Source organism: Coregonus lavaretus (assembly GCF_964263955.1).
Source record: "Coregonus lavaretus genome assembly, chromosome: 8".
Lineage (NCBI taxonomy): Eukaryota > Metazoa > Chordata > Actinopteri > Salmoniformes > Salmonidae > Coregonus > Coregonus lavaretus.
The window spans coordinates 34848045-34992223 of NC_139995.1; the positions used below are offsets into that span (position 1 = coordinate 34848045).

The 144179-nt window shown below is 40.8% G+C and overlaps 5 protein-coding genes, 1 long non-coding RNA gene and 2 pseudogenes across 8 annotated transcripts; 7 read left to right on the forward strand and 1 right to left on the reverse strand.

Annotated features, from left to right (window-relative positions):
* The first annotated feature begins 8485 nt into the window (after positions 1-8485).
* LOC311133401 (homeobox protein Hox-C10-like) lies at positions 8486-12409 on the forward strand (annotated as a pseudogene). The gene is made up of 2 exons: positions 8486-9220; positions 12103-12409. The product of its transcript is annotated as a homeobox protein Hox-C10-like (transcript).
* Positions 12410-27754: 15345 nt separating this feature from the next.
* On the forward strand, positions 27755-29890 carry LOC311133381 (homeobox protein Hox-C9a-like; annotated as a pseudogene). Its single transcript has 2 exons — positions 27755-28336; positions 29646-29890. The product of its transcript is annotated as a homeobox protein Hox-C9a-like (transcript).
* A 5048-nt stretch (positions 29891-34938) lies between these two features.
* LOC311133571 (homeobox protein Hox-C8a-like) lies at positions 34939-36677 on the forward strand (the record flags this gene model as incomplete). Its single annotated transcript, XM_084167078.1, has 2 exons — positions 34939-35374; positions 36328-36677. 2 exons carry the CDS (start codon positions 34939-34941, stop codon positions 36675-36677), a joined length of 786 nt encoding a protein of 261 aa, XP_084023204.1.
* A 7659-nt stretch (positions 36678-44336) lies between these two features.
* Positions 44337-81700, forward strand: LOC311133097. The gene is made up of 3 exons (XR_014613566.1): positions 44337-44438; positions 45034-45163; positions 80735-81700. It is a non-coding gene; the product is annotated as an uncharacterized lncRNA (long non-coding RNA).
* LOC311133096 (homeobox protein Hox-C6-like) lies at positions 52019-53326 on the forward strand (the record flags this gene model as incomplete). The annotated part of the gene is made up of 2 exons (XM_084166529.1): positions 52019-52497; positions 53028-53326. The coding sequence occupies exons 1-2, from the start codon at positions 52098-52100 to the stop codon at positions 53324-53326; spliced, it is 699 nt and encodes a 232-aa protein (XP_084022655.1). The 5' UTR covers positions 52019-52097.
* On the forward strand, positions 56290-57981 carry LOC311133095 (homeobox protein Hox-C5-like; the record flags this gene model as incomplete). The annotated part of the gene is made up of 2 exons (XM_084166528.1): positions 56290-56797; positions 57767-57981. The coding sequence occupies 2 exons, from the start codon at positions 56290-56292 to the stop codon at positions 57979-57981; spliced, it is 723 nt and encodes a 240-aa protein (XP_084022654.1).
* LOC311133703 (homeobox protein Hox-C4a-like) lies at positions 68112-69596 on the forward strand (the record flags this gene model as incomplete). Its single annotated transcript, XM_084167238.1, has 2 exons — positions 68112-68640; positions 69205-69596. The coding sequence occupies exons 1-2, from the start codon at positions 68202-68204 to the stop codon at positions 69594-69596; spliced, it is 831 nt and encodes a 276-aa protein (XP_084023364.1). The 5' UTR covers positions 68112-68201.
* Positions 81701-114030: 32330 nt separating the features above from the next.
* LOC311133350 (single-strand selective monofunctional uracil DNA glycosylase-like) lies at positions 114031-115571 on the reverse strand. The gene is made up of 3 exons (XM_084166851.1): positions 115544-115571; positions 115025-115325; positions 114031-114667 (listed from the first exon to the last, which is right to left on the reverse strand). The coding sequence occupies exons 1-3, from the start codon at positions 115564-115566 to the stop codon at positions 114140-114142; spliced, it is 852 nt and encodes a 283-aa protein (XP_084022977.1). The 5' UTR covers positions 115567-115571; the 3' UTR covers positions 114031-114139.
* Positions 115572-144179: the final 28608 nt, after the last annotated feature.

Sequence of the window (144179 nt, forward strand, 5' to 3'; positions counted from 1 at the left end):
ATTTACGCATAGGCTATATCTAATGTGATTCATACAGATGCGCACCAATTTACAGATATTGAGGCTTTGGAACGTTTAGGTGTATTTTAATGTATTGCGAGAAAGAAAGAGATATTGTCTTTGAACTTTCGTGAAGTCAAGGCCATCACCTTTAACCCTACGCAATAAAGTTGGATCCGAGACTGGCTTTGCTCCCGGAAATACGGGTACAAACTGGTGAGCCAGCCAATGAGGTTTGCAAACGAAAGAGGGTCGGGGGAAAGGGGGATGGGGTTTGGAGGGGGATGTTTAGAGAACCCCGCATTGACCTCTTGAAAACTGACGCATATAGGCTAATGTAGTTATTTTTAATCCTGTTATTAATGTGGTAGAATTTTGAAAAACGATTTGCCATGTTTTGTTTGCTATTGTTTAATATCAGTTTCATTTTATGTATTTGTGAACCCAAAATAAGCAAAACAGTTAGTCTGTATTGGATACACTATATATGCGTGATCATATTATTATAATGAATTTGCTGTAGGCTAATTGAAATTGAAAAGAAGCCAATTTGACATCTGGAGTGCAGCAATTTGACATCCTCAAGCAATTGAATAGTGTAACATATATTTTGTTAAAACCAGATTGGAACTTTGAGGTCTAAGTGTATAAAACTGTCCAACACCCAAAATAACCTAAAGGTTTTGCATTTTTCATATTTTCTTATGGCCTCCTGTGGGCTACTTCAAAAGTCTCATACATGCAGGATGAAATAATAGTTCTATATAGGCCTACATACACTGAGTGTACAAAACATTAGGAATACCTGCTCTTTCCATGACATAGACTGACCAGGTGAATCCAGGTGAAAGCTATGATCCCTTATTGATGTCACTTGTTAAATCCACTAGAATCAGTGTAGATGAAGGGAAGGAGACAGGTTAAATAATGATTTTTAAGCCTTGAGACAATTGAGACATGGATTGTGTATGTGTGCCATTCAGAGGGTGAATGGGCAAGACAACAAATTTAAGTGCCTTTGAATGGGGTATGGTAGTAGGTGCCAGGCGCACCGGTTTGAGTGTGTCAAGAACTGGAACATTACTGGGTTTTTCACGCTCAACAGTTTCCCGTGTGTATCAAGAATGGTCCACCACCCAAAGGAAATCCAGCCGCGACCGGGAGACCCATGGTGCGGCGCATAATTGGCCCTGCGTCGTCCAGGGTAGGGGAAGGAATGGCCGGCAGGGATGTAGCTCAGTTGGTAGAGCATGGCGTTTGCAACGCCAGGGTTGTGGGTTCAATTCTCCCGGGAGGCCAGTATGAAAAATAAAATAATGTATGCACTCACTAACTGTAAGTCGCTCTGGATAAGAGCGTCTGCTAAATGACTCAAATGTAAACTTGACACAACTGTGGGAAGCATTGGAGTCAACATGGGCCAGCATCTCTGTGGCACGCTTTCGACACCTTGTAGAGGGTGTGCCACTCAATATTAGGAAGGTGTTCCTAATGTTTTGTACACTCAGTGTATTTCTAATACGCCTTTTCCTTTTTCTTTTCAACTAGTTCCAAATACAAAATGGATTGGCTGATGACCGAAAATGTATCATTTTGGCTTATAGCTCAAGTAACATGTAACCCCCCTAAACTAATTTCACATAATATGCCTACCAAGTGATAAAATACATATGGCTGAGGGAAGAGGAGTGGGTTTTGGATCAATGTTGGAGATCAAGACTCTCACACTACTGCTCTCACACCCCGCTGAGGGACCTTGGGCCTGGACTGCAGTTTTTTCACAACTCCGGGCCCCTCTCACGGCATCAGATTGCCTGCTCTTCTTGGCTCCCGCCTCTGCCTCATTTTCTCTTGTGTGCATGTGCCTATGAGACCAGTGGTCTCTGGAGTAAGACGCGGATATCACGTTCTGTCTGGTGGTGTCCAACGTCACTCAAAGGTGTGTCAGATCTCTGTTTACAATATTGACCTAATCAATACATCCTCTCAAAATTGACCTCTTGAAATTGTGATCAGGCAGGAGTCGTGGCTGTGGTACAATCAAATAAATCCAGACCCCCCACAAATCCAGGGCCCCACCAAAATCCTGCGCTTTATTTGATGTTATGTCAATTTTGTTATGACCACGAGGCGACGCTTCCGCACCAGATAGACAATTGTTGAACAAGGCCCTAATGGTACTATAGCCCTCTATGGAGAAGAGGACCGCAGGGAGGAGAAAGATGAATAGCTACTTCGAATATAGCCTACATTGCTTGTAAGCTATGTGTTTGAATCGTTGAACAGGCACAACTGCGATACGAGCTTGCTCTTTTGAAGGCTTTCTTTGTTAGTATGGGTCTTTAAAATATATATTTAGCCTGTAAGCTAGCTAGACTTATGGTATGCAGGCATGAAATCGGACGAGAGGATGGAGTGATGAACATCTTTAAGAAATCAAGGTCAGGTTTCCAAAAAGTAATTGTTTGTGCTTAAAGTTCTTTATGGTGTATGGTGTGCATAATGGTGGGTGGGTGGGTGTGTGACAGAGAGATAGACTGTGTGTATGCCTATGTGTGTGAGTGCGCATTATTTCAGAGAACGACATTTTGCTTAACCCAGCAAGGCGATGACAAGCCTATAAATAACCAGCCCTGTGCAGTTTGGTAAATAGTTTAAGATTTTTTACGATATTCAAATGTAATATAATGCTGACTTATCTTTTGGGCCTATATCACACCTGGCATATTTATAATTTGATTTAACGCAGAGAACCTGCGTCGAGCGTTTAATGTACCATTTGTGTGTACCGGTATAGTAGAGCGGGCTTCAAGTGCAAAAATAGTGTTATGGAGACATGAGGATTAGCTGTGTGAGTAATAATGTTACACCATCAAGGCTTTAGGTTTTGGGAATAATTTTGACTCTTCTCAAGTCATGTTATGCTTCGAGAAAAGTAACGTGAAGCATGAAATAGCAATAAGTAGCCTAAAACACATATATAATAAGCCCATATAGTAGGCTAATCATATTAAGCTAAAAGTAATTACGAATATAGGAATGTGAATGTGAAGAATAAGAACATGGATAGAAAGAACAATTGTCAGTTTAATGTTGGCAACGGGCATTTAACCACTTAAAACATTTCCATTGATGCAACTTTGTATCATTAAGATTGCAATTTTCAGAAAATGTGCACGCTATATTTCAATTCAGACTGATATTTTATGTCCTCGTGTTTATATTCTAACTCGTAAAATCTCTATGCAGGCCCAGACCCCGGGCCCGTTCAGCCTACGCGCGCAGGTAGGCTATCTGTGTGCATGGGTGTCCATATGTTAAGGTCGTTCACCCTGGTGGATTGGTACAATATTTTAGGAATGTCACAGGATTTGAGCATGTGTGTTTGTGTAATTAGATTCTGTATTTTAAGGATTTGGGGTGTAGTAAGTCGGCAGCAAGGTGACCTAAAATCAAATCAATAAACGAACGCCTACATCTGGCTCATACCTTCTTATTTAAGCAATGTTTTGTTAGATGTGTTGAATTCCATAGCAATTCCAATAAAATCTAAAGATTTAGAAAGATTTTTAGGCTACCTTATTAATCGAAAACCCTTTATAGAAAATCCTGAAAAAAATGTGCCTACTGAACACATCTGAATGATCCGACTGACTGATTGATCCGCGGTTTTTCTACGGATCTTATATATGAAATATACACTTATATTATATTATAGGCCTATTAATATGATATACAGATTATGAAACCATGGTAATCCAAGGCGTTTTATAAAAAAATTAAGATAGTTGCACATTCTGTCCTCCAAATAACGTAATGGGTATAAAACACTAACTTTTCAGCACACAAGGCTTTTTGGAATTATAACGCTGATTTTGCTGAAAGCTGACGTGCCTACAAGAGCCAACAACCAATCACAGTGTCTTGGTTCAGTTCTGTCTAAACACACCCTTATACAAATATTCGTTTTGTTCCCAATTATATAGGCCTACTGAAAATATCTTGTTGATATTCACAGATATGTGGAAGACGGGTAGACCAGGTGCTACGGACAACACTCAGTCACATAATTCCTCTTGCTCCTCACCATCAGCCACACTCTGTGCTCCTCACCATCAGCCACACTCTGTAAAAACGTCATTGCTATCAAGTAGGCCTATGCTCCAGAAATGGGCTGCATGCAATTTTTTGTGTTCTTTAGAAGCAACCTCTGAATGCAAGCCAGTTCCTGGCATATATTGAACTCACATAGCCTCTAAGCCTACTCACCACACTGAATGAAGCGCGATCTCTTAACAATCCTTTTTTAAGCTTGTAAATAAAGCCTCTGTGCTCTATAGGCAGGCAAGCTATAGGCCTAGCTGTTTTGTTTATTTCATACAAACATAAGGAGGTGATATTATCAATTGTAACATGGACATCCACATCCCTCTTTTGCATTGCTTTGAAATCAACCTCACTCTCAAAGGGCTGAATTCTTATTTCAGAAACGGCCATCTACATGATGTAGCTCAATTGGTAGAGCATGGCGCTTGTAACGCCAGGGTAGTGGGTTCGATACCAGGTACCACCCCTACGTAAAATTGTATGCACACATGACTGTAAGTCGCTTTGGATAAAAGCGTCTGCTAAATGGCATATAATATTACATAAATCATGTAAGCTATTGATATAAATGGGAGATTTAAGATGCGCGCACATATAGCCTAGCCCTATAGGATTCGACCAGCATAGCCTACACTCACTTTCTCTCCCTCCTGATCCGTGTTTTAATCGTTAGGCTACATCATAACATGATGTTAAAGGAAGTATGCCCTTTGTAAAAGGATATGTCTTTAAAAATAAAAGTAGTAACGGCGACAGAGAAAGCAGGTAAAGCTGATCTCTTGCTGTGAAAAGGCCGGGTCATTGTCAGTAACCTCTCTGTCGGCGCCATTGAAGACAAAACTAGGCTACAGCTCCACAGTAACCAACTAACAAAACAGAGTCGCAGCAAAACAAAACAGTTTTTCATAATTCTTAGATGGTAGGCTATAGTTTACTCATTTGTGGATTACATTTAATTTTAATTGAAAGGCTCTCTGGCAGATTAGGACAGCGACACATTAACTGAGAAACTATATCAAATATAGGCTACATTTACATTTTATTCATTTAGCAGAAGTTCTTATCCAGAGCGACTTACAATTAGTTTTTTTTTTTTTCTTCATACTGGCCCCCTGTGGGAATCGAACCCACAACCCTGGCGTTGCAAACGCCATGCTCTACCAACTGAGCTACATCCCTGCCGGCCATTCACTCCCCTACCCTGGACGACGCTGGGCCAATTGTGCGCCGCCCCATGGGTCTCCCGGTCGCGGCCGGCTACGACAGAGCCTGGATGCATATCTATGCATATCTGTTTATCCAGTAAAGGAGAATGTAATGTTATGTTGTATTTGCTAAATCACCATGGGTTATGTAGGCTAGGTCAACAGGAAAATAACTTAATTAAGTAAAATATGAAGGATTTGGATGCACCTCTAGAATAGTTCACCATATATAATGCATGCCACTAGCAGACTATATTTTGTTTGTGTAAGTGATCTCTGCGGGAATTGAACCCACAACCATAGCGTTTCTAGCAGTGTGCTCTATAGGCTGCTTACTGAGTCACACAACACAACTAACACTTATATGATTTAATCCAATGATTAAGAATCAGCGAAGAAACTCAGCACTCAATTATCACTATATTAATTTGTTTGGATTTATTCCCAAGTATTTTCTGTAGGTTTTCTCATGCTATGGGCAAACAGAGGATTCTCTATGAAATTGCCTCTCATACAATTATAGCCAATATCTAGGACTAGAAGCCTCAAGCAAATGATGGCAGTAAGGTTTAGAAGAATTGGAAATAGACTAACCATGATAAAATGGGTTTATTTAAGCAATAAGGCCCGATGGGGTGTGGTATATGGCCAATATACCATGGTGAATGGCTGTTCTTAAGCACGATGCAACGTGGAGTGCCTGGACACAGCCCTTAGCTGTGCTATATTGGCCATATATCACATACCCCAAGGTGCCTTCTTGCTATTATAAACTGATTACCAACTTAATTAGAGCTGTACCTGTGGTATATGGTCTGATATACCACGTCTGTCAGCTAATTAGCATTCAGGGCTCGAACCACCCAGTTTATAATGAACATGTATTATGAAAATTACGTTGGTAACCAGTTTATAATAGCAATAAGGCACCTTGGGTGTTTGTGGTATATTGCCAATATACCATGGCTAATGGCTGTATCCAGGCACTGTGCTTAAGAATAGCCCTTAGCAGTGGTATATTGGCCATATATCACACCCCCGCGGGCCTTATTGCTTAATTATACCATGGCATTGTTGAATAATCGTTTCTGATTGGCTTGAAGGGCATTCTAGAGTGTGCATTATTTCCCTATAATGCACGGTTTATCAGCATGGTAGAATTTAATGGTTATAGTTCATTCTTACATGTTCTATTGAGATGCTTTTGAAAGCAAAAGTCGAATTGAAAACATTACTGGCATTCAATTTTCATAATAGCAAGCTAGGGCTGATGATTTGGTTAGCTAAACTAGCATGTCTGTTTGTTTAGTAAACTTTCTAGCTACTTCAGTGGATGTTGACCACATTTCTACCAGCAAACAGTGCTTGACTTGGGCAGGCGCTCACTGGAGCTGAGTACCGGCACCTCAAAGTTTCTACTGCTTGAGCTCCTGTTTCTTATATAGAATCTTAGCTCAAAAGTATTGTGGAGCTCCCACCCCTAAATATCAACAGTACCGGCACCCAAAATGAGTACCTGAACCTATTTCAGTCCAAGTCAAGCACTGCTTGCAAATGAACACATTTCTAGAGGCAAATGTGTTAACTTATAGCCATGGTATGAATAATCAACTCGGGGCTCTATGTGTTCTCTGGAAAATAGTGCAACTCCGTGGAACGTGAGTTCAACTCCGCTAGTGCATCGTGGAACACATCTTCCACGTTGTTCCTTATTTTAAATAATAAATAATAATATGTCATTTAGCAGACGCTTTTATCCAAAGCGACTTACAGTCATGCGTGCATACATTTTTTTTTTTTTGTGTATGGGTGGTCCCGGGGATCGAACCCACTACCTTGGCGTTACAAGCGCCGTGCTCTACCAGCTGAGCTCCAGAGAACACATAGAGCCCCGAGTTGATTAACCCTTACATAATTAAATAATATAATTGTGCAAATGTTTGCACCACTATTGTAGCCACTATTGTAGCCTATAGCCTAAATGTGGTTCAACTATATTGATCTATGATTAATGCAAGAAAATGGGCAGTAAAATTAGATTTTTTAAACATAAACAATTCAATGGCTTAAATAATTTTAATGAAAAAAAGGCAAACAAACGGGGTAGTAGCCTTTTGCTTACTTTTTAATTGCTTTTTAAAAAATGTAAAGGTTTGCACAAAAAAAGGACAGGCTTTTGATAACAGGTTAATGCATAGTAATGCAAATGTAAGAAATTGTGCCTCTAAAACAAATTCTCTAAAACACATAAAATGTTTTTTCTAATTCCTTTTGGCTTTCGATAATAGTGTTTATAAACCTTACATCCCTACTACACTTTCTCTTTGTCCTCATTCCACTCTTTTTTTATCACTCTGCCACAGCCTATAAACAAAGCTACTGCGTTCATCAATTGTATTGTTCTTTCTCTTTTATAATACCCTACCATTACATGCCATTTATAAAACTCTATAAAAGGGACTTTATGTACTGCCATGTCCAGTTTTAATGAACTATAAGAAATATAAACAAGCAATAACTTTTCGTTATTACCTTTAGAAAGCAGAGTTATAATAAGATCAAATCATAAAACTATTTGGCGGTTGATATTTCAAGAATCATTGTCAAAACGTTTGTTTTTGCTCTTGTTGCCTCTAAATGAAATAAATAGCATAAAATAACAATAATATTTTTTTTGGAGTGCAGACCCTCTACACAAGAATCAAAGACAACGCTTATCATGATGCAATATAGGCCTACATGTTGTGCAATTTACATAACATATCTTCTTTAGGTTTATCCTCTTCTTTTTTGCCAGCTCCATTGCTCACTTTTGTTTTCTAGAACACATAATGCAATAGAACACTATTTGAATTAGTCTCTAGTTCTGTATGTTCAAGAACTTGTATCTATACCCTATCTGTATCTGTCCTGCTAGATGGCGCCCTTACTCTGTCATAGAGCTGGAAACTCGACAACTTGACACCAGTGTTGTCATGGCAGTCTGGTGCATCAGGGGCCACTTTCAAACACCTATTGGTTTGAAAGTCACGTGGCATACCTCGTACATCCATAATTATGTTGCTGAAGTTTTTTGATGCTCCACGCCCCCAACTCGAATATGTCAGCTTCCTACCCGACTATAATCCTCTAGGAGGGCTCTGAAGAGTGGTATCAAAATAATAAAGAGAACAATGGAACGTCAAAATAAAATCCCAGCTTCTAAATTTCATGTGGAACAGTTTGGTAGAAGAATCCTCTGTGTGCAGAGATAAGGGTTATTTGCAGTTCCGGAATGTAAGCTCAAAGAGGTGCGACCGAGTATGACTGTTCGACCGTGAGAAATTATGGAATCGTGTCTTCGCCTCTTTCCAAAGGACTACCTTCGCCATCTCCGACAAACACGGCTCTCAGCGCCTACCATTACCAACATTACCTGTCGCAGCTAAATCTTTTTGGGCCTGAAGCTAAAAATTCATCCCAGGTAACACAGCATGTTATCCGACCACTGCTTTCATGTTCTTTCCCATCAGAAAGTGTGAAGGAGGACTCAATGTGCTTCCTATATAGCGGGGATCCAAACTGACGCACGGAGACTGTTGTTGGACCTTGTTCCTACACGAGGATGGCTGAGAGACGCCATCACAGTTAAATGCACGAACATTCTCGTACGGAATCCTCTACAGCCAGTCAACCTTACATGAGAAAGGAGAATGCGCATGGCTTCGGCCCAGATAGTATCTTCTCTGTTGTCGAAACTGGGACAGAGAATCCAGAACCATTTAAGTACACCTGCGAAACCAATCAGGAGCCGTATCTGGCAGACAGTAAACTCGAGGAGAATCACAGCCCAACGAAACAACTGTCTGAGAAAGAGAATGTCCTTAAAACGGACGGAAGCACAGACAACTCAGACAGTGAGGTTAAAGGTAACGCACACATGGATTATAACACATAAACAAGCATTATCCGACCACGAACACACACACCCACATACACACACAAACATGGCTCATGGCTTATAACACAAACAAACATATCATCACACTTACTTCGACCAGGTTGGACAAGCCAATACTTCATCTGAGATGGAAATACATTTAGGCTACTAATGCTAATTCAAAAGATCATGCAATGGTGACAAGCCTCGGCATAGGCCTATGTAATTGTATCTGTTACCAGTGGTAGGCCTATAGTTTCAAAGTACAATTTTAACCTCTTGCAAACTTGACTCGATTGGTGGGCTGTTTTTTGTTAAGCAGACCTTTCCCCTAAATTGAGTAGCCTAAGCCATACACTTCCCTCCCTACTCTATCTATATAATTATAGGATCTGCGTTCCTTATCTCTTTCCTAAAAAAATCAAAATAACATTCACACAATACCGGTTAACGCACAGGCCTGCCTGTAGGCTACTTTTCGTTGTTTATTTCACTGGACTACAAGGGTGATCTGGAAGGCGAGACTGCGTATGCTCTTGACATTGCCCATTTAAGCAACTTTTTGTTCCCAAAGCTGCCAGGCCATTACCAATTTGCTGCGAAGGACATAATCCGTTTACCATTGAACTGCAACTTTGGAAAAACGTTTGTGATAGTCTAGGTTTTTGATTTTGAGAAATGAAACTGCACACTGCACAGTCTCAAATACTTTGCAGTTGAGATGGAGCTCATTCATTCATATTTTGAGAATGTTTAAGGAATGAGATTTGTTATGTCTAATTGGTGGTCATGACAATAATAATAATAAGATAGGATAGACCTACTATAGTCGCTATATCTCGCTTGGATTTGTTATAATATAGTAATAGGCTACTAGTAAAGGGGGGGGGGGGGGGGGGGGGGGGGGCTATCCAAATGAATGCGCTCTAATTATATAGTTACAGCAATGAAGAAAATAAAGCATGATTCAGGCTGGTTTATATCTCATTGGATTTAAACAGAAGATGCTGCTTTCCCAGACACAGATTCCTACACTAAAAAGCATGTTCAATGGAGACTCACTGTTTAATCTGTGCTCGGGAAACCGTCCCGAGAAGACATAGCCTACAGACAAACTGTGCAGACCAACAAAAAAAAAAACTTTAGGCTTTTGCTTACGAAAGTTTCCTGGAAGGTGATTGTATGATTGCTTTTGTTTTGAAGCTTGTTGGCTTTGGAAACTACATTTTTTAGCTAAATTGTCGGTAAATAATTTTTCAAAGTATAAAACAACAAATATAAAGCACATATAACCTCAAGTTATGACGTTTCATTTTGTAAGTTCAGGAAATAATAATCGTGTCACGTTATAAACATAATTGTAGGACCAACTGGTGAACTTTAGGCTGATGGTGATTCGTTTATTATTGTTACTATTAGGCCTATTATTATTATTATGTATTATTCTTAGGCCTTGTATTGAGCATATGTGGCCACAGCATGTGCATCCGAAATTCACGCCATTGCTTACACAATGAAATTCCATTTTTATTTATTAACTTGTTTAAATCAGGCAGATATGGGGCTTCTATTTCCATGTAATTAAAAACAACGTATGATTTAGGGCGAAATATTAAAAGTTGCTTCAGTCCCTCATTTCTCTCTTCCTTAAATCTGACAGATTCGTTAGAATAGTGCCTACTAATAACTTGCTATTCAAATATTACACTTTTATCCCACATTCTAAAAGAGTAATTCATTAGTCATTCACTAAAAAATTATAAAAACACTGCGCCGTTTATTTCCGGATTGTTTTCCCCATGTGAACAGTGTGATTAGTTTAATTATTCGTGCCCGCTGCGCCATGTAGGCCTAATCAAGACAGAAGTCTTTAACATTTAGATTTTAACCTCCTCCGGACTCCTTTATGGATAGACTCAACTATACACCCCGGACATCGTCCGTGGTATCCATCCCTCTGTATTGTGGCATTAACTAATATCTACATTTAATTTATCTCTAATGCTATTTATGAGGGGATTGAAAGAACATAATGTAATTCTTATCGCCAAAAATACCCAAGTTACCCCTATTAATTAACAATTTATTTTCATTAGCCTATTTGCCGGATGAGATCAACTCACATTTTTCGTAGGCCCTGTGTTTCTATATAGTTAATTGTTTCAATTGGCCTTGATTGAGCGTAGGCTACTCCAGATACGCAAATAATGCAGCATTAGTTAGGCTATATTCTCAAAGAAGCGGTAATTTATCATCTCACTAAAGGCTATGATTAGGCTATACCTCCGTGCATTAAGGCATCAAAGACAACGACATGTTATGACATTTTATATAACCTTGAAAGAAAACAATTGGAGTTGAAATGATATATTTTTATATATATCGATTAGCAGCTCCATTGAGCTATAGGCCTACGGTGAAGTTGTAAATACAATTGCCAATATATATAAAATGACATGCCATTCTTGGTAACCTGATTTAGTTAGTGTATTATCAGTGGTTTCGCGAGGCCGCAAGGTCTGAGCATTTTGCCATGAGGCTGAGAGAAATGTTGCTTTTTTAAAGCTAATTTCCTGCAATTCTCCACATATTGCCATAGGGCAGAGAGAAACATTTACAGTTTTATAGCTAATCTCATGCTATTTTACACATTTGGCAATGAGACTGGGAGAATGTAGCATTTTTAAAGCTAATTTCCTGCAATGTGGGGGGGGGGGGTCGGGGGGGGTGCTACCTCCAGGGGGCACCCAACCTTAATAGCTGCAGAGGTGTGTGGTATATGCCAGTGATTATTATGTTCTATCACAAATTAGGCTACGTTTAGGCTATAAACTGATAATCATGTTAATTCAACTAATTCCTTTTTTACAGGGGACACCAGATTGGAGAATGCCATTGGAAACTGGATCATAGCTAAAAGTGGACGGAAAAATCGTTGTCCTTACACCAAACATCAGACACTGAAACTGGAAAAAGAGTTCGTGTTCAACATGTATCTGACGCGAGAGCGCCGCCTGGAGATAAGCAAGAGTATTGACTTATCTAATAGGTCAAAATATGGTTCCAAAACCGACGCATGAAACTCATGGAATTCCACAGGGAGAGTCGAGTGAGAGCGCTAACCTCTGTTTATGCTTACACCTCATTTGAAGGGAAATTTAACAAAAACTACACTTAGTCTACACATAAACTAGCAGACTAAACTCCACTTCCTTGTTAAAGAAGTTTGCTACACATAGGCATACAATAATAATAATAATAATAATATGCCATTTAGCAGACGCTTTTATCCAAAGCGACTTACAGTCGTGCGTGCATACATTTTTTTTGTGTATGGCCTAGGCCTGCACACACGCTACGCTCATGCAGGAGAAAGCATCTAGAGCAGGTTATAAATTGTAGGCCTTTCAAACACGCTTAATCTTTTTTAGAATCCATGCATGGTTTTGTCAAATTTTACAGCTATGAACCTCTTCAGATGCAAAAAAAAATTTGAACGCTGGATTTTAATTGTTTAGAAAAATGTCTCAAAGTGGCATTAGTGCATTTGAATTGTTTTACATACACTTTTAATGAAATGTGTTGTCTTTACTTGGTCTCTTCCTTTCTTTCATTTATGTTGTTGTTGTCTTGTGTTTTGTTGTTTTTTGTTCATGTGAACTTGATGTGCTGTGCATTACAGCATCATAAAGTCAATGCACTTTCAAACGATTATCGCAAGCATTATGTGTCTGAACGTTTTGTAAAGATATAAAATAAGCCTATACAAAATAGATAAAATGGGTATGGAGCATCATTTTCCCTTGCTGTCCTTCTCCTTCGTGTCCTTTGTGGCTTGCTTTGAGAAAGAGAGGGGAGAGGGAAAGGGAAAGGGCGCAATAGTGGGAGTTTTAATGTAAGTGGAAAGACCGACCATATAGCTGTGATTTAAATAGCCAGGTGACCACAAGAAGTCAAGGTCATAAAATAGTAACGTCATGATGGTTGGAGTACAGCGCTAGAGGTGGTTTTTATGATCTGCAAGTATAATGTGCACCGCAGCAGTAAAGATGAGTTTAAAGGTGAGGAGGAGGAGGTCTATACCCACATAGCCGGGCTACAATGGAGCTGGTTTGCACGGGCGCACGCCACTTCATTCACCAGATGAGGGGAAATGCGACCTTCTCCAACGGATGATGGAGCAAAAAGAGACCGGGTGATTACTTTAAGGGAATGGATATGATGGAACAGTGTCAGCAACTAGACACGACTGCAGGAGCATGGCAACGGATCCCCGCATGCAGCCTGCGTTGAAGGTAGGACTAGCCGCTGGCATTTCCTTTCTTTGCTTTGGACTAGATCACGTCTGGCTCTGTTCATTTGGCACATTTGCAACTGGCAGCACATTAATTTCCATAACACCGAGGGTATCTCGTGTTGTTGTGTTGCTGCATTTTAACCTTGTGCAGACATTCAAGATCCGACCAGTGATGGTTGTGGAGGTTTTCTATGTTGATGAGCTGCTCGAGATTTGCAAGTGGATTTTGGATTATGATGTGTGCTGTGATAGTTTTGTTGAATTTACCTCTGCCTTGGATGGACAACGATGTTTTGTCATAGAATGAACAGACAACTGTGAACCTGCATGTGTTCATGGAGTATGCTATCCACTTAACAAAAAATAGAATATTACAAATAATCTTACAAAATATGATCGCTCCTTGCTGGATATGCGCTCAAGTCATGGACATCATAGTATTAGGCCAATCTTGCTATTTTCAAATATGACTGATATGCAAAACGACATCAAGCATATCAAAGTACTGGTCTACATATGCAGCATTTTTGTTATTCGTTTTTTCTTCTGTAGATTATTTCCCCATCGGTCCATAGAAAAACATTTGACTGTGCAATACGTTTGATATTGTTTCTAATTCTCAATGGATTGACCTTTCACGTTCAGCTGATGCGTGGTTTAGGTAGTTTCATGTTGTTGGGATTGACTTCCTGGCTCGGCAACAAGAAACTGCCTTGATTACGTCAGTTTAACTTCATCAAGGGCGTCCATTTCCGTCAGATTACACACTCGGTTGAGGAGTCGCCGCAAATGGCATTGTAAATGAACCGAGACATCAATATCCACGACGAGACCTTTTTTCTTAGCTCTTTGGCTTTATGTGGTGGACACTAAAAGGTCTATTGGCTGCAGTGGGAGAATTTGGGTTGTAAACATCATGGGGTAAAAAAATCCTTTTGAGCTTTGTGTTGTTGCGCAGACTTTTGAGGTCTAGCCTTGTAGATGGGATTATTGACCGGAGGTGTTTTAGGGATGGCACTCAGCATTCCAAGAGCGTCTCCAGGTGCCATGGGACATCTGCCAAGTAGTAAAAATCCCATTCTCATCTCTGGACTCATTATGCTTTTGTTGTAACAGACATATTTTATTATATCACTTGTATGATCATTGAATAATAATCAAATAACATAAAAATGACCCTTTGAGATTCTAAGGGTTTGTTTTAGGCCTACATTATTACCTGAATTCGTCATTATGGTGGTTATTAGCTGAATTCGTCACTTGCTTTCTCCTTTGCACTTAATCTCGGCGCAAATATAGCCTGCACAAAATGTTTGATATTAAACATGGTGTTGCAACATAAACCATTTTGAAACATTAAATTAAGTCGTCATCACAAACAGTATTTTGTTTATCGAATGGTCAAGGAACATAAATGTGCAGCACGCTGAAATGTGCAGCACGCCATGGTTCCACTGGAACCGATTTAGTAGCCTAGATCTGGGCCTTTTTGTTTTCTTAAATTTGGCGTTATGAATTTACCTCAACGTTTTTGCTACATATAGCTACTGATCTCCGTTTGATATGACAGTAAATTGAGGAGAAGCTAGAAAAGAGGCAGAATTCAAATTATTTCGTAAAATGAGAAATGTATAATTTATGCAAAAGGAGTGTAGATAGCCTGTAGATAGGCCAGTTGTAATTATAAGTAGCCTAGCCTATGTTACATTTTAACAAATATATGTGTGTTTGTTTATTATCGCCTATTATAGGCCTATTGTATTAGGACTTATTTAGGATATTACTAGTGTAATGGGTCAAAAAACTATTACATCCGGTTTGAGGCAGGTAACACTAGCCTATCTTCAATATTCTCCATCTGCATGATATGAGCTACTCGCTCTTTTGTCTTAATCACCACTAACATCACATAGACAAAATGTAATTAAAATCATCCATGAACGACATACATAGATATTGACACAAAAATGTTAGCTACAAGAGCAAATGTTAGCCCCATGAGTGCACATGCATTGATTTATTGTATTTTCCCTGATATTTTTATTTAGTATTTTCTGTATCAAGTATTTTGTGTATGTCATGGCTCACTTGTAAAAGAGGCATGTGTCAATTTGACTCCATGTATAAAATAAGTATATATATATATATTACATTTTGTCTATATAATGTTATATATATATATATATATATATATATATATAACTTTTACGCACGGACCACAACCACACATAGCCCTACGCAGACGCTGTCATTGACAGCGTGATCTGTCTTGGTGTCTATCTACAGGTATGCAATGCCAATGCTAGGACTCAATTTGACTCATTGGAATATTATTAGGCCTTTACTTAATCCTGTATGGTGACCATCTCCGGTGTCAAATCTATTTTAGCAAATATATAGGCTACACATTGGAACCCTCGTAAGAGAAGGTATAGGCCTAGGCAATGCTTTAACGCCGAATTGCTGTCATAATATTAATGTCTTTACGACCAGAGCTTTAATCAAACGTTTCCAGTCAGTAAGGCCTTTAAGTGGTGTCTTTAAATGTGTTTACGAGTTCACAATGTTACTCCAGTCCACTCCACGAAATTAACGTCTGTAATAAACAGCATTCTTCCAATCCCGCGGCAGAGGTATAAATGTATGTTATGCACGCTCTATCGCTAGCAACATTAAACTGGTATTTAATTACAGAATGCATTCCGTTGACCTAAAAAAACAACAGGATTTATACTGAATAGCCTATCTTTCAGGGTTCATACCGAATATTAGGATTAGTCACCTGAGCCTTGATATCCAAGAAATAACGTAATATTTTCATTTATTTGTTTGACTTTATAAGAATTTATGAAAGCTTAAACCGATGTGGCTGTGTTGAATTAGGATAGGCATATACAATTGAATTAATGGAGAAATAGTTTTTTCTTATTTTTACGTCCTTTCTCACACACACACACACACATGTACATTGCCTTCAATATTAATTTTACCTGCTTGCACACACTGAGCTGTCAGTCTTTTAGCTCATTTCTATTCTTGTTCTTAATGTTATTATTAATGACATATATATATATATATATATATATATATATATATATATATATATATTATTGGAAATAACAACAGTATTGATGATGTTATAAACATTAACAGCATTCTTTCAATCCTCTTACACCGATAAAGGTTTTGTGGGCTGAAACTTCAATAAAAAACTAAACTAAACAAAAAACATCAACTTTTAATGAACTAATTAATGATAGTCCCGCCTATTTTAGCAAATAGGCTACCTTTCTAATACCTACCAATGACTAATTGTGCATGTTTTTTTTATGTTTTCAATAACGTGGTTAGTGTATTCAAATGGCTAATGTTGTTTTTTTTATACATTATGGCCATTATTCAGTGATCAGTCAGTGTAACCTATAATTTACAGTTTAGCTTAAATAAAAGTAGGTCTATATCCCTCACATTAGTCTACTGCTAGCAGTGATGATGTCACCTTAAACTAGGCCTACTAGGCAAATTATGAGCTTAGATTGCCTGATTTGCATTGATCAACATTCGTATCTATGTGCACATTCATATGGTTCTTGTTGTAGGCTAATTCTTCTTAGCACGTTGTTGAGTGTTTTAACACTCCCAAGTTACTGAATAATATAGCCAATATAGCTGTAGCGGTGAATAGAAGTCAAGGCCCCATGTTTACATGCCTTGCACTAGACTGTGGAGTAGTGATGTCACCGAAGTGGCTGTGTGTCATTTCCATTTTCTTAGCAACCGCATGGTGCTCAAATGCACTTGAAGTGGGTGATTAATTAAAGTAAAGCCTCTTATGTATTTTAAGTATATTGTTGTTATGTGAGGCATAAAAACGTTGTAAAAAAATAAAAAATAAAATAATAATATCTTAATGGAATCAATCAGTTGCAGCTGGTCTACATTGTGTGTGCGTGTGTGTGTGTGTGTGTGTGTGTGTGTGTGTGTGTGTGTGTGTGTGTGTGTGTGTGTGTGTGTGTGTGTGTGTGTGTGTGTGTGCGTGTGCGTGTGCGTGTGCGTGAGTGCGTGAGTGCGTGAGTACGTGTGTCTGTGCGTGTGTCTGTGCGTGTCTGTGTTTGTTGGTTCGATTGGATCTTCCCAATATTATGTCAGGGTTGTTTATGTCAATTTCTTTTCAGATCCAAATATTTTATTTATTAAATGAACTGAAATGTAAAATATCCATCCATGAAACGTATATTTTAGAGGATCTATGATCTCTTATAATGTGAGTTGATTTAAATGGAGTCAACACCTATTCTGGCTAATTTCAAGAAATTACAATGGACACAAATGCTCAATTTTGATTGTTTATTTGTTCAGTTTAAAGGTAAAAAAAAAAAAAAAAAAAAAGAAGGCTGACATGGATAATGTTACAAAAAACATTTGAAGGCTTACATTGATGTAGATCCGTCCATAACTAGAATATGGATGATATTATATGAGTGCAGTACTAGTCCTTCACGTCACAACTCAATAAACCCCTAACTAGAACACGGTACCCAAATCTCTCCAAATATGCCCCAGAGCTGAAAGTGTAAATGTGGGATAGGCCTACACACAAACATCTGTAATTATATATCCTAAGTCGCATTCTCAAATATTCCACACATGTTGATTGGCCAACTTAGAGAACATAAAATGATAAAGGATGAATCATTTTTTGGTAAGCTACTGTATACTTACCACTGAGATTGGTAATCACGCTGATTCCTAAGAAAGATTGTTCGATTTGTCTGTACTTCAATTAGAGATGGAAATTATGAATTTCTACGGAAGTGCTTTGCTATAGTTGGCACTAAAATAACCATTTTAAAAAACGATATAGATAAGGATTGCCACTACAATAGCAACAACTCTTCAAAGAGAATGGAAAGATAAGCATGCAAAAAACATATAATATAGCCTTGTATAGTTTGGCCTTGAAGCTGTAATGTGTAACGTCAATGGGTAACCAAATTAGTAGACACAAAAACATACAGGTCGCAGTCTTGGAGATATTGTTCATTATTTTGTTGCATTTTGCTGATGCAGAGGAACGTATGGATAATTTGCATTATATATTTGCTTACCACCTATTTATAATTTGACAAGTATATGTTTATAGAATATCTGAAATATCCCTACCACCAAGATCATGAGACAATGAATATCATGATAATATAGCCAAAGCTTAGGCCTATAGGAAATGCAAATAGCCTATTATTATTTTACGCATAACATATAGAGTTTGCGCACACGAATAGTAGCCCAAACCAAAACCAATGCTCATATTAAATGTTTGGCTTTGAAATACATTCTAACAGTTAACCCAGATATTTTGATGTTGTAATAGGACATTCTGAAAACGTATAGTCCTATACGCCTAAAATAATCAAAGGCAGCAATTCAATTATCGATAATAACATAAAATTGAATATAGGCCTATCAAAAGTTGCATTTTGATTGACTAGTGACGGTTGCATTGAGAATACTATTGAGGTGATCTTATTCATAAATATATATGTAAGTAGTAATTTTTCGTCTGTGTTAGAGGTTGGGTGTGTAGGGCTACTAGATGTCCGCTGGCAGTATCATTGTTTCTCAGACGCCAGCAATAAATAGCAAGAAAACCAATTATCTAGGCTATACAACAGACACACCCTATCGCTTCTCGTTATAAACATTTCCATACTTATCAATTTTTGCAGATAAAGTCATGGGCACCCCAGTCTGTGATCTATATATTCGAGCCCATGTACAATTTGGATAAGAATCTATATCAAATTCTAATGTGTAGGCAGGCCTACATTTGATTGTGATTGATAGGTTCACCAATTGAACATAGTCTATAGCCTAGACCTACTTTCTCCAACATGTTGTGTTTTATATACCAGTTAACATAGCTTTTTGATGATCAGCATGGCACAAGGCTATATCATTTCCAGCAAATGATATTTTAACCTGGATCTTAGGCTGATCATTTAACAAAGGAGACTGATTCAGTTTTGGATTAGAGAAGACGCCAACGAACAGTCTATTTGTTTTCTCAACAACAGTCACAGAGTCATGTAGCTAGTCTGTAGTTGTTAAGCTTATTGAATCGATTAATTAAGATGGCCTAATCCAGTCAGCCATCTTTTCCATAAGGTTTCAAAAGACAGCATCTTAAAATGCAGGTGTTATTGCATTTGTAGTATAGTGCATTTATGAGTAGAAGGTGATTTGAGCCTTGGCACCCTATTCTCCGTGGAAAGAGAAAAACGCAGGTTGAGGTGTTGTGGCAAAGGGCCAAGCCCAGACTGAATGACAGAGGCTGCATCGAGACAGGCAGCTCAATTCTGATATTTTCTCACCATTTGGTATTTTGATCAATCAGATCAGCTCTGAAAAAGATCTGACGTTAAAAGATCTGATGTGATTGGTCAAAAGACCAATTAGTGGAAAAAATATGAGAATTGGGCTGCCTGTCTAAATGCAGCCCAACTGAATGACAATGACTGGTTATCCAACGCCCAGACACAGCACTGCACTGCGGAGTGCCCTAGTACTCCATGCATGCCTCTTCATCTTTGGAGAAGTTATATATCCAATTTCCTAAGCCAATATAGGCTATAATTTCCCCAATGGATCATTATGAATAGTAGCCAATGTTACTAACTTTCCAGATTTAGGCTACCCATACCAAAAGTTTATTAAAGAGATAATGTGGCTATTGTAGGTTTGTTGTTTTGGTAAGGTTATTCAATTGACTCTTATTGCGCTTGTTTTTTCATATGAGACGATTTTAGGAGTTTCCCTGATGACCACAACTCAAAGTTTGAGGTTGGGAGGTGGATAGAGCATGCACACAGACTTGTGGGGGGTTGTTCTTCTAAGCTAACATGTGGAATTGTTTTAAGGTGGTCATACCATGGATCATTTAGCTATTTTATTTAGAATTTTAGGACACCTGCAGGTATCCCCCCAAAATACAAAAACATTATTTGATAAAATATGGAATTTGGGCTTTACTACTATAATATAATAATAATAAAAAATATGCAATTTAGCAGACGCTTTTATCCAAAGCGACGTACAGTCATGTGCGCATACATTTTACGATCCCTGGCGTTACAAGCGCCATGCTCTACCAATTGAGCTACAGAGGACCACTATAGCATACGTAAAAATGTATGCACACATGACTGTAAGTCGCTTTGGATAAAAGCGTCTGCTAAATGGCATATTATTATTATTATTATTATTATTATTATTATTATTATTATTATTATTATTATTATTATTATAGCCCATAGAAACGCATTGAATAACACATTCATAAATGGAAAAACAGAATATCATAAGGAATAAGGTTTTGAAGTGTCTGTCCTATATTTAGGAGATATAAGAAAGCTCAGGAAATATTTTAGTTTTTTGGACACATATTTAACCCTTGTTGGCACAAAACTACGTCCATACATCCATTCATTTTTTAAACCGGTACATGGTTACCTTCAGATGAGTCCCGTGACAGTTGTGGGGGTCGTGGAGCAAAACAGAGAACGCCATCGTGTTCGTGTTCATAGTGAGGTCACATTAGTTTGTAACCCAAATGTTTCAGACGCTACAGACAGAAGTTGGCATGTCGTTAGTACCGACTTCAGACAAACACCCTCGTGTTCCTGAGAGTCTCATCATATTAGTTTGTATGCTGGTTCAGACGCTACAGACCGATTTTCAGGATGTCTCCTGGTCTGACAAACAGCGCTGTAGCTCTGACACTTTCCACTGCAGATGCTGAAGGCCGACATAGGCGGAACCAAAAAAACAGATACTGTATCTCTAGCTTAAACTATTATGTTAATTGTTTGAGGCACGGGTGCATCAATAGACTCTTAAGGATTTGTGCACACCAGATAGACTGCAATATTACCACTTAAACCCAAACTAAACTGGGTTTACTCCACATGGCAGTTTGTCATATTATTACTAGGGACTGACTAGCCTACATCAGGGATCTCCAACAGGTTGATCATTAGCTAGCAGTAGCTCGCAGCCCACCTGTGAGTTGCTCATCAAACAATTCTGAAAGTATATGCAATTTTTATGTGTTCCACCGCAAACTGTCATAAACAAATATCGCAAGTATCAGACACTGCAAGCTCCCAGCTACAGTGGGGAAAAAAAGTATTTAGTCAGCCACCAATTGTGCAAGTTCTCCCACTTAAAAAGATGAGAGAGGCCTGTAATTTTCATCATAGGTACACGTCAACTATGACAGACAAAATGAGATTTTTTTTTCCAGACAATCACATTGTAGGATTTTTAATGAATTTATTTGCAAATTATGGTGGAAAATAAGTATTTGGTCAATAACAAAAGTTTCTCAATACTTTGTTATATACCCTTTGTTGGCAATGACACAGGTCAAACGTTTTCTGTAAGTCTTCACAAGGTTTTCACACACTGTTGCTGGTATTTTGGCCCATTCCTCCATGCAGATCTCCTCTAGAGCAGTGTTTTGGGGCTGTCGCTGGACAACACGGACTTTCAACTCCCTCCAAAGATTTCTATGGGGTTGAGATCTGGAGACTGGCTAGGCCACTCCAGGACCTTGAAATGCTTCTTACGAAGCCACTCCTTCGTTGCCCGGGCGGTGTGTTTGGGATCATTGTCATGCTGAAAGACCCAGCCACGTTTCATCTTCAATGCCCTTGCTGATGGGAGGAGGTTTTCACTCAAAATCTTACAATACATGGCCCCATTCATTCTTTCCTTTACACGGATCAGTCGTCCTGGTGCCTTTTCAGAAAAACAGCCCCAAAGGATGATGTTTCCACCCCCATGCTTCACAGTAGGTATGGTGTTCTTTGGATGCAACTCAGCATTCTTTGTCCTCCAAACACGACGAGTTGAGTTTTTACCAAAAAGTTATATTTTGGTTTCATCTGACCATATGACATTCTCCCAATCCTCTTCTGGATCATCCAAATGCACTCTAGCAAACTTCAGACGGGCCTGGACATGTACTGGCTTAAGCAGGGGGACACATCTGGCACTGCAGGATTTGAGTCCCTGGCGGCTTAGTGTGTTACTGATGGTAGGCTTTGTTACTTTGGTCCCAGCTCTCTGCAGGTCATTCACTAGGTCCCCCCGTGTGGTTCTGGGATTTTTGCTCACCGTTCTTGTGATCATTTTGACCCCACGGGGTGAGATCTTGCATGGAGCCCCAGATCGAGGGAGATTATCAGTGGTCTTGTATGTCTTCCATTTCCTAATAATTGCTCCCACAGTTGATTTATTCAAACCAAACTGCTTACCTATTGCAGATTCAGTCTTCCCAGCCTGTTGCAGGTCTACAATTTTGTTTCTGGTGTCCTTTGACAGCTCTTTGGTCTTGGCCATAGTGGAGTTTGGAGTGTGACTGTTTGAGGTTGTGGACAGGTGTCTTTTATACTGATAACAAGTTCAAACAGGTGCCAATAATACAGGTAACGAGTGGAGGACAGAGGAGCCTCTTAAATAAGAAGTTACAGGTCTGTGAGAGCCAGAAATCTTGCTTGTTTGTAGGTGACCAAATACTTATTTTCCACCATAATTTGCAAATAAATTCATTAAAAATCCTACAATGTGATTTGTCTGTCATAGTTGACGTACCTATGATGAAAATTACAGGCCTCGCTCATCTTTTTAAGTGGGAGAACTTGCACAATTGGTGGCTGACTAAATAATTTTCCCCCCCACTGTACTACCTAATCAACACAACATTACATTATCCCTGGTTAGCCACTATTGGCTTAAAAAGCCAAACCTGACACACAATATCTGGCAATTAATTTCCAGCAATATTGCCCCTGTCTGTCTGTGTGGTGCACACGTTTGTCTAGTTTGTCTATCACTCCATGTGTAGCGAGTTGATGTGATAACTGTCTTATGGGTTGACAGAAATACTTTCCCCAAAACCTTCTCAATTAATAGTTAACCTATTAGGATTGGACCCTTTTTTCCATTTTCACCTAAAATGACATACCCAAATCTAACTGCCTGTAGTTCAGGACCTGAAACAAGGATATGTATATTATTGATACCATTTGAAAGGAAACACTTTGAAGTTTGTGGAAATGTGAAATTAATGTAGGAGAATATAAGACATTAGATCTGGTAAAAGATAATACAAACAAAAAAACAAGCGTTTTATTTTTATTATTTTGTTCCATCATCTCTGAAATGCAAGCGAAAGGCCACAATATAATATTGCAGTTTAGGCGCAATTTAGATTTTGGCCACTAGATGGCCGCAGTGTGTGTGCAAAGTTTCAGATTGATCCAGTGAAGCATTGCAATACTGGACAATTTTGTATAAAGTTTGCCCAAATGTGCCGAATTGGTGAATTGATACATTTTGAAGTACATAACTATAGAGAACATACAAAAATGATATAGTAATACAAAATGTAAGTTTACACACTCCCAGGAATGTCATACATGATGGATCATTAGCTTATACACTAACCTTCACACATCTAGATGGCCGGGCGGGGTGGGTGTGGAGCCAGAGACAGCAGGCGTTCAAACTGTAGAACCCAGTTCCTACATTTGAATATAAAAATTGATTTTATCAAACAAAACTATGCTATATTTTATCTCTGGGACCCTTAGGATGACAAATCAGGGGAAGATTACTGAATGTAAGTACATTGTTTACCTTCAGAGGTGAATGTATCAAACCAGTTGCCGTGATACATTTTTTGTTGTTGTGCACTCTCCTCAAACAATAGCATGGTATTTTTTCACTGTAATAGCTACTGTAAATTGGACAGTGCAGTTAGATTAACAAGAATTTAAGCTTTCTGCCCATATGGAAAGTTTGCTGTTACTTACAACAGTCATGCAAATTACATTAGCACACGTTAGCTCGACCGTCCCGTATATGGGACACCGATCCCGTAGAGGTTAAATGTTAACTGCAAAGTTGGTTTACCTGGCAGAACTATATCATGAGTAAGTATATAATTTGTATCTATTATTTGTTATTTGCAAACTTTGCTATGAAATTAGCAGCAGCAGCATGCTAGACTGGAACATTAGTATGTTCCAGTATGAAGAAAAAAAATGTATGCACTCACTACCTGTAAGTCGCTCTGGATAAGAGCGTCTGCTAAATTCTAAAATCTAAAATCATTAGACTGCACATTCCTGACTCACTAGACGCACAATTAAAGGGGAATTAAAATGTGTTTGTTTTCTTCCAGACCTAAAAAAAACGGTCTGCTGATGTGATTTAAGCATTGACATGGACTCAGAACATCCAATCTCGTTGTTTTCTATGAACAATTGTAATTTTGAGAGTGAAAAACTAAAATAATCTAAAACCAGGAAAACTAAAACTGAGAAAACATAATTTGGGAAAATATCAAATATCAAACACAACGCCCTAGCAAAAGCAAAACCTACTTGAAGGTAACAGCGCTCACTGTTGCCCCTAGCGGGCGGTTTTTACGTAATCTCCCGACGTCCTCAGACATGGATGGACGTCTAGTACTGACTTGTATCATGGGTGACCTGCCTGGTTATAGAGAGCTTTATCCTTTAAAAAATATATATTCATCCACAACTATCCAACCAACATTTAATTGTAGGATATGTCTATAGGCCTACTTCTACTCTTGACTGTTGCTCAGACCAGTGATGACAACTCCATTCTAAAACTTAGGTTTAGCATGTTCTTTTTTTCCTGCATAACATTTTTGTTGAATGTTGTTGTTTTTATATAACTCATGCTATAGTTGTAATTTGCATCTTGTTCTTCGTGTAATATGTTCGTTTTATGTTTATGTGATATGAATAACTCTGTTGAGTTTTTATTAACCACACGTACAGTGGGGGAAAAAAGTATTTAGTCAGCCACCAATTGTGCAAGTTCTCCCACTTAAAAAGATGAGAGAGGCCTGTAATTTTCATCATAGGTACACGTCAACTATGACAGACAAATTGAGAATTTTTTTTCCAGAAAATCACATTGTAGGATTTTTAATGAATTTATTTGCAAATTATGGTGGAAAATAAGTATTTGGTCACCTACAAACAAGCAAGATTTCTGGCTCTCACAGACCTGTAACTTCTTCTTTAAGAGGCTCCTCTGTCCTCCACTCGTTACCTGTATTAATGGCACCTGTTTGAACTTGTTATCAGTATAAAAGACACCTGTCCACAACCTCAAACAGTCACACTCCAAACTCCACTATGGCCAAGACCAAAGAGCTGTCAAAGGACACCAGAAACAAAATTGTAGACCTGCACCAGGCTGGGAAGACTGAATCTGCAACAGGTAAGCAGCTTGGTTTGAAGAAATCAACCGTGGGAGCAATTATTAGGAAATGGAAGACATACAAGACCACTGATAATCTCCACCGATCTGGGGCTCCACGCAAGATCTCACCCCGTGGGGTCAAAATGATCACAAGAACGGTGAGCAAAAATCCAGAACCACACGGGGGGACCTAGTGAATGACCTGCAGAGAGCTGGGACCAAAGTAACAAAGCCTACCATCAGTAACACACTACGCCGCCAGGGACTCAAATCCTGCAGTGCCAGACGTGTCCTCCTGCTTAAGCCAGTACACGTCCAGGCCCGTCTGAAGTTTGCTAGAGTGCATTTGGATGATCCAGAAGAGGATTGGGAGAATGTCATATGGTCAGATGAAACCAAAATATAACTTTTTGGTAAAAACTCAACTCGTCGTGTTTGGAGGACAAAGAATGCTGAGTTGCATCCAAAGAACACCATACCTACTGTGAAGCATGGGGGTGGAAACATCATGCTTTGGGGCTGTTTTTCTGCAAAGGGACCAGGACGACTGATCCGTGTAAAGGAAAGAATGAATGGGGCCATGTATCGTGAGATTTTGAGTGAAAACCTCCTTCCATCAGCAAGGGCATTGAAGATGAAACGTGGCTGGGTCTTTCAGCATGACAATGATCCCAAACACACCGCCCGGGCAACGAAGGAGTGGCTTCGTAAGAAGCATTTCAAGGTCCTGGAGTGGCCTAGCCAGTCTCCAGATCTCAACCCCATAGAAATCTTTGGAGGGAGTTGAAAGTCCGTGTTGCCCCGCGACAGCCCCAAAACATCACTGCTCTAGAGGAGATCTGCATGGAGGAATGGGCCAAAATACCAGCAACAGTGTGTGAAAACCTTGTGAAGACTTATAGAAAACGTTTGTCCTGTGTCATTGCCAACAAAGGGTATATAACTAAGTATTGCGAAACTTTTGTTATTGACCAAATACTTATTTTCCACCATAATTTGCAAATTAATTAATTAAAAATCCTACAATGTGATTTTCTGGATTTTTTTTCTCATTTTGTCTGTAATAGTTGACGTGTACATATGATAAAAATTACAGGCCTCTCTCATCTTTTTAAGTGGAAGAACTTGCACAATTGTTGGCTGACTAAATACTTTTTTTTCCCCACTGTACATGAACAAGCAAATGGTTCTCCTAAAAATATATTGAGGGACATAAAACATGAGCGGCCTCTACGAATTTAGCTGCAAGTGTTCAGAATCTCTACACAGTCACAAAGTTCTAGACTCCATTAACTGAGAATGCACCGTGTGTTATGTGTTTCTACAATATAAAAGCCTCATGTGAATCACACATTTGGGGTATATTATTATATTCTTGGATCTTTCATCTCTTGTTGAGATTGTGCATGTTACAACAATGTTATATCCATCGAAGTCAATACAATGCATTAAGATTGGAAAAAACTCTAAAGGAAAAAGGCATTCTTAATATCCAAAACTGTTTTACCTCAAGAATATCCCTCAAGTTTCAAAGTGATTTTTCAAATTGTGGTCGACAAAGACAAATTACATCGATAAATAGTGCCTCGTGCACTGTGATCAAAGTACATCATGCTCCAATAAGAGGGGATACGCAGTTCTCCATGTCTTTAGGACAACAAGGAAAAACGAAAACATTATAGGGGGTGAATCCTTCTTAATGATTGCTCATATAATATCATTCCTGTACATAAATAGCATTCAAATGTCTGATACACACACCTTTGTCCTAGGAGTGCTTGCACATTAATCGACTGTAAGGTTTTGGGGTAAACATAATCACGTGTTCATCGGTGGCCAATGAGAGTCAAAGAAACCCGGGAGAAATAATTACCTGGCTTGATTGTTCTAGGGGTAAGATAAAAGTACACATACACTCCATATAATAATCTGATGCATGTAAAAGAGACGAGAGCATCGCTATGTCGACCACGGGTCCCATACGCAATTATTGCGTGGATTCTTTGATAAACCATGAGAGCGAGGATTTTCTTGCGTCGCGGTTCTCAGCCACAGAGCTTCTCCCCACCCGCTCGTGTCAGACGACACTAGTACCGGAGTGCTCTGAAATACCCTCCTGCAGTTTTGCGCCGAAACCTCCTGTCTTTACCTCCTCCTGGGGCCCAGTTCACTCCCAATCCTCAGTAGTCTACCACCCATACACCCACCAACCTCACGTTGGAACGGACTCGAGGTATGTTCGCTCATGGCTGGAGCCCATATCTGGAACAGTATCCTTTCCAGCCTATCCGGCTAACTGCAGACACTACGGACTCAAACCCGATGATTTTCCTCAGCCCAGTGCCGGACACTGCATCACCTCCAACAGTCGCGGATACCCGGACTATCTCTACAACACCTGCGTGGACATCCGAGACAAGGCACAGCAGATCGCCCCTTCTCCAGAGTCGGAGATTTTGGCTTCCGGAAAGCACAAAGACGACAAGACAGAATTCGACCCAAGTAAGTGGAAGCCATGCCAGTCTACAAACGGGTATTGGAGTCGTTTGTGTGTGCGTGAGGTGGGGGTGTTCGTCTTCCATGGGGGTTTTGCTCGTGGTTGTTGTCCCACTATAAAACGAAATGATCGTTTATTTTCCCTTCCGTTTGAACGAGAGGGGAACTGGAGGGGCTGTTAGACAGTGTTAGACAGGACAAACGCCAATCCCCTTAAGGTTGTAAAATATGAATTAGCTATAAAACAGCTATGCAATGGGGAAACTGGAAACAAGCTTTTCATTGGCGAGATCAGAATCTCTAGTAAACTCCACTCCACTGTCTTCTTACATGGCCTAAACGTGTGCCTAAAAGCATTTTTTGTGTGCCTAAAAGCATATTTTATTTTACTTATAGATACATTTGATGTTGTATCATTGATACACAAGAGGTGTGGCCTTATATAGGCCTTGTGTTATAGTGGATTATTATTATTTTATTATTTGTTATTATAGCCTTCGATTGAAATGCACATCCAGAAGCCTAAAATCAACCAACAAGCTAATAGGATGATCCATGTTTACAGAAAAGCTTGCAGAAACCACGAAGAGCCACTATGGTTTTTATCTGCAGTATTATAATGGCTCATTTCATTTCATGTAAACCTATACTGGTTTATTGCACCGTGTTATTTAGTCAATAATGGCTGATTTTTCACGTGATTATTGAACGTTCTGGTACAACCGAAGCCGAGCAAGTCACAAAACATAACTTTGCTTAAATGCAGCCTATTAAGCGAGGACCAAAACCATTGATATTGAAGTTTCTTCATATCAGTACTTATAAAAACATAACAACACCGAGCAAACTCCCTACAATAAACACAGAACAGAATATTTTTGGCCACAACAAGAATGGGTGAAATGCATCTAGCTGCCTCGGTTGCAGACCTGCGGAGACTTGAAGTTAAAGGCTTTTAAAATATTTTATGGGGCAATAAAGCGAACGGGCGCACTCACAATTTTACAACTCGGTCCTTTTCTAGTACTGTTGACGCTCTAAAAAGATGGATCAGGTCTATAAGAGAGATGCTTATTTATAATTATTAAGGAACACATTGATGACACAGTTGACAATGCACATGGATTATATTGAACCATAGGCTTATTTTTATTTTTTTAATTAATAAGAGAGTAGGCCTGCTCTCCGTTTGGTCTGTTGTGTGTTGAAGTGTTTATGATAATGATTTTAAAGTAGCCTTAATGGGTTATACACTGGAAAAGGTCAGCAAAAGTGCTCAATTGATTTACTTTTTTTCTGATTTATCATTTTACAGGCAACCCGGTGGCGAATTGGATACACGCTCGTTCAACGAGGAAGAAACGGTGTCCCTATACAAAATATCAGACTCTCGAACTCGAAAAAGAGTTTTTGTTCAATATGTACCTTACCAGGGACGGTCGATATGAGGTCGCTCGGGTTCTTAATTTGACCGAGAGACAGGTCAAAATCTGGTTCCAGAATCGGCGGATGAAGATGAAGAAAATGAATAAAGAGAAGACAGAAAGCAATGAGCAGTAACGTGCTGTATGGACAAATTGACTTGTACACATTCAGAAAAATGTCACTCATGGTCTCTCCTCTCCAGTGGTCTCTCCTCTTGAGAGCTACTGTTTTCCTTTTTGATCTGATATAATTGAGCTCTAGGCCTATTCTTGACAAAGTAGCACAGTGCAGATTGGGCCCACGTTTCGCTGTGACAGTATGCAACTTGTTTGGGCTATTTATCCTTTATTACTGGTTCATAGTCAAGACACGAATAGGACATTAGTAAAGAAAGGTATACGGTCAAGTTGGATAACTGTGCTTGAATGGTGTTTCATCTGTTCATGTGTATAACAAAACCTGTGTATTTTTGTAGATGTTGCATCTTTGGCCTATTCAAGTGTAAATTAATGTTTTGTACACGAAGTACATGGAACGTGTGTCTTGTGTTTTCGTCTAGGCCTATGTGGATATAGATTTTGTTGTACGGTTTTTATATTATTTTCTCTCTACGCTACAACTTTATGTTATACTGTAATCTCCTTTCCTGTCTTTGTTGGGTCATTCATATTAAAACGTTAAAATCTGGCCTTAATCAGAAATATTAACACTTGCAACAATGACATTCTGAGATGGCTTGACAAGACAGTAGGGTACAAAATATATAATTCGCAGTTAGTTGTTGGGATATAAGTGATTCAACAATTCCAATAGGCTACACACTAGATTTAGATACGGACCACTCCTTATTGAAAGCAGCTGTGTCTTTTAACTCATTATTCTTCCATTTCTATTTCCTTTTATAATGCACGTTTCCTGACCACTTCCAGACGCTGTGTTTTCTGAAATGTAAATGGCTCTGGAGGAAAATTAAGGTGACATTTGAGACCTTGTGTAAACGCATTGCATCACGTTGTTTGCTTTATACGTGTTATCCAATCATAATCATTTCAGATTATTGCAACCATTTCAAGGAAAAGCTTTAGCGTGGTATTCTGGCTCTGAAACGTTTTCAGTCCATAATCTGTCTAGGCCTGGCCATATTTCTAATTGGTGGTCATTTAAGAAAACATGCCACACAGTATAACTTGATTATTGAGATTCAGGTATAATAGAGGAGTGCATTGAGAGTGCATTTCGTGCAACCATGTGGCATAGACCTATCTCAATATAGGCCTATCCCTGCGTACTTTCAAACAATGTAGGCTAGTTACCATGTGAGGTGTTTTATAGTTTTTACTTAGCCTTCTTGTAGCCTATAGACTCCACTATTTTATCATACAAATGTAGTCTATATGAGCGTTAACACTGGGCACACACTCGTTGAATCAAAGTTATTTCCAGGTCATTTCAATTACATTACGTTGAACCAACGTGGAATAGACTTTGAATTGAAGTCTTTGCCCAGTGGGTTGTTTCCATAGCATAAATCGCGAATATAGGGCCTAGGCTACACATTGATGACGTTACGAATTCATTTGCAATAGACTAATGCACATTTCGGTCACTGATTTGAGGCTTTTGTGAGCCGAGCAGTGCGCTATATTATTTTGGTCTGCTGAGTTGGTGCTCAATGTTGTATTTTAGATGGGTCATGCTGGCCATGTGTCGTGGTTATGTGAGACATATTAACCCACAACAAACGGCGATACATGTGTTCCCCTGTGTCAGTGCTATTTTTGGACACCCTCTGCACACTACACTAATTTGCTGCATAGTCTTCTGCATCTTTTAGCCTATCAGTTAATTTGAGGTGTGTGAAGTATCTTTTCAGGCGTTTATTTTTCTTTCTTGGTCGCTGGACTAAATTGGCTTTCCCCTTAAGTGTCACAAACAATACTGACAGGATGCAGAGATTTTAGAGCCCAATATAGTTTAACATTTCCGTTGCGGAGCACAGAGAAATGTGGGGTTTTACGACCCTGATTCGGGCAGCACTGTTCATCTCGAATGCAATCTAAGAAAGCAAACCTAGCAGAACTGGCTAGACGTCTAGGCTTAATTACTTTATTGTTCTTATTTGAAAGTATGGTGTGCTGCAAACGTGACTCTATCCCCCTTTATTTTTCCACTCTGGATTATGTGGCAGAGGGGGAAAGAGGAACACATGAAAGGCCCCAAATTGAACTTCCTTTATTCCAAATCTATACTGAACATAAATGTAAACGCAACATGGAACAATTTCAAAGATTTTGCTGAGTTACAGTTCATGTAAGGAAATCAGTCAATTTAAATAAATAAATTAGTTCCTAATCTATGGATTTCACATGATCATGGGTGGGCCTGGGAGGGCATAGGTCCACCCACTTGGGAGCCAGGCCCAGCCAATCAGAATGAATTTTTCCCCACAAAAGGGCTTTATTACAGACATAAATTCTCCTCAGAATGGTAGAGAAATTAACATTCAATTATCTGTCAACAGCTCTGGTGGACATTCCTGCAGTCAGCATGCTAATTGTGCGCTCCCTAAAAACTTGTGGTATCTATGGCATTGTGTTGTGTGACAAAACTGCACATTTTAGAGTGGCCTTTTATTGTTCCCAGCACAAGGTGCACCTGTGTAATGATCATGCTATTTAATCAGCTTCTTGATATGCCACACCTGTCAGGTGGATTATCTTGACAAAGGATAAAATGCTCACTAACAGGGATGTAAACAGATTTGTGCACAAAATTGGAGAGAAATAAACTTTGTGTGTGTATGGAAAATGTCTGGGATCTTTTATTTCAGCTCATGAAACATGAGACCAGCACTTGTAGCGTTTATATTCAGTGTAGCACAGCGCAACAATATTCTCTTGGAACACTGGCACTGTCCCTTGTCAAATGGTAATGTCCCCTGTAGCTCAGTTGGTAGAGCATCGTGCTTGCAATGCCAGGGTTGTGGGTTTGTTTCCCACGGGGGGCCAGTATGAAAATGTATGCACTCACTAACTGTAAGTCGCTCTGGATAAGAGCATCTGCTAAATGGCTAAAAATGTAAATGTTATTTCCCTTATTCTGAAATAGCCTCGATTCAGTCCAACCCATGTGTCTTTATGACTTTGTCTTAGGCTATATATGACTTCCGTATACATGTCCGTCATACCATCATTTCAAGTTTTTTACTATTGGGGCCATATGGCAAAAATTATGAGGACCCCTACGATTTATAGAAATGTGGTTAGAGTTGTAACATATAGGTATCCTCATTGCTCATTATTAAATTGTTATTATTTCTACTTTCACTATTAGGCTATATATAGTATTTTTATACTATATCCCTTACAGGGATTGGCATTTTAGCAAGCTAGCAGCACTAGCAGTAGGCCCAGTACTGGCAGAAACATTCTATTCATATGATTGAAATCTATATCTGATCCAATCTTCCACTATCACGATATACCATACAAATGTGTAGGCCTAGCCTATATCTTACGAAATAATAGCCTCTCATGGTTATGTGAAAGTACTGTAGGTCTAGAACTAGTCCAATTAGTGCAGTACAAAACACAACAAGGCCACTGGATGTCGCTGTTGACTAAGTATTTAACATTTTCGAGCCCATGCAGCCTTTTTACCTTTTGTATGGGAACCTTCCGGGGACTGGAGGGAGAAAGTGTTCTTAACGGCTGTTCTAGGGTTACTAGTCACAAATGTAGAGATGAACAACTAATGCCTAGAGATGAACAACCAACAAGGTCCGTTTTCTTCAAGACCTATTATTGATAGTCTACGTATAACTTTTACGGAGAATAATTATCTTTCTTCTCTAGCCTACACTATAGGCAGTAGTATATCTGTAATATGCCAATATTGTATAATTTTTTTAAAGCTTGATATTCCAATTTATTTAGCCTATGTCTCTCTACACTCATTTATCTGTCAGTGGGTCTCTATCTCTGTCTTGGTGTTGTGTTGTTATGAAGAACAATTATTTTAGTTATAACTGATAAATTCTCTTTTATCGTTAGGTTAATCTATAGCCTATGTTTAGTGTTAAGTAGCATAAGATAGGCTACATCTACTATGGGCTCAAACGAACATAAGAACATGTAGGCCTAACTTAATGTCAATATGTATAGTCTTTGTAATTGTTAAACATATTTTCGTATTTGTATTATGTTTGCTCCAATTAAAGACCAAAAATTCAACCAAACACGTTTATTTCACTTTTATTTTCATTAATAATCATGTAAATCATGTACAATAATACATCAATGGCATCAACAACTTTTAAGCATTATAAAATAATTTTGGTTATATAAAAATCATATCAAAACAAATATCTAGGCTGTGTTATTATCAAATACAATGTTGCTACATGTAAACCATTTCGATTTAAATATTTAATTGAAATAGGCTAGGCTACAACACATTTCACTGCCACTGGGTGTGCGCGTACATGTGTGCGTGAATGGAAATCATTGACGTAATGCATCAACCTTGCGTTCACGGAGTCAGAGGTCGAGGTTTTTGTCACTTTCTTAAGGGAAATAAACGGTAGGCCTATTAACTAGAGAGGAACGTCTAGAGAGGAACATCTAGAGCACTACTCTTTCAAATAGACAATGTATATAACACTAAACAAAAGGATAGTTGACACATAGTCTAGGCTACATAAAATATTCAAAATGTTATTGTATTGTTAAGCAAAATGCATAGTCCCTTCTCGCTTGCCTGTTTCACGGTTTAGACGTCCGAGCACTCCGTGAGAATAGGAGGGTGTTGAAGGTTGGTGGGGAGAGAGGAGGGGGTCGATGTCGTGAACAGGGGGGGCGCAAAAACGCTTGTGACTGTGTGTCTGAGGGGCTAGCCGCTTTAGCTATATAGCACACATCAACCATGCACGACATAAGAAGCTGATTTGAAGCTGCAAAAGGAAAAATTCAATAAAAAACAAAGAACTTCCTTTGGTAGCAGGGCAGTGTTTTAACAGTGGAGAGGTGGATAAGGAAACAGGCTTTATTATTTTATTCCTTAAACCTGTCTATATGATTTCGTGGTTTCGTTCGTTGTATGTGTGGGGTTTGGAACAGAAGTAAGGCAATAATTGGAATTGTCGTAAAAAAGTTATTCAGCTGTAACATTGTCAACAGAAAAACATGAGCTCCTATTTCGTGAACCCTCTCTTTTCCAAATACAAAGGCGGTGAAACGTTGGAACCAACTTACTATGACTGCAGGTTCCCTCAAAGCGTCACCCCGAGTCACGCGCTGGTGTACCGTGCGGGAGCGGCGGCGACGGGATTTCAGCACCCGCCCCATCACGTCCAAGACCTCTTTCACCATGGGACGGCGGGGATCTCCACACCAGGCTACCAGCAGAATCCATGCGCCTTGGCTTGCCATGGAGATGGCACTACATTTTATGGATACGAAGCCCTTCCGAGACAAACGCTTTATGGTACCCAACAAGAGGCAAGCGTGGCCCTATACCCAGACTGTAAATCGTCAAATGGCACTAACCTCGGAGAAGGACAAGGCCACCTAAATCAAAACCAGTCTCCTAGTCTCATGTTTCCATGGATGAGACCGCACGGTTAGTAGGCTACGTTTTAATATGTCCATTAGTGCAATTATATAGGCTCTAACATTATAAGCGTAGGCTACAGTTAGGTTTCTTGTGTGGTTATTTTGTTGTACTTTTCATGCCATGTAGCCTACATTCGGTAAAGTATGATAACGTTTTCGGATCATCACTTATCACTCAGTAGAACTTCATCGCTTAACCGTGGCACAATGACACACTCTCATCAGATCTGAGCTACTTTGATTACAGGCATATAAATACCAGTAGATCTGCGTCAGTGCTGTGCCATTCATGGCGGCTCAATTGATCGCTAGAAGATGAGACAATAAGCAGAAATTAATAACAACAGTAAACACGAATTAAGTGAAAGTTCAGCATAAGCACTTGGCATGGCGTTTATCTTCCCATACATTTACATTTTACATTTTAGTCATTTAGCAGATAAAAATAAATGGTCATTTAGCAGACGCTCTTATCCAGAGCGACTTACAGGAGCAATTAGGGTTAAGTGCCTTGCTCAAGGGCACATCGACAGGTTTTTCACCTAGTCGGCTCGGGGATTAGAACCAGCGACCATTCGGTTACTGGCACAACGCTCTTAACCACTAAGCTACCTGATGCTCTTATCCAGAGCGACTTACAGTTAGTGAGTGCATACATTTTTTTTTCTTCATACATCCAGACAGCTATCCAAGAGTAGAGGGTATGTATAGTATTGGATTTTCCAGTAGAGTGGAATGGCTCAATGTGGATGTCACCAACCTCTGATATAGCATACACAGCCAGGGCTCAAATAAGAATAGCTCTGCGAACTACCTCCGACACACACACACACACACACACACACACACACACAACAATCAATATCAAACAATCAGTCTTCTATTTCAAATATAATAATGAACCAGACACAGTTTTGCAACAATTCCTGCTTAATTGTAAGTGCTATTTCCATTCTATAGCCCCAGGAAGACGGAGTGGCCGACAGACCTACAGTCGATACCAAACACTGGAGTTGGAGAAGGAATTTCTATTCAACCCTTACCTCACCCGTAAGCGTCGGATCGAGGTGTCTCATGCTTTAGGGCTGACGGAGCGGCAGGTGAAGATTTGGTTCCAAAACCGACGGATGAAGTGGAAAAAGGAGAACAACAAGGACAAATTTCCGTGCCAAAGAGTAGAGACGGAGAAAGAGGGTGATGGTGATGGTGAGGGAGAGGGCGAGGGAGAGGGCGAAGATGAAGGCAATGATGATGGTGAAGGAGAAGAGGGAGACAAAGGGGAAACGGGAGAGGAAGAGGAGACGAAATAGTGATTTTTATTGCTCTTTCTTTTTATGGTTATATGGCTTAAAAGTTGAAAGATGGTCCCGGGAGAAGGAGATCACATTTTATCACCACCGTGTTATTGCGTCAACAAGATGAGAGAAAAATATCTGTTCTGGATTCCAGCAAAAAGCTCTCTCTATGAGGATAATAACTACTAATAATGTTTAGCTTATACAGTCTCCAAACGCTGCAAAGGCTCTCATAACATAAAGACCTAAAGCACTTGCAAATCATATTGTTAATATGCGCATATGTCCATATCACAGAATGCACAAGAGGATAGGATGGCTGAAAATGTTTAAATGTTTAATCAATGTTGTCATTCGAGGAAAAGGGTTCACTATTAATACAAATTCTTTGTACTTTTTTTTTTCCTCAAGTTTTTTTTATGTGGATTTTGTGTGTATTGGGATGATGGGAGTTTTATTTTATTTTATGCATAACTGCCAATTCCAAAGGTGGGGAAAGGGGTGGCAGTTGGCCAAGTGGTTAAGATCCTTCCGCCAGTAACCGAAGGTCTCTGGTACGAATCCCCGCGCTGATTAGGTGCAAAATCTGTCAATGTGCCCTTGAGCAAGGCACTTAACCCTACTTGCTCCTGTAAGAGGTTCTGCTGAATTTGCGATATGGACTCCTGGTTAGAAGGGCACTTTCATAAGGGATGTTTCATGTTGTTGTATCTCAAATATAGGCCTGGTAATGTAGCCTATATTTTGTGAGCGCTGTCTGAGCTTTTGATCGCAGATGATCCCCGGGCCTATTCAATCCGATTAAAAAACAAAACAAATCGGAAATTCGCCATATGTAGAATATTTCTTGATTCTTGACCTAATTCTGAAAAATGTAAGATTCTAGAAGGCAGCAATAACTTATTTTTGTGTGATTATTAGCCTATATTGGTTTTAATAGACCGGGAACTCTTTACTACCTAAGTAGATCTACATGCACTTGGAGGTGATGTTAAAATCTACCAAGAAAACGGTTTTGTCATTAGCAATGTTGATCTATACATTCTCACTGAAGGGACAAGGCAGTGCAATGATAGGCCTATAACACATTATATTGCATTTGATTGCGCGATACTTATGGTTTTACTTGTGGCGGTATAGTAGGCCTATATTGATCTTCGAAATAAGTGTCTCTGCGCCATTCTACCTAGCCAGCTAAAGGACGGTGTCACTAAAATTAGTGTCCCAACAACTTAAACTGCCTTAAGTAATGCACATTTATTTAACCGATATGTTATAATTGAACAAAGAACTGTACTTCAGCTTTTAAATAGCATTAGCCTACATTATTGTGCTGATGCAATAGACTCGTTTTTAATGCACTGAATATGACCTCTATGTATGTCTTCGTATATCTTGTTGTATGAATCAGCTTGATTTCTTATGTTTTAAGTTCAAGGAGGGGATGTTGGTTGCGAGTGCACACATCCTTGATTGGCATGGACATGTTAAAATAAATGGCAAAAAATCTGAATTTCTCTTCCTCATTCTTGATACCATTTCGCAATTTCTCTGTATTGCAATAGACCAAAACACACACACACACACAGAGAAATGAGACAATCCAAACATCTAATTATGTCTGTTTTGTGATTTTATGATGTTTACTTAATAACATCAATGAATTCTAAGAACATTTAATCACAATATCTTACACCCAAACAAAATTACATTATAGAAAATATTTTTTTCATGACTTGTTTTTATTCAGACCAATGGATGAAGGAATGGATACGCCTGTAATGCTAGTGGTTCAGATAACATTTTCGTTTTGAGACACAAAAGCCAGCAACTTAGTTTCTTTTTGATATAGGGAAATACCATTTATATAAGGAGTTATTTTACCAATAAGCAGAGTCGTTTTATGATGTAGAAGCGTCCCCTTACCTAAACTCTTGCGCAGGCCTACACTTCGAGTGCACCTAAATGCGTAAATATGCGATAACCATTTGAGTACTTCATACTACCAAGCTACCTTATAGGTGCCCAAAATACAGTATAAACGATTGTACATGTTAGTGTGTACAATCGATGTAGTTAAATTATTGTTTGAGACCCGCTTATACCAGAAGTTAGTGACATCCATGGAGAGCTGTCTGGATATATGGGAAGATAAACGGCATGCCATGCGTGTGTTTTGTTGATACATTTTCAACATAGCCTATTATGGACGTCAAAGGTCTGTATAGTCTACCTCTTCAACACATATTGTATATGCACCACTATACATTATAGAGGTATAGAATCACTAAATAGCTTTGTTATATTTCAGATAACCTCAATTATCTCAATTATAAGAGCAACAGTCGAGTAGAATATTAGGCTATTTGGCCTACAAGACTTCTGGTTAGGATAAATTGTATTGTTGCCAAGTCAGTTGCTATACATTATATTAGTACTGTTTGACGTACTTTTTCAAGTTGTTGTTTGCCCAGTAACAAAAATGCAATCCCAAATGTATTGTCTTGATGGAAAGAGAACCAGGTGTGTAGGTTTCTATGTGCATCTTTAATCTCTTGTAGTCAAATACGTTATTATGAAACGAGTAGAGTGTGCTACAGTGCCTTCAGAAAGTATTCACACCCTTGAATTTTTCCACATTTTGTTATGTTACAGCCTAAATTTAAAATTGATTAAATATATTAATTTTTTTACTGGCCTACACACAATACCCCATAATGTCAAAGTGGAATTATGTTTTTCGAAATTTTTACAAAAGAATGAAAAACAAAAAGCTGAAATGTCTTGAGTCAATAAGTATTCATGGGACGCCTAAATAAATTCAGGAGTTTAAAAAACTCTTAACAAGTCACATAATAAGTTGCATGGACTCACTCGGTTTGCCATAATAGTGTTTAACATTCTTTTTGAATGACTACCTCATCTCTAAACCCCACACATACAATTACCTGTAAGGTCCGGTCCCTCAGTTGAGTAGTGAATTTCAAACACCAGGGAGGTTTTCCAATGATTCGCAAAGAAGGGCATTTATTGGTAGATGGGTAAAAATAAAATAAATACAGACAATGTCCCTTTGAGCATGGTGAAGTTATTACACTTGGTGTATTAATACACCCAGTAACTACAAAGATGCAGATGTCCTTCCGAACTCAGTTGCCAGAGGAAGGAAACCGCTCAGGGATTTCACATAGTTACAGAGTTTAAGGGCTGTGACAGGAGAAAACTGAGGATGGATCAACAACATTGTAGTTACTCCACAATACTAACCTAACTGACAGAGTGAAAAGAAGGAAGACTGTACAGAATAAAAATATTCAAAAACATCCCTCCTATTTGCAACAAGGCACTAAAGTAATACTGCAAAAAAATATGGCAAAGCAATTTATTTTTTGTCCTGAAAAGAAAATATTATGTTTGGGGCAAATCCAATACAACACATTACTGAGTATCACTCTCCATATTTTCAAGCATAGTGGTGGCTGCATCATGTTATGGGTATGCTTGTAATTATTAAGGACTGGGGAGTTTTTCAGGATAAAAAATAAACAGAATGGAGCTAAGCACAAGCAAAATTGTAGAGAAAAACCTGGTTCAGTCTGCTTTCCACCAGACACTGGGAAATTAATTCACCTTTCAGCAGGACAATAAACTAAAACACAAGGCCAAATCTACACTGGAGTTGATGACCAAGAAGACAGCGAATATTCCTGACTCACAGTTTTGACTTAATTCTACTGGAAAATATATGGCAATGCCTGAAAATGGTTGTCTAGCAATGATCAACAACCAATTTGACAGCGATTGAAGTATGTTGAAAAGAGTAATGAGCAAATGTTGCACAATCCAGGTGTGGAAAGCTGGTAGACACTTACCCAGAAAGACTTCTACAAAGTATTGACTCAGGGGTGTGAATAGTTATATAAATGAGATATTTCTGTATTTCATTCTCAGTACATTTTTGCCAAAAACATGTTTTCACTTTGTCATTATGGGGTATTGTGTGTAGATGGGTGAGAAAAAAATCGATTTAATCAATTTTGAATTCAGGCTATAATACAACAAAATGTGGAATAAGTCAAGAGGTATTAATACTTTCTGAAGGCACTGTACAAGATGTTTGCGATGTGTTAATCTAGGTTATTTAAATTCAATCAAATCATACTCAGAGTAGGCGATGTAAGAAATCATATGCACATAGGCCTACTTCATTTGAGAAATATAGGCCTACTGCAGTCTGCAGGCTACAGGAAAGAAGAAACATTCATATTTAAATGTTAAGTCCTTTGAGGTCTATCGGTCTTGTCTAACATTTTCCCGAAACCTTTAAGGGATTTTGTTATTTTATGGAGCCTAACCCTTAAAATAAGGTGACAAAATATATTCGTAACCAGCGCAGTGTGGCAATTGGAATATGGTGCAAATCCTATGTATATTTTACACCACATAGGCCTAGCCTCAATATATTTTTTAAACCATCTCTTGGATTAAAATAAAAAAGGACACATATAGCCTGCATTAGGTCTACGTAACAAGACTACAAACAACTCAAGAAGAGCATGTACAATGAGAAGTCTGTGTTAAAGATATCGTACTTATGTTTTATCCTTAATTATCCTTAACATTTACAATTACAGAATAAAACTCACCTTGTCAATCAATGCCGCCACAGTCAGATGTTCAGATGGCTTCTAACCTACACTGGGCCCCTTACTTATAGTAAAACTCTCTTGATTTGAGGGTCTCAGGCTAGATTTAGCCAATTCTATATGCTGTTTACTGCCGAAATTCCGGAAGTTTTCTGTAGAGTGACAATTGTCTGTGAGCATTGTCTACCAGTCTCCCTTTGTACTTTATATTACCATGAGGGGAGACCACTTCCGTAATAAGGTCGTAACCACCTGTAAACTTTATGGACGGCAAATAAACTCGCCAGTGTCTCTGTGTTCTGACCCACTATAGCCCTCAAGCTCAACTTTGGACCCCGAAGCCTGTTCCACTGCATTTTTTTTTTATTGTTCTCCTCTAATCACGGAACGATTTAGACATGGGACACCAGGTGGGTGAAATTAATTATCAGGTAGAATAGAAAACCAGCATGCTCCGGACCTCGTAGGGTAAGAGTTGAATACCCCTGCACTAGTATACTGGTGCTTTCAGTGTAGGCCTCCACAAACAATACGATTGTCTGGTTTTCTCTTCTTTGACCAGCTGTTTAAAGAGGAAACCCTAATACACAGCCATATGGACAATTAATTATCATATTTGTTATTTAAAAACTTTAATTATTAGATAGCCTAACTTCGATTAATTTTACCGACTTACTTAAAGTGGACTGTGTATAGGCTACATATTCAATTGCTAGAAATGTTAGAATTGAACAATAAATCGAGGCTCAACTCTCTAGGTATAGGCTATTCATTATTATGTTAAGTGTAAACAATGATGTTCTCCAATAATGTTTTTCCAGTAACAAAAATGCAATCCTCAATGATATTTTAGTGGAACGAGGAATATGCGTCATGTGAAGGCGGCATGCAACTTTATTCCGTTGTGAAGGCGGCATGCATCTTTATTCCGTTGTGAAGGCGGCATGCATCTTTATTCCGTTGTGAAGGCGGCATGCATCTTTATTCCGTTGTAGGCAAGTGATCTCCCTCATTATAATGATAATAACAAGTTTCTCTTGCTTGCAGTCAAATGACCTAGTGGCCTCGTGGGTGGAATGTTATTATCATTTCATAATTAATAAACCGAAAATCCGGTGTTTCTATGTCAAACAGTTTTTATATTTTCTGTCTTCTGTAATGTATATAAAGTGTAATATTGGGATGCATACAAAAAATGTATACATTTCAACTCTATATCTGACATGGTACAGGTGTCTTGTTTTTTCTAAGTCCATAACCATATGTGTGAGGTGTACACTTTTGTTTCACTCTGTGTGACCCTGATTTAGCCCACTGCAGTAAAAGGTTAACAATATGCAGAGTGAAACTGTTAATTTGTACAGAGAAGTTTATTTTTCAATCCATGGTGCAAAATGTTTCTCCCTCATTTAAAGGCACAGTGCAGTCAAAAACATGATTTTCCTGTGTTTTATCAATATTTCCAGATTGGAATAATACTGTAAAATGGTGGAAATGATCATAATGGATTTTTTGTGTGAAAGCTCAGACACAACGGTAGGATTGTTAAACATTTGCCTGCCAACAGTATTTAGCACCTCTGAACAGAGTGTCAGCAGTCAATCTATTTTGTTTTCACACAGCAAAGACCTTGGAAGTTGTCAGCCACTCTGCCTTGTTAAAATAGTCCAAACCAGAAGGTGGCAGTAGCGTTGTTTGGCAATGCATATCTGTGCGTATTGCTTATGGTCTAGATTCCAAGCTATCTGCTTTACTGTTGCTATTTTGTAGAAAGCCTTTGTTGATACTAGCCAGATGGCCACAACTAGATAACTACCTAGCAAGAAGAAGAATAAACAATTTAATTCACTCTCCATAATCCCATACTGCCAGTGCCAGCCCATAGACAAATGTTTAGCTAGCTAGCTAACGTTAGCATATTCGCTAGCTAGCTAATGACACTGCACTAACTTGGCAGCTAACACAGGCAGCTGTTTCATTGAAACTAGCTAATCCATTGTGATTTAATTATGATGTCAATACTAGCTATAGTGGTATGCTAGCTTGGAGGAAGTATTTAGTGTTGTGTGCATTGTGTCTGTGCACTTAGCTAGCTACCATCCCATCGCCTACATTGCATATGAAGTGTGACTGGCTCATCCATGGATGTACGGAGAAAATGCCCTCTTTTGTCCTTTTTTGGGGGTTGTGCTCTCCGATTGGCTCAAAGTGAAGTTGGTGGCCACTGACGAGCATTGCGTTGGTTCGTCGCTAACGTGTCGTCACGCAGCAGGTACTGCTTTTGTTCTAGCAAGAGAAGGAACTGCCTCCAACTGTGATAAGTACCTATCGGCAGTCGATTGGCAATGAGATTCTCTGTGTGTTTCATGTTCTAGAGCTGTTTGAAATTTCAACCTGTTTTGATGGGATGGAGTTTTGGTCTTCCATTGTGACATCACAATGCTGTAAATTACTTAATAGACCAATAAGAAAGATAGTTCCAAACCTCTCGGCCAGTAACAGCAAATTTAACATTTTCAGAAATCAGAAATGATTTGATATTGAGATAAAAACAGCTGCATTTGACCTTTAAGAACATATCATAGCCTATTACAATGTGCCCACATAGCCAACAACATGTAGATAATTAAGGCAGGAATGAATACCAGGGCGGTCACAAACTATGCTGTCATCAGAATGATTTTAAAATGCTATATAGACCAGCTGACAATGTACCCAATAGGATTATAATCAAATCAATTTGGCTATTTCGATTGGCAGAGTTAGACAATCGAATCCTGTTGTCAAATCAATTGATAACATGAATGTGTCTCTGTCTTAGAAATATATGTTTTCATGTAAACATAGGTCTACAATATTTTTTATAGATACATTTTATAGCTGATCTCCATCATGTATAGAATGAGCTGCTGCTGCTGACCTGGGATGAGGGTACAGCATGCGCGCGCACATGTTTGGTGCTGTTATGTTTACGCGCATGAGTGCGCATGTGGAGGGGTGGTTGGTGCATCTGCTGGATACATCCGCCATGTAAATGCTGTGTTACGCCCTGGATAAAATGTAGGCTATGTGACTGATGTTTTCAGATGCAGAAGCAAAGAAAAACAGAACTGTATTTAACGATGGAAATGTAAGTTGGCATATAGGACTTTCATCGACACATACTGAATGAGATGTGAGTTTCTGGAGTTGCTGAGTTTATTCCATAGATAGTGAAGTGTCTTTATGCAGAAGGAAAGATATAGAGAATGGGTCGGCCAGGCAGGAAGGAGGCGCAACGCATTCCTGGTTGTTTGGTGGGAAATTTACAGCTAAGTAAAAAAAACTTTACGACTGAATCGGAACTTGGATTGGCTGTAACTTGACATGTGACGCTCCCTCCGTGAACATGAACTTCATACTGTTGTCTCCTCCTGATTACTATCTTTCTCAATCCGTACACGACCTGCCCGTTTAAGCAACAGCATTTTCCGCGTTCTATACAGAAATGTGTTTCTTTTGCAGCACACGTACATGTTTGCTATTCCATTTGACTGCTACCTCTTCTCCCCTCCCTCTCTCGCTTTATGGCTCTCGGTCCATATCCAGTGCTCCCTCTCTCTCTCTCTCTTCACCTTGCTCGCTCATCGCCGTTAAGTCAGAAGTGGAGCCTGAGTAGATTACTCGGTTCCAGCTTGTGGATTGTGATACTTCAGAACCTGAATACCTATCATTTCGTTCTACAGCGTTAAACAGAATACCAGCGACATATTGGATATTAACAAGTTGGGTACCTCGGACTCCTTGGTTTCCCTCCAGCGCTGGTAGCTGTTGGACCAGTGAATGTACGTCACTGTAGGGGCAAGGAGAACGTGGGTAAGTTTGGCTTTCTGCGTTCCTTATTGGTTTAAAATTAATCTAATGGTCTGTGGCCTTTGGATGTATTTAAAATGTAACATCTATTTTGCTTAACGGGGAACAAATGCACAAGTTTACCAAATCATGCATCTAATGTATCTTAATGTATATAATTGTATTGACACTGTGAGGTCTATGGTCTATGGACATAATGTTTTTGACCTGATATAGGTATAACTATTGTAACGTCAGTCTGCCTGTTTGTGTAAACATCAAATGCACAAAATAAAGGTATAGTGTATATATTCTTGTTTAGTAATAAGCTACACACTCTGCCATTGTAATAAAATAATTGATCGTCTAAAGCAGGGGTGTCAAACTCATTCCATGGAGGGCCTAGTGTCTGCAGGTTTTTGGTTTTTCCTTTCAATTAAGCCCTAGACAACCAGGTGTGGGGAGTTCCTTACTAATTAGTGACCTTAATTCATCAATCAAGGACAAGGGAGGAGTGAAAACCCGCAGCCACTCGGCCCTCCGTGGAATGAGTTTGACACATGTGGTCTAAAGGCTTCATCTTGTTATATAATATTGGTTAGTGCAGGTAAATTGACTTTTTTGTGCCTGAGCCTGTGTCTGTAAATTTTAGTGATAGGCCAAGCTATATATTCTGCAATTAATCTACAAGTGGGATTGGGGAACTATTCCTGATATTAGTAGTAGCTCGCTGTAACCCACGTGAGCAATCATTTAGATTCTGATAGAAATAGGCAAGAGGGCCTGTGTGCATCACCAAGACTAGCTTGTGGCAACGCTTCTTTTACCAGACCATAGAAAGGAACTGGTACCTGTGGGGTATAGAGCCTGCTGGTTGGTGCATTGATGCCTGGCATATGGTTTACTGTAATGGTTCCTATCAAATTTGAGCTACTTGTTTTATTTAACTCTTGAATTATACGTGCATTAAATCTCCAGTGTGATACATTATGATACCCTGGTGGGATTCAGGAATTGGGTTTTCTCAGTTAGTCTGCAGTCAAGCATTCAATGTAAAAAAAAAAAAAAAGTGAACATCTATTTCATTACTAACCATACCTTACTACCAGGCCTAGCTTATTGTTTTGGCTTTAATGTTTAGGACTGATGTCTCTGTGTGACAATACATTGAGATGGGCCAAGCTGTAGCCTTTCTTATAAACCTTACAATGATATTATATAGGTAGGTAAAGCTGCTCCACATGCGTAAATCAAAAACCCATTGTTCAGTTGGTTATGTATCTTATCCATATTGCAACATGAGCAGGCAAAACAAAGTTAGTGTTGATGGTTGGTTGTGCTGGTGTCATTAGCAGACGCTAATTATCATAACATTGTGCAAGTATTCGTTTTGTTTATTGAACTGGTACACTAATGTATAATTCGTACAATCTACATAGCAGGCTATACACTAATGTGTATTGTGTATAATGTGCATATATACATACATTTACATTTTAGTCATTTAGCAGACGCTCTTATCCAGAGCGACTTACAGTTAGCGAGTGCATACATTTCATACTGGCCCCCCGTGGGAAACGAACCCACAACCCTGGCGTTGCAAGCGCCATGCTCTACCAACTGAGCATACAAACTTAATCATCATTGATCACCAACGCAAAACACTTTATTTAGTTTCACGTTGGATAGCCTCAGTCAATAACGCATCACAGCAATACAAAATCAAACGTGTGTTTGTCATGCACAGCAAATAGCGTAATTATTGGCAATACCCTGCCAATTCAGACTCAAACTTTTATTACCTCTTTTCCCTCACCTCATATGTATAACAGTCTACACTGCCATCTAGTGTTAGATCGCAGCACCTCACAATCCTGTCAATGCCAATATTACTGTGTGATCGATACTGCGAGTACATGCATACATACAGTAGGTCTATGTCAGTAGGGTGTGTTCAATCACCTTGGTTTTATCTAATTAGATGTTAGACACAATATATTACAAAATAACAACATTATGTTGTTTGGATAGCCCACAGTAAGCTGCACGCGGTGTTGTTCTCAATGCTCTCTATATATATTGTGTGTCATAGTAGGGCCTATTGTAAAGATTCACTGTTAGGAACCTATTTGACACGTGGCAAAAACCGTGAGACTACACTGCAGCAACCAACAACCCAATGGCTTTACCGTACTAAAGTGCCATTCCTCGCCAAAATTGAGGCTTGCAGACTTATTTCTATTGAAGATGTATTATTATTATTATTATTATAGCTTCTGTTGTTGCTTCTTTCCCAGTTCTCTACAGTGAGAGCCAGGTGTCGCTTGGCTTTGTTTGGGATTTACATTTTATGGATGCATAGTCAACAAGTGAGAACTCTTTGTAGGCTTGTAAGTGAAAATCTATCATCACAAGACGCTTGGCATGCATGCCTGGCCTATAGTGAATTGAATCATAGACAACACATGTGTAGACCTATAGCCTACATGTGAATAGCCTACTAGACTATAACATTTCATAAACATTCTAGCTACTCAAGCTCAATATGAAAAATGAAAATCAAATAGTCCCGTGTAGCTCAGTTGGTAGAGCATGGCGTTTGCAACGCCAGGGTTGTGGGTTCGATTCCCACGGGGGGCCAGTATGAAAAAAATGTATACACTCACTAACTGTATGTCGCTCTGGATAAGAGCGTCTGCTAAATATAACATTAAGACTAAATATTTATTCGAGTCAGCAAATTCCATGCCACGATAAAATTATGGGTGTCTAGACAGAAGTTGTGCATAATATTTGGTTGACACCCAAAACGCTGCACAAAAAAATACACGGGCCTACTAGAAAATCCATTGATTTTCTCTAGGCGCACCCTGTCTATACTGTGGTTGTTTTCATATCAGTTTAATGTTCATTTATTGTGCTGTAAAAGCAGGGAGGGGGTTGCAGGAGGAAGTGAACTGGTAATACGCTTGTCTTGTCACCTTCACTGGCACCTAATCAGGACATTTGTAAAAACTGCTGAGAGTTTTAGAGAAGGGCAACTCCGCGCCTCATAGGGTGAAGTCACTTTTTAAAGCTTTATATTTATTTACAGGTGTAGGCCTTCGATATGTTGCTTTATTTGGTGATACAAATCTTTGAAACTACAAAAAACAGTGGTTCAAAGTATTTAGAGATTATTGAGCATATCGCAAGTGTAGGACTGAATCTCTTTGGTAGGCGATTGGCCCTAAAATTCTGAAGGCTTATGTTGCACATTCTGCTATTGTGCTTTATTAAACTGTTACAAATATTCAGAATAAGTATGTTCTAAAGTAATAATAATAATAATAATAATAATAATAATACTAATAATATGAAAGTGCATTGAAACAAAAGCCTTATTGTTATTATATGAGAGAAACTGTTGTAGCCAAGTTATGTGATCATTTTGGACAGCTGCTTTTGTTAATTAATTTTAAATAGCCTACGTTTAGGGTTGTTTTGCCCATGTAAGATAATATTGTAATTTAGTGATGGTTTTATATAATATTTCTTCGTTAGACCAGTAATATTGAATACAACCTATAACCCTGATACCATAACTGTTCTTATTAGTGTAGTACAGTTATTTACTAACCTATTCTCTTGGTGCTACTGGCGCATAAGACAGAGTTAGAGTTGCAATCATTTGTTTTATAAAGCATAATTTTGCTACTCTTGTATGCTTCTAAGGCTGTGTTAGACTTGCTGTGTCTGCAAATTATAACCTATCATAGAACACAATTTTAACATTATCATAACGACAATTGGAGGCTTATTTTAGTCCGATTAGTTTTTTGTCTGGTTCCAATGGTAGCCTATAGGCAAATACCTCCAGACCTCAAGACCTCCAAAGATTATAAGTGACCAGTTGTTTTTGCGTGCAAATGCCAGACTATCGTCCACAAAGGGTGCAATAAAACACTTCCCCATACACTTCCACTTCCATAGTACAATAAAACCACTCTCTACCTCTCCCCCAACCCAATTCACGTTTCCTTCACAGATAGCGCATCAACAACATATGTTTTACGCGAGGAATAGAGCAGCACTATTCAAGAGATATGGGTTACTCAACGTGTATAGCCTAATATTGTGTGAATGGGGGGGGGGTAATTAATACTTGTATTAATTATCTAAAGAGTTGCATGACACACAAGGATTACAGAGATAAAAATGTTCCTTATAAATCCTCTATTCAATTTCCAGAAAGGCTCACCGATAACATCCCACTGCATTCCAACTGCTGCGTTTGTCATATGGCCCACATTAAAGCAATACCCTTTTAAAAGCGTTCGGATTTAGAGATCAAAGGCTGTTTGGGGAACACCACGTTTGTATCCGACTTCTGCCAGACCAGTGAGCTCATTAGTTCGATTACACTGAGTGCGGAACTTTTATTTGGAAGGCAGAGTAGGATTGATTAGGCTATGTGGATATCAATCGAAATCATCAAACCTGTCATAAAAGTCCGTTTTATCTTTCCCATGTTATTCCAAAAAGAAAATATAGCCTAATAGTTTACCAATGGCTTGTCATACAAATAACGTTAGATAGGCCTACGTTGTTTGTGTGGAAGTCTAATATTCTAAGTTTGATATCGAGGCCAAACACAAAACGCCACAGACACATTTGAAACACATATGAAATATGTTTAGGGGATATTTGAATATCAAGATGTTGGCTATATTCTTCTTTCATTCTATATGTTGTATTGCATTGTCCTATAATAGACCTATACCGACAATGATTCATATTTTCCGTCTCCACACTGGCTTAGCTATTTAATTAACTAATTATCAACCTATTACAGTAACAACCCTCAAATGCTGCACTGCAATACTGTAGCTTAGCCCAGCAATAAACGTTGCTCTCTTGCTGTTGCATTTTATGCTGTAAGGTTTAGGCCTATAGCCTTATTTGTAGTAACACACGTTTTTTAAAGGCACCGCTTGACTATCCAGTAAATGTCGTTAATTAAAGTGTATTCTCTTTCCATGCTCTAACACTAAAGCCTTCCATTCACTAGTGCATTTAATTTATTTGTATGGGCAAGGATTTCCCACACGCGGATACACCCAGTGCAAGCAGGAGAGGAGTATAGGCTAGAGTCCGTCATTTGTCTGGTTTTATGACTACTGTGGCTTACACAGGCGTTAAGACATTCTTTCGCTGTAAAACTGCCATAAACCCCCCTCTATTTGCCCAAAGAATTCTCACTGAACAAAGGGGAAACGCGGCTAAAAGCCTCTTGTCCCAATATAAGACTTTCCTTACCTCTTCGAATACGTTTCTCGAATTTCATGCACCAGCTCTAATCTAATTATTGTAAAACGTTGCCTATAGCGGGCAACCTCACATGCTATCAAATGTAGCCTAGACCTGTTAGCTTTTTGATGGGGAATCGCTAAAAGACATGCCCGTCTATCCACAACAATACATTCATAACTTATTTTTATGGTTAGCATTAGCAATAAGAGGAGGCCTATCTTGCCATAAGCAACAGTGAACCCTTTGCATTTTCGTGTCATTCCAACGCTAATGACAAATGAGGTGTGTGTGTGTGTGTGTGTGTGTGTGTGTGTGTGTGTGTGTGTGTGTGTGTGTGTGTGTGTGTGTGTGTGTGTGTGTGTGTGTGTGTGTGTGTGTGTGTGTGTGTGTGTATGTGTGTGTCGCACACTCGTGTTCAGTTTTCCTGCCAGCCTGTAGCCTTCAAAACAAGCCTGTGTTAGGACTTGTTTTATGTCAAACTGAATGAACTCAATACTTACTATTTGGATTGTATATCTAAAGATTGGATAATTGTGTTATGGGCCTTCATATTATCCATCACCATTCAGTCCATTCATATTAGGCTAAAGCATACAGCAACTTAGGCCTATATCTATTTGTTGCTATTATAAATAATATCATTAAAAGTCACCCAAACACGTTTTCTTGACTCTGTAACAACCCTAACACTATTTTTTCAAAATAAATCATGTTTTTTAATCACTTTATAAGATATGTATCTCACACCGAAGAAAAATATATTCATCGATTTAAGAGGGCAATATTGTCAAGCTTTTCGAACTTAATAATTCGATCACACTGTATTGCGGTTACAAACCCTAATCTTTTTTTCTCAACTGCGAGGGGTATAGAAACATAACTCTCGGTCTTCTTTAAGGTCCAATCTTTAAAAAATTACAAGAGACTGGACTCAAGTCAAATAATTTAAATAGAGCGTGCTTGTCTAGCGTTGGCATCTATCTCAATAATTAAATTCCACATTTAGGCTAATTCATTATTGTTTATGTTTATTGCTATAGGCCTATCTGATTTAGTTCATCCACACACTGCATATTTTTTATACCTTTGTGAGCAGGAGTGTTATTATTTTTGCTATGGTATAGTACTGTACAACAAAGAATATGCGTTGCAGGAGGAGATTGGCAAGAGGTGACTAGTGTGTGTGTGTGTGTGCGTGTGCGTGCGTGCGTGCGCGTAAATGCTCACTATGTATATAGTCCTTATGCTTGTATGTGCACGCGCCTATGTGCATGTGTTAGCTTGAGATGGCGCGTGTGTGGCGTGTGTGTGCGAGCGCATATGCGAGAGTAGTTTCGACGGAGAATGTTAAAAAATGAAGTTACTTTTTTTTCTCCCTCAGTCCCTCTACTCCCTGCTTTTTATTGGAGGAAATTTGGTCAGCTGACGTTGTCATCTTGTCCATCCTAGAGTGAGGCTTTAGCAACAACATTCGGCTGTGCCTTGTGTCTTTATTGGCGTCCAGAAATAAATTATAAAGAAATCATACAGCGTGCCTGTATTAAAAGAGACTGACAGAGAAAAAAAGAGAGTGACTTAGTGAGTGTGAGAGAGAATAAAGAGAGAGCTGAGATTGAAAGGGAGGGAGGGAAAGAGAAAGAGAGGGAGCAAGGGAGAGAGGGAAGGTATGAATTCTTATTTCGCAAACCCGTCGCTCTCATGCCATTTAGCTGGTGGTCAAGAGGTTTTACCAAACGTGGCCCTAAACTCAACTACCTATGACCCAGTTCGACACTTCCCCTCCTACGGAACCGCCGTGCCTCAAAACCGGATATATTCCTCGCCTTTCTATTCGCCCCAAGACAACGTTGTATTCGGCTTGACCAGGGGACCGTACGAGTATGGATCCAATGTGTTTTACCAAGACAAAGACGTGCTGCCCAGCTGTAGGCAGAGCAGTTTGGGACAAGGTGCACAAAGCTCGCTCGCCCAGGATTACCCGTCTGATCAGGGCAGGAACGGCTCACAGGAACAGAAGGAGAGCATTCAGATCTACCCGTGGATGCAGCGGATGAACTCTCATAGTGGTGAGTAGGCCTATTACAAACTCCTAGAGATGAATTCAACGAGCTGGTCCGTTTTACGACTGGGGAAGCTACTTTTTATCACCCCATAAACCATTACTACAGCAGCACCCTGTCGCCGGCAATAAAGGCCTTTTTATCGTCATCCCTATTTCCCTCAAAACAAAATAGTTTATATATTTTAAGCTAATACTTTTGTGACCCATATTAAAGAGTTCACGGTATTTTAAGACGAATAGCCTACCATCTCTTCAAATATCACTCAGTGGACTGGGTTCCCCTGATAGCGAAAGTGTGTGTGTGTGTTGCGTCAGTATGCACCACCATTGTTGTTGATTATTTCGATTATTGCGAAACATAGGCTAGCATGGAAGAACTGACAAGATTAGGCTATATCCTAGACATCGATTCTTTCTGTGGGTTTTTTGTGATTATGTGTGTGCGTGTGTTTGGGTAGTGACATTGCATATCCTACGTAAAAAAATATTGATTTTGCCTGATTATGCTAATTCAAAACTGTGTTTTCCACTCAGGAGTTGGATACGGTTCTGACAGACGAAGAGGCCGCCAAATTTACTCCCGGTACCAAACTCTAGAACTCGAAAAGGAATTCCATTTCAACCGCTACTTGACAAGACGCAGACGTATCGAAATCGCCAATGCACTCTGTCTCTCCGAACGTCAGATAAAAATCTGGTTCCAGAATCGCCGGATGAAATGGAAAAAGGAAAGCAATCTAACTTCCACTCTCACTGAAAGTGGTTTGGCAGGGGCGAGTCAAGACACGGGAAAAGAGGACACAGAAGAGGCGACAGAAGAGAAGAAAGAATGAGTGACTTCATAACTTAGCCTACTATACGCATCAATCCGCCGTGATGTGAGAATAACTTAACTACCTATCAAGTACCTATCAACATTTTTTTTGCCACAATAAATACACTAGTGTATTCAAAGATATGGCTGCGTTAAATGCAATGTGGATGCAACATTTCTTCAGACATCAATGTTTGCCTTTTTCATTTTATTCTGTATTGAACTTTTCACGGTGACCACAGAATTTGTTTCCTTACTTGACATTCCCTCATATAGCCTACCCAAACTGTGTGTAACGCGAATACGTTCATTATTGTATTTTCATAAATGTTGTTTGACAACAATTAAAAACACATGGTTCTCAGATGTCTGTACACCTATGACGAATATGTTGGCAATATGTTTTTCCAAAAGTAATTGTTACAACAATATGTGAATGAAACTACAAGCGTTACATCCGCTTGAGTAACTTATTAATGTTTTTTGGTTTTGCTGTTCTGTTGTACGAAAAAACTATGCTGAATAATAACGACCCACACTACCTAAATTGTTGATATGTTTGTATATATTTACGTATATCTGTATTACATGCCTTAGCCCTGTGAGAGCATTCGTGTGCATCCCGCAACTTTTTTGTCGTAAGTAGGCCTACTTTATTTATGTTTAGATATGTAGCAGTAGCCTACATTGAGGATGTGGTCAAATCATAACTGACCGATGTAATAATAATAATAAGCCATTTAGCAGACGCTTTTATCCAAAGCGACTTACAGTCATGTGCGCATACATTTTTACGTATGGGTGGTCCCGGGGATCGAACCCACTACCCTGGCGTTATAAGCGCCATGCTCTACCATTTGAGCTACAGAGGACCACAATTGATGTGGCTTAAATTGTGGCTTAAATTGTAGTGTTAGATGAAAATCTCAAATTAAACAATAACAGTGATGTATGAAATTTACTTCGTCATATTTAATAAAACTGTGTAGGCCGTCATTGTAAATAAGAATTTGTTCTTAACTGACTTGCCTAGTTAAATAAAGGTAAAATAAATAAATAAAAATAATAAAACTCTTAATAAAAAAGTTGTCCATGTCTTTGCGCCCACCATACCAAGTTAGTCTCGTTCTCAAACAGCAGCATTATAGCTCTCTATGCAGGTTAAATGTGTACACATGTCATTGTTCAAGTTTTTTATTCGTCATATAATAGACCCAAAGCCAGCTACCCTTTAATTGTTCTTTCACGTTATTTTTTTTAATTCAAAGCTTAACCACTTAAAATAAATAAATGTTCGATATTTGTCTGTGGCTCTCTGTGGTAGGCCTATAGGCCTTCAATGATATGTTAAAGCATTATCAATTGACCCTAATTCTTTCAAAGCCATGCAGTGAAATCTTTGAATAGGCTAGTCATTTCAAATAGCTACAGAAATATTGGAAAATGTGTTTAGGGAGAGAAGAGGAAACGCAAATCACACACAATTCGATAGAAATTCACTGTCTGAAAGACCTGTCTAATTTCTAAGTCTGAATAGACTTCCATTTCAGTTTACACTGTATGGTTTAAGGTTTTGATACATGTTATTAGGTAGGCCTATTTGTAACGTAATACCAAACATAATACTAAAAGGCATTCTTCTCAGTCACACACAAGCCAATTAAAACCATTGCCAGGCGATGTTGCAGTTGTTTACGGAGGACATTCTGATTGCCTTTATCTTTTCAGATAAACTAGTGATGCAACTTTAATAAAGAGAACTTACTCTTATGAGAATTATTATCAACGTTGGCATTATCATTCTAAGAGTCGTTGTAGGCTATACAATTACTCAATCTTATGCACGCCTATTTCGATTTCTGCCATACCTGCCATATCGAGAAACGTGTTCCTAGTGGTCAGTAAAGCCATTTAGAAAACAATTCCAGATACAATTCAATATAAAACATATAGCCAGAGTGAAAAAATGCCAACTTACAGTATAGTGACCCAAAAAAGGAAGTGCTATTACGGTGACTGCATAACAGAAGGCCAAAGTGATATGCCATAGCAATTGATTGTTTAGCCGTCTATTATTATTATTATTATTATTATTATTATTATTATTATTATTATTATTATTATTATTAGCAGTTTACTGTGAAAAACAATGAAAGAAAGGCTACAGACAATTGCGAGTAAAGCTGTGGTCAGACATTATGTAGCCACCATTGTTGCTGCCTATTCTATTATAAAGGAGGTTGAAAATGGACCTTTTATTGTTTGGCGACCGACTGCCTGCTCTATGCTAGACTTTTAAGGCTGATTTTAAACCTATAGAGCAATTTACCATTGTTCGTTATGGTGGTAATCAATTAGCTTGTCTGCAAGATTAGGCCATCAATGCAGTTCTATCCTACGAAAGAACAATATTCTATGTGCGCGCATGCCTCGATGCGCATAACTGTGTTGTTATTGCCAGGTAGATCAAGACCTAGCTTGGCACAGAGGAGGAGGAGAGGGCGCCCTATGCCCTTGTGTGTTTAATGCTCTTATCCGTCCCTGGCAGCAGGTGACGCTCTCGGCCTTCCGTCCAGCCCTGCACCGCCAGTACCCCACTAGGGGTACCCACTAGGGTACTGGCGCCTGATATCCGATGCCCGGATATCAGGCGTTTCTCCTATTTCCATTAATAACCTCCAAGTGTGATCTAGCCAAATGTATGACTGGCCGATACGAGCACGTGATTCTTTTTAGACGTCCCATATTTGGGCAATGGATTAAAAAAAATATCCCCCACCTATAAATCGTGGTCATTTTTAGGATAAAACCCCATGAACTTCAAAAGAGCTACAAATCAAACGCTAACGCAATAACAATACCACACCATTATAACTGCTATCTGTACATATTTTACAATTATCGTGTTACATCAAAACTTTAATGCAATAATTTAGTCCGTATAAATGCTTCCATTTCGTTTCCTTAGCGTTTTCTCTTGAAATGAGCTCTTACGTAGCCAACTCGTTGTTTAAGCAAACTCACGATGAGTCAGCCTTCGCTTTGCACAACCATGGCTACGGATCTAAACCCGAACTCAACGTGTCCGGCTACAGTGGTTATGGAGGGCATGATCACCGCGGGTCATTTGCGTCCCCACCGTCCTCGAGCTCCATTGGCATGGGAGAGATGAACGCTGTGCTGCGTGGCAATCCTGGTGACCTTACACCACGGCCAGAGTCTTCTACAGAAGACGCTACCCAGAGACGCATCATGAACGAGCAGACAAGCGGCCAGGGATCTCTAAATCTCGGACTGTATCGTCGAAAACCCGTGATGGACTCAGATTTGTGCGAAATGCCCATCCGCAAGACACAAACAGGAGAGATCAAAGTCGGAACTTTGCAACCCGTGCAGCCAGTAAGACAAGCAAACCATTCGACTCAGCCACAAACCAGCGAACAGCAACCACAAATATATCCCTGGATGACTAAACTACACATGGGTCACGGTAAAGTTTGATGTTTCTTTTCGCTTGATTTTGTACAGAAGGGAGAGTGTCCCTCTCACCCTCTCTCCTCCATGTGTTCTATCTTTTTTACCCTCTCTCCTCCATTCTCAGTTTTTCTTCCTTGAGTTTTATAGGCCGTATTCGTAAATAATAAAACTCGCAGTCATAAATTGTATGACAAAGGCATCAATTGCTCGTAAAACTGTCCTGTTAAAACGAAAAGGCGATCTGCGTCCAGATTTATGACAGGGTAATTGGATAAAGGAGACACAAGTCTCTGCAAAACCTCAACAAACAATGTGTGCGTTCTATATTTAGAACCAAAACAACATAGTATGATAAGCATGATCCTTATTTTTAGGATATTTGAAATGAAGGGTGAGATTGTGGATTTCACTGTACACGCTTTAACTGAACGTTTCTAATGTAAGAAAATGTGTATTTAGGCTACTGGCCTTGGCAACTTATTGTGTGTTATACAACAGGGCATGTAGGCTACTTTAGAGGGACAAAGGATATTTCTGTAACTGTAACAATCCTTGCCCTTGTTTTAGTTGTTGTTAAAATAATAAATAATAATTATAATAACAATACTATTATTAGTCATAGGCCTAATAGTAATAAAATCACAGTGGTTTCATTGAGTAAACCCAAATGGCCACATTTTGGGTTTTTTGTTAACTAATATAGCTCCATATTGATGATCATTTATCCAGCCATCCAGATATCCTTACATTCATTAGGCCATACAGTAACTTTAAAACTTTAATGTAATCTTTTGACATGGGGATATAGTCACAGAAGAGTGACTTACAGGCTGTGTTTTGCTATTCATTCTTATCCATTGGCAGACTACAAGTCATTGCATGTCCATTGACAAGTTAAGATATATTTTAAGTGATAATGTTTATTCTGTTTTTATATGAAAAGTCCAGTGCGATCACACATTTTCTCTCAATTACACCACAGAGGCTGACGGCAAAAGGTCAAGGACGAGTTACACACGCTACCAAACTCTGGAGTTGGAGAAAGAGTTCCATTTCAACCGGTATCTGACGCGTCGTAGGCGCATCGAGATCGCCCATACGCTATGTCTGAATGAGAGGCAAATCAAAATCTGGTTCCAGAACCGCCGAATGAAGTGGAAGAAGGACTCAAAGCTTAAAATTAAAGAGTCCATCTAAAACAGGGGGCCATTTTCAAACGTTATCAACGTTTCTGTTTGAGATGACATTCAAAGACTCATCACCACCCATGTTTCCAAACAGTGACTTTTCAGTGTGATAATAATGAACATTCTTCAATTATGGATCTGATTATGTAATATATCTGTCATTTTGTTTGAATATTGTACTGTTTTATTTTATATCTTGTAATATGAACTTGTGCAGCAAAGTCTTATAGAACTTGTGAGAATGTAAACGCTTGAAATAGATTAAGTATAGAAAATGCTACTTTAATAATTTTAACGTTTCATCCCTTCCCTTCTTTTTCCTTAAATTATTTTAAAGTTGAAAGTTATTGATATTATCGTATTACTACTGTACTATCACCATTGTTTTCTTCGTGTGAGTTTCCTATTAATTTATTTAAAAAACAACCATGAAAGGTAAATTCCTTGTAGGTTAGCCTACTCTTCAAACTCCTTGTGTATTTCTGTTTCTTTTTTTAACAGGCCCGTTTAAACAACCAGGGATATTAAGATGTAACAGACACATTTTAGTAAATTGCGGGGGCTATATCATTCTCAGTGATGATATTGTATTTGAAATATTCCACATAAAATTGTTGATTTTGGCAACAGTGTCGTGAGAACAGTGAGATACTCGTACAATCTAAATAGTTTCGATAAAACATTAAACCTTATTATACATTTCGTAGTTAACATCTATATTGTGAATGGTTTCCTCATATGAAGGGTCTATTGTATTACATAACTTGCCAGTAGGCAGGAGAAACATATTTGGGGGATTTTGGGTTGATTGTTGACTAAGATCGGACTCAATGTGCCAAGTATGATAATGGGATTCGTTTTTTTAACCTCAGCATTACATTTGTGACAAATCATTATTAACAATTTAGAATATTGTGTAAAACACGAAAAATGCATGTAATAGCGGATTTCTGCTGAGAATTGGGCAATACATATCCTAAATTTCCTGCAAATGTCCCATTATTTGGGAACATAGAAAAATAAAAAGACAACCTGTAGCCTATAACTTATGTAATGTGTAAATGATGTTCAATTCAATAATTATTCATTATCAATATATACATTTGCCCAATGTTTTAAAATGAAGAACACAGAACAGGTAGCCTCTCCAACTAAGGTGAGATTTTGAGTTCACATATATGTTGTCATGAGGCAGGAAGGAGGCTCCTGTCCACAATGAGTAGCTAACAATTAAACAATTTCCTTCTCACCCTCGTTTCCAGCGGCTGCCACAAAACAGTGTCATAACAACCTTTTCTCATATTCTGCATGGTTATAATTGCTCACAAATAAAACTTTGAAGGCCTTGTAGGTAAAATGATTTCACATATTACAGTTCACATTTTCTTGACAAAGTCCTGTTTCACTTTGTGGAAATAATAATCTATTAAGTGGTAGAATGGAGGATGATCCTCTGGAACGAAATGCACTTATTATTTAATGGCCTATTCATTCATCTAGAACAGTTAGCATCATGGTATAGCCTAGATTTAAAATTGCTCACATTGATTAGATAGCTGAAGTTTTGTCTTTGAAGTGGACTGAACTCTTCAGAAGAAAGGCTTTCGTGAATGTTTGTGTTTTAAAGAATTAAATAAAGATGGCTGAATTTGGAGAAAACGTGCTTCATACCACTATGTATTTTTATGATGGTATAGGTCTACTGGAATGTTGTGCAGCCAATTCAGTAGTTGTTTGATTACTCCAAGAAGAAGTGGCTGTTTTTTTACTCTTTGGCCTTTAGCAGTTCTCAACGTGGTCTCAGGTTTTGATGCCGGTTCTCTGTCAGCCTCCACTTCCTCAGTAATTATTTACAGTACAGTACAGACGGATGCCTGTAAAACTTTATGGCCCTGACGCATCATAAAACTTTACAGCTCTCCCTAACACCTCTCAAACAACGACAATTGTTTAACCAAACAGATGCACTTTCAGGAAGACTCTTGAGTCTGAATACATAAGAAAACGCTATTTCCATTGAATGTGGCCAATCTGTTCATTTAGCTAAAATAATAAATTAATCACCCAAGATTGATGAAATGAATACTTTTAATCAAAAGCCCAAGCTGCAGTTGAATTTTTTAAATACTTTTAAAATACATTCTACTCCTAGGCTATTTCCAGAAACATTCAACACAATATCTAGACCTAACAAACTTATGTGATAATGTTAAAGTTTTCTTTAGTCGTTTTGAATGATCCATCAGAGGCAACGTTGTACCAGAAACGATCATTTATCCTTAATAATCAGTTCACATGACTTCCGGTACTCAAAACAGGTCCAAACAGTTCTTCCTCATGTCACATTTAAGGAGCCACTTTTGATGGAAACGTCCACTAAATATAACTTGTAAAGTTGAAAATTATGCATCGATCATTTTCAAAACATCTGTTCAAAGATAATTCTAGTTTGGTTAAATTTTTTGGGTCATGTCGTTCTGGAATAGTACCTATACACGTCTTGCCTCCATGATGTCCTTGGATGTGTCCTACACCGGCAGCAGTATGACACCAAGTAAACCCCCTTAAGAAGAACCCCTGGAGCCGTCATCACACAGTATCAACCTTACTGTCTCAACCTTATCAACACAGGCAGGTAACAGTGCTGGACAACCCCACCCCACCCCTCTTCATGCGCTTTCACTTTTGAAGTAGTCTTTCCATTATACTAGAGGTTCAACTCTTGTCTAGCTACGCAGTCCTCTGCTACTTCTTGGTACAGTATTTCCCAAACACTATTTATACGTAAAAAACCCTGCTTCCAGGTGAGAGCGAGAGAATGAAAAAAACATTACTCACCCCTATGATATTGTGGTTATAGTTCCCCAGGACGTCCTGCGTCTGACATCCCTCTCGGATATGTCAGTTGCAGGCTTAACGTGTGGAGAAGGGTTGCTTTGGTATCGGATACTTTTTTGTTTCCGTCTGTCTGTCTTTTTTCTTACTTTTAAACTTTTGGAGGTTGTGTATGCTGAAGGCCCTAGGGCGCTGACCCTGAGTGGCTCGCGGAGAACACGTGATGTCATTAAAGTACATTTTATGGTTTGGGAGAGCTGACAAACCAGCCCTCAATATATTTACATCATATATAATCTTAACTGTCGTGAATCGCAGCTGTTGGATCCTCTTCTCTGAGTGGACGGAGAGGTATGAGGCGTTTAGTGAGGATTATCTAGCCCTCAATGCTCTGCGCTCGCATCGTTCGACTCCGGCAAATGGTTCCCAGAAGGTGCAGTAAGTTAATAATCTTGTTTCTCTAGCTTTTTAATGAAATAGACACATGCCCCTTGTAACACCCACCTAACATTAAATGAATGCTGTAATGTAATGTTAGCCTAAGAAATGCCTTGGTGATCTGGCGCTAATGGTTCTCAATTAGGCTCTTTATATGTTGGCATTTTCTCTAAACTCAGATTACTTTTAAAAGTAGACTAGTTGCGTGTGATATGGATGTGATGCTATGGGGGTTAACAGTTCAGTATAGGCTATGTGCGTTTCCTTCAGTTAGTGTAGCGTGTAGCATATCGGAAGCCTCCTGTGTTCTCCTGACGTGTGTGTATATGTGTGTGGTTGTCATTACATAAGTAGACTTCAACACTGCAACATAGTTTTTTGTTGTTGTTGATCCGGCAGTTAATCAGCTTTGATTCAGCAATCAGCATTTATAGTGCATTTAGGTAACTTGAACATAGAACAAAATGGGCTGTTTTAATGAACGAATAAAAGTTCCTTTAAAATTACACATGAAAGCAGGGCAATTGTAGGCTATCAATTGTAGGTTAATTGTAGGGGGAATGCAAGGACTCCAAAATGTGGGCTAGTTATAATTTATTTGCACATTCTGGTATAAGACAATAGCTCATACAATGTTGACTGTAGACTGCTCTGCAATTATATTAGGCCTATATCATTTTACTGAATAATCCAACCCCAAATGTGTTTAAAATGTGTATGATAATATTTCAAATGTGAATGTGAATTTTGTAGCTGACAATTTATGGAAATGTTTAATACTTTAATTAAATTAAATTAAGTACTGACTGCAGTAGCAGAGGAGGCCTACGGCCATCCCCATCCACAACGCCCTAGCAAGCCGCGAGCCTACTTGATAGTAATAGCTCTCACCATTGCCCCTAGTGGCCGGTATTAAAGGCATCTCCTCCTGAACGAACGTCGAATACAGCATTGGATCTCGTGTGACCTGGCTGAGCAGGCAACTCAGAGATAGCAATTATTCCCTCACAAATTGTTTTAGCGAGGATAACAGCAGGTTGGACCATTAAACCCTGTGATGCCTGACAGTATCGCGTGAGCCCCATTCATTCATTAGAGACTCCCGTACTGAACACAGGAACAGATTGTGGAACTCTAATTTTCCGCCCCTCTGAATTTAACTTAAAAAGTCCCAGCTGGGTTGGCTTCGTGGTTTCCTTGTGTTTTACGTTAGATGGCGGCTTGCTTTTAGTTCAATAGACCGTTTTTACAAATGGTGATTTGTTTCATTATTTGTTTGATGTTTGTTGTGAATAGTACCATGAGTAGCCTAGCTTAGGCTTCACAAGTAGCCTAAGAAATGTAGATACATGTTCGTAAGAGCACATTTCTGAATTAATTGAATATCAACAAAAATGTCGATATTGCTGGAATTAAATTGTTACATGACAGATACAGTCAGAGCCAGAGCCCTACAGAGGTGTATGGCTCAGGATATAACCTAGTTTTATTGGGTCACGATTGGGTCACGTGACGTCATGTCCGATTGACAGCTCTAACCGGACTGCTGCAACTCATGGCCTCATTAACATAACATTGGACTGGCACCTGTGATATTCATTGTTAGAATGGGTCTAAAAAAAGGCCACCGCTACAGGCTACCGCTATACATTTGGAATAATCTTGACTCTAAAAGGCGATGTTAAGTGTTTTATGACATTTCGTTGAGGTGTAACCTATATGGACATATTGGGCATGTTAGCTATAGTGTTGTAAAATTTAAACAAAAAAACTGCTGGCTTGATGTTTACTTGACCTCTCTCAAATGTACCTGATTAATTAGGGTTATCAATTGACTGGAAGGTGATAACCTGGTAACATATGCCTAAAACATATGCTGATTGAATAGTAGGATATGTAATGATAATAATAATACAACATCAGGCCTGAGACAATGTATCTGTGCTGCATGAGGTCAATAGTAGATGGATCACGTTTGATGAGATCTTGTAGGCCTAACTATTCCATTGGTATTTGTGGGAGCTACAGTAAATTGATATCTGATCTTGATAGCAACCATTTAACTGGAAGGAAATAGGCCTAAGAGTAGAAAGAATGCCTGCCCTGTATGCTGGCCTTTATTGAGTAATAATTATCACGCTACTTGGAGAGAAAGATCCTGGAATTTCAGGCAAGCGGAACTCTGATGATTAAAAAAAGGCAGAGAGTATCTGTTTAGTTTGAAAATCTGATGATTCAAAATGTGCAACACATATAGCTAGGCTATTCTTTAGTTATCATTCCATTAGGGAACCAAATTACATTTTACGACAAAATCCTGATATCCACATTTTCAGAATCTTAATGCGGAAACAATTAAGAGGCAGTATATCAATGTGGTATGTACTTCTAATGCCTGGCTACAGAACCCACTTCTGAAACTATTACATTGCTGATCCCACACCAAACTTTTGATTACTGTGATTATGATATAGCCTAACTTTTATGCTACCTCTAACAATACTGCAATACTACTGTATGTCCATATCAATTCCACCAGTTACTCAAATCAGTGTTGTACCACCTCAATGACTTCTACTCTGAAACATCTGTATTAATAACATTATGTTTTTACTGCATTTGTACCACAACAACCCCTTAAACTACCCCTTAAAATGAATGATGTGCATCAAATTACAGCTCCCATCAGGGTCACATTTCTCCTGATCTGTCCCTTAATAAATAAATAAATCCTACGATGCTGTATATTTATTTCGCCCACCTCTGAATTATTATCGCACCTACTCAATTATCCAAGTCTTAACAACATCTGAAACAGCCTACACTCTCAGAAAAAACGGTTATTTGGGGTTCTATAGAACTTTTAGGGGTTTCATATCTGAAGCAAGCGATAGAACCCTTTTTGCTTCTATATGGAACCTTCTTTTTTTTAAGAGTATAGGCCTCTGTTATTAAAGCAGTACTATCAATGATCAAGTACTATCTCACTCAGCTATTGCACCCCAATACAATCACTGTCCCCTTCAACTTTTACTTGTACTTTTACTTTGTCAACTTTTATTTTTACAACACTTGTTAACTGAACTTCGTATTAGTTTATATAGTAGCCTCACTTTTTTATTTAACATTGGATTGGATTGTGTTAGCTTTACATTCTGTGGGTTTCAATACTGCATGTTCTAATAATTATTAAAACCGTATTCCCACTATTATAATGAGCGTATTGCTTTAACAAACAATCACAATATAAGCTAATCATCTCTGAAGATTAGTCATCAATATCGATCTCGAGTACACGTCAGTCCTTGCTAGGCCAGACACACTAATGACCTTGGGGTTAACTCTCATGCAAGCACAGGGTATAATTGATTTGAGTGCAAGAGGGCACAGCTGAGGTCACCTTAATGTAGGCAACATGATACATCTCAAGTGGTGTGTATGTGAAGGAACTTTTAAACCAATCAAAATGCAATGTATAGACACAGGCTATTTTGTGTTTTTCCTAACATCTAGCTTCAGCAACAAAAATGTTGATTGTATATTTATCTTATCACATTTGATTGCCAAACTCGGGTCATGCATTGTAGAGATAACTTTTGGTGAGAACTATTGCAGGGAGCTGGAACATCCTGACTAGAAGGATATGAAAGTACCTTAATCTTCCAACTTGATCAAACTGCATCGAGGAGAGAAAATACATATATTGTGATATATAACTGAAAATATAGCCTATTCGAATATTTTCCAAACCCTTGCCCTGGGATTTATAATCCATAATACACCAATTATCTGCGAATGTCACCTTACTGTTTTTTTCAGTGAGGGCTATGGCAACAGGTGAAGGACTTCTCAGTCAGCTTGTCTGTTTGATTGGATAAATTGGCATGTCGTTGATCTATTACTGCATTCAATTGAAAGTGAGTTTCAAGTGGGTATCAACACCAAGTCACAACGTTTCAGAGAAATGGCTAAATGTATAGTCCCTGCACCGCATAAAACCCATAAACAGAGTAGTGCTGATATTTTCCAAAAGCATGCGTTGAGTTGAAGTAGCCTCCATATGGCAACAGAGCCCATATAGATTAAAGGAACGTCATTTTGCCATAATAAAAATCTAACACGACGTAAGATTAATTTCCTCAAGGGGTTAATTTTTCCATCTCTTCTGATACTCAGTTATTGAACGAGGTAACATATCTAAATGGCATTTGTGTGGAGATTAATTTCATAGGTGATTCTTCATAAAAAAAACTCCTTGGCAGTGAACTATTGGAACGAGTCAATTGCAAGAGGTGAAACACCAGTCAAGCCGTCTAACTAATATTCAAATGTACCTTCAGCGTGAGAGGGTGAGAGAGAAAGAGGACTGTGGGGGATGGGAAATTAAACGATAGTATTTTCCCCCCATAAGCCTATAGGAAGTAACTTCATAGCTGGTCACGGGCCTCTCTTAGCCTATTCGTATCAAGCAGACTAAGGTTCTCAAATATGAAACAAACACATATAGACGACGGTATATTACTTCCTTTTGAAAATTGTGATTACTGTTATTCTTTATATTAGTATCGTCATTGCTCTTGAGGTTTATATTTATTCATTGTAGCTTATATTCAAGCTATTTTTTCTGGGGAGTTCACTTTTGATGTCTTGCATAGGCATAGGCATAGTTTAATGAGTATGTTCAGTGCGCCACACTCGGGTTACCCAACGGTCAGTATGGTAATGAAGAACACAATATACCTCAGGGATAATAGAAAGTTATTTTTCATTTCTTCTGTCACGTGGCCGCATTGTGTCCTCCGTTTTTCCAAACTGAATATTTATGATTAGGAAGGGGTACCCGCAAGGTTATATTCAGGGACATTTTGAATAACATTTGATTACAAATGTGACTTTTGCGCATGCATATTCAGTTGTTTGTTGTGTCTTTTGGCTACTTCTTGAAGTTCCTTTGTGTAGCCTATACGTTCCAGGGGTATGCCAAACATAGGACATTCAGCTAAAGGCATACATGTTGTGCAATGAAAGATTTGAGTCTTGCCTCTGCTTGGTAATTTACGGGTCTAATAGACACTAACCGCGTCTCACAGTGTGTTGCGGAAATTTCTCAAATGTTTGGGTTTTCTGTGTGCTTCTTGTTTAGATGACACTATTCACTTCCAAAACTACGATGACAGAAATGTTAAATTCTATATAATTATTACCACTTTACCATTATGTGCACCCATTAATAGCCATTAATATATTTCAAGATATAGGCCACTATGTGTTGTGTTGTGGGTATTGACGCTTCATAACCTATACGCTAGGCTGTGAGAAAGTTTCTACGAGCCGAATACGTGATATATCCAAAATATGTCTGCATGACATTGGCCTACTTATTATTCTGAGTGGGATTTATTAACAGTTATTTCCAGTTTTCACAATCACAGCTTGCAGCATTGGAATGCAGCTCAAGCCGCCTAAATGCACCCTGTAGAACCGAATTCGTGTTTACAATTGACAACCGCAAATTCGCCTCTACGGGCGGGAATATATGGGCGATTTCAATACCTCTGTGTCAGGTAGAATGTAGCAGCCCACCAAGAACATCTGATAATGCTTCAATGGATGAAAGCAAAAGTCTAACCTTTGGAAGATGGAGAAGGAGAGGGAAAGTGGAGCCGCAAAGAGAGAGACTGTGAGAGACGGTGCGAGATAGAGAGCGGGAGAGAGAAGAATGATCTAGGAAACCGTAAAGCACGCGTGCGAGCGGGGATCGTTTGAAACGATTGATTTACTGCATTTACAGCCCAATAAAACTCAAACAACAAGGGGGGAGGGGGGTTCTAATAAATAAGCCATTCTAACTTTTATGTGTCGTTTTCATTTTTATCCAATAAAAACTGACACGGCAATGATGCCTGTTATTTAGGAAGTAGACAGTTAACCTGGAGGTTCAGCTCTCAGTCTCTCTGATATAGATCGTGAGGGGGACTCCGTCTGTAATTCGCCAGGCCATTATCACTCATAGGGTAATTATACAACCATAACTGCTAGTCCATTGCAACTACAGCTGCAATCTACTCCTATTATTACCACCAATACCACGACCTAATGCTATATTCTAGTCTTAGGTTTACACAAGATGAAAAATTGCAATGACAATATTGTTGTTGTTACAACAAGCCTACAATAGGCTAGTAATGGCCTAATAGCCTATTACGCATATTAGTATCATTATTGGCCTATTCATATCGTGAAAATTAGCATTATCATATTAGTGGCATAGTACTGGTAGTAGCATCATCCTCATTGGTTCAGAATGGTTGAATTGACCCTGTAAGTAATAATCTCCAAACGATTGGCTTGTCAATTATCAATACGGCCCAATTAATTAGACGTGTGTTATCGTAAGAATGTTGTCCTGTTTTCCCCAAATCCTCCTTTTCTCCAGATATCTGTTATTTTATATCAGTGTTAGCCGTTGACTGTGAGTATGAATGCGTTATGCTGTCATGGTTTAAGAATGGAGTGGTTTATCTGTGCTTAACCGCATAGTCCACATCAATTTACGCCATTGTTACTTTGATCTGTTTGTTTTGGTGTACATTTTTCCGAGTCATGTCACGACACCTTTGCTCAGCCTCAGTCCCTGCCTGATATGTATGTCTATCTGCCTGCCTGTTTCCTCACATAGCCTCCCATGGATCTTCGCCTCTTTCTGCCCTATTTCATACTGATTTTGGTCGAAGAGCCGAGGCCTTGCCTCGAGAAAATACTCTTACACCCACACAAAGGGTACAACAATATTCGGATAAATATTTGGTTCCTTATCCGGGAACTACCTCGCCAGCTGCCATTGGACTGCTGTGTCACGTGGTTAAAGTAACTTTACAGGGTCGCTTGCTAGTAGGAGGGCTTTATGGACCAGAAAAACGACAAAGGTAGAAAAATTATTTTTCACTCCAGAAATTAATGATCATGAGCTCGTATTTGATGGACTCTAGCTACATCGATCCGAAATTTCCTCCTTGTGAGGAATATTCACAAAATAGCTACATCCCAGAACACAGCCCTGAATACTACAGCCGCACGAGAGACACCAGCTACCAGCATCACCACCAGGAGTTGTATCCTCCGCGAGTGACCTACCAGGAGCGCCCGTATAACTGTGTAAGCATCCCTGAGCCCGAGCCCCAGACCGGCCATGGGCTCACACACTCGGGGAATCTACTTGCGGGGAAGGCACAGACAGCTCCACTTGAACCCTTGCCACTGTTACCCACATCCCCTACCACCCCACCGACTGCGCCGCCTGCCTGCATCCAAGCCGCCCCGGAGAAACCCACCAGCTCTGCCTCGGCTAAGCAGCCTGTAGTGTACCCATGGATGAAGAAAATCCACATCAGTATCGGTAGGCAATCTGTGTTGTTATTCTCTTTACTCGCTCTCCCTTCCTTTCGCGCTCTCTCTTCCCCTCTTTCACCCTTATTTTACCTATATCGCCTGGCCTATAACCGGCTCTTGCTAAGTATGTTGAGAGAGCAGCCCCTTTGAAATGGCACATATGAAGTGGATTTACGAGTCAGCATTGTCAATTACATCCGCCATAAATTTTATAGCGGAGGCACTAGTCTGGACAGTTGTATTGCCATGTAGGCTTTTTCTGTTATGTATGTGTCAGAGGGAGGAGAGAGTGAGAGAGGAAAAGAGGGCTAAGGATTTTAAAAAATATATAATGTAGAATAAATAATTCAGCTGAACCCTCGCAGTGGAGAAAGTGCTACCCATTATAGAGACCACGAGTCGAGTCCCTGACTGTGAAATATTTTATTGGGGATTAGATAATAGTGATTCCATTCTCCATTAACATTGCTATTTCTTTTCATATTTCAATTCACGCCAATCTTGCTTTCTATTTCCTCTTCTTTTCCTTTCCCTTTCTCCTCTCTTCTATTTACCTCTACAAACCTCTCAGCGAATCCCAATTACAATGGAGCAGACGCAAAGCGGTCCAGGACAGCTTACACTCGCCAGCAGGTCTTAGAATTGGAGAAGGAGTTCCACTATAACCGCTACCTAACTCGGCGAAGACGCATCGAGATTGCCCACACCTTGGTTCTCTCCGAGCGCCAGATCAAAATTTGGTTTCAGAACCGAAGGATGAAGTGGAAAAAAGACCATAGGCTACCCAACACGAAAGTGAGATCTTCCTCCTCATCCAACATTAGTGCGACCTCCGGGTCCACCACAGCGTCAACAACAGCCAGCACTCTCCCGCGTGCTGTGGGCTCCAACACCGTGCCAGCTTCCCAGGAACTCTCTCGAGTGTCCGTAGTCGAACGAGACCAGGATATTACAAGGCTATAGACACAAAATAATATCTGACAAAGAGGATGAAAAAACAACGGATTATTTATACAAATATATATATATAATTGTTCCTATAGTGTTCTTGTGCGTAAACGGGTTTTTCCTCTCAGTCCACAGCAATTCAACTATGCATGTTATATAGCATGGATTACTGCAGATACTGTACCAACGGATTATTACGGTTATCAGGGTTTATTTATTTATGATATAATTTATTTTTAATTTTTTAGTAAGTTGTTCTGACGAAAAATAGTAGACATTATCAAAGTATTTGCCTGTGGCAGAATACGTAGCTGTCAATAGACTTATACATACACAATCGTTTTATTTATTCTCTGAAAAATAATGTTAGGGTAATTTATTTATTTAGGCTATTCATCTCAGAGGTGACAGTAACAATAGCCAGTATACGTACCATTAAACATATTTTATTTTGCAATACATGTGAATCAGTGAAATGTTGTGAATTATTTTTCAGCACAACCTCTTATCAAGCAAAGTCAATAAGGGTAGTGTGTTTTGTGATTACATTTTTGTGATTTAGATTTATTTGAATTGATCGTTGTAAAATGCAACAAAATAAGTTGAGTGTATTTGTGATAATCGTAGTGGTCAATAAAACCGTGTCGAGTAGTTTAGAATACGTTTGAGTCATCTTTATTTACGTATTAAGCACAAAAACGTTATATTCTATATACATGTGACCTACACCATGTTTTGAAAGTTAATTCATGTAAGAGATGGGGAACCCTTGAGCGTCCCCATTGCAAACGAAGAAGTGCTCGAACCTTAAAGTTGTAGGCCTATATGTCATCGGAATAACTGATTGATAACTTCCCTTAGAGCAGTTCCATTCTTCTATGAGTGAGAAGGGCGGAGTGTTTTCCGAGTCATCTCACATGAATAGCCCTTTCAGAGTTCACCAAAAGGTTTAAAATGTTTTTCCCAAATTCAAATAAACATTATGCATTATAACTTAAACTAATGTCATAAAATGTGTTTGCAATCAAAGTTTGATAAGTACGAGCACAGGTGACGTGTTTCAAGCAGGCTATCAACAATGTTATGGACCTGCGTGCGAATCTCCATAAGCCTATATGGACTATAAAACATAACTAGACCTATGAAAGCCAAAATAAATTGGCTATAACTGAAAACATATTTGGATATTCTATTATGTTATTCCAAGAAACATTTGTAATTGTAGAAAACAATTACAAATATTGTAATTGTAGAAAACACTGAATTCGTCAACTTATTCCATAAAAACTATTTATGCACAATCAGTCCTACCCAAAATCAAACCAGCTAGTATGTCTCTTCAATCTAAAGTGATTTTAAAATGTATAGGTTAGACTGCTATTAGCAGCGTTATAAAACTCACTGCAGCTTCGTAGCCTACAGATTCGCTTTCAATCCACAATTTGCAAGAGTTGTATTCCAAGCCATTTTCACATGCAAATAACACTTGATATCTTCTATAGGCTATCTGTAGTGCTCAAGGGGATGACATTCCAAGCAAAAATACTTTTCAAAACTGTTTACAAAGTGTTATATGACAACAAAATCATAAACGCAGGAGTAATATGTCCTTAGTGTTTTGCTGTAATATGTGTATACGTTAATAAGCAGCTAGATCTGCAGATTGTGGTGTTAATTGCCTGAGGCCCAAATACTGCTAGTGAGCATCACAGTATAGACTGAAGGTGTAAGCCTTGATATTCTAAGTCTTAAAGGAAAATACCACTCAACATCTTTTGGTATTTGTTTCATTAGACCACAGTTGATACATTCCAAAATGTTTTGCATGTCAGTAATCAAGTTTTCAAGATATAGAACTTTCAAAATACAGAAAGGGATACAGTATGATGCGTTTTGCAGTTTTTGAGTGGAATATTCCTCTTATATATATGTCCACATTTTAGAATGGACCACTCAACTCTTTCATATAGAACAAAGCAACATGGGCCTTTCTGGGTTTCACTTGGCCATGACTTTCGGGGAGGGTGGAACCACACACTGTTCCGGCTGCCATTATACTCCCGGACACCGGTGAGAAATGAGGGTGTATGCATACCAAAATCGCTGCCTCCACGTGATCTCTTTTGTATAGCCTACCACTCTGTCGCCCTATAGCGCGGCTGAAAAGGGCAATCATATATTTAAAAAACCAGGCGGACGATATAAAAGACTGGGGTTCACGCGGGGGACACGTTTTCTGTGCGATTAGCTTAATTTCAGTCCGGGATGCTCGACCTTTTCAAGGGCCTGACATGTCCGGTCAAGCTCCCACGACTTGTAACGTGTGTGTATGTCTTCATGGGGTTGCCTTGATTGTGGATGTTTGTTCTACGTTAATTGACCTGTGGAGAGTGTGTGTGATGTGGCTTGTTAATTGTCCTGATACTGTAGCCTATCTGTGACCTCTAACTACAAATATGTAGCCTAATATCTCATTATGCCATAATACCGTAAATGCGTGAGTAATGTCTGAAATTAATAGCCTATAACAATGCTTATCTTACGATTATTAACATGTAATACACCTGAGGCCATGCAACACTAAATACTTCGTAAAGGCCTGTATAAAAACATTCAAGGTTTATAATATAATAATATAATATATGCCATTTAGCAGACGCTTTTATCCAAAGCGACTTACAGGCATGCGTGCATACATTTTTGTGTGTGTGTATGGGTGGTCCCGGGGATCGAACCCACTACCCTGGCGTTACAAGCGCCGTGCTCTACCAGCTGAGCTACAGAGGACAGCATTTATGGGAAGAAATGTGTCCTGTGTGGCAGAGCATGGCGCTTACAACGTCAGCATCATTGGTTCGATTCCCAATGTGCCATCCATATGGATAAAAGTGTCTGCTAAATGACTACAGTGTATTTTTAGGCCTGAGTGTACAAAACATTAGGAACACCTTCCTAATATTAACTTGCACCCCCTTTTGCCCTCAGAACAGCCTCAGTTCGTTGGGGCATGGACTCTACAAGGTGTCGAAAGCGTTCCACAGGGATTCTGGCCCATGTTGACTCCAATTCTTCCCACAGTTGTGTCAAGTTGGCTGGATGTCCATGGGCGGTGGACCATTATTGATACACACGGGAAACTGTTGAGCGTGAAAAACCCAGCAGCGCTGCAGTTCTTGACACACTCAACCCGGTGCGCCTGGCACCTACTACCATAACCCGTTCAAAGGCACTTGAATCTTTGGTCTTGCCCATTCACCCTCTGAATGGCACACATACACAATCCATGTGTCAATTGTCTCAAGGCTTAAAAATTATTCTTTAACCTGTCCCCTCCCCTTCATCTACACTGATTGAAGTGGATTTAACAAGTGACATCAATAAGGGATCATAGCTTTCACCTGGAGTCACCTGGTCAGTCTATGTCATGGAAAGAGTAGGTGTTCCTAATGTTTGTACACAGTGCATATTTAACATCAAATAATTTGTGAGAAAAGTTGGTTAAATGATACAACCTAGTAGCCTAGCTTTAAATTGTGTTTTTAGAAATCAATATTTATCTCAATGTCTTCCTCTCAGAATAGCCGATAGCCTACCAAATATATATCCGAGAATTTTAGCCTACCAAATATATCCACTATTTTCATGTGGAAAACGTATCGCATATATTTGCTCCATTGATGGTGCATTTCCCACTCTCTGTTTGTATATGCCCATCTTATAAAGTGGCTTTAAAAACATGAAGACGTGTTCAGCATTGAGGTTATCTGGTCCCGAGGCGATGATCAATGGGCCTATAGGCAGCACACGTGTTCATCCATCTAGTAGCCTAAACTTGTACAGTATCACCTCCTACATACTTCCCAAGTGTCTTTGACCCGACAGAGAGAGATGTCTGTGTCTGTCAGGCTTGAATTGATAGGCTACATCATCGGGCTTCTGCACTTACTGTGTTTACGTGGACATTTCTGAGCGATCAATGTCAGTGATGAATACACGTCCATTCCATTTTCATATTGGCAAAAATAATCGATATCTATGACCAACATCATTGCATTTGCTAATGAAAAGTTGGAGTAAGAAAAGTGTTCAGGGACAATTGATAGGTTGTAAAATGAATTTCGATGTAACCAGCAACTCCAACAACGAAAACACACAATTGTCGTGATAAGAGCCTAGAACATGCCTATTTTCTCAAACGCAACTATTTGATGTAACAAATAGTTCACCATAAGGATGTCTGCATTAGCCTATACTTTTCAATTTCAGTGAATCCTTAAGAGTTTCAGAATGTCTTGAAACGGAATAGGCCTGGTATCCATAGACTGCACCAAATGGTTTACAAAAAGTATGCACATTCTCTTTTTCTTTCTTTTGATTATCTCTCTCTTAAAATGACAATTTTGGTTTAAAAAGTCATAAATTCGTTTAATTGACTTCCCTCATCATAAGCGTTATTAAATGATAGCCCAATACCTCTTACATTGGATCTTTTGATTTAGGCCTATTGATTATGCCTACTAAATGGACTGAAATATCAAGGGTTTCATTAATGAGCGTATTTACCCATTTGAACAGCTGTGGTGAAATAACTAAGCATGTGTAGGGTACTCTTTTTTTGGTTTTTGCATCGTTGGTAAATATTTAAACACCCAATGACATGTTTACTTGTGAGTTCGTGTCTGGCAACGAAAGGGGTCATGACCCTACTTGAGACAGGAAAGGACACTTTAGAGGAGCGGGAAGAGGTGCAGCAGAGACCCATTCAGCGCTGTGGTATGGGTTATGGACCACTGGCTGTATTGGCACCAAACTAGGCTATTATGCAGGTGCAATGGGCATGGCACATGGACAGACATTTGCTCTCTGGTCAACGAATCCTTCATTCAGATATGATGCAAGGAGTGATGAAGGACTGGATCGAACTTTGTATTTTTGTAAAAGGATTTAGCCTCTGCCTATAAACAATATGTTTTTTTACTTTTAAGTTTAAATTGATTTAGTAGTAGGTAGTATTTAGACTTTTCGTGTAATTTGGTAGCCTACAGCCGTGAGTAGCCCTTAGCCGTGAGTAGGCTAAGGGCTCGAAATAACATCCTTATTTCTTAAGCCTATATTTCTCAAAATGGGTCTATATGACGTGATATTGTCATTTCATAAACAATATATCCGTCTTCAATTCAGACAGCCTCATGTTGGCAAGCACCCTTGATAGTTTTTTGTCTATAGGCCTAAGGCCGTTTTAATAGGCTGAGAAAAGTGCTTTCAAACTTGCAATTATGCTATAGGCCAATTGGTTTAACCATAAAATTACTCAAAACATTCTGCTTTGTGTAATTCAGTGGGCTTACATACAGCTTTCTGTGTCGCTGCATGCCTGGAGGAGTCCCCAGCCTCTGGGCTGTTTTGGAACTGTGCAGTGTCTTTCCAGCATTCCTCCTTCTCACTCTGATTTATAGCACGTTTTAAAGTTTTGCCCTTATGTGTCAAAAAAATGCGGAACTCTTCCACAAGACATTTAATGGTTTTGGAATAGCCCAGGCTATTTGAGAGGACACATAGGCTACAGCTGCGGGGATGGCTTCCTAACTTACGCAGCCTTTTGTGATAATTGAATCAAATGACAAAGTTATTAGAAAAATATTTTCTATATATAGCTTACCATTTGGATTTCGATTTTACATTGGTAGCCTAGCTGATTCCATCTCTATTGGGAGATCGCCGATGGTTTCAGTGTGCAGGAGCCCAGAGTTGAAGCAGAGGTCGTCTGGCTATTGAACAAAAAGCGCGGCACTCTCAATGGTGATGTGTTATAAATCTAGCTGCGCCCTTATTCAAACTCCGAAGCACAGCAGATGTTCCCTTCTCCCCGGATGCGTGCGTGTGTGTGTGTGTATTTGTATTTGTGTGTGTATGTGTGTGTGTGCGTGCGTGTGTGTGGTCGTTTAGGACCTCTCCCTGTAGCCTATCACACGTGATGTGATGAAAAATTATACTTTAGCCTACATGAAACGAAACTATTTGCATATTGTCATGTATTATCCGATGTACTTCATAACATTGTAAAGAATCAGTTTTGCGAAAGGTGGCTAGTATTTTCATATATGTCTACAAGCACACGCCTGTCCCCTCACAAATCACATACACACCCTTAAGGGAGTTTTGCAAGTAAAGTAATCTGGTGGTTGTGTCAACACGTTCTCTCAGAAAATATGTGGTCTAAGAGAATGACAGATTTATATTACTTGCTCCTTTCAAGTTTACAACATTGTGTAAATTATTCGCCAATAGGCCGTTTTAAGTCATGTGATGGATGGCAAATAGGATACTATTGCAAAATAGACTACCTACTATCTTTCCATGTCAGTTGTCCTTAAGATTATATGCCTGTAGTCTAATTAGACACTATGGTGGAATTTTATTTAGATTCATTTGTTAATTGTTTTATTTTGAGGACTTAAGGAAATGCAGTTGCACAGTACCTGCTGGTCGTTGGTATTCCCTCAATGGATCCTCTCTGTCCACATGTGACTAACTTACACTTTACACTACAACATTGCTTGTGGGTAGGTTTATGGGTGTACTATTATATTTTTAAAAAATGAGTGTTTACGTGAGGGTGGAGGTTATGTTTTTTCCTGAACATTAATTCCAATTTAATACAGTTTATTAGGAGGATCCAAAATTCTGCTTGATAAATAAAGTCCTATTTGACTCTAACTTCAGGCCCATTGGTGGAGAATAATGCCCAGTCCCATCTAGTCCAATGGACAAAACATTTTACTACTTGAGGAGGAGGAGACTATCAAATAGGAAATCTCTATGCAAATGAGCAATACAGTGAGGTCAGTCAGGTTATTCTTCCTATCCAGTCACAGATGCAGTGTGAAACATGTCAAAGGAATAATGGCACTCAGAAGATACTTCCACTGCAGATGTATGGGTGTCAACAGTAATCAACAGTAGGCCTATGCTCTGATACATAAAGCTTTCCCCACACAAACAGTCATGACTGCTTCATCACCAGTGATTATTCTGTCATGTCAAGAGATTGAATGTAGATGGTGTGTGCTCAGGGCTCCAGCAGTTATTATGACCTCATCCTGAGATGGGACAGTAGGGCTAACAGGTTATGCTAATGTCTATCAACTAAGTTTATCTTGTTAACACACACACACAATAATAGCTTATATTTGGCTATAGTCTTATAGTCCTCTAATTGACTTGCAACAAATGGTAATTATATTCCTTCATATCACACATAAATATAACAATTTAGGTCATATTTAGGTCATACACTGGTATAGGACAATGTAGGACCTTTCAGCTATCACAATAAACTCTAAACCTATAGCCAGGAAATGAGATAATAGTCATGTAATAACTGTTAATGAGGCCATTTATAATGCTTATCTAGGTTAAGTGTGGATAATACCTCGTCAAATTCAAACAGTCCCACACTTCCACCTGTTTAAAACTTATAAGTCCTGATGTGTTGTTGTGAATATAATGGTGGATGAATGATGAAGTAGAAAAATGATGAAGATTTCAAATTGCCTAAACGCCCAATTTAAATTAGAGAACTAATTAGCCGACATACATTTTTTAATTATAATTTAGAACCTGTGTTGTCTTGAAACAAGGATTTGCCATCCTGCGAAATTGTCTAGCACGTTATTATTGGTCCAACACAACAATTGGTCTCTTCAACAGTCGGCCAACTCAATCTTTTTTTCTTTTACTCGGCGTTGTTTACAGCAATAGAAAGCGATGGAGTCATAAATCTTACCCTGACTGCACCGAGACAGCGCCATTTGTATGCATGGTTCTAACCACAGCCCGTACCTTGCCTATTCACGTCTCCCCAGCTCGCCTCTTGACTTCTCTCACCCTCAGCTCAGTCTGTCCCCTGTATAGACTATCACACCATTTGACCCCAAGGAGAGTGCCTGTGTTTGCCTGGGGCTTAATCAAAACGTATTTTTGATTGTTTGTACAGTTCACAAATCACTATCTGCCTGATAAGTTCACTAAACAAATAACTAATAAACTAATTGTAACATGTGAGCCTTTTGTCTTACTGACTACATACCTATAGTTACCAGCAGCACACAACCAGTTTGACTTATTTGATTCAAATCTTCTTCAATATTTAATTGCAGTTTTTTTTTTTAAATTATTTTTTATTGATATTTCTTCTCGATATCCCCTAGACCAGCTCAAAGGCAGGGACTAGACATTATAATGGTTTGACATGGTGAGGCAACCGCAGGCGCGAGCGATGCGAGAGGAGAGTAAAAAATGATTTATTGTCGACATCGCGGTTCACACAGAGTTCACGAGGAGCTGCTGCCTGCTTGTGCGGAGAGCAGAGGACAGGAAAGGCTTTAGCTAGTCTAGCTCTCTGAAGAAAGAGAATAACAAAATAGAAAAGGGAAAAATGTGCACAAATTCTTACAATGAAAATGTTCGTTTAATGGTGTCATACTCTGTAAGTAATAATTATATGAATATTAATAATACATTAATCGTTTTTTGTCAGTGTGGTCAAGCAGAATTGAGAGGGATATGGCAGAGTAGTTTTGCTTCAGAATAAAGAGATTGCGAATTATATAATTGTGCAATACTTGCATGATTTCTTTAATAAATCCAAGTGTTCACATTAACGATAGGCTATATTTAGCAACTTTTGCAAAATTTCCAAAGGCTTTGAGAAATCACAATTTTCCATAGAATTATAATAATTTGAAATGTGACTTCTGATAACCTCAATGTTAGGCAAAATTCCAAGACATTTTTCCAATATTGACTTTGTTTAGGCCTGTCTTTTCTGGTGTTCATGGCACATCAGTTATTTACATTTTAGTCATTTAGCAGACGCTCTTATCCAGTTAGTGAATACATTTTTATGTTATTTTACTGGCCCCCCCGTGGGAATCGAACTGCTCTATCAACTGAGCTACATCCCTGCCGGCCATTCCCTCCCCTACCCTGGACGACGTTGGGCCAATTGTGCGCCGCCCATGAGTCTCCCGGTCGCGGCCGGCTGCGACAGAGCCTGGATTCGAACCAGGATCTAGTGGCACAGTTAGCACTGCGATGCAGTGCCTTAGACCACTGCGCCACTCAGGAGTCGAGTTATGAGGATCATTTAACACGGGAAATTGCTGTCAAACTTGCCTCTCTTTTGTCTAGGCAGAAAATACTTGTGGGAAATGTATGCACGGACAGGGCAATAGCAAGTGCAATATCGTTTCAATTTAAGATTAGGAAGTGTTTGAGTGGTGTGATTAGCCTATGTAAAGACTTTTCATAATGCATTTGAATATTGCTTCTGCATACTACTTCTCCATATAACTATTTAGCCTATACCTATAATTTAATTTGGTGCAATGTAGGCCTATTGTCAGGGCTGTTGTTATTGTTTGATGACCTTGCTGATATTGCTTTCCTCTTTTTTTTTTTTACCTGCCCAGCTTGTACTCACCTACCTGTTCTATCTTGGCAACTTAACAAAACTTTAGACATTCAAATAAGGCCTACTGATTACAACAATAATACAAATCCCAGCAGAATATTTAAATAGAAAATGGGTTACAAGAAATTATATTAAAATAATAATATTATCACTAAATAGCTATTAAATGACTCTTCAATTGGCTCGACAAGTTAACATAAAGAAAAGCCACTACTTGGTCTTATTTCCCCCAATCCTTTATGTTTTATTTGTAGCAAATAGCCTAGTCTTATTTTATATATTAATGACTGTCATTGCCTCTTTTATGGCTCTGTATGAGTACCTCTATGGGTAAAGGAATATATCCTTCTGTTTATAATATGTTTTGTTACATTTACATTATTGTAATGGGGCAGACGTTTGACTATGTTTGACTGATGTCTCAGGCTGTTACTAAACTAGATATTGTAGAGGGATATCTGTAACCACACCATTCCACCATTCCCATCCAAATGTAAGACAGGGAACTATATTGTGTTTTATTTCTCTGGCAAATGTGAAATAAATGCAAATTAAGTTTTTGAAGGTCTATGGTTGTACAAAGACAGCAAACATCTCTCAGTAGAATTGACTAATTTAATTTGTTGCACTTTATATCTACAGAACATCCTTCAAACCACTTTAGGGGCTAAGAGAGTATCATATTCTCTTCAGTGTGGAGGCTACAGGCATTCTCTTCAGTGTGGAGGCTACAGGCGTTCTCTTCAGTGTGGAGGCTACAGGCGTTCTCTTCAGTGTGGAGGCTATAGGCGTTCTCTTCAGTGTGGAGGCTATAGGCGTTCTCTTCAGTGTGGAGGCTATAGGCGTTCTCTTCAGTGTGGAGGCTATAGGCGTTCTCTTCAGTGTGGAGGCTATAGGCGTTCTCTTCAGTGTGGAGGCTACAGGCATTCTCTTCAGTGTGGAGGCTACAGGCATTCTCTTCAGTGTGGAGGCTACAGGCGTTCTCTTCAGTGTGGAGGCTATAGGCGTTCTCTTCAGTGTGGAGGCTATAGGCGTTCTCTTCAGTGTGGAGAATACAGGCGTTCTCTTCAGTGTGGAGGCTACAGGCGTTCTCTTCAGTGTGGAGGCTACAGGCGTTCTCTTCAGTGTGGAGGCTATAGGCGTTCTCTTCAGTGTGGAGGCTATAGGCGTTCTCTTCAGTGTGGAGGCTATAGGCGTTCTCTTCAGTGTGGAGGCTACAGGCATTCTCTTCAGTGTGGAGGCTATAGGCGTTCTCTTCAGTGTGGAGAATACAGGCGTTCTCTTCAGTGTGGAGGCTATAGGCATTTCCATTTACCTAACATTGTGACTCAGGGGGTGGAAGGCAAGCTATATGTGGCATAAAGTCTCCCAAATATGCATTCAATAGTTGTATGAAAGTGGGAAAGCAGGGTAGCTTGTCCTCTAACTGTTGTGTTGGTTCAAGGCCCTGGATGGAAAAAAGTATATCTAAAAAATCTAACTAGAATGATTTGAAAAATGTGAAAATGTCTGAAAATACAAATGTTATTTTCTTCTGTAATGCAATTTTTACAGGAATTGTGTGTGAAGCATTGCATTACATCATGTCACCAAAATTGACTGATAGTCCATAATTTGTGGTTTCGTATATGTAACCTCTAACCTATGTGTTTTTCTCTCCTGCCTTCTATCTCCCTAGGAATGTCACCTGAGAGGCAAAGTGAGGTGGATCCTGTTCAATGACATAGACAGCAGATGAGCCTAGCGCACCCGTTCCTCTTGGACGGCCACAGGGATGGATGCTGTGAGGAACCTGGCTCTTGGGCTCCACCTTGATATGATTCTCTAAGGGAGAATCTGACTGCAGCAACACTTCACTCAGTGCTCTGACAAGGACCTAAGTGTAGAAGCTATGGCCTGCATCCACCTCACTCCTGCAGCAAATGGTGCATCCTCTGACCTCCTATAGTAAACAGAGCTGCAGCATTGGGAAACAAGAGGAGCAAACAAGGCTGAACTCTAGGGTGTAAGGGGGAATCTTCCTTGGATCAGCAGTGATTATGAATGAAGTGATGTTGTTCGTAAGCACATTAGGTTATGATTAGTGAGGGTCGTTGAGAGCAGAGTGCTACTCTCAGGTACTTGGACAAGGGCTAATTGTGTCAGTATACTGATTTTGCCATCAGCCTCTTTTGGACTACACCTCTGAGGACTGTTGTCGATCGGCATGCTAGGGAACTCTCCAGCTCCATGGACCCTTACCTATTCCAGTCAGGTTAATGTGATATGTGATGCTACAGCTGGGACATTGGTAGAAGCCTCTCACTATGACAAGTACCTCTGATAAGATCGTTCTGAGGACACACACACACACAAAATATTTTGCAAATCTACCAATATTATATCTGGAGGCCCATTGTGATTCCGCAAGTGAGTTGTTTTCTCATTGCTAAATTAGATGAATGCGTTAATTGTATTTTGCTACAGTGTATTAAGATATTAAAATGGAATACTGAAACAATGTATATGTTAAACATATGTATATGTGTTTTATACACCTGTGATAATGACACACCACCGACAAGCCATAAACTATGAAAAAGACAGATATAAATTAAATTTGTTGCACAGATTGTGAAATTGTTGATTAAATGCTTTAATACGAGTGTTGATGGTATCTCTCTAGTTTGTGCCTTTTGAACTGAGCAATGGAAATGTGATGCATGTTAAAATTAGAAATGCTAATAATAAGATTACATACTGTGAAAGAGAGGGATTCATTACCAGTGGCAAATAGACAATCTGTGTGCCTTGTTGAATGGAAAACACACTAAAAACACACTAAACACCTGAACACACACACATCATTTCCTAGTCCATAAATTCAATGTGAGTCATTCCTAAATTAGGAGAAAGAAGTGAGCCATGCCTTGGTGCATTGTCAGCGGACTGCTGTGAGGTCAACACCATTGCCTTGCAAATCAAATCAAATCAAATCAAATGTTATTTGTCACATGCTTTGTGAACAACAGGTGTAGACACAGTGAATTTCTTACTAACAGGCCCTTCCCAACAATGCAGAGATGAAGAAAATAGAGAAATAATAGAAAAGTAAAACACGTAATAATACAAGTAATAATAAATACACTATGAGTAACGATAACTTGGCTATACTGTATGGACATATAACTAGGAATAAGTGACAGATAATAAACAGTAGCAGCAGCGTATGCGATTTGTCTAAAAAGTTAGTGTACAAAGGGTCAATACAGATAGTCCAGGTAGCTATTTGGTTAACTATTTAACTAACTATTTAGCAGTCTTATGGCTTGAGGGTAGAAGCTGTTCAGGGTCCTGTTGGTTCCAGACTTGGTGCATCGGTACAGTTTGCCATGCGGTAGCAAAGAGAACAATCTATGACAATTGAGTCTTTGACAATTTTTAGGACCTTTCTCTCACACCGCCTGGTATAGAGGTCTTGGATGGCAGAGAGCTTGGCCCCAGTAATGTACTGGGCCGTACGCACTACCCTCTGTAGCTCTTTGCAGTGATGCAGCAAGGCAAGATGCTCTCAATGGTGCAGCTGTAGAACTTTTTGAGGATCTGAGGGCACATGCCACATTTTTTCAGCCTCCTGAGGGGGAAGAGGCATTGTCGAGCCCTCTTCACTACTGTGTTGGTGTGTGTGGACCATGATAGATCCTTAGTGATGTGGACACTGAGGAACTTGAGCTCTCGACCCGCTCCACTACAGCCCATCGATGTGAATGGGGGCGTGCTCAGCCCTTCGTTTCCTGTAGTCCACGATTAGCTTCTTTGTCTTGCTGACGTTGAGGGATAGGTTGTTGTCCTGGCACCACACTGCCAGGTCTCTGACCTCCTCCCTACAGAACACAATGTTAGCTCCTGCTTCAGTGCATAGTAACATTATCCCCGCATTGCAATCAAATCCTGCTTTGTCCTTCTGTTTTCTTTCTAGCTTAGCCTGATACGCTTTGAGGTTAAAAGGTTTTTGCCAAATAATGACTACAGATTATAATAATAACTTTTCTGAGAAGATGTAAATAATTATTATGAAATAATTACAGTGAATAACATAGGATGAGATTTGGGGATGTTTAAAGTGTTTATTTTTCTCTCATCCATATTACTTTCTCTCATTCTCCCTCTCATTTTACCTCTCTCTCTTTCTTTTTCCCTCCCTCCCTCCCGCCCTATCTGTCTCTCTGTCTGCTTCTCTGATGGTGTCTGCAGTGGCTGGCTGTGTGCTGTGTACGCGGATGCTGTTATTGTACATACGCCACTGCATTATCATCTGTCACCCACGCAGTCAGAGCAGTGGGCTTAATGGTGGAGTTGGCCCGCCAATGGCCCCTGTTTGTGACAGTAGCAAATGCCAACGCTGCGCTCTGCCATTCTAATTCTGTTATTACTGTCATATGACTATTAATCACAGCCACAGGAGAACAAGAGGAGGGGGGAGAAATACACCAGCACAATTAATGCAACTCAATCTACAAGAACCCAACACATGGAGACCCTCTCTTTATGTAGATTTAACATATGGAACTTGAGAACTTCAATTGAGTTCTTAGCGAATAGAGAATTCTAGAAATTCTGTTGAAATTCATCATTATTATTCATTGGTTTTTCATAACCCTATAGTAAAAAGAAATGCAAACTAGCCTCCTATTTTGAATGAGAATTATGTTTGTTTTTCCCTTCATCTTTAGTGCAACATTTAGCGTTCCCCTGGAGGCCCTGCACTGCAGTACTGGAGTTACAAGATGAAGTAAACAGCAGAACCAAATGACTCCAGAAGCCTCATCCAGACACCAGGGACACAGCTTACCCTATGTTCTGTGTTACCTGAAGGGGTCATGCTGGCAGCCCAAGTCATTGCTGAATAACGACATTTTGGTCTAATCACACTCAGATTGAAATTATGTAAATATCGGAACAGATGCAGATGAGAGAACATTTCGGCGACACATGGCTCCAAATCCCACGGCTATTAATCAAAAGGGAAACTCCAAGCACTTGCAGCAATGCTGGAGGAAAGCCCCAATGGCCCACACCAAACAAGTGTTTTCTCTGTTTGCCTGTTTATGATTGTGTTTATTTGCTATTGCCTCTGGTGGTCCAACCAAGCCTGCTGTTCAGACTTTCTGCTTCCCTTTTTCTTTTCTTCCCTGCATCAAGTAATGCTGTGGTTAAGAAATGTAGAGTGTGAATACGCTTAGTGATTGAATAATACTGTGTGTGTGTGTGTGTGTGTGTGTGTGACTGAAGGCATATTATCATTATCTCTATTATAAGCCTACCAGATTTACATTTACATCATTTAGCAGACACTCTTATCCAGTGATGTGTCAAGAGCCTTCAAAAGATGTGAAAATCTCTCAGTGCTTGAACAACAGCTGTTTACATGGAATACATTGACATTAAATCAAGTAGTGTCTTGCAAAAGAATCCCCTTGAAATTCAAACTCCTTGTGTGCACTTGACATATATATACAGTATTTGTACTTATTTTTTACTCATACTGAAAACCGACAGCTACATCAAAGTCATAAAAACAACATTTCCTTAAGAGCAACAGATATTCCCTGGCTTGGTGAGACACGACTCGTCTCCATCCGCTTGAGCGTGTTCACTGGGGAATGTTAAACATCCCCTTTCCTTTGTCACCTTTATGGCTCTTATTTATTTGTCTGCTTTACTATAATGGTGTTGGGGACAGAGGCATCAGTAAGGTAGATGGGTCGTAACTCGTAACTCATCTAGGGGGCATCAATCTGGGTAAGTTGACTTCATGAATTGCTTAGAACTGTTACTGTCATATTAAAGCAGCACATTATCAAAATCAATGAGGATTTAATGGCACTCCTGTTAAACAGGTGATTGGTGCCAGTTAAAGCAAAGAGGTATGAGGAGGCCACGGGTAAACACAATCAACAGCTCCAAAAACACAACTTAAGGGTCACTTGATTGTCATTATTAATAAAACAGTCACCTAAATCAATAAAAAGATGCCATACACTCTTAGAAAAAGGTTCTGGATAGATCCAAAAAGGTTATATTGTTTGCTTCATACAGTGCCTTGCAAAAGTATTCATCCCCCTTGGCGTTTTTCCTATTTTGTTGCATTACAACCTGTAATTTAAATTGATTTTTATTTGGATTTCATGTAATGGACATACACAAAATAGTCCAAATTGGTGAAGTGAAATGAAAAAAAGTACTTATTTCAAAAAAATCAAAAACATAAATAACGGAAAGATGGTGCGTGCATATGTATTCACCCCCTTTGCTATAAAGCCCCTAAATAAGATCTGGTGCAACCAATTACCTTCAGAAGTCACATAATTAGTGAAATAAAGTCCACCTGTAGCTGTCCCTCTGGAGCTACAAAGCTCCACAGCGGAGATAGGAGTATCTGTCCATAGGACCACTTTAAGCCGTACACTCTACAGAGGTGGGCTTTACGGAAGAGTGGCCAGAAAAAAGCCATTGCTTAAAGAAAAAAATAAGCAAACACGTTTGGTGTTCGCCAAAAGGCATGTGGGAGACTCCCCAAACATATGGAAGAAGGTACTCTGGTCAGATGAGACTAAAATTGAGCTTTTTGGCCATCAAGGAAAACACTATGTCTGGCGCAAACCCAACATCTCTCATCACCCCGAGAACACCATCCCCACAGTGAAGCATGGTGGTGGCAGCATCATGCTGTGGGGATGTTTTTCATCAGCAGGGACTGGGAAACTGGTCAGAATTGAAGGAATGATGGATGGCGCTAAATACAGGGAAATTCTTGAGGGAAACCTGTTTCAGTCTTCCAGAGATTTGAGACTGGGACGGAGGTTCACCTTCCAGCAGGACAATGACCCTAAGCATACTGCTAAAGCAACACTTGAGTGGTTTAAGGGGAAACATTTTTATGTCTTGTAATGGCCTAGTCAAAGCCCAGACCTCAGTCCAATTGAGAATCTGTGGTATGACTTAAAGATTGCTGTCCACCAGCAGAACCCATCCAACTTGAAGGAGCTGGAGCAGTTTTGCCTTGAAGAATGGGCAAAAATCCCAGTGGCTAGATGTGCCAAGCTTATAGAGACATACTGTACCCCAAGAGCTCCCGAGTGGCGCAGCGGTCTAAGGCACTGCATCTCAGTGCTTGAGGCGTCACTACAGACCCCCTGGTACGATTCCAGGCTGTATCACAACCGGCCGTGATTGGGAGTCCCATAGGGCAGCGCACAATTGGCCCAGCATTGTCCGGGTTTGGCCAGTGTAGGCCGTCATTGTAAATAAGAATTTGTTCTTAACTGACTTGCCTTGTAAAATAAAAAAATTAAAAGAGACTTGCAGCTGTAATTGCTGCAAAAGGTGGCTCTACAAAGTATTGACTTGGGGGGGGGGGGTGAATAGTTATGCACGCTCAAGTATTCTGTTTTTTTGTCTTATTTCTTGTTTGTTTCACAAAAAAATATATTTTGCATCTTCAAAGTGGTAGGCATGTTGTGTAAATCAGATGATTCAAATCCCAAAAAAATATATTTTAATTCCAGGTTGTAAGGCAACAAAATAGGACAAATGCCAAGGGGGGTGAATACTTTCGCAAGCCACTGTTTATGGCACCCCTAAAGGTTCTACATAGAACCCTTTTGTATGGTTCTTTGATCAGAACCCCAGGGATTATTCTTCACTTAACCAAAATTGGTTCCATATAGAACCCTTGAGTTCCATGTAGAACCTTTAGGGGTGCCATATATGAAGCAGGCATAGAACCGTTTTTGGTTATATCCAGAACCTTATTTTCTGAGAGTGTATGTTTGGTAATAGAGAATCATTGGAATACCTTCTACATAAATCTTTTTTCTTTCTCTGATTCAAGTAGCTAAATGTATTCTTGAAATCAATGCCTCGATAAAACATCCCTTTGATTTTAACTAGTGTTATGAAATCCCTGTCAGTGTGTTTAGCTCATGACATGGCTCACTCTCACTCAGCACCGTACTATGATTCCAGGCAGGTGTTGTCCACGGCACTGTCCATTTAGATGGAGTAAAAGATCTGTCTCTCCCTCTTGCTGTCTCTCCCGCTCTCTCAGCACCACTCCATACTCTCACACAAGTTGGCATGTTTGAATGAAGCAAGCTCGTACCAATCATCCTCTCCCCACAGCCCAGGCAGCAGCCCAGGCAGCACCAGCTCAACTTCAGCGGTGCTCACTGATCTCTCCTCGCTCCTCTCCTGGTGGTGACAGTCATCTACCAGCACCAATTCATCCCTCCGGCAATTCCAGGGTTGAGAGATTAACAAATAACGACGCCTCGCGCTCCTCTGGGGTCAAACGAGAGGCCACCAGGCGCTGCATAATTTCCTAGGGCATTGTCAGGGGAGGTGAGGAGGTAACGCGCTATGGGGAGATGCATCCTCGTCAGGTGTGGCTCACTACATAACAGCCCTGAACTCCCCATGTGATCGTTCCGTTCTTAAATACCAAGGTGATTGGTATGTAGTTCATAATGAGGTGAGCAGATATGATGCAGATGAAGGCCCGGGAAGTGGTAGCTAACACAGGAAAACACATGAACCTATGACCTGGTGTTTTCTGAGGGCCTGAATTCAGGGATTCACTTTACATACAACGTAATGTGTCAAACATGATTTTATATTTAAACACTGTAATTCAGAAAGCACTCAATTCCACCCTCCCCTAATGTGTGAGAGGAGAGGAGAGAACAACCACTACAGGAAAATCAAGGACATTTGCTTCTTCTCTGGGATAAAGTTTCAAGTTGTTATGTGTAGAAGGTACAAGAACACAGTCAAGAGGAAGGATAACAAATTGTTAAGAAACTGCTCAAGACCTTTAAAGACAATGGGTTAACACGCTTTAAACTGAACTCTAAAATATTAGAGAGAGAGAGAGAGAGAGAGAGAGAGAGAGAGAGAGAGAGAGAGAGAGAGAGAGAGAGAGAGAGAGAGAGAGAGAGAGAGAGAGAGAGAGAGAGAGAGAGAGAGAGAGAGAGAGAGAGAGAGAGAGAAAATGTTGAGGTCAGAGAGGCGTGTCCACTGCTTCCAAATGACAATGCTGCTACTTGCATCATCTCACCAAGCAGTTAGGGTGTTTGGTTCTGTTGTCTGGCTGTGCTTGTCTCCACAGTGTTTGAAGGGGTTTCAGCATGCATTGATTCATTACATGACAGTATTATCACTTGACCTATGGGTCACTTCACCTGAGTGCCAAGGTTGAACAGGCTCACCAAGACCCGTAGTTCACCACTGCACCAAGGCTCACCACTGCACTTAGCAGTTTTATCAGGACACCAGACTTTTGTGCTCTTATAGGATTAGACAGACAAGTGAAAAGGCTATCATAGAAGATAAACCAAAAAACGGGAACACCAATTTACCCAGTCAATTCAAGGGCATGAGTAGGCTATGGACTGTTGGATGAGGTGCATGGAATCATCGAGACGTCATGCACATTTATGATCCAATTTTAAGCAAAGTTAATGACTAGTAATTAATTATTTCATGAATTACAACGAGCTGAAGATGAGTTCAGACAAAAAAAAGTATTATTCTCCAACCTAGGGAGTTGTGTGTGTCTTGGCGAGATGCAGGTCGGTTTTAGAGTGAGGCAGTGCTAAGTTAATTAAACAGAAAAGGGAAGGACAAGGAAGGAAGGATTTTTTTTGGTCCCCTACTCCAGATGCAGGCTATTACAAATACATGCTGTTTCCTGTGTGTCTCAGTGAGGCAGCTCCACTATCGACTGTGAGTAAATTAAAATTCAGACGGTAAAAAAAAAAAGCTACCCGGAGATTTATTAATCGAGCTCCGGGTGGGAGAAACAGGAGCGGGAGGCAGGTGAACCCTGGACGACCCCAGGAGCTGTCACACAGACATATCTGCTTATTATGCAAATGTAAGGAGTGAGCTATTGATCGCAGCCTGTAGGATACCATTAGCCCGCCCAGCTGGGACCAGGGATGTATATCTCAGTGTTGTACCCATGCACACTACATATTGCTGATCATTTGCAAAACGGCCTCCAGACACTCAATGCAAACAGACCATATCCCATAATGGTGACACTGAGAGGAGGGGTGATGATGATGAAGATGATGAAGATGATCATGGTGATGAGGATATTGATAATGATTGTAATTCTACAATAACAATCACAAGCAGTAAACACATTTCAATCATGTTTATTGATTATTAATTTCAGTTTCTGCAATGGTAATCAGGAATAGGGATCAAATAGGCCTCCTGTACATACATAAACAATAAAGTAGGCTACATACTGTATCTTAATTGGGTTCTCTACAGATCTTTATTGTATTCTCTCTGGCAGTCAAACACACAGGATTTGACTACAAGCAGAACACAAATGCTAACACACTCAAATAAATAAGTTTACACAGGAGACAACACAGCAGGACTACTGGATGAAGAGGAGCACAGGCACTGGAATTCATTTACACTTGCCTGATTATTTTTCACCATCCAGGCCGCTCCACAACTGAACCACACCTTCCGGAGTTGCTCTTGCACTTGATCCCTAGGGAAAACACACACACACACACACACACACATCCAAGGGTTACAGCAATTAAGCTATCAATCATAGGAATCACTGTGTGATCGGAAACGGTCCCTGGTCTGTTTATTATGAAGACTTATCTCTATTTGCACACTGTCTCTATCCGTCTTTATCTAACTACCATTCTCCATATCACCCAATCACATCAATCAATAAGGCAATGAGAGTATACTGTGGTATTGCCTTGATGAAAAACTGACAGCAGCAAAAGAAAACAAAAGGAAGAATAGTGACAAAAGGTACATATAAGATACATTGTTTCTTCATACATTGTTGGTTGAATTCAAAGCTTTCCGACTGGGCAAAAACTTGTTGAATCTATTGTTTCCATGTCATTTCAATCCCAAAAATGTAATGTGATGATGTTGAATCAATGTGGAAAATGTATTGGATTTGCAAAAAAAGCATTAACATAATGGAATTTCGTAAATTTTTCACCCAACTTTTAACCTAAATCCAATGTCATGGTGACATTTTTTGTTGATTTCACTTTGAATTCACGTTAGTTGACAACTGAACCAAATGTTAAAAAAATTATATTAAAAAAATAACTTACGTCTGCCATCTTGTGCAGATAGATGTAGGAAGTAAAGTCAATATGACTACCAGTGCCAAGGTGCCTTCTGGGCCCGTATTCATAATGTGTTTAAGAGTTGAAGTGCTGATCTAGGATCAGGTCCCCCGGTCCCTTCACTATAATCTATAGTATAAAGCAAAACTGATCCAAGATCAGCATTCCTACTCTGAGATGCTTTATGAATACGGGCCCTGGGCCATGATGCTCCAGTAGCTGTCTTGACCTGTGAACCCAGTGATCAGGGAAAATCTAACGTTCCCAAGTTCAATTCAGAGATCAATGACCACTGATGCTAGTGAATAGAGTGACACATTAGAAACATTCAAGTGTCAATGGCATATACCGAATGCCCCTGTCTTCAGCCAACTACAACGCCTGATACCTGCTCTATGTGAGTGAAGACAGACATGGCATCTAAACACCATTAGTAAAGGTAAGTGGCTTACATAAAGAAGCACTGTTCATTTGTGAATTATTATGATTATTACTAGACTGTGCTGGATATTTACAAATTAATGCCTGTTATAAATGCATCCATTCTGTTGGAGCCTGACATATTATGAGAAAAATATAAAACATTCAGAAAAAAATAAGTTCCTCAAAACCTAAGAAGACAAATAATGATTAACCATATATTTTAAGATGATTTTTAAAGGTTAAGAGATAGTAGTAGCATGCTTCATCTCTATTTTGTTGTTTTCATTCGTCTCTAAAAGACATGGCAAAGGCACAACAGCCACAATTAACCACATTAATCTGTCCACTTATTACCAAATTAATCCAATTTAAAGATTTAGGCTACAGAAATGTATGTTCATGATGATTTTTCAAGGTTTCTATTCAGAATGTATGGGAGTCAGGAATTCCTATTATCAAAACGTGTTGAAAACGTTGAATCTCTTTTACTAAATAGTTTGTCAAAATACCTACTTTAATTTAATTGTGTTGCTAGGTCTCCTTCGATTTCAGAATGGATCTAGTGTTTTCAGTAAAAACAGAAATGTCGAATGTATGCTGTTTTTTCCTCCGATAAAAATGTATTTTATTTTTGTGATTACAGTTTTGAAAAGGTAGGCCTCGATTAGAAATCTTAATTAATAAATTTTTTTAGTAAGCATGACATAATAAATATGTGCCGAGTCTTGTACTGCAATTTACCGTTATGGCACAAGGGACATTCGAATGTTCTCAAAACTAACTTTGAAAATATAAATGGTATAAATCCTGGATATATTTAACATGTTTTATGAACGTGTGCCTCGCTCCAAAATATAAACACCACCACAATATAAGTTTCATCTACCACATTCTTACCATTAGAGCCCACCAGCATCATGCAGCTTGCGCAATTATAATGAGTCCATAATGAAGTCACTGGTCCACTACTGATTATAAATGGTTTAAGATCACTTCAGTTAGTTGGCAAACTGTTTTTTACGAGTAGATATATTTCCTTTCAATATGAGATATTCTAACAGAGCAAATACAAAGTTGAATCCTGTTGATTTCCAGATCATGAATAACTTCCACAAAAGTTTTGACTAACTTCTTCGATCCTCCACTCGAAGCGAGGGGTAGGGTGCCATTGCATGTACAAACCGAAGGACCTATCTAAGCAGTCTACGTCATCACGGGTCCGTGGATCGAATTACTTATGAAATTTAGGCTGAGGTTGTGATTGAAGTCAGGCGCTTGACAGGCCAGCCTGTTTCAGGTAAGCCCATGGAGGCGACGAGAAACCAACAGCTCTGGTTGTTTTTTATGTTTAAAAGTCTATTTTAAACGAGGAGCTCTAAAACATGCATTGACCTCAATGGGTAGCCTAATGTGTGAAAATTCAAGTTACACACGTGCGTGTTCTAAATTAGGGTTCGGCCCTTAACAGGTGTAGTACTCAAGAATCCCTAACATCGTGGTGTCGTATAGGCTAACTAATAGGGTCAACTGTGCTCCATTGATATCAAATTAGCAGCTGTAATAAAGACACTTGGTCAGAGCAATCACGATAGAAATCACATTTTGGAGCCATGTTGTCCAACAACAGGCTAAACCCAGTTCTAAGAGAGTTGAAGGGTCATTGTAAGGTCTTAAAGAAACAAGTGGCAGAGGTATATATAAAGAGAGAGGACAAAGGTACTTGCTTTCAAGTAGTGACAAGTTTGTCTAAACAGTGATAAAATGTCAAGGTTTGGTGTTGTAAAAAGATGGTCTTCAAAAGCCTATAAATTACCTTACATTTTAGAAATTAACTTATAGAAATTTGGCAAAGCTACAGTAGAGAGAGAGAGTGATTTAATTTGATTTGTGAGGCCACAAAGGACAGAAGAAAGGGATGGAGGAAGAGATAAAGAGTGAGGTTGAGGTAGCAAAGAAAGGGGAGATGAAAGAAAGAGTTGGAGAGACAATTGAGAGAAAAAAAAGAGAGAGCACAAGTGATAAAAGGAGAGAAAAAAGGAGAAGATAAAGAAGAGAGAGATGGACCCAGAGAGAGAGATGGCTCTGTGTGCACAGGCCAATCCTGTCATTTATCAGGGCCCTGGAAGATCTACCATCAGAGAGGCTCTGAGTGATAGTGCTCACTCGCCTCCTCCTCCACTCTCCATCATACCAAACCTCAGTGGGCTATGACTGCACCCCATGCCCCAGCCCCAGCCCCACGAGCTGGGTCCATTTTTTAAAAGCGTCTCAGAATGCTGATCTAGGGTCAGTTTTACCTTTTAGATCATAATAAATAAGAGGGGGGACCTGATCCTAGATCAGCACTCCTACTCTGAGATGCTTTGTCAGGCTGATTGAGAGCATAGTTACAGGTCAGTAACATGAACACTTCAAAAACGTTGGTAGTCAGCAAAGAATTATTAGAATACAGATTTCATTATGTAGGCTAAATAAGGATGTACACCTTCAAAGCACTCCAAAGCAAATGTAACATTAGGTAAAGGGTGTCCAAAGGGTTATGCCACATTTGGCCAAGCACCTAAAAAATTTGGCTTGGCACCTAAAACCCTCACAAACTTTTACAGATGCACAATTGAGAGCATCCTGTCGGGCTGTATCACCGCCTGGTACGGCAGCTGCACCACCCACAACCGCAGGGCTCTCCAGAGGGTGGTGCAGTCTGCCGAACGCATTACCGGGGGCAAACTACCCGCCCTCCAGGACACCTACAGCACCCAATGTCACAGGATGGCCAAAAAGATAATCAAGGACATCATCCACACGAGCCACTGCCTGTTCACCCCGCTATCATCCAGAAGGCGAGATCAGTACAGGTGCATCAAAGCTGGGACAGAGAGAATGAAAAACAGCTTCTATCTCAAGGCCATCAGACTGTTAAATAGCCATCACTAGCACATTAGAGGCTGATGCTGCCTAAAGAAATCACTGGCCACTTTAAGAAATGCAACACTAGTCACTTTAATAATGTTTACATTATCTTGCATTACTCATCTCATATGTATATACTGTATTCTATAATATTCTACTGTATCTTAGTCCATGCCACTCTGTCATTGCTTGTCCATATATGTATATATTCTTAAATTCCATTCCTTACTTAGATTTGTGTGTATTGGGTATATGTTGTGAAATTGTTAGATATTACATGTTAGATATTACTGCACTGTTGGAGCTAGAAGCACAAGCATTTCGCTACACCCGCAATAACATCTGCTAAACAGATGTATCTGACAAATACTATTTTATTTTATTTTATTTGAATCTGTAAGGACGTTTTATATCACCCATCATCACTTTTCTTATACATTTTCTGTGAAGAATCTATGTAGGTCTCATGATCGGTTATGATGGTTCCATTAAGCCCAAAAAGTTAAACATTCATTTAAAGTGGTACTTTAATTTGTTTTTTGAATGGCCAGTTTGATAATAACGTTTTTTAGATGTTAGTCATTATATAGGCTCTGAGACTGTAAGGGGTTGATATGCTAATTTTACCAAATCATATCTCTCAAGTTGCCCTAGCCTAATATTTTATTTATTATCTCAACAACCAATTCATGATCACACATATTATGTTTGCAGAGGTACCGCTACTGCTGTGTCCTACAGGCCTAATATCTCACAGAATCGCCTGTAGGCCTACTCAAGTAGGCGTATTTATTACCAGAACGTCGAGGTCAATAATCAGGCAATAATCATCGTATGCCATTCTGCATGCATTTCGACTGCATTTAACTTGGACAGTGTCGAACACATTTTCCATGGGATTTAATTGAAATGTTTTACAATGTAGCCTATTATCCTGTCCAAGTATTGTGCCAATATTTTATCCGGGCTATTTAACACAAAAAACATGAGTCATTGTGTTAGGCTACATGATAACTAATATCCCTTGCATAAATAACCGCGAAACCGCACATGCCACTCTTTCCTGCATTCTTTACCCACATGAGCTGCTCTTAGACCTTTTTCAATATGTTACCACCACGACGTCTGAAGTAGAGAACACACACAATCTATCTTACATTGGGAATATGAAGGAAATGCCTATATCTCTGTTCAGTTTGAAATTAATATTTCCATTGTATCAAAATGTATTATAAAGGATGGTATAACAACACACCAAAAAGGATAACACATAGCCTGTAGCCAATTCTATAACGGCCTACAAAGAAGTAGGCTACATTTAATTGACACAGCAAGTTTTCTGGTCTTGAAATTAATTGCCCATAATTTCTCGGTAGGTTTCATCACTTTTATCAGCAGTCGTTCTGCTACAGATTTCAGTGAGCACAGTTAAAGGGAAAAGCAATTAGCCGAATTCAATTCAAAACTAATTACTTTCGAAGTTTAAGTACAGCCAACAAACATGTTTTAAAGTTGGGCTAGATCTATATTAACTTGTGCAACCGTGCAATATTTTTCCGTCTCTTAAATGAAGTTAAAAACGGTAAATGACTTCTGGCAAGTTAATGACGGCCATAAAAATGTGGATTATGGGGGAAAACTACAATTGACTGGTCACTATTGATTTCTGCATTATGCTGACATGTTTTGGGGGAAACAAGGGAGAAACGTGAGAACGTAAAGTGAGGGGGGAGATCACATCCGGTACGTTCAGAATCTGAAAGTGGCTCACATTTGTCAGATACTGCTTGAAAAATAAACAATTAAAAGGCAAAACAACGATATCAGAACGCTGATGTATAGCCTACATGTTTACATTTTTTTTACATGTTAAGAAAATACAAATGTAAGGAAATAGGTTTCTGCTGCATCAAAATGAATTACATTGAATTCAGGCGAAAGTGGGGAAAATGTAATTAACAGTTTTACAGACCATTTCAAATATTTATTTGAGTGTTTTCACTAGTTACAAATTCACCTCAATTAAAAACATCAAATTGCATGTTTACTGGTGTTTACAGCTCTTCACTTACTCCTCTACTACATGGCTTTCCTTGGGTGATTGGAACTTGCTCCCTATTTCAACTTCGACCTTTTAACCTCTGGGGAAAAAGCTGACCTGGTCACCGGTTGGAGAGGCAACACTCAGTTGCGTAAAAATTCTTTAAAATGTTCTCAATCGATTACAAACAAACCACTCCAACTCCACTTCTCTGTCACAGGCTATACTGCTAATTGAAATCGGTCTGGGGTGGTGTTGAATAAGTTCTGATAATTGTAGAATGGGAACTTGCACATTTAAAAATGATGTGTGCCCTTTTTTCTACTGACTTTGAAATTCAGGGTGTTCATTTATTTTTGGATAAGATTGCAAACATGATAAATCATAAATATTGTTAATATTATTATTATTATTATTATTATTATTATTATTATTATTATTAACATATTCAGAAAATAAATGTTTGTTTACTAATTAAACTAAATTATTGTCATGACAATTGTATGTTGTTGTAATGTGTAATAAATATGAGCAGGTATATTATTAATATTAATATTAATATTATTAGCCTTAGTTCACCCCGTGATCCTTGGCATTAAGTGTAGGGACACATATCAATAGACTTTTAATGAATTGACTCGAACTTTCGTTTGTTAATGGACAAATCACTTTGTATAAGGGCTGGTCCGCTTTCTACAGAAGCATGGGCTTGGGTCCGAAACAATCCATGTTAGCGAAATAGAAGAGTAATGAGCACCCTGTTACATTAAGATCATTGATCTTATGTGTATATGTATGTGTGTATGTATGTATGTATATATATATTTGCGAGAAAAATATAATATGGGGGATTGGAAGTGATGCAGACAATTACATTGATGGAAGTTACAATCTATCTGAAATATGAAAGCTGATCTATCCCCTAAAGAAAAAAGAAAAAAATAGAAAAAAGATAATTGATCATATAGGCCTATACTTTTTATTTATCGTTTAGGGAGGGCACTTCATAAAATACACTTGGAGAGATACGTCATTTTAATATGACCTTCATAACATAAGGCTGCCGAAATAAAGGTAACAGAGCTCCCTCACAGTTTATCCTCAATGTTGTGTAACATAGTAGATACAACAGGCCTGTATGCCTGATTCATGTAGATGACAAATGAAAATGAATGATTCTTTCCATCTGAACAGCCTTTGCAGAAACAAATGGCCCATATTTACTGGGGTATTCAAACTTTTCTTGTTCTTAGGCTACCCTATTGTAGCCTATACAGCTTCTTTCTCTGTGTTTGGCAGCTACACCCCTAAACCTGAAGTATTTTAGACTAATCAGTGAAGGATGTGCACAGCCTGGTCTCAGAGCAAAACCTATTACATTTGACTAAAATCCGTGCCACTCAATTTAGTATGATATTTTACTTTATGTTAGGTTGCATTACATTGGCCTACGTAAATCGGGGACACTTAAATTAGTATGATATGTTAAAGGATGTTATAGGCAAAAACGAATGCTGGGTGGATGGTATGAGAAAAATGCCTAGCAACCCAAAGGTTGCATGTTAGAATGTCATCATGGACAACATTAGTATTTTAGCTAATTAGCAACTTCACAACTACTTACTACTTTTTAGCTACTTTGCAACTACTTACTTTGCAACTACTTATCCTAACCTTAACCCTTTAACCAAACTCATAACCCTATTCTTAACCCTAACCCTAACCCCTAACCTAACGTAGCATATCATACTCCCTAATGTAAAGTAACATATCATACTAAATGGAGTGGCACTGATTTTAGTAAAATATAATAGACTATGTTTAGCTGTGAGACCACAGCCAGCATGCAGAGATGCTTCGATCTAGAGCGAGCTGATGTTGCAAGTCTGTGAGAGAGTGAAATATTGTTTTCAGTCTGGATAAATGCAAACATGCAGCTTCTCTCTGCCTGCCAGAAGTTAACATCTCTGCAGTATAAAATAGCAGCATTCAAAGGCAGAATTGCCTAATCCGTATTTAAGTGTTTTGCCTTGTTATAGCCACAAATTCAATAGGAAATAAGAATAGAACCAAATGTCACCTCAAGAACAATGTGGCAAGTATTTGCTCATGCATGACTGCATGACTGCATACCTGTTTATGTTCTGGTATTGATACTACTCTGTAGTAGACCTTTGTTAAACATAATACTGGATGAACTACACTGGGAATTCCTAATGTGATACAGGCTATCCAGCCAATGCTTTCTATTGATGGAGATTACATCCGAGATTGGGGCACAATTGCGCGTGTTCAATATCTGTTCATTGCGGAATTATTCTGTTGATGATGTGTTTTTCCATCAGCCTACTAAAGAAGTTCCATACTTCAAGGTGCACTTCTCTGTTCCGCCACGGTATGCCTGGACGCCTTTTCCAGCACCAGCGGCCAACTCCGCGTCCACACCCACGACGCCGCGTGCACTGTTACGCAGGCTTTCAGGCTGCGTAATCCTGAACGAGCACGTCGAGAGCAACAAGCAGTTCGCAAACAACTTTTGACAGTACAGTATTTGAACATGTTTGAAGATTGTATGCATAGTAAAGGATCGCCTTTGGGTTATTGACTATGACAGCAACCCGAAATCTGATGGAAATAAAAGTATACAGCTTTTAGTGAATCTTTCTTGAATTTCGGCGAAAGATTAGGCTACAATGTGTGTAGATAGAGCCTGTCGGCTTATCTATGGAGATTGATAGTCAGGCTATTGTTATAGTTGAGGTTAAGCATATGTTGCGTATTCGTATATTCTCATGTTTCATTGTCATTCTATACTCAAGTTTCACTATCAACAGGTCAAAAAAATTCGACTCCGGTGGGACTCGAACCCACAACCTTTGAATTACATCGATCTTTAACCTAGAAGTCCAATGCGCTATCCATTGCGCCACGGAGCCGCTGAGGATGTGGGAAGCAGTTGCGAATACGACCCTCGGCCTTGAAACATGCCCCTCTTTCTGTCAAGGTTAGGGCGGTTATATGCTGCACACGATTTCTATTAAAATCCAAAGTCTCAAACAAATCCATCAAACGCTTTAATTTTGGGGGGTTTCAAAATAGATGACCCAAGCTGTAGCCTACAATAACTCACGTTTTTTGGCCATATATTATTAGGCTACATAGGCCCATTATAAACTCAACACAACCATTACACCACTCCAGCACTCAGTCTCAGTACCGTCTCTTAGATATTTCTCAGCACCATCTCTTACATATTAGGAACTTGTTGGTATTTCGTTACAATATTGTAGTGGCAGTTTGAGACAACGGACATTTCTGGAAGCGAAAACCAATCATATCGCTGTTCCCTACCAAGAACTTACCAAGAATTGCCCTGGCCAACCAATCAGACACGGTACCGCTACCAAGACGTTACCATGAATTCATGATTCTGTTGACCTTAACAAGGACCCCAGGACCAGTGGAAGCAAAACTGCCTTTTAACATCAAAGATCCACCACCATCTTTTACAGTAGGTATGAGGTTATTTTCTTCATCCTTCCTTTGACGCCAAACCCACCACTCATGTTTTACTATCAACAGGTCAAAAACTAAACTCCGGTGGGACTCGAAACCACAACCTTTGAATGAATTCAACCCTTCACCTAGAAGTCTCATGCGCTAGCCATTGCAAAGATATCGCTCATCGGTCAAGGTTGCCCAACCAGGAATTAATAGGGCATGTTTTTAAAAACCAAAAATGAACATACTGGTCGATTAGGACCCTGACTTGAATCCCGAGTTGGCTGCTGTATTTAGCCTAGAATTGTGTTTTTTTAATGCTTTCTTTTCCTTACCTTGAAAATCTGAGAGTAGAAAAGCATCGGGCTTCTGCCGACATACATCATCATCCATAATTTTTAAATATGAAAACCTGTCTCTTTTTGTCAAACCGCTCACTCTCGTCAGGATTCGAACTTGTAGAAGGGTACATTTGTTAGGCCTAAATCTTGTGTATCCCAATTAAGAGAAAGGGCTTAATCTAAATTATAAATGTAATGTCATGATCACATCGAAAACGTAATGTTAGCTAAGTTGTTTTGATTGTAAATCAAGGAAGTAATTGAAGACAACAGAATTGGAGGAAGATGTGAGAATGACAAATATACTCATTTTTAAAAAATCTGTGCACATAGCACACAAGCAGGGAAATTAAATAGTTTATACAATGGCGCATTCCAAGACTGACATTAATTGATCAGAATGTAATTACAGCATTCAGCTGAGGGCTTTTGTGCTCAGAGTGAATTAAGAGGAAGGGGAGAATACTGTTGACTAATACATCAATGAAAAATGATGCTGTATAAGCTTGAAAAATAGTAACACAGTTAAATAAACACCACAGAGGGACAAACAATTGAACACAAATAATTAAAATTCTATATAATTAACTGGAAATGGAGCGCGACTGATCGTTGGCTCCAATCAGAATGCCCAGCCCGTAAGGAACAGAGGACAAGGAGCTGACTGAGGAACAGCCGAGCATAGATGTGGAGAATGGACAGAGGCCCAGCCGGGCACAGGTGTGGAGGTCATAAACTCTCAGTTCCATTCCATTACACATACAGTGGGGAGAACAAGTATTTGATACACTGCCGATTTTGCAGGTTTTCCTACTTACAAAGCATGTAGAGGTCTGTAATTTTTATCATAGGTACACTTCAACTGTGAGAGACGGAATCTAAAACAAAAATCCAGAAAATCACATTGTATGATTGTTAAGTAATTAATTTGCATTTTAATGCATGACATAAGTATTTGATCACCTACCAACCAGTAAGAATTCCGGCTCTCACAGACCTGTTAGTTTTTCTTTAAGAAGCCCTCCTGTTCTCCACTCATTACCTGTATTAACTGCACCTGTTTGAACTCGTTACCTGTATAAAAGACACCTGTCCACACACTCAATCAAACAGACTCCAACCTCTCCACAATGGCCAAGACCAGAGAGCTGTGTAAGGACATCAGGGATAAAATTGTAGACCTGCACAAGGCTGGGATGGGCTACAGGACAATAGGCAAGCAGCTTGGTGAGAAGGCAACAACTGTTGGCGCAATTATTAGAAAATGGAAGAAGTTCAAGATGACGGTCAATCACCCTCGGTCTGGGGCTCCATGCAAGATCTCACCTCGTGGGGCATCAATGATCATGAGGAAGGTGAGGGATCAGCCCAGAACTACACGGCAGGACCTGGTCAATGACCTGAAGAGAGCTGGGACCACAGTCTCAAAGAAAACCATTAGTAACACACTACGCCGTCATGGATTAAAATCCTGCAGCGCACGCAAGGTCCCCCTGCTCAAGCCAGCGTATGTCCAGGCCCGTCTGAAGTTTGCCAATGACCATCTGGATGATCCAGAGGAGGAATGGGAGAAGGTCATGTGGTCTGATGAGACAAAAATAGAGCTTTTTGGTCTAAACTCCACTCGCCGTGTTTGGAGGAAGAAGAAGGATGAGTACAACCCCAAGAACACCATCCCAACCGTGAAGCATGGAGGTGGAAACATCATTCTTTGGGGATGCTTTTCTGCAAAGGGGACAGGACGACTGCACCGTATTGAGGGGAGGATGGATGGGGCCAAGTATCGCGAGATCTTGGCCAACAACCTCCATCCCTCAATAAGAGCATTGAAGATGGGTCATGGCTGGGTCTTCCAGCATGACAACGACCCAAAACACACAGCCAGGGCAACTAAGGAGTGGCTCCGTAAGAAGCATCTCAAGGTCCTGGAGTGGCCTAGCCAGTCTCCAGACCTCAACCCAATAGAACATCTTTGGAGGGAGCTGAAAGTCTAATAATACAATGTGATTTTCTGGATTTTTGTTTTAGATTCCGTCTCTCACAGTTGAAGTGTACCTATGACAAAAATGACAGACCTCTACATGCTTTGTAAGTAGGAAAACCTGCAAAATCGGCAGTGTATCAAATACTTGTTCTCCCCACTGTAAGAGTCATTGGACGAATGCGTCTTCTGTATGGGGGAGTTTTGTTAAGAGCCCCGACGCTCGGTCTGAACATTAACACGCATCGCTTGCGGTACGGTTTTGGAAGCATAAGGACCTTATCTTTCAAATACAAAACAAAAAACAAAAGGTTAAATTGATACACACCTTTATAGGGTTAGTGTTACCACAGGGCCATATCTCCATGTTACAGTGTGTGTTTACCTGTGCTAATTAGCTATATGTGTGGTCCTCTGTAGCTCAGCTGGTAGAGCACGGCGCTTGTAACGCCAAGGTAGTGGGTTCGATCCCCAGGACCACCCATACACAAAAAATGTATGCACGCATGACTGTAAGTCGCTTTGGATAAAAGCGTCTGCTAAATGGCATATTATTATTATGTGTCTCCTAACACCTGTGTGTAAACGGAAGACGGACGCCACAAAAGTGTTGTCACTGAAAAATACTGTCGGCTGCAACAGTAAGTGTGTATTTTGCATTTGTGAAATTATTTTGATGTGATGTGAAAGTAGAGGGTTTTATGTTTCTAGAACCGTACCGCAATTGAGACGTTTAGATGGAGTATTTTGGGCTTCCAGAGCCAATTCACCTTTAAACAGAACATGTAAGGTCCTTGGACTATATGGAGTAACGTTAGGCTCCTTTAGTCTATTGTTGGGCTACCTCTCAACAGTGCAGTGAAATATCAAAATAAAAGTAACAACAATAACACAATAAGGCATGTGGTAAACAAATATGAAAAGGTATAAAAGTAGGAGTAAAACTAGCAGTAACGGTATGTACTATGAAATGTGCTATGTCAACAAGTAGATAAAGTGAGCAGTACAAATAAATAGTAATAAATTAATAAATAATGGCAGCAGTGATGGTAGTGAATGAGTGAGTGTGCAAGAGCCGCTGCTTTTGTGGAGCGATAGTTAACAATGCTTTGTGGGTGACAAGTTGTCGAAGTGTTCAGAGGGTCCCTGATTCGAGCCCAGGTTGAGACAAGGAGAGGGACGTAAGCAATACTGTTACAGAGAGTCAGTGGAAATAGTCTCTTAAGGTGCAGGGGAACAGCAGGTTGTGCAGGTGGACAGCTAGGCTTTTCAACAGTCTTATGGCCTGGTGGTGGATGCTCCGTTACCGTTTGCCAGACGGAAGCGGAGAGAACAGGCCGTGGCTGAAGTCCTTGGTGATCTTCCGGGGGATGGTGCAGCTGCCTTTACAGGCGGTGATGTAGCAAGACAGGATGCTCTCAATGGTGCATACAGTGGGGGAAAAAAGTATTTAGTTAGCCACCAATTGTGCAAGTTCTCCCACTTAAAAAGATGAGAGAGGCCTGTAATTTTCATCATAGGTACACGTCAACTATGACAGACAAAATGAGGAAAAAAAATCCAGAAAATCACATTGTAGGATTTTTAATTAATTTATTTGCAAATTATGGTGGAAAATAAGTATTTGGTCAATAACAAAAGTTTCTCAATACTTTGTTATATACCCTTTGTTGGCAATGACACAGGTCAAACGTTTTCTGTAAGTCTTCACAAGGTTTTCACACACTGTTGCTGGTATTTTGGCCCATTCCTCCATGCAGATCTCCTCTAGAGCAGTGATGTTTTGGGGCTGTCGCTGGGAAACACAGACTTTCAACTCCCTCCAAAGATTTTCTATGGGGTTAAGATCTGGAGACTGGCTAGGCCACTCCAGGACCTTGAAATGCTTCTTACGAAGCCACTCCTTCGTTGCCCGGGCGGTGTGTTTGGGATCATTGTCATGCTGAAAGACCCAGCCACGTTTCATCTTCAATGCCCTTGCTGATGGAAGGAGGTTTTCACTCAAAATCTCACGATACATGGCCCCATTCATTCTTTCCTTTACACGGATCAGTCGTCCTGGTCCCTTTGCAGAAAAACAGCCCCAAAACATGATGTTTCCACCCCCATGCTTCACAGTAGGTATGGTGTTCTTTGGATGCAACTCAGCATTCTTTGTCCTCCAAACACGACGAGTTGAGTTTTTACCAAAAAGTTATATTTTGGTTTCATCTGACCATATGACATTCTCCCAATCCTCTTCTGGATCATCCAAATGCACTCTAGCAAACTTCAGACGGGCCTGGACATGTACTGGCTTAAGCAAGGGGACACGTCTGGCACTGCAGGATTTAAGTCCCTGGCGGCGTAGTGTGTTACTGATGGTAGGCTTTGTTACTTTGGTCCCAGCTCTCTGCAGGTCATTCACTAGGTTCCCCCGTGTGGTTCTGGGATTTTTGCTCACCGTTCTTGTGATAATTTTGACCCCACGGGGTGAGATCTTGCGTGGAGCCCCAGATCGAGGGAGATTATCAGTGGTCTTGTATGTCTTCCATTTCCTAATAATTGCTCCCACAGTTGATTTCTTCAAACCAAGCTGCTTACCTATTGCAGATTCAGTCTTTCCAGCCTGGTGCAGGTCTACAATTTTGTTTCTGGTGTCCTTTGACAGCTCTTTGGTCTTGGCCATAGTGGAGTTTGGAGTGTGACTGTTTGAGGTTGTGGACAGGTGTGTTTTATACTGATAACAAGCTCAAACAGGTGCCATTAATACAGGTAACGAGTGGAGGACAGAGGAGCCTCTTAAAGAAGAAGTTACAGGTCTGTGAGAGCCAGAAATCTTGCTTGTTTGTAGGTGACCAAATACTTATTTTCCACCATAATTTGCTAATAAATTCATAAAAAATCCTACAATGTGATTTTCTGGATTTTTTTCCCTAATTTTGTCTGTCATAGTTGACGTGTACCTATGATGAAAATTACAGGCCTCTCTCATCTTTTTAAGTGGGAGAACTTGCACAATTGGTGGTTGACTAAATACTTTTTTTCCCCACTGTATGTAGAAGCTGGTGTCTTTCAGGACAAGGCTCCCATCTGGCAACTTTTTGAAGATGGGCCGCTCCATGTCTGTTATGGAAATTAGGGGAAAAGATTGTAATGGTGAGGATAAGATGTAAAATGTAATCATAGTGAGCAGATTGGATGTATAGATGGAACATTAAATGACTAGTGCCTAACCTTTACCTAACATCTCAACACAGTAGGGGATAAAAGTGCATGTTTATTCAATATCACACAGTCAAATGTGTTAAGTATTAGTATCTAACGTTAGCTAACTGGGTGTGACAAAACTTAGGCCTACTATAAAATCACACACTTTATGATTTTAGCTTAGTATGGAAGTATTGGGGCTGACAGATTATTTTGATGATAATGTGACAAACTATTTTGACAACCTGTCAAAACACACTGTTACTGTAAGTACTGTAGCTAGTTAGCTAAATTGTTAGCCAACTGTACTAACGTGATGTAGCCTAATGCACTGATATTACTTGCTAGTGCTAGATATTCGAATCGAAAACAGCAGACAACAAAACTTCTGATTTCAGAAAAAGATAACGTAAGCCCCAAAAGTTTTAAAACTTTACTGTTGAATGAAATGTTCATGGTAGAGATGGAGAGGAGAGACGCTCCTCTTCTAGTGCCGGACAATTCTATAGCTCTGCTCTCATTGGTCAATTCTTGGTTACTTCCTGGTTGCACTGGGGTCTCGGATGGGTTGGCGAGTGCAATTCTTGGTTACGTCTTGGTTGCAGACGGCGATATGATTGGTTGTCGCAACTAGAAATGTCCTCGAGTCACCGTTGTCAGGGGGGAGCCACTGAGGGTGTAGGGAAAAGTTTGGAATAGAACCCTCGGCCTCAAAACATGCCCATCTTTTGTCCACATGTTATTCTGTCAGGTTTAGGGCGGTTTTGAAATATGCTGCACATGATTTGAATTAAAATCCCAAGTCTCTCAAAAAACATCAAACACTTTTATTATTTTTGGTTTCAAAATAGACTATTGCAAAGAGACTATCGGCATGGAGGTGGCATTTAATTGTAGATTTGGAGACTTGGTGACCAAAGATTTTCGTTAATTCTCCAACTTTGGCACTTCAATTTTCCTTTGCTTCCTGAACCATCTTCCTGGTGGGGACAAGATACACTTGCTTCCAAAACCAGGCAAGTTTACCACTGTTCCAGTTGTTTTAAGCTTCAAAATTGTTGCCCTAATAATGGTAAGTGGTACATTTGTAGAATTTCTTTGTACCCATTGCCTGATTTATGAAGGTAACAACCATTTGTCTCTTTTCGTTTACTAAATAAGTTGAGCTATTTCGCTCAGTGTATCCCAAATAAGTTGATGCTGATTAGAAACTATATTAAATGCGTAATTGTAGGGAAATATCCAAATGAATGCATGATTGGCCTCCAACAGATTGAACAGCTCCTAACACTGTTGTTCTCCACCAAATTAGGATTCTTCTTTTCTTTACCATTTAAAGTCTCCCCAAATATCCTTTGTGCTGCCCTTGGCGAGATTGCCATAGTAACAGGTTCCCAACCATATGGAGGAAGAGAAGGGGGCAGGCAGTTGGAGGTGGGGGGAACAGCACAGGTCAAGGATGCTTTGTGCCTTTGTGTTTCACCTTTCCCACTTTCAGCTCACAATGGGAGTGCCCAGTTCATGAACTTTGAATCCTCAACCTCACCGGCTTGCGCATCCAACCAATCACAAGGGAATGTGATATGTATGTCCCTTTCTGCAATGCAAACGTGGCATTACAATTTGAATGGCAGCACAGAAATACATGCATTTGGAGTATCATCCCTCCTCCTCAGTTGCCAACACGTGAAGAAGAGATGCACCTTCGGCCATTTGCGATCATGTGACCCAAAGTCAACGGGAGGTCATTCTCGCTGACTATTTGACTTCTGCCTGAGCTACTGTGGAAAAGAACATGACAAACGACTCCATTTATCCAATCAGCTTTCACACACACACACACACACAGTCTCTCTCTCACACACACACGCCACTCCTCTTGCTTGTTCTTCTCATTGCATCGTGTGTGCATCACATGACCTGAGAGGGAGCGTCACCGTGGAGATGATGGATGGGGCTTTTAGTACCTATTTAGAATGAAGCTGTCCACACCGCTCTCTAATTACCCACTCCCTGAAGGAGGCTGCTGCCCCACTTAATTGCTTTTTGTTTGTTGACCTAGTTGAGCCCTTAGACGGATTGGTAAGAGAGAGAAAGACAAGGAGAGAAAGAGGGAAAGAAAGGTGCGATTTGAGATCGACCTATAGCCCCTACCGTCCATTACACTTCTTTATTGTCCCAGTCTGATCTGAAAGATTTTGATTGGTATTGGTAGGATGGTAAGCACAGAACTCTGAGAGGCGGACCAGTGGCTTGACGTTTTCTGGTTCAAATCTTGGGTCGGATGATAAAGGTGGGAACTGAACTGGAAACCGGAGAGCTGCTGGTTTCAGATTATAGCTACCATCCACTGCTGTTGTGCCCTTGAGAAACGCATTAACCATCCACCCTCCAGGGGAACTCCACTGCAGCTGATGTGTGTTGTCTAAGGAGAATAGGAGCAGAGCAAGAGACACATTTCTGTAGTAATGGATGGACTAACAAAGTACTATTCTATTCCATTTACCGCCATATTGCTTACACCTATCCAGAAAGTATATTTTTCTTTAAGGTATATAAGTAGGATGTAGTGGTGGACCGTAGATTGATTCAACATAACAGTATTTGCCAGAGTCATGAATATGCCTTTAAAGTTGATCATATTCCTTAAAAGGTACCTTTTTAACAGCATCCTCAACATCTGGCAACACATATATGAAGGTTGTCATATTTGGCTGAGGCAGGTCTCACGTTCAGATCTGAATGTGTTTTAAAAAAATGCACTCACAATGGAATCACAGCATTTCTAATTAAGTAAGGGATTGGTTCGCACTCTCCCACCTACGTGCCACTGCCATTTCTCATCTATCAACCCAATCACAAGTATCACCTGAGCAGGACAGCAATTTATAGGTGCTCTATCAGTTAGACAGCTCATCGTTCAGAACAAATGAATAATTTTAAGCTGAAATAAAAGAGAAACAGACTACATCAGGAATACCATCTGTAAACTCAGAGAACAGAATCTGTCATCGTCGCTTAACACAGCCAGTACAACAACCTCTGAAATACCACAAAGAGTACTGGCCGCACCACAATGCACACCGCTCTCAACCCATAGAGACTGGAGACAAGGCAGCAGGATATCTGTCTGCTGTATACGGTCCTAAGGATTGTTCGCACATAACTCACAGAGCTTCTCCCGCCCCATAAATAAGTCTGCCTTCTTTTGATAATGTCAGCTTAATGTTTAGTCAATAAACTCTTCTCTGCTGGTGTGCTTTTACAAAGGCTGCTTTTTCCCAATATATAGTATATCCTCAAGTATACACTCTTAGAAAAAATAGGTGCTATCTAGAACCTAAATGGGTTCTTTGGCTGTCCCCACCCTCTAAATAACCCTTTTTGGTTCCCGGTAGGACCCTTTTGGTTCCAGGAAGAACTATTTTGGGTTCCATGTAGAACCTTTTCCACAGAGGGTTCTACTTGGAACCCATAAGGGTTGTACCTGGAACCAAAAAGGGTTCTCCTATGGGGACAGCCACCCTTTTGGAACCCTTTTTTCTAAGAGTACTGTAATCATACACCTTGATAATGTGGCACATTTTACCTTTATTTAACCAGGTAAGCCAGTTGAGAACAAGTTCTCATTTACAACTGTGACCTTGCCAAGATAAAGCAAAGCAGTGCGATAAAAACAACACAGAGTTACATATGGGGTAAACAAAACATAAAGTCAAAAATACAAACAGAAAATCTATATACAGTGTGTACGAATGTAGTAAGTTATGGAGGTAAGGCAATAAATAGGCCATAGTGCAAAATAGTTACAATTTCGTATTAACACTGGAATGATAGATGTGCAAAAGATGATGTGCAAATAGAGATACTGGGGTGCAAATTAGCAAAATAAATAACAATATGGGGATGACTTTGCATACAATGGCCATGTCCCCGGGACCACCCATACGTAAAAATGTATGTGCACATGACTGTAAGTCGCTTTGGATAAAAGCGTCTGCTAAATGGCATATTATTATTATTATTATATGTTTAAACTTGCTGCCTTACACACGACACACGCACACAAGCAGGCACGCATGCACATACACACACTGTCGTCTCATTTATTCTAGACATTCTATTCCTCTCAGTAATGCTTGGACCCTACAGCACCCAATGTCACAGGAAGGCCAAAAAGATCATCAAGGACAACAACCACCCAAGCCACTGCCTGTTCACCCCGCTATCATCCAGAAGGCAAGGTCAGTACAGGTGCAATAAAGCTGTGACTGAGAGACTGAAAAACAGCTTCTATCTCAAGGCCATCAGACTGTTAAATAGCCTTCACTAGCACCATAGAAGCTGCTTCCTATATACATAGATTATAAATCACTGGCCACTTTAATAAATGGAACACTAGTCACTTTAATAATGTTTACAAATCTTACATTCCTCATCTCATATGTATATACTGTATTCTATACTATTCTACTGTATCTTAGTCTATGCTGCTGTGACATTGCTCGTCCATATATTTATTTATATATTCTTAATTCCATTGTTTTACTTAGATTTGTGTGTATTGGGTATATGTCGTGAAATTGTTACATATTACTTGTTAGATATTGCTGCACTGTCGGAGCTAGAAACACAAGCATTTCGCTACACCCGCAATAACATCTGCTAAACACGTGTATGTGACAAATAAAATTTGATTTGAGAATGGTTGAGAACTGAAGCATCCCTTTCTCTATAAGCCTCTGGGTCAGACTCCACTGAACCTTCACCAGCTCATAATGATGACACAACCTATGCATCAGCAGATCTACTAGCATTAGCCAATAGTCTCTGGGCCTCTATGTGGACAGTTGAGGAAAGTTTAGGTCTGGTGGTGAGGGAACTAGTTTTTCAGGCCAACCCAACCTTAACATCAACATAATCCACATTTACTGAAGGAGACAAACTGAGTTAGACTGGAAAACAAATAACTTGTAGCTGATAAAATGTGGGGGGTGGTTTAAATTTGTAGAGGGAGGTAGGCTGTGACCAAGCCAGAGAATTACCATAGTAAGTGAGTGAGAAGCAGTGTGGTGCCGCTATATAACCCAGCAGCACGCTCTCTTCCTGCTACTAACGACTCCAGAGGTGTAATGAAGACAAACCCAGGCAGAAATTAGCAGCGACAGTAACTAAAACATTGATAAATAAGCCACTAATAAAAAGGAGGAGTGGGGCAATGTAGGGGGTAGAGAGAGGAGAAGGGACGTGATTAGTACAGTGCACGGTGCAGAAACGTGACGATTTATCTGTCTCGTCTCGTATTTTCTCAAGACACACTGAAAACAGCAATGGCCAATGGTAAATGGATTTGCCTAGAAAAATCTATCCCCCATATGACCGTGTGCATGTATGTCTGTGTCTTAACCGCACGTTGAACCCTCACTGTTCTTTTCCCCCTGCTGATCCGACTAATATCCTTCGCCTGTATGACTTATCTGTGTGTACCGCGTGTGCACCGTCCTACGCTCTGAGAGCACGCCATGATTGATGGGCTTTGCAGCCACACAAAAAAGAAGAGCCCAAGACAAATGGGGGTCACACAAGACTTATTAAAACAACAATTCTTATGATAAGCAAAACACTTAGGAAAATTAAACTTATACATTCTAATTTTCATTAAATTATTTTTTAATGAGAACATTCATCTTGCGAGAATCTATCCAATTAATTTCACAGTAACCTTTTCTTATAAGCAGGCCGTTTTTTTAATCATCCATTTATATTTTCCAAAAACATGAGGCTGGATAAAACTGTACATTTAAAAATCTGAATATTCCAATAGAAACCCCAGTCATCTCAACAGTGAAGGCCTAACGGAGTGATGTGAATGGGGAGGAAACAGCCCCAGCAGAGGGGGCAGAACTGAAGGTTTCATGAGGGGGGTATCAGTAATGTGTACCCCCGCCTACACTCCCCCCCTCCTCCAGTGTGTGTGGAGGTTATCAGTTAGGTGTGCCCCTATCGTGGCCTCGCTCTCTCCGTATGACGGGCAGCCCTGGAGGATAATAAAGAGTGATGATGCTGATGTTGTGCCATCCACCTCCCTCAACATCCCCCCCACCTCCCCTATCCTCTCTTGCAGAACCCTTCGCCCCTTCATTTATCACCTCTCCCCCTCCTCCCTGCCCCCCCCCACTCTAATTCTGGTTTAATAACCGCCGCCTCCATTCATCACAGTATCGATGGCTCTGACAGGCCGGTGGCGGCTAACGCTAGCTCCCCTCTCCTTTCCTCACGTGTGGCCGTGGGGTCACCGGGAGGTCAGGCTGTCAATAAGTACGTCCTGCGCCATTGTTCCTCGGAGTAAGATGCTGAAATGCACACACGAACACCCACACATCGTCAGTCAAGTGGACTGTCTTGTTTGAAAAGCAACAAGCAAGACACAAATACCAAGTCAAACACACGTTGAAAGGATCAGTCTCAAAATGTAAAATTATGCACCTGAGGAACATCAGAATCAATAAAGGCATCAAACTGGACTATCTTGAGGGGTTATTGTCTTACCCCGTTTACTATATGCTGAATACACTGTACATAATATGTTTGTCTTACCTATGAGCAACATTTGTGTCAAAATGGGTGGATGGAACACCGCGACATAAAAACAAACCCCTCTATTGTCAGCCTCCATCATGCCAGGCAGTTTGTTCACCGCTGCACAGCTTGGGTTTGTGGCAGAGAGACAGGACAGCAGCTGAACTTCACCCAGACCCATAACCAGGGCCCATTACAGTACACAGGGGGGTGCTTGCAGAGGAGTGTGCGTGTGTTGTACCGCAGGACTCTAATTCACAGAGCGCATCCTATTGGCAAAGCTCATTGAGCTAATTAATAATGCAGCACAGAACAGAGAGGGATGGGAGTCATTAGGGAGCTGCGGCTGTGCTCTCAGCCCTGTGGTGGAGCGCCACTGTGTGTGTTTGTGTGTATGAGAGAGATAAAGAACGCAAGGGAGCTTCTGTGCGTGTTTGCAATTGTATTATAGAGAAGTGTGTGAGAGAGGGGGGGGGATGTGTGACCTTTGCTGCAGACGTGCATGACTACATGTGTCACGGCAAAGACCAGAATTCAGATAGAGGGTGTGCATTTGAATACGTGTGACTTTGCATGTGGGTGTGTGAGTGTGCAGGTGCTCTGAAGTCAGAGAGAGTTTGTGTGTGAGAGAGAGCGAATGGCCATTGTACAGACACCACGGCCCCTCTCCTCTCTCTCACACACGCACCTGCACCCTGCAACGGAGAGGCCCGCTGCTGGTGACTATGATTTATTCATTATCTAGGATCAAGACAAACAACATCAAACCAATGTACTACAGCAGCCCTCTCTACCTGTTAGCTCCTGGTGACTGGGAGCCATTGTGAACAGAGTTAAAAGAGGAACAGAGAGAATTCATGGAAGTACTTTACACTAAGTGCAATGAACACTGTAATTACTCGAGTTACAACATTGTATTAACATGTTACACTGCACTTCTGTGTAATGTTCCACTAAACCATAGTGTATAATACAAATAACTGGCTGATTTAGTATAATAATGAGAATGAAGTATAACATGTAAAAATGTATGCACTCTAACTGTAAGTTGCTCTGGATAAGAGCGTCTGCTAAATGACTAAAATGTAAAATGTATAAAGTCCATTCATTGCCTTACGAAATGCAACATAGTGGAAATGAGTTCATGTACAAAAACATACTAATAATGCCAGAGCAAAGTCATGGCAATAAAGAAAACAAAGACAAGACATAAATATATATATATATTTTTAAACACTAACATCAGGAACACATTAAAGTACATTACAACGCCACAGCATAAGATTAATACCATGCATATTTAAAACGATCATTCTTATTAAGGGACCACCTGATTTAGGCTCACACATGGAGTGGCACACAGAAAGCTTGATCACCTGACCTGTGGCATTTTGTCTGAGGTGTACAGAATGGTGTGTTATTGTTTTTACTATCAAGGACCACTTTGGAAACAAGTGTTTTAATTAATGCTTTCAAGTGATATCATCTGGGTCCACATTGTACATTTTGCTGTATATATCTGTTACCCAAAATAAAGTAAATTCAATCATTGGAGAGAAACCTGCAAGGATAACACTTTAGTTAACCTCCTGCAGAGCTGAGTAGTATAACAACATGGTGCAAGACCATGAGTGCCTTGTATGTCATCAATGGCTTCTTCTAATTATGCATGACCTATTGGGGCGTCATCCCAGTACAAACATTTTAGAGAGTGCTTTATACATAGCTATGCACTAATGTGGATATAGGACCTTGAAGGTCAGAATTTTGCCAACAAGTGAAGTCCTGCCAAGATGTAACAGGCAAGGACAGGGCATCCCCATACATAAAGCATCAGCCAAGGACAATGGTTGGCTTGAACGTTTACTAAATTGACCAAAGGAGAAACAATGCTATTGCAATGTTGTTACAATGGGCCAAAAAAGAAAGAAACAAGCCTACATTCACTCCACATTTGCAAACCACTGCCGAGACCAAGTCGGAAACAAGAAGGACTACCATAATGACCACAAGCAGGACCCTGGTTCAAATTGAGAGTAGGATGTCATTAGCTTTACATCATGAAGGCAACATGCCTCTGAATAACTGAGCGTCATTATTGGTAACAAGCTCTGCAGGTCGAGACTGGGTCAGTGAATAGAAAACGAATTAAGAAGGTGTGACTGACAAACTATGTTTACCTGGAATATGTAGTGAGGTATTTCTTAGCCAGATCTGACACACCGTAGGAAGGACAGAAAAAAAAAAAAAACTACTGCAACATGACATGTAATTTGTAAACAAGAAAAATAACACAGTCTAACATTTAACAGTGATGGTGAAATTAACTCTAACTAAAACCTATTCTAGACTAACTGGTCAGTTACATCATCAGAGCCTGATAGCAACAGTGCAGTTAAAAGCCCTAAGGCAAGCTCCTCCTAAACCTGTATACAGTATCTACTGTAATCCTGAAAATCTTTCATCTTATAATTGTAAACGATATACCAATTTGATACCATTTTAAAAACGTAAAATATCTTCATTACAGTCTCTGGATTTAACTACTTCCAGGTAATATGCTACAGAATGTCCTCACAAAGATCAGATGTCAGAGATGAGTAGCTGTCTACATGCTGTGAGGCAGTACACACCACAGTAAAGTACATACAGACATAATGTATCTTCTCTGTAATGGATATAACAGCATCTGGGGAGAGTAATTGTGATGCATTATGTCTCTGCATGGCCTATACACATGAGAGCTCTGGGGGGGGGGGGGGGGGGGGCTGCTGCTCTACAGGGAATGCTGTGTGAGAGGGCCTGGGTGATGTGTTATTCCCCATAAAGATGAAGGTTAGGATTTGGGAAGGGTAAGCTGACCCTAGATCTGTGCCAGCGGGCAACTTATACCCCCAGGCCAGCATACAGCAAATACAGTATTTGTTCATGGAGGCTGATTTGCTAGAGGTCACATGGTCAGCAGCGATAGGACACCCAGTTCCTCCAGCTTGGCCTTGGCTACCGCCTCCCAGCCCTTATTGGCCAACGGGTTCCTGGGGGATGGGTGCATGATGCCCTCCACCCGTACCTCCATGCCCGCTGCAGAGAGGGCTCGCCGTGCTCGCTGCTCTGCCACTCTGCCAACCCCAATCACCATGGTGACGCCCAGGGCAGCCACAGCCTGGCACAGTGCCATGTCACAGAGAGCCAGGAGAGCCTCACGTTCCCCAATGACCAGCTCGGGGGGTGTCAGGTTCTTGCCGGTGGTACCCATGAACATAAGTGGGCACAGGTTGTGTACAAAGAAATGGCGGAAGAACACAGCTGGCTCACCACACAGCTTGCGGAAGAAGCCCCAGAAACGGGCGCCGCTCACTTCACTCTGAATGCAGTCTAGGCCTTTGATTAGTCGCTTTGGGTGCTCCGAAGGGGGATGTCCCACCTCCCCAGTGATTTTCAGCCAATCACGGACATAGTTCACCTCACCAAAGGGGACCTGAGAGCAGAGGAGGACTGATGATTAGGTGGATAATAATACTACTCTATTTTACCCTGACTTTGATCAGATTCAAACTGAGTGGACAATATTGTTGACTTATTCTTCATGTGTACCCCTTATTCCAGACATTTCCATTCTGCAATGGTGAAGATGAGAAAGTGGTAATTACCAGTATTCACACATGATAAAAGTTTATATTATTCTCTATCAACCAAAAGTTCTAGGAGGCTACCATTTACCTTTTGCCAGCAACGACCTGGGAAAGAGGTGCCTTGAATGGAAGTAGGCTAACAATGTAGCTAACAAGTGGGAGTTGTTGCTCTCTCTCTCTTTGGCCTGCCTGCACATCCTTACCCCGGTCTGAGCCATGCCGAAGGGTCCCGGGTTCATCCCCAGAAAGAGAATACTCTGTCCGCCACGACAGTACGTCTCAACGAAGCAGCGGTGCGGTTCCCAGGCATACTCCAGCGGGTTGTAGATGTAGTGCACAGGCTCATTGAACGACAGCCGGCGAAGGTGAACGTTCAGCTCCAACTCCACGTGCAGAAAACGGGAGGCTACCGTGGAACCGTCCAACATCGACCCCGGACCCAGAGTGAGTGAACAAACGTTGTTCTCATCCGGTTCGTGTTTCTCCGCATCTCCCTCTCCAACCCTGCGGACAAATAAATAAAGCAATGCCGGTACTTAGATTATCAATAGGAATGCTAACTCGGTTAGCCCTCAACGTTAGCGGCTATTAAATTGCAGTGCCACATCAAATGTACGAGTTATTTTAAAGTAGGCATAATATATTGCACAGGTCCCCTTATAACAGAACGGCTGCATTAATGTCCTTAAAAAAGCACCTTTGTCGCTGTAGTTGCACTGTACCTTTGGAGTTCATGTGTGTTCATCCTGAGCGGAGGTTTTCCGGGAACAAAGACAAGCAATTGCATTCTGGGAATAGTAGTTCCACGCAGATAGGCGACCAACCGTTCTTATTATACAGTAGCTCAGTGCTACCAACGAAGGTGATGGTTTCTGTTTTATGTAAACAGCTCCACCTATCGTCGACTGCACTAGCACCAAATGGCATGTTTCTACGGGAACACAGAAGTATGCCTATTTTATTCTGGGTCAAAGCTCAATGGCTTTCCGTCTCTGTGATAGTGTCTTCTGATCTGCACCGCGAGGGATATGACAAAAGGAAACACATATACGCACAATCCATGCACGTGCACAGGGTTGGGGAGTAACTGATTAACCTACATGTCATCTCTTACATGTAATCTGATTACTAAAAACGGTACTACCTGTAATCAGTTACTTTACCAGCAAAAATATTGTAATCAGATTACAGATACTTTAGAAAAACTAGATGATTACTTCTTGGATTACTTTTAAATTCATCAAATATGTTTTGGGAAAAAATACATTATGACACCTTTCTGTTTTCTCAATGACATTCAATTCAGCATTGAAAAAAGGTGCAAGTTTAAGTTTCTTCCACCTGATCGAGCCTGACCACAAGTCAGAGACAACTATGATGACACACCAAATGCATTTGATGGATCCTTTTTGTCTTTTTCTAATGCATCTTAAGGGAAAAGTAATCCAAAAGTAACTGAAAGTATTACGTAACTGAGTTTGGGTAATCCTAAAGTTACGTTACTGATTACAATTTTGGACAGGTAACTAGTAACTGTAACAGATTACATTTAGAAAGTAACCTACCAAACCCTGCACGCACACACACACTTAAATGGGTAACATTACATACACAAAAGCTTAAAGGAGTGGCTATAGTGAATAAGGTAGTCTGTTTACTTAGAGCCATTCTCTCTCTCTCTCTCTCTCTCTCTCTCTCTCTCTCTCTCTCTCTCTCTCTCTCTCTCTCTCTCTCTCTCTCTCTCTCTCTCTCTCTCTCTCTCTCTCTCTCTCTCTCTCTCTCTCTCTCTCTCCCTCTCTCTCTCTCTCTCTCTCTCTCTGTCCTTTGCATGACCTCGAACATGGAGAAAGTAGAATTAGCAAAGCTTTGACCCTCATATCAGATGAACGCTACCACCGATCTTCATTTTCGATGTTACTAATGGGTAATTGGTTATCACTGACGTGTGTCAGTGTTATCTCCTGTCCTCTGAGACTTCAGGTCAAAGGTTTAACACGCTGCTACAGTTTATTTTTAATTAGCGACATTTATGTAATTACTGTTTGCATTAAAAGCTTCCTTCAAAGGTTCGTAGCACGGCTATATTGCACAAGCCGACCTTCCACTTTATTCAATATTTGTCTACAATATCCCCTAACCATTTCAATGGCCTTCTTGACTGTCCGTGGCAATCCTAGGTGAAATTTGATAAATGTTTCTACAGCACTTTATTGATGAAAGATAAAGAGAGAGAGAGAGATACACCTGGAGGAAGAGTAGGAAATGGGGGAAATTTACAAATAGAAAGAGAGGGAGGGAGAGAATGCAGTAAAGGATTGAGTGGGAGAGATGACAGGGGTGTTACATTTGAGACCGGGACTCCAGCTCCTCTGTGCAGCCAGTCTAGTGCTGTTGCCATGGCAGCAGCAGCCCTGTATCTGCAGTGCAGGCAGAGAGCCTACAGTCCCCAACAACACACACACACTCACACACCCCTCCCACGCCTGAACTGTAGCTGAACCTGAGTGAGGTCATAGGTCGGACGGCTGGGAGCATATGGGTGACAGTGAGCGATGAGTAGGGGATAGAGAAAAAGAGGGTGCAAGTGAGGGAAAGAGAAAGAGGAGGATGTGCCACACAGATGGGGCGAAAGGGGACTGAACAGAATCTAATTATCATACAGGGGGAAAAAGATAGTATTGACAGCGGAAGGGTTTCTGCTTGTTTTGCCATGAAAAAAGAGGCTTCTTTGTTTTTTATTATTCTTCGGGGTGGGGGATGCTTATTCTTTATTTTTTGATGGATATGTGGGTTTAACAAAGGATATCAAGTACAGACACTTCATACATTTCACCATGGATCATTTCACCCGTGTGTGGAGTGTGCATGTATCTCTATGAGTGTGTGTTTGGCGTCTTCTTGTTGAAGATGAGTGAGGATTGAGGGAGTGTGTGTGGAACTTGTTCCTGTTTGCGAAATGAGTTTGCCTGCATGTCTGTGTGCATTCTGCGTGCATTTGTCTTTGTGCAATGTCTCACAATGGTGCTAGACACGACACGTGTTTGAGCTGTGTGTTGTTCACTCTACCTGTCCTGCCTGCCTCTGTACACACTGTGTACGTGTGTGCGCGCGTGTGTGTGTATTGTAAGTGTGTTTGCATATCTATTCATGTATGAGCGGTACACTGATAGATGAGTTCACTTGACAGATGGTATTTACACATCCCCCTGTAATTTCCCCCATCATGCTCAGGGTGTGTGTGTGTCTGTGTGTGCGCGCCTGGTGGGTGTGTGTGGGTGCATGCATGTTTGTGTGCCTGGTGCCACAAACCTGGTTAATGTTATATTCTCAATTGCCATGAAGTACCAGCATATTCAGTTTTTGTAAACACAAACCGTGACATGTCTTGGTTTCTGGTATTTGGTGGTCAAGGTTACAGGTAGTTAGTTGTCTGACATTGACGTGTCAAATGAAAAACTAATTCGAAAGAGCTTACCTCTCATCTGACCTGCGTGCCTTGGATAGGCCTGTACACACAATAAAGAAAACACACAATATTAACACACAAATAAGGTTTTGTACAATCACACTATCTTAGGGTGGGATTCAATCCAATCGCAGGTTATAGGCATTGGGGATTTTAAAGGCAATTTCCGATTGAGCCAACATATGCAGTGTTAACCATGAATGGGATCTCCGCAAATGCGGGAACATTGCCTTTAAAAGCCGTAATGCCTATAACCCGCGATCAGATTGAATCCCGGCCTTAGTATCTTAGTAAGGTATAATCATCCTCTCTAAGATATGAATGGAGTAATGCCATACAGTCTCTGTCAGGGTTTCTAGCTGGATCTTATCCAGGAGTGACTTGGATACAGTAGGGTCAAAAGAGTTCCCCGTTGACCCCTCATCTTACTAAGGGGTCAAACAGTTGAGGTCATGGCTGCAAGTCTGTTTGTGCAGTGTCCTAATATTTAGACATACACAGTGTTACCATGGATTTGTAAATTAGAATACACTATTTTTTGACAATAACTAAATGCTCATCATAAAAATAACAATCAAATTATCATTGTTATCACTGTTGACAATATTGGCATTAAGAATAATATTCATACTATTAACAATAATATCATTGTTTCATTATCATTAGTAGCAATAGTAGGAGTGGTATTTAGTCAGTTCTTGATCACTAATAGCTGCTGTAAAAACAAACATTATGGACATTTTTAGGAAGCAGAGAGAAGAGGATTGTATACTGGAGCCTCCATAGAAAATGAATCACAGAGTGCCCTCTAGTGGCCTGCTGATATCTCATTATTACCTACAAGGGCTAATTGTTAAGTGGTATGATGTTATTGCAACACATGCAAGTGTCATAGAAAATGTCATGTTCTCACATAATATTCTCTCTGGCTCTCTGTCTCTTCCTCTCTCTCTCTTTCACATTAACTTGATGCCCTTCAGTCCTCCCTATCATTCCCTCCTGTGTCGTCGTCGCCCCCCCCCCCGATCCTCGGTCACAGCCTCTAAACATATTAGGGAGGTACAGGCAGACATCCACAGGAGCCTCTCCATCCATCAGAACACAGCCAATGGCTTTAGCAGGGCTCCCTGGGCCCGGCTGGGATTGGTGTACACCGAAATGTACAATGACCCAAAGCAACCACACATACACATTCGTAGAATGGATACACACACACACACACACATATATATATATATATATATATATATACACACACATACAGGTATGCCTCATTCCAAGTCATCTAACAAGTGCAAAGTGGTGCTCAACCACACATGCATGCTCAACCACACGCATGTTCAACCACACGCACACACACTCCCCCCAACTGTGAGCTCTATATGCTCTATGGCTAGAGATTGGATCAGGGCAGTGAGAGGGTCATCATCCGTTCTGCCTCCCGGTGACCATGCCATGACCCCAACTCTCTCCCCCCACACACTACCCCAGACAACTCTCCCTCTCTCTGCACTCCAGTCGATACTGTTCTTCCAAATGCCAAGCCTCTTGTTTCCATTCAGCACTGCCTAATGAGTCCTTTACAAAGTCATCAGCTCTACTGCCCTGGCTGAGGTGAGCTAGAGGCTTCTGTCAAATCAGGAAGAAAATGTTCATCAGGACTAAAATCCATTATCTGTTTTCTAATATCGATTGTCTTATTATGGTCAGTGGTAAACCAATAATTTTACTATCTGTATTGTAATGTAAGGTTTTGAAAATAAGGTAAATATGTTACTGGTATGTGGTAATGAGTAATCTGATTGAAGTACTATAATACTTTATTGTTGATTTCCCTGTGTATTTCTTTTAAAGTCAAGACCTGGGTAACAGGAACTAGGTTTTCCCCTGAGCTTTCAGAGTGATATCTAAGCTTTTTTCAAAAATATTTCCCTTTCTACCTAAGCTATCATATGCATTAAGCCAGTATATGCTATTATACCATCATTTTATGTGCACTGACTATAGATAAGAGCAACAGCTAAATGAATAAATGTACAGTAAGAGCATCAGTGAGGTCTGATTTGATCTCCAGGCCAGGCAGACTAAACGAATGCAGATCCTGCGTGGTGCCTGGTGCAGTGAACACAGGATGTGAACCACATGCTCTATCTGATGATGATTAGGCTGTGCTCCTGGATTACCCTGTCTGTCACACCACTCAACTCCTACACCACCAAGCCTCTGTTTCATCTTTGAGTGTCTTCCGCTGCCCGCACCGGGCTGTGAATACCCACGGAGTGTGTGTGTGTGATTACTTTGGGAGTACATATTTGCGTGCGTGTGTGTGCATGTCTGTGTCTTCCTTCCCTGTCTCTGTGCACAGCTGTTCCATTCCTTCACCTCTTCATCCCTCTTTTTCCTCTCCTCAGGGTGCATACAAAGCTGAACCTCCATCTCTGTTTATCCTTTAGCATATCTTTCTCTTTTCATCTCTCGCTTCCCTACCCTGCCTGCTCCTCTCTCTTCCATTCTTTCTCTCCCTCTCGCTCCTCTTTTGCTTTCTCTTTTTCTCTCCATCCTTTCTTTTCCCCTTTCCGCCCGCTTTCCCCTTTTTCTCTTTCTTCCTCATCTCTCCATCTCTATCTCCCTCTCACACATCTCTCTCTCATACACTCCCTCTCTCTCCTCTCTCTCTGATGGATCACCTTCCCCTCCCGTTGAACTCCTCTGATAATCCAGGGGAAGCAGTAAGAGAACATCCATCAGCAACGCTGACAGAGCCGCAAGCTGGTGCAGTCTGACATACCACCACTCTGTCTGTACAGTGTGCGTGTGCGTACGTGTGTGTGTGGGTGTGCACGTGTGTGTGTACGTGCACTTGCAGGATAGCAAAAAATTATCAGCATGCATGTTTGATGTGTTTGCTTGTACTCTTCGTAGCAGAACAACTTGGCTGAGGTGTTATGAATATGGTGTATATGCATGTGTGAGTGAATTAACTCAGGGCTCCTGTACGGATTGTTGTTTTGAGGGTGACATTTCAACCACAGGATAATGTCATCATGGTAACCAAATTTCAACATAGACAAACCTTGTATAAAATATGTTGAATTTGTACCTTTAAAACAACGTCAGATTTTCAATGTTATGTCCACTATCAGAAGAAAAAAAAACAATAGGCGGGGCAGCACCTCCTACTGGAGAATTGATCGATCTACAGCTACCTTTTGGTCTCCCATCAATGGTTTTAAGCGAGCCCAGCCCTGCATAGCTAGGATATTTGTCACTGACTATTGAGTACCACAGTATGAGTCATAATACCCATAAAACCTAGCGGTAAAACTCAGAAATGGTTCCAATCGTTTTTCCACCATTCATTTTTCCGTAGGGGATTTTAGAACTACTTCATATAAGGTCTGTGTTTCGTGTAGGCTTACCCTGGTGTGACATTTTGATAACCGTGCAAATCTCCCTCGGACATGGTAACTTTTATCAATCTATTCGCCTGTAATTGTACCCCCTAAAAATGAAATGCTAATTAGCCGTTAATGTTGCTATCATACTGTCACGAGTGTCAGTGTAATGCGGTGGATCGAAGTCAGGCGCAGGACACAGAACTCGAAGAAACATACTTTACTGAAAAGTAAAGAATACAACACAGAAATAGCTCCACACAGGGAGGAACTAACCCGCTCACCAACGACACACGAAACGAAAAACAACCACGCACAAAACACATTGGGAGCCACTGGGTTAAATAGGGAAGGCGTGATTACAATAATGGGCAACAGGTGTGTAACAATAGACAACAGGTGCAACATAGAAACATAGAACATAGATCGGCAGCAGCTAGTATTCCGGTGACGAAGAACGCCGAAGCCTGCCCGAGCAAGGAGGAGGGGCAGCCTCGGCAGAATCCGTGACAGTACCCCCCCCCCCCCCCGACGCGCGGCTCCAGCCGTGCGTCGACACCGGCCTCGAACTGGGAACCCCGATGAGACACTATATCCTCAGGTATCCCATAGTGCCGGAAGACGTGAGTAAATAGGGCCTCAGCAGTCTGTAGGGCCGTAGGTAGACCGGGCAGAGGAATGAGGCAGCAGGACTTAGAAAACCGATCCACAATGACCAGGATCGTGGTATTCCCTTGTGAGGGGGGAAGATCCGTCACGAAATCCACCGATAGGTGGGACCACGGTCGTTGTGGAACGGGTAGGGGTTGCAATTTCCCTCTGGGCAGGTGTCTAGGAGCCTTACACTGGGCGCACAACGAGCAGGAGGAAACATAAACCCTCACGTCCATAGCTAAGGTGGGCCACCACTAAGACAATGCACTGTCCGACCGATACCAGGATGACCAGAGGAGGGTGACGTGTGAGCCCAATAGATCAAACAATCGCGGACCTCCAGCGGGACGTACACACGACCCTCTGGACACTGGGGAGGAGTGGGTTCGTTACGCAACGCCCACTCCGCGTCCACCTCCCACACCACCGATGCCACCAGACACGACGCCGGAAGTATGGGAGTGGGCTCCACGGAACTCTCCTCCGTGTCATACAGTCGGGACAGAGCATCTGCCTTAGCGTTCTGGGAACCTGGCCTGTACGAAAGGGTGAAACAAAACGGGTGAGAAACATTGACCACCTTGCCTGGCGAGGGTTTAATCTCTTCGCCGCCCGGATGTACTCCAGATTGCGGTGGTCAGTCAAAATGAGAAAAGGGTGGTTAGCCCCCTCAAGCCAATGTCTCCACACTTTCAGGGCTTGGACCACGGCCAACAGCTCCCGGTCCCCCACATCATAGTTGCGCTCCGCCGGACTGAGCTTCTTAGAAAAGAACGCACAGGGGCGGAGCTTGGGTGGTGTGCCTGAGCGCTGGGAAAGTACAGCACCTATCCCAGCCTCCGACGCGTCCACCTCAACCGTGAAGGCCAAGGAGGGATCCGGATGAGCCAGCACTGGAGCCGAGGTAAACAGGTTCTTCAGATGATTGAAGGCCCTGTCCGCCTCAGCTGACCACCGCAGACGCACCGGTCCCCCCTTCAGCAACGAGGTAATGGGAGCCGCTATATGACCAAAGCCCCGGTAGTAGTTGGCAAATCCCAAAGATTGCTGCACCTCCTTCACCGTGGTTGGAGTCGGCCAATTACGCACGGCCGAAATGCGGTCACTCTCCATCTTCACCCCAGACGCGGACATGTGGTACCCTAGGAAGGAGATGGACTCCTGAAAGAACAGGCATTTCTCCGCCTTGGCATACAGGTCATGCTTCAACAGTCGTCCAAGTACTTTCCGCACCAGGGACACATGCTCAGCCCGTGTAGCGGAGTATATGAGAATGTCATCAATATACACCACTACACCCTGTCCGTGCAGATCCCTGAAAATCTCATCGACAAAGGCTTGGAAGACTGATGGAGCATTCATCGACCCGTATGGCATGACGAGGTACTCATAGTGTCCTGAGGTAGTGCTGAAAGCCATCTTCCACTCATCTCCCTCCCGAATACGCACCAGATTGTACGCGCTCCTGAGATCCAATTTCGTGAAGAAGCGCGCCCCGTGCAGTGATTCCGTCATACATGCTATCAGAGGTAAGGGATAGCTGTACTTGACAGTGATCTGATTAAGCCCACGGTAATCAATGCAGGGCGTAACCCACCATCCTTCTTCTTCACAAAAAAGAAACTTGAGGAAACAGGTGAAGTGGAAGGCCGATTGTATCCCTGTCTCAGAGATTCTGAGACATATGTTTCCATATCCACCTTCTCCGCCTGTGACAGAGGATACACGTGACTCCGGGGAAGTGCAGCGCCTACCTGGAGATTTATCGCAAAATCCCCCTGGACGATGGGGTGGTAATTTAGTCGCCCTCTTCTTACTGAAGGCGAGAGCCAAATCGGCATACTCAGAAGGAATGTGCACTGTGGAGACCTGGTTTGGACTCTCCACCGTAGTAGCCCCCAAGGAAACCCCTACACACCTCCCTGAGCACTGACTGGACCATCCCTTGAGAGCCCTCTGTTGCCAGGAAATAGTGGGATCATGAGTGGTTAACCAGGGAAGTCCCAACACCACAGGATACGCAGGAGAATCAATCAGATAGAGACTAATCATCTCCTCATGACCCACCTGCGTCCTCATTAAGAGTGGTGCTGTAACCTCCCTGATTAGACCTGACCCTAGCGGGCGACTATCTAATGCGTGGACAGGGAAGGGCACATCAACACGAACAGTAGGAATCCCTAACCTATGAGAATATTCACGATCAATAAAATTCCCAGCTGCGCCTGAATCTACTAGCGCCTTATGCTGGGAATGAGGAGAAAGCTCCGGAAACACAACCTCTATACACAACTGACCAACAGGGAGCTCTGGGTGAGTCGGGTGCCTACTCACCTGAGATGGTCGACCAGTGCTCTGCTTACTGCCTCGACTCCCTGGGGACCCTCCCCAGCACCGACCCGCAGTGTGTCCTCTGCGGCCACAGTTGGTGCAGGGGACGGCCCCTCTCCTGGTCTCCCTAAGTGCAGCACCGCCGAGCTCCATGGGGGTAGAGTCGGAGGTGCTGGGGGATGGAATGAATGGGCCCTGATCAGAACGTCCGCGGGTCTCCAACAGGTTATCCAGCCTGATGGACATCTCCACCAGTTGGTCCAGGTTGAGATTGGTATCCCTGCAGGCCAGTTCCCGCCAAACATCCTCCCTTAGGCTGCACCGATAGTGGTCGATCAGGGCCCTCTCATTCCATCCGGCGTTGGCTGCCAACGTCCTGAACTCCAGCGCAAAATCCTGGACGCTCCTCCTCTCCTGTCGTAGGTGGAACAGATGCTCGCCCGCCGCTCTCCCCTCTGGTGGATGATCGAATACCACCCGGAAGCGGCGGGTGAAATCCTCGTAGCGGACCGATGCAGCGTCAATTCCTCGCCACTCGGCGTTGGCCCACTCGAGCGCCTTCCCCGACAGACAGGAGATGAGGGCGGACACGCTCTCGTATCCCGAGAGCGCCGGGTGAATGGTTGCCAGGTAGAGCTCTACCTGGAGAAGGAAACCCTGACACCCGGCTGGTGTACCGTCATATGCCCTCGGGAGCGAGAGTCGAATCCCACTGGGTCCAGGTGGCGAAGGGGTGGACTGTGGTATGGGTGGTAGAGTGGTTGGAGGAGGTGTAGGAAGGCCACCTCTCTCCCAACGGTCCATAGTATTCATCACCCTCTCCATGGCGGTGCCGAGAGCCTGGATGATACTCTCCTGTCGTTGAAATCGTTCCTCCATCGATTCGGACTGACTGGCTGTACCTGCTGACTCCATAAATGGTGCGTGGTTCTGTCACAAGTGTCAGTGTAATGCGGTGGATCGAAGTCAGGCGCAGGACACAGAACTCGAAGAAACGTACTTTACTGAAAAGTAAAGAATACAACACAGAAATACCTCCACACAGGGAGGAACTAACCCGCTCACCAACGACACACGAAACAAAAAACGCACAAAACACATTGGGAGCCACTGGGTTAGATAGGGAAGGCGTGATTACAATAATGGGCAACAGGTGTGTAACAATAGACAACAGGTGCAACATAGAAAAATAGAACATAGATCAGCAGCAGCTAGTATTCCGGTGACGACGAACACCGAAGCCTGCCCGAGCAAGGAGGAGGGGCAGCCTCGGCACAATCCGTGACACATACAGAACTACACATCCTGACGCAAGCTTTGACATAATCACTCAAAGCAGGGTGGGAAAAACCTCCACATGTTTCAATGCAAAGTCATCGACAAGTATATATTTGTAGTTTCTTGTGTAAATAATTGATATTGTGTATTTCTCGTGTGTATTTTTGTTTAGCTTATTTTTGTATTACCTAGCTAGCTACCGTAGCATTTGTTTATTACTATAATTTTTTGAATTACCCTGGCCTTTGTAGCTAACTAGCCAACCTTAGGTCTCTCCGTCAATCAGAAGCAAGGATGGTTCTGTGCTATGTACCGGATTGTAACCACTACTCCGATAAGCACACGTGCATTTGATTGTTTCTGACCTCTGTAAGAGAGGTAACAAGCTATTTTGGTTAGGTCAAAGATCTGTGGTTACCTAGATGCTTTTGAAAATTAGGTAGATAACTACCGACTGTAATTACGTGTACAACGCACTTTACCTTCCTTACAAGAAAACCAGTATAGGCTAGCAAAATGAATGTTGTGACCTTTATTATTGACAAGTCCTTTGTGAGCCTTAGTGAGCTAGCCAGTCTGTTAGCTCACGGTTTGTGTAGTCCTACTTTTTCACGTGGTGACATGCTAGCTAACGTTAGCCCTCCAGCCAGGGCAGAGATATAGCTAGCTAAATATTGCCTGGTGGGCTAGCTAGTTAGGCACCTTGGTTGGCTATTTGGCTACATTAACTAACGTCAGCTAGCTAACGTAGCAGTGTATTTCACCATGTGGAGTCGAACCTTCCTGACAGCAGGTGACATGCTAGCAAATGTGTCTAACATTAGTGATTAGCGCTAACGTTAAATGTCCCTTCCCTGGTGGACTAGCTAGCATGTCACCATCCGTGGGGTCTGGGGAAATGTCTGACTAGACAAATGATTAACTAACGTAACTAGCAAGCTAAACATTAGCTAAATATCCCTTCCCTGGTGAGCTAACATTAGCTAGCATGTCAACACATGGAAAATGTGTGACTACACGAATGGTGAGCTAACGTTAACTAGCTGACTAGCTAGATCACATAGGACTTGTGGGCTCAATGTTTTCCCATACAAAACACAAACGGTTTTGTTCCACAAGTGCATCTGTTGTACATCAAATTATCTGTGAAGTTAGTTAGCTATACATGTCAGCAGGGATGGAAATTAAGCTAGCCTGAGGCTAGTACTTTTCAGACTGGGCTAGTAGACAATGTGCCTAACTAGCCTGACACAGCAGTGAAATGTTGCCTTTACAAACATCGCATGCCACAGATTTAGGACCTGAATGTTACCCTGGCTAGTAGAAATCGTGGTCTGCTGGCCAGTGCCCAAAATGCTTATGTTCCATCCCTGCAGGTCAGTCCCTTTCAGACGATCCCCCTATCACTGTTGGTCCTCCTCAGTGACCTCACGGCTGAGGGTTTTAACTTTCCTCTTGAGAATTAGAATCAGAAGTACAGTCATATAGCTCATTGCAATACTTCACCTCTTTGGGCAAATAGTACCCTAGACTGTCTTGATCATCTAGTTGAGCATTCCAGATAATTCCTCCATCCCAGCAGAAATGTCCCATCCACATAGTAGGATTTTAGATGTGCAGATAGACCAAAGCCCAGTCTATTTTACCGTTACTATAGTCAAGTATGTGGGTTATGTTATTTTAATATAGATGTTACTATTTTAGTTCTACACTTAGCTAGCTAGTAAAAGTACTTTTTTTTTTGTCTTTCAGATGGGCGGACCGGAAACCCAGTGACAACACTTGGGTCTGCAGGTGCCATTTTCCGGTGGGAAAGAGAAATCGCCCTGTATTTACCAGTCTGTATTTACCAGACTGTTGACTGGGAAACAAGCAAAAACAATGAGGCATGAGGATTGGGTGTTGAGGGACCCACTTGTCACATTGTCCAATGTGGGTTTGTGTTATGATAAACAATGCATTTTCTGTCCAGATAAAGATGTTGATACGGCATTGAAAAATACCCAACACTGACCAAATGTCTCTTTGTTTTCCAGTCCAACAGGAGTGCATCCCTCAGGCCATCCGGTGCATGGACATCCTGTGCCAGTGTGATCCGAGACTACAGCAGATCAAGCCTGTGGACGGACAGGTCAGTAACTCATCAAATATGATACCATATTGTGTAAAACATTGAATTTGTAGATGCATAGAATTTTTTTGTTTTAGACATGAGGCGTGACATGCGGAACATCAGGCTCACCCCACGAGAAGCAGTGCATGATCAACGCCACCCTCAGCAAGGCAATCTGCTGGAAGTGATGTACTCTCACTCTCACTCTGGGGGTAAGACTTAATTTAAACATCACAGATATAAATTCCCACTGTGCCCATGATAAAAGGCAATGTGTATTGTGTTGTACTACTGAATGAAACTGTTAGGAGATGCACTCAAACCAGCCTTTGTGATTGAACTTACATTGACTACATTACTTCAGTTGGCTGCTTTGAGCTTGAATGTAATATGACCTATTTGTGTTTGATCTGTATTCATTTTCACTTTTTAACAATGTCAGGCACTGGGGCTTCAGCAAGTAAGACACAAGGGGTATGAATAATAATAATGCCCATGATAAAGTTAGCTACATTACTTTATTTGGCTGCTTTGAGCAAAACTTGTACAGTGGCTTGCGAAAGTATTCACCCCCCTTGGCATTTTTCCTATTTTGTTGCCTTACAACCTGGAATTAAAATGGATTTTTGGGGGGTTTGTATCATTTGATTTACACAACATACCTACCACTTTGAAGATGCAAAATATTTTTGGGGTGAAACAAACAAGAAATAAGACAAAGAAACTGAATACTTGAGCGTGCATAACTATTCACCCCCCAAAGTCAATGCTTTGTAGAGCCACCTTTTGCAGCAATTACAGCTGCAAGTCTCTTGGGGTATGTCTCTATAAGCTTGGCACATCTAGCCCCACTGGGATTTTTGCCCATTCTTCAAGGCAAAACTGCTCCAGCTCCTTCAAGTTGGAGGGGTTCTGCTGGTGTACAGCAATCTTTAGGTCATACCACAGATTCTCAATTGGATTGAGGTATGGGCTTAGACTAGGCCATTCCAAGACATTTAAATGTTTCCCCTTAAACCACTCGAGTGTTGTTTTAGCAGTATGCTTAGGGTCATTGTCCTGCTGGAAGGTGAACCTCCATCCCAGTCTAAAATCTCTGGAAGACTGAAACAGGTTTCCCTCAAGAATGTCCCTGTATTTAGCGCCATCCACTATTCCTTCAATTCTGACCAGTTTCCCAGTCCCTGCCGATGAAAAACATCCCCACAGCATGATGCTACCACCACCATGCTTCACTGTGGGGGTGTTGAGGTGCTAGAGGTGTTGGGTTTGCGCCAGACATAGCGTTTTCTTTGATGGCCAAAAAGCTCAATATTAGTCTCATCTGACCAGAGTACCTTCTTCCATATGTTTGGGGAGTCTCCCACATGCCTTTTGGCGAACACCAAACGTGTTTGCTTATTTTTTTCTTTAAGCAATGGCTTTTTTCTGACCACTCTTCCGTAAACCCCACCTCTGTAGAGTGTACGGCTTAAAGTGGTCCTATGGACAGATACTCCTATCTCCGCTGTGGAGCTTTGTAGCTCCTTCAGGGTAATCTTTGGTCTCTTTGTTGCCTCTCTGATTAATGCCCTCCTTGCCTGGTCCATGAGTTTTGGTGGGCGGCCCTCTCTTGGCAGGTTTGTTGTGGTGCCATATTCTTTCAATTTTTAAATAATTATATTAATAATAATTTATTTAATGGTGCTCCGTGTGATGTTCAAAGTTTTGGATATTTGTTTTATAACCCAACCCTGATCTGTACTTCTCCATAACTTTGTCCCTGACCTGTTTGGAGAGCTCCTTGCTTAGTGGTATTGCAGACTCTGGGGCCTTTCAGAACAGGTGTATATATACTGAGATCATGTGACAGATCATGTGACACTTAGATTGCACACAGGTGGACTTTATTTAACTAATTTTGTGACTTCTGAAGGTAATTGGTTGCACCAGATCTTATTTAGGGGCTTCGCAGCAAAGGGGGTGAATACATATGCACGCACCACTTTTCCGTTATAAATTTGTTCATTTCACTTCACCAATTTGGACTATTTTGTGTATGTCCATTACATGAAATCCAAATAAAAATCAATTTGTAATGCAACAAAATAGGAAAAACGCCAAGGGGGATGAATACTTTTGCAAGGCACTGTATAGGCATGTAGGGACTGAAATACAAAAAATATTCTATATCAGAATGTTTTTAATGGCATATTCACCATAAACAAGTTAAGCAATACAAAAGTCCTGTAACTTCCTAATGCTCCCAGTTGGCCTACTCCCTCATTCATTTTCTTGAAGTTGTCAACAAGAAATGTGGAAACTGAAAGGAGCTGCAGTGAGAAGAATTACGGGTGGAGTTGGAGGATGGAGGAGAGAGAGGAAGAGGAGGAGAGGATGAGGAAGAGTTACCTGCCTACAACTCTTTTCCCACTATACAACCATTCATGCACACAAACATACGCAAACACACTCTATGGATACAAAGAACAAAGAGCATAAACCTGTCCAACAATGTCATTAATTCCACAAAACATACACCTATGACCATACACTTCAGTCGTCCTCCTATTTCTTTTCACTGAGCCAGTTGCAAAGACAAACAAGCCTATTGACTGTTTTTATTTTTAATACATTTGCAAACATTTCTAAAAACCTGTTTTCGCTTTGTCATTGTCACGTCTACTCCCGCTCCTCCCCTCTGGTGTTCGCCGGTTTACTAACCACCGATCAAGGTAACCATCATTACGCACACCTGGCATCAATCATTTACGTTCACCTGCGCTTCATCATGAGGCACACCTGGACTCCATTACCTCACTCATTACCTCCCATTTACCTGGCACTCCCTTAGGTTCTTTCCCCAGGCAGTATTGTTTCTGTGTTTCATGTCAAGACTCTACTCCTATGTTGTATCCTTCCATGTTCTTTGTTATATTAAACTTACCACCTGCACCTGCTTCTCGACTCCCAGCGTCTACGTTACAGTCATTATAGGGTATTGTGTGTAGATTGATGAGATTATTTAAATAAAAATCAATTTTAGAATAAGGCTGTAACGTAACAACATTTAGAAAAAGTGAAAGGGTCTGAATACTTTCCAAATGCACTGTACCTTCGTGCAATGCAGGCCAGCCTGGTGTGTGCCCCTGCATGCTGTGACCACCACTGTCATAGATCGTCCTCCATGTAGATGCTGGGCTCTGCTTTGTAACACTCCACACATTTCTCAATGGACTTCTATTCTTCATCAGACTCAGAAGAACTCAACAGAGGGCAGCTTTTTTATTTGGTGGCTCTGACTCTGTTGCTTTATCAGGTTGCTGTGCAGACCTCTCTTCCTTCAGCAAGTTGCTGACCAAAGCCCACACCTCACCCCTCTCAATTCTGGGAAGGCACTTCAGGTCCTTAAACCTTGGGTTGAGTGCTGTGGCGATCTTCAACCATATGAGGTTGGTGTTTTCCTTGCGTTTCTCCAGGTCTGTTGTGAATGTCAGCTTGAAACTTACCACGTAGGCAGGGTCATCATCAGAGCTCTCCATCACCTGAAGGAGATGGCACAAAGCAGGCAACGCCACTGAGCAGGAAATGTACTTCTCTCCTCCCAGAAGTTCAGTCAAGTACCTGCAGTGAAAGATAATTCAAAATCACTTAAGTCAATTGTGAGAGACTTGTTATACACAGGCACATATTCTCTCTCTCACACACACACACATAATCGTATTATAACACTAAAAGTGTGATAAGAACATTACCTTCAGGGCTCCAGTAGTGCCTCCAGTTCAGCTGTGGTTGGCATGGTGATGTTCATTTTCTGTTGGGCCAGAGCATCTCTCAGTGGTTGTTGGTTTCTGTGGACATGCTTGACCAATTCCTGGGTGGAATTCCATCTTGTTGTGACATCTTGTGCGAGTGACTACTTATTTGCAACTTGCTGTTGTCCTAGCTCTGCAGCGTTTGGTGGGCTGTGTTTGAAATGCCCAACAATTCTTCAGCATTTGGCTAGGGCGTTATCGAACCCGCTGTTCTGTAGGGACACTGTGATGGACCTTTGGAGACTGTGCGCGGTGCAGGGTGTTCAAAAGGCAGATGTCTCACAGCTGCAATCATGTTCCATGCACTGTCTGTGCAAAGTGTGGTCATTTTGTTTTCAATGTTTCACTGCTTTGCTACATCCATGAAATGCTTGGCACACGTTTCAGCATAGTGCCTCTCTTCTGTTTTCATTACGGCCAGAGCGTGTGAATGCAGTTTCCAGTTTTCATTGATGTGGTGCGCAGTAACCCCACGTCCAGTGGTCTCCTGTGAGAGCAACAGCCATTACATGTTTCAAGTCCTCCGCTTTCGTAACCCTCTCGCTTTCATACAGCTTGTGTATTCTTGTAACGTCGGTGGCAACTCATTCGTCCACAATGTGGACTGGCCTGCAAGCTGTTGCTATCCACTTGGCTATTGCTTGTGTTAGCTTGCTGCTCGTCGACTTGTCCATAGGCCTCCTGCGCGCACACTCTTCTAGCTTAGCCTGCCGAAGATGTCCTCCATTGCTACTAGTAACGTTACTTGTATTGCCGTGTTTTGCTTGTAAATGATAAGGAAGACTCTATGTACTTCGGTGATAAACCAATTCAGCCTTGCAGTAGATGCAAATTACTTTGGTTTATCCAGAGAGCCATATGGGAAGGTTTTTGAAATTGAATTTGCCATTTAAAAGCCCCTTACAAGCATTCTCCATTATTCAGTCATACAAGTAGCTCGCTAGTAAAGTGTTTGTCAAACTTGTGCATCGGCTGCCGGGGCTTGAATTTGAACTATAGATGGTTCAGGGGGTCAGAAATGCGTTAATGGCATAAAATAAATTAATGGCATTAAAAATGTAACACATTAATGCGTTATTAACGCGTTAACTTTGACAGCCCTAAATATAACCTATTCAGGGAGCCTAGTGTGTGTGTGTGTGTGTGTGTATGAACTATGCAGAATATTTTTGGACCATTGGCTTCCCTGAAAACAGGTACTGACAGGAGGAGCAATATGAGTCTGTCAGAGGTTGTCATGCTGGTTGGGGATGATGATGGAGGCTTTGGTGGAGGCTTTGGTGGTCCACACAACAAAGAAGCGTGTGTCCCTTCCAGTGATGTGGAGCTGACCTTGGAACTGGTGCCAGTAAGGATGGTCTTCACGGAGGCGGTAAGACCCTCGCTCCTTGATATAGAAATCCTTCGACTTCACTGCCTCTTCAATGGTAAGGTCTCTTGCACCATAGGGACACTTGACCTCCACTGCTGTGATGCCCACCAGACCATTCGGTGAGGCAATACAGGCTGGATGTCTAAACAAAGTCAATTCTGAATGTCAATAGATTTTTTGATTCATTCTCAATGACAACATTCTAGAACTGAGTTATCACTCATCTAAGTCTGGTATCTGGGGTAATCTGGTTAATGATTATATAATTGATTAAGTAGCTCTTTCCTTGTAGAATGTTGACAGCTGTATAGAACACATTGTATTGCTAAGGTGCTCAAACTTAACTTAATAGCTACACTCACCAACACAGGATAATCTATCCCTCATGTTCAAGCCCCGTGTAGCTCAGTTGGTAGAGTATTGCGCTTGCAACGCCAGGGTTGTGGGTTCAATTCCCATGGGGGGCCAGTATGAAAAAAAAAAAATGTATGCACTGGATAAGAGCGTCTGCTAAATGACGTAAATGTAAATACTGGCCCTGACCAAACCGGTAAGTTGCCCCGCACTTCTCCACCTGGCCAGACTTATAGTGGTCTTCTCCCCTTTTAATGCTCTTATACTTATCCTTGAAAAATGCCATAAGGTCTGAAATAGACACCAAAGTCGACATACTGTACAATCAATTATCTAGGCTAATACAAAATTGTGTTTTGATCTACTGCTCTGCTAACTAGCTAGCTAAAGTGTAGTCAGTAGTTAGCTAAGACAGAGAAAGGGGATGGAAGAAGTTCAACACTTTATAAAATGTATTTCTATACAGCACATGGATTCATCATATATTGGGCACAGGTCTCTGATCGCGCTGGTGAATGGTAACTGACAGTGACATGCAGGAGCTTCCTGCAGGAATTTGTAGTCTTGCTGAGGTCTTCTCTGTTGATAATTAGCATTTCAAATTGTTTAGAGTAAACTGAGCCGACTATATTGAGAGAATTACACGGTTATCAAAAAGTCACGCCAAGGTAAGTCTAGACCAAACACATATTTAATTTGAAGTATTTGTAAAATTCACTATGTGAATGGCGGAAAGACAATTGGAACCATTTCTGTGTTTGACCACTAGGGTTTATGGGTATTAGGATGCGTCCACTGTGGCGGACTATTACCATTGTGGTATTGTGAAAATGATTGAGAGGTCTCTACCTAAAAGCGAAATAGATTCACTGTTGCTATCAAAGTCATTCCAAAGGGTAGGTTTAACAGAGCAAATGAAATGTGACCATACTTTATCAATCCTCAATAATGCCATTTAGGCCTATATATCATTTGCAAAGTCATCAACAGTAATTTCTCTCAAATGTTGTGCACAAATTTGTTTACAGCCCTGTTAGTGAGCATTTCTCCTTTGCCAAGATAATACATCCACCTGACAGGTGTGGCATATTAAGAAGCAGATTAAACAGCATGATCATTACACAGGTGCACCTTGTGCTGGGGACAATAAAAGGCCACTAAAATGTGCAGTTTTGTCATACAACACAATGCCACAGATGTCTCGAGTTTTGAGGGAGCGTGCAATTGCCATGCGTACTGCAGGAATGTCCAACAGAGCAGTTGCCAGATAATTGAATGTTAATTTCTCTACCATAAGCCGCATCCAACGTTGTTTTAGAGAATTTGGCAGTACATCCAACCGGCCTCACAAGATTAATAATTGCTATGTTGGATTCACATCTCCATCTCAACCAAAAATCAAAGTTAAAGAATAGGACTAAATCAAATCAAACGTTATTTAAAGTGCATTTAAAGTTTGATTTGATTTGATTTAGTCCTATTCTATAACTTTGATTTTTGGTTGAGATGGACACGTGAATCCAACATAGCAATTATTAATTTGTAGACAAACTGGAATTAAAGCCAGGCTACTAAATCAGTGGCACAGATGGAACTATCCAAGCAGAAGATAAGTCGCTATGGATAAAAGCGTCTGCTAAATGGCATATATTCAACACTGCTCAAAAAAAGAAAGGGAACACTTAAACAACACAATGTAACTCCAAGTCAATCACACTTCTGTGAAATCAAATTGTCCACTTAGGAAGCAACACTGATTGACAATACATTTCACATGCTGTTGTGCAAATGGAATAGACAACAGGTGGAAATTATAGGCAATTAGCAAGACACCACTTCTCAGTTCCTATGCTTCCTGGCTGATGTTTTGGTCACTTTTGAATGCTGGCGGTGCTTTTACTCTAGTGGTAGCATGAGATGGAGTCTACAACCCACACAAGTGGCTCAGGTAGTGCAGCTCATCCAGGATGGCACATCAATGCGAGCTGTGGCAAGAAGGTTTGCTGTGTCTGTCAGCGTAGTGTCCAGAGCATGGAGGCGCTACCAGGAGACAGGCCAGTACATCAGGAGACGTGGAGGAGGCCGTAGGAGGGCAACAACCCAGCAGCAAGACCGCTACCTCCGCCTTTGTGCAAGGAGGAGCAGGAGGACCACTGCCAGAGCCCTGCAAAATGACCTCCAGCAGGCCACAAATGTGCATGTGTCTGCTCAAACGGTCAGAAACAGACTCCATGAGGGTGGTATGAGGGCCCAACGTCCACAGGTGGGGGTTGTGCTTACAGCCCAACACCGTGCAGGACGTTTGGCATTTGCCAGAGAACACCAAGATTGGCAAATTCGCCACTGGCGCCCTGTGCTCTTCACAGATGAAAGCAGGTTCACACTGAGCACATGTGACAGACGTGACAGAGTCTGGAGACGCCGTGGAGAATGTTCTGCTGCCTGCAACATCCTCCAACATGACCGGTTTGGCGGTGGGTCAGTCATGGTGTGGGGTGGCATTTCTTTGGGGGGCCGCACAGCCCTCCATGTGCTCGCCAGAGGTAGCCTGACTGCCATTAGGTACCGAGATGAGATCATCAGATCCCTTGTGAGACCATATGCTGGTGCGGTTGGCCCTGGGTTCCTCCTAATGCAAGACAATGCTAGACCTCATGTGGCTGGAGTGTATCAGCAGTTCCTGCAAGAGGAAGGCATTGATGCTATGGACTGGCCCGCCCGTTCCCCAGACCTGAATCCAATTGAGCACATCTGGGACATCATGTCTCGCTCCATCCACCAACGCCACGTTGCACCACAGACTGTGATTTTGTTGTCAGCACATTCAACTATGTAAAGAAAAAAGTATTTAATAAGATTATTTCATTCATTCAGATCTAGAATATTTTTTGTTTGTTGATAAATCAGAAGATAAATCTCCTTCAAATGTTGATGTTTGGTTGATAACCAAACACAATTCAATATCACTTTCAAAATACAATAAATGGGCTATTAACTTGTCGATAAGTTAACAAATGATATATTAAATTCATGTCTCCAACTCAACCAAAAATAAAAGTTAAAGAATGGGATTAAGCAAGTGGCTCAGATGCAACTATCCAAGCAGTAGATACAGTGGGGAAAAAAAGTATTTAGTCAGCCACCAATTGTGCAAGTTCTCCCACTTAAAAAGATGAGAGAGGCCTGTAATTTTCATCATAGGTACACGTCAACTATGACAGACAAATTGAGATTTTTTTTTCCAGAAAATCACATTGTAGGATTTTTAATGATTTTATTTGCAAATTATGGTGGAAAATAAGTATTTGGTCACCTACAAACAAGCAAGATTTCTGGCTCTCACAGACCTGTAACTTCTTTTTTAAGAGGCTCCTCTGTCCTCCACTCGTTACCTGTATTAATGGCACCTGTTTGAACTTGTTATCAGTATAAAAGACACCTGTCCACAACCTCAAACAGTCACACTCCAAACTCCACTATGGCCAAGACCAAAGAGCTGTCAAAGGACACCAGAAACAAAATTGTAGACCTGCACCAGGCTGGGAAGACTGAATCTGCAATAGGTAAGCAGCTTGGTTTGAAGAAATCAACTGTGGGAGCAATTATTAGGAAATGGAAGACATACAAGACCACTGATAATCTCCCTCGATCTGGGGCTCCACGCAAGATCTCACCCCGTGGGGTCAAAATGATCACAAGAACGGTGAGCAAAAATCCCAGAACCACATGGGGGGACCTAGTGAATGACCTGCAGAGAGCTGGGACCAAAGTAACAAAGCCTACCATCAGTAACACACTACGCCGCCAGGGACTCAAATCCTGCAGTGCCAGACGTGTCCAGGCTCGTCTGAAGTTTGCTAGAGTGCATTTGGATGATCCAGAAGAGGATTGGGAGAATGTCATATGGTCAGATGAAACCAAAATAGAACTTTTTGGTAAAAACTCAACTCGTCGTGTTTGGAGGACAAAGAATGCTGAGTTGCATCCAAAGAACACCATACCTACTGTGAAGCATGGGGGTGGAAACATCATGCTTTGGGGCTGTTTTTCTGCAAAGGGACCAGGACGACTGATCCGTGTAAAGGAAAGAATGAATGGGGCCATGTATCGTGAGATTTTGAGTGAAAACCTCCTTCCATCAGCAAGGGCATTAAAGATGAAACGTGGCTGGGTCTTTCAGCATGACAATGATCCCAAACACACCGCCCGGGCAACGAAGGAGTGGCTTCGTAAGAAGCATTTCAAGGTCCTGGAGTGGCCTAGCCAGTCTCCAGATCTCAACCCCATAGAAAATCTTTGGAGGGAGTTGAAAGTCTGTGTTGCCCAGCGACAGCCCCAAAACATCACTGCTCTAGAGGAGATCTGCATGGAGGAATGGGCCAAAATACCAGCAACAGTGTGTGAAAACCTTGTGAAGACTTACAGAAAACGTTTGACCGGTGTCATTGCCAACAAAGGGTATATAACAAAGTATTGAGAAACTTTTGTTATTCACCAAATACTTATTTTCCACCATAATTTGCAAATAAATTCATTAAAAATCCTACAATGTGATTTTCTGGATTTTCTTTTCTCATTTTGTCAGTCATAGTTGACGTGTACCTATTATGAAAATTACAGGCCTCTCTCATCTTTTTAAGTGGGAGAACTTGCACAATTGGTGGCTGACTAAATACTTTTTTCCCCCACTGTACATCTCCTTTAAATGTTGATATTTGGTTGCATTGTCAACTAAACACAATTCAATATTAATTTTGTAATACAGCAGCCTATCTTACAAACTAATGTAACATTCAAACTTAAAATGAGTAACACACCCATGGCCACATTTTGAGGTTACTGTTAACTATACATTTATTCTTATGCAATCATATAAAGTGTGCATGTTCAAGATAGCATGTATAGATCATTGCAGGTCTGTGGAGATCTTCACAATTGCTGTAATAATCTGCGCAGAATCTCAAACGGCATTGATCACTTGCACTATGTACTTTTAATGTAATCTCAACTGCAAATCCAGGTAATCTGGTTCTGCAATTAGATGATGCACAGTGATATCACATTAATCTGTTGTATAAATAAACAAAATATACTTTGGGTGACAAGACATTGTTTTTCCATTGGAATTCGGTTGTGCTTTTAGATGGTTGAAAGCATAGTGATAACACGTTGGAAATTCAACTAACTTTTGTCTGTCTTTTTGAGTCTGTGAATATAGGTAGTCATCTCATTGATCAACATCTAAACCAAATATGACCAATTATCCACGTTGAAATGACGTAGTGTGCCCAGTGGGATGTACCTGGTGCCATACCACCCTGAAGCCCTACCTATGCGAGCTAACAACTGAAACGAAGCAGTGTTGGACCTGGTCAGTCCTGGGATGGGTGACATCCATAGAATATCATTAGGATCAGTGGAGGCTGGTGGGAGGACCTATAAGAGGACGGGCTCATTGTAAAACTTGAAATGGAACGGCGTAAAACCTGGTTTCCATATGTTTGATGTGTTTAATACCGTTCCATTAATTTCATTCCAACCATTACAATGAGCCCGTCCTCCTCTAGCTCCTCCCACAAGCCTACACTGATTAGGATATGATACCTAAGCTGTGTTAAAACACTCATACTAACCGCACTAACCGTACTATTTGTGAAGTAAATTGAGTATGTAGTATACTTATTGGTCATAGTATGGATATACAGTGCATTTGGAAAGTATTCAGACCCCTTGACCTTTTCCACATTTTGTTACGTTACAGCCTTATTTTAAAATGGATTAAATTGTTTTTTTCCCTCATCAACTACACACAATACCCGATAATGACAAAGAAAAAACAGGTTGTTTGCATCGAGTCTTCTTGGGTATGACACTACAAGCTTGGCACACCTATATTTGGGGAGTTTCTCCCATTCATCTCTGCAGATCCTCTCAAGCTCTGTCAGGTTGGATGGGGAGCGTCGCTGCACAGCTATTTTCAGGTCTCTCCAGAGATGTTCGATCGGGTTCAAGTCCGGGCTCTGGTTGGGCCACTCAAGGACATTCAGAGACTTGTCCCGAAGCCACTCCTGCGTTGTCTTGGCTGTGTGCTTAGGGTTGTTGTCCTCTTGGAAGGTGAACCTTCGTCCCAGTCTGAGGTCCTGAGCGCTCTGGAGCAGGTTTTCATCAAGTATCTCTGTGTACTTTGCTCTGTTAATCTTTTCCTCAATCGTGACTAGTCTCCCAGTCCCTGCCTCTGAAAAACATCCCCACAGCATGATGCTGCCACCACCATGCTTCCCCGTAGGGATGGTGTCAGGTTTCCTCCAGACATGATGCTTGGCATTCAGGCCAATGAATTCAATTTTGGTTTCATCAGACCAGGTAATCTGGTTTCTCATGGTCTGAGAGTCCTTTAGGTGCCACGACACAATCCTGTCTCGGAGCTCTACGGACAATTCCTTCGACCTCATGGCTTGGTTTTTGCTCTGACATGCACTGTCAACTGTGGGACCTTATATAGACAGGTGTGTGCCTTTCCAAATCATGTCCAATCAATTGAATTTACCACAGATGGACTCCGATCCAGTTGTATAAACATCAAGCATGATCAATGGAAACAGGATACACCTGAGCTCAATTTCGAGTCTCATAGCAAAGGGTCTGAATACTTACGTAAATGTGATAGATTTTATGGACTCTTAACCAACCGTGCTATTTTGTTAGTTTTTTCGCATTGTTTGTAACTTATTTTGTAAATAATGTTGCTGCTACCGTCTCTTATGACCGAAAAATAGCTTCTGGACATCAGAACAGTGATTACTCACCTTGAACTGGATGAATCATTTTTCTTTAATGAGTCAGACGAGAGGGATTTGCTCCAGACACCCGACAGGGTCCTCATCCCCGTCATTCGCAGTAGAAAGAAAATAAGATATCGTGGAAGGAGCTCGGGGTACCTGGTAAGGAGCTGGCGACGAGTGGCTAATCTGCCTTTGCCATCGATACTATTGGCCAATCGCTTGATAATAAAGTGGACGAACTAGAAGCAGGTATATCCTACCAACGGGACATTAAATCTTATGTTTCACAGAGTCGTGGCTGAACGGCGACATGAATAACATACAGCTGGCAGGTTATACACTGTATCGGCAGGATAGAACAGCAGCCTCTGGTAAGACAAGGGGTAGCGGTCTATGTATATTTGTAAACGACAGCTGCTGCACAATATCTAAGGAAGTCTCAAGGTTTTGCTCGCCTGAGGTAGAGTATCTCATGATAAGCTGTATCTTATCTCTCTACCAAGAGAGTTTTCATCTATATTCTTCGTAGCTGTCTATTTACCACCACAAACCGATGCTGGCACTAAGATGCACTCAATGAACTGTATATGGCCATAAGCAAACAGGAAAACGCTCATCCATAGGTGGCGCTCCTAGTGGCCGGGGACTTTAATGCAGGGAAACTTACATCTGTTTTACCTATTTTCTACCAGCCACCCTAGTCATAGACTGTTGTCTCTGCTACCACACAGCAAGTTTAGGTCCAAGAGGCTTCTAAACAGCTTCTACCCCCAAGCCATAAGACTGCTGAACATCTAATAAAATGGCTACCCAGACTATTTGCATTGCTTTAGGGCCCATAATCCAATTCTTCAGAAAACGGGCGTGGCTTCACAAAATCTTCAGATTTGAAGAAAATGGCGGAAAACATGCAGCCGAAGTCCGACGAGTGCGGGACCAAATTCATTGCTTTAACTAATTATGACAAATCTTAAGAAATGTTGAGCAATGTAATAAAGTAATGACTTTTCAAATGAGTTACGTTACGTTGGCTGACAATTTGTTAGCTACGCAGATGCTTGTACATTAGCTGGAGACCTCTGTGGGCTATACTCGGCCTTGTCTCAGGATTGTAAGTTGGTGGTTGAGGATATCCCTCTAGTGGTGCGGGGGCTGTGCTTTGGCAGAGTGGGTGGGGTTATATCCTTCCTGTTTGGCCCTGTCCGGGGGTTTCTTCGGATGGGGCCACAGTGTCTCCGGACCGCTCCTGTCTCAGCCTCCAGTATTTATGCTGCAGTAGTTTATGTGTCGGGGGGCTGGGGTTAGTTGGTTATACCTGGAGTACTTCTCCTGTCTTATCCAGTGTCCTGTGTGAATTTAAGTATGCTCTCTCTAATTCTCTCGTTCTCTCTTTCTCTCTGAGAACCTGAGCCCTAGGACCATACGTCAGGACTACCGGGCATGATGACACCTTGCTGTCCCCAGTCCGCCTGGCCTTGCTGCTATTCCAGTTTCAACTGTTCTGCCTGCGGTTACGAAACCCCTACCTGTCCCAGACCTGCTGTTTTCAACTCTTAATGATCGGCTATGAAAAGCCAACTGAGAGACCTGAGCCCTAGGACCATACGTCGGGACTACCGGCCGTGGTGACTCCTTGCTGTCCCCAGTCCGCCTGGCCTTGCTGCTATTCCAGTTTCAACTGTTCTGCCTGCGGTTATGGAACCCCTACCTGTCCCAGACCTGCTGTTTTTAACTCTTAATGATCGGCTATGAAAAGCCAACTGAGATTTATTCCTGATTATTATTTGACCATGCTTGTCACTTATGAACATTTTTGAACATCTTGGCATGGTTCTGTTATAATCTTCACCCGGCACAGCCAGAAGAGGACTGGCCACCCCTCATAGCCTGGTTCCTCTCTAGGTTTCTTCCTAGATTTTCGCCTTTCTAGGGAGTTTTTCCTAGCCACCGTGCTTCTACACCTGCATTACTAGCTGTTTGGGGTTTTAGGCTGGGTTTCTGTACAGCACTTCGAGATATTAGCTGATGTAAGAAGGGCTATATAAAATAAAATTGATTGATTGATTGATTGAGCTAGCTACCTAAGGTTAGTTGGCTACTAATACATCGAACTTGCCAGTATATTAACTATATGCTATCAAACTAACTACCCAACGTTTATTGACTTGATTATTCACATCATTCTTAGCTTAGCTAAGTGGTATAGTCATTGTACGTTCTCAATGGACATTGTTAATGAAGTCGTAAGATGTCTAGCTAGTAATTTGTTATGCTAACAAGCTAGCAAGAAGTTGCATAGCAACAGCATCAACTTCTGGTATACAGGTAAAGCGCTAGTACACTCAACTTAAAGGATACCGTTCGTTTACAGTATACTTAAATGAACTAATAGTATTTAGTATGTAGTATATACTCATTAAGTATGTAGTATACAGTATGTTAGTATGGGTATTCGAACACAACTCTAGTTTCTCCTGGTCAGGTCATGTGGTCAGGACAAACTCAGGCTCCTACTGTTAGTGGTGTTGGAGGGACAATACAGGGTACTCTTCTTCCCTCTGAGGAGGATCTTTCCTATTCCCCTGGTTTTATGATGGGGACAGTGTATGCTACTGTCCAGTTGATGTTTTTCAGATGTTCAGTTTAACCTGTTGATGTTTTATCCAATGGCATCTTTGTAACCTCATGACTGTGTCATTTCCTGGCTGTCAACCTTGTCCTTCTCAAAGCCATCTGATCATCACCTGCCTCTTAACCGTCTTCATCGGTCTCACTTCTCCACTCCCATAGCTGGGGGATTATTCAGTAGGGTAAAATGTCACAGAATGTCACAGATAATCGCATTCTAATGTATTATGCAGAACAGTCATTGTTTTCTGTCATGTCATATACGGCATCATGTTAGCCCTATACATTACAGTTCTTTCTGCTACATTCAGAATGTTCACCCCCCTGAATATAGTTCCCTGATGTGTGTAGACCTGTGTGGTGACCGTTTTGCCCAATATGGTGGCTGTACATCACCCAGGGTGTGCAACACATTGGTGGTGGATTTAGTGGTAATTTGGTGGTTACCCCCTATATGCAGTTACTGTAAAGTACCTTGAGACCTGGCGAACAGCACTGCATGACCTCAATCCATTATTAGACCTCTTTATCCCTCTGCATTAATTCCAGTATAACAGCATGTTATTATGATGCGTTCATATTCCAGGCAGTCATTTCAGCCAGAGCATCTTCAGGCCAGGTTTCATCTCTCTTCCCGCTGTGTTTTGTCCTAAATGGAGCAGTAAGCCGGGCCTCATTTAGCTCTCCATGGGGCAAAGCCATTTCCATCTCTATCCTCCTCCTCTCCTCGTCTTTTTCCACCAAAATAACAACAGCCAAAAATATCCAAACCACATTGTAACGTAGTCAGTAAAGAACCCTTTGTCATCAGAGCACTGCAAGCGACATCTAGTGGTGAGAATTGAATATTGCATGTTCTGCTTAGTTCTAGAAATTGCCACAAATAACCACAATTGGCTATTGATGGGGAACACAAAGAGTAGGCTACTTCAATGCAAATTGTGTACAAATTGACCCATTATGTAGATGGGGGGGTCAATGAGCGGACAAAGACAGTGGAGTTGCTTGTGACCTCATGCTTGTGACATTTACATTACATTTTAGTCATTTAGCAGACGCTCTTATCCAGAGCGACTTACAGTTAGTGAATACATTATTTATTTTTATACTGGCCCCCCGTGGGAATCGAACCCACAACCCTGCAAACACCATGCTCTATCAACTGAGCTACATCCCTGCCGGCCATTCCCT

Excerpts from the sequence above, each read along its gene's own strand:
- LOC311133350 (XM_084166851.1), bottom strand. The coding sequence starts at position 115,566 with ATGAACACACATGAACTCCAAAG. Across the intron at positions 115,326-115,543 it reads AACACACATGAACTCCAAAG|GGTTGGAGAGGGAGATGCGG; the intron begins GTACAGTGCAAC and ends ATTTGTCCGCAG. Across the intron at positions 114,668-115,024 it reads TCGGCATGGCTCAGACCGGG|GTCCCCTTTGGTGAGGTGAA; the intron begins GTAAGGATGTGC and ends CTCTGCTCTCAG.